This window comes from Gymnogyps californianus, chromosome 2, assembly GCF_018139145.2.
Source record: "Gymnogyps californianus isolate 813 chromosome 2, ASM1813914v2, whole genome shotgun sequence".
Taxonomy (NCBI): Eukaryota; Metazoa; Chordata; class Aves; order Accipitriformes; family Cathartidae; genus Gymnogyps; species Gymnogyps californianus.
Genome location: NC_059472.1, coordinates 70353754 through 70478914, shown reverse-complemented (window position 1 = coordinate 70478914; position 125161 = coordinate 70353754). Strand labels below are relative to the sequence as shown.

The window sequence follows — 125161 nt, the reverse complement described above, 5'->3', positions numbered from 1 at the left end:
ATACACCAGGTCTGCTTGAGCAGCCTTGAAGTCAACAGAAGTTGTACCATTGATGGAACAAGCACGTACTACCTTGCAAATGAGTTCCTACAAAACAGCTTCCTGCTCTGTCAGCACAGGTTTTCAACTAAAAGCATCCTCTTCATGGCAGTGCCTAACTTGGATTCAGTAGTGGTAAGAGAAAATTCCAAAATTCGATCACTTGAAAGGTTAACTTTTTTGCTTTTGCATATAAATTCTCAAGTGCATTCAAGAACATAGCAATATTTTTTTCCAAATATATAAATGGTATCCTCAATGCAAGTTTAACAATAATTCAAGAGATCAAACCCATTTTTTTTTCCTGAATTATTTCTCAGCTTGTTGATAACTCAATTTTATTCTTCCAAAAAGATGAACTAGTACCTGCATTCAAATTAGGAATGTCTTGCACACCTGGAGAGACACTGGGAATTACAAAAAGATTTAGAGAGCAGTCCCATTGAACAGATGCCAAATACTTTCAGCACAATGCCGCAACATTGAAGTTGTATAGTACGTAACACAAGGTTAGCAGATGCTTAGTCTTGGTCCTCCTCCAGGAAACAAAATCTGCCACTTCAAAGAAATTTACTTCTGACTTCTGTTTCTAAGGTTACTGCTTTACATGGAGCTCTTAATACCCTTAGAGCAATTGGAGAAAGCAATATAAACAAATCACCAAACACAACCAACCATATAGACAAGCAGCTGCAACTGTTTCACTTTTTGTCTAAGCATATACAATTGCTAAGGAGAGATGTTTAACTTAAGGAATTCTAATCCATGTATTTAAAAATACAATTTCATTTTTAGATGTTTACTTAAAAACTGCTTTTGTAGTCTGGAAAGTACAGCACTGGCTAACCTAATCCTCCCTTCTGAAATATAAGAAATATTTTGCTTCAAACTTCATTATAAAAGAAAACATAGGACAAAAATATATACTTAGGGCATACAAGATCTTTACAAGTTTATTTCTTTAGCATTTAAAATACAAAATTGTCTTCATGCTGGATAGTGAATAAAAGACATGTATTTGGGTTTTCCCCATATACATTCATAGACTTAGAAATAACCTATCATCAGATTAATTCTGTTTCCAGTACCATGGTAGGATGAAAAGTGTCTGAGCTTCAGCTTTCCTCAGTATCCATGAAGAGACTTTGTTTGCTATCACATTTATAGATGCTGCATTCAGAACTTGGAAGTAAACAGGCACACACTGAAAGTGACATAGCGAGTCAGAAGTCAGTCTGGTTTCATTGTACTATATTTTTAAATTTAATTTCTTATTGTTCATAGGAACAAGGAGAATCTCATAAGCTCTTTCAGACCTGTTGTCACCTGGACACACCTGCAACGGTTAAAGTGTGGGAAAAGAAAAAGCAATCCTTCACCTAACAGCAGGCACAAGCTAAAGCAGTACATGGGCCCTTAGTTTTGGGTGGCATTACAAGAACAGGACTTTAATATTCACCTGCCGCTTACGGCTCAGGGAGAAAAGTCCATGAATGTCACTTAAGCTTAAGAGGCAGCGAGGTCTCCCTCAGGCTGCAACACACCTACAAAGAACAGACAGCACAAGCAAGAGCTAGGGATACAGAAAACTGAATTCACCAGCCCAAGAGGCAGAGAAGATCCTTCTTTACTGTGGGAAAAGGCCTGCTGCACAGTGAAAGCGTTACTGCCATGCTAGCCTTGATGGGCTTTTCTACTTGCTGGTTCAGGACCAGAAGTTCAGCCTGATTTTTCTCCAGCTGACTCTTTGGTTCAGAACTGGCACTCTCAAATAACACCCCATTCATAATATCAAAATAGAATATTACAAAAGTCATTATGATTTTTCTCTTGCTTCTAACATTTTTGGTCAAAGTGAAAAAACTGAAACTTAACATTATATGGACAGATTATCATACAGCACCTTTTTCAAGATCCCCAAGCTAACCTCAAATGAGCTCTGATGTTCATAGGGCTCTGTGCAATTTAGCTCAGAATAAAGAAGCATGACAACTATGTTGGCTAAAACAAAAAAACCCCAACCAAATAAGTTAATTAACAGGAATAACTTACTCAGGTGCAGTGTGTGCTAAGGTGATTCTACTGTTTCCATTCCTGGAGACTGATCATTTGAAAACTGCAAATACATCTTTACCTGTTACAGATGGCCTCCCCAAGTTAGCCTTCACAGGAGTACTCTGCTCTGCCACTTTGCTAAAGAAAATGGAATAAGCAGCCGCTGCCATCACACAACTAGTAAAATTATTTTGCCTAACGAACTTGCAAGACAACCTAGGCAGAGTGTCAACTGCTGCAAAGGTCTCGGCATATTTCACAGAAACATAAACCCTCCATTCTATAAGACTTAAATCCTCTGCTCTCTTGGTATCACCCGCTTCAGTTTAATCCCATTACACATGATGAAGCATATCATACTATCTGGGGAAAAAGAAGCTGTTTTCTACAAAACAAATCACTCCTCCACTTGTAAAAGTCAAAGTAATTATTATCTTGAAATAAACCTGAAAGGTTCCCTAGATCAAAACACTGTCTTAACTTGATCACTGTGAGATGCAGGAAATATTCACAGACGCAAGTCCAGGCACAGCTAATGGACAATCTGTTTGCTGGTGCATTCTCTCAATAGTTTTCCCTCAATATTATATAATTTATGCATGTTTTGATCACAATGTGTTGGTGACTAACATGTATATCCACTTCACTGCCTTAGCTATAGCACAGAACCATCGTGTTTGTTCCTCTGAGGTGGTGCTAGAGGATTGTACCTTTAAGGAGGTCTTACAAGGTTCCCGTCATGGTTTGAATACTTTTTTCCAGTCTTCAAAGGAAAAAGGCAGGGAGAGCAGATGAAACCTCACTGGCTGCGCTGCCAGTGACCTAGTCATTACTCGGATACATGATGCTGCAGTACCTTCAAGAAATCATCCTCTGACTGAAGAACAGCTGGCTTAATTTCTACCTAGCCAGGACTGCAAAATTACCTGAATGACAATCTCAGTCTCCCTGCTCATCTGTGAAACACATCCTGCAGTTTTGCTGGACTGATTAATTAATAACTAATTATCAATGGCACTGATGACAAATTCTTACTTTCCATTTCGAACTGTTGGACCTACTCTTCCTTCTTTTTTGTAAAGGATCTAGCCATTTTAATTAGGTAATTTAAGTCTTCCAAATTAGCTGAAGTTCAGATACCTAAAAAGTAACAAACCATCTGAAGTGCTTGGTTCACAGGGAACTTCTGTGCTTCAGTACAAGTTTAGGACCCAAACTTAAGTTTTGCTAATGTAAAACTCTTGGCCAACATATTTGACATTTCTTAATTCTAGAACAGTCATGAAAGTGCTGCTAGAAAAAAAACCCAGAGGCTTCACGTTAAGCAGAATGCAACATTTCAGAAGGTCTTATGACCCGCACTCTGACCTAAAGAAAAATTAATCTGACTTGGTCAGAGTTTTTAATCAGAAGTTTTTTTTTCTCTCCATCCTAGTTCAGTCCCATAATATAAGCAAAGCTGTGCTTAGTGTTTTCCTGAGATCATGGGATCTACGGCACGTGCTGCTCAAGGTCTGCAACTTGTATTCTTTCTTTTTTTTTTTTTTTTTAAATGAGATTCCCATTTTTGAAGGAGCAGAGAGCAGAATGTGACTAAAACAGTTAACATGAAAAGCTGTACTTACCACATGGTAATATGAAAGTAGGAAGAATAATTTAATGGCAAGACCAAAGATGGCCTTGTAAGGGAACTCATAATTTAATAAACACACATCTGTTGAAGGGCAACAATCCCTTTTCCAGAAAAGTGTTTACTACATTTTATGAATAAAAAAATATTCCAACCAGCCCAATGCTTAAACTAGCTATCAAACCTATTCAGTTTCCATGAAAATATTAATAAACAGCTATGTACAAAACTATTTACTTCTGGCAGCTTTGCCACTGAAGAGGTTGCATCACTTCCTTGCTGCACACGTGTCTCCTTTTCAACCTTCGTGACCTAAGGATTCATACCTTCAAACTGGGATTAGCAAACACACACAAACCTGGTTGCTTTTTATCATAGTAAGATTATTCTAGCTACAATAAATACATTGAAACATATAGTGTAATTAATTGGTATAAAATTAAGTGTACAACCTAATTTCTCCATAAGGCTTACAAATTGCCTATAATGCCTTTTAAGTGTATCTGCGTACAGCAGTGGACTCCTGAGAAATCTGTAATAGCACTAATAGCAATTGCCTTACTGTGGTAGAGACAGTGGTTTAAACATGCTTTGCACCTCCTAAACATTTGTTTGGTTTTAGTGGGGTTTTATTATGTTTGAAGAAATATAAATGGAGCAAAAAAAAAAAAAGACACTTTTTAGATATCTTGGATTTTGTGGTTTTCTGTGTTACTTTAAATACATTCAAAATACTGAGTATACTTGTTCAAGTATCAGAATAGCAAAGCTTTGGCGGGGTATCTCATATGTAAAAATGGAGTCTGATGCAAGAGCTCTGCTGGCAAGGGATGGCAGTATTACATAAAAGTAGTAAAATGCTCGTCAGAGATGTCAAATGGCTTCACACCCCTGCATTTTTTGTGGAAGGATCATTTCTTAAGTTAAACTGTTGCAAAGAACTGAAGTAATTTCTTCATATGTCTCTCTGTAAATTTAGGGGCTGTTGATATCACCAGTTAAAATAAAACAATGTGTTGTAAAATCTGTAATATTTTAATTGAAAGCATTTACATGTCAATGTTTGGTGAAGGGGAAAGGAAGCTTTCACTTCTACCCTGACATTGCAGCAAGCCACTGAAACCTGACTGTCACAATCCAGCTGTTCCACAGTTGGGTGCCTTTTAAAATGGCTACTTATGTGGAACTACTAAAACATTTCAGCAGTCGAGTTTGATAGATGAGTTGTAATGAACATTGCTGCAGTAATGCAATGTGCTACAGGTCTCAGCCCTCAAAGTCTGAGTTTACCACCCGATGGTAATGCAGCTTTTCTGTCACTACAAGGCAGTCTAACATTACAGCCTTATATTCTACAGATGCTAAAATCACCTGAATTATATTAATTAATCTCAGCTTTTGTGACATTATGTGTGATCTAACAATGTTTCCATGCAGGCTGATCAAGACTTCACCCTATCATTCATCCTATTATATCTCTACCTCATTCAACAATCTCACAAAAGAGGGAACATTGCAATTCATTACAGAATCTAAGTGTTGTTTTGGGGGGTGGTTTTTTTTGGTTGTTTTTTTTTTTTTTTGTAACATGGTTGCTTCCACCAAGAGCACTTGCTCACCAGGCAAACAATGCGCTGGTCAGCAGCCTTCTTCAGCAGCAGCTCTGGACTGAACTCACTGACGCACACAACTTTCAGTGCCTCTTCAGCACGCAATGTGGTGTTTGTTTAAGGGCCTGTCTATTGCAGGCTGCAGCACCCTTCAACGCAAATACTCTGCACAGCTTAGATGTACACAAGTGCAGATATTACACTCACCACAATGAGAAAACATCTCCCTTACCAAAACAAATATGAAACCAAATGAACGCTTTGGTTTTCAGAAGGCAGATCCCCAAGTTACACACACCATACATGCAAATTAGGTACACTCATATTTAGCCAACTTCAATCAGCTTTCTTTGCTCTTTCACAGATGTGGACAGAGTATCTCTTCCTCTGGAGCTTCTCTCACCTAAAGTTGTCCATGGGATACTAAGCTTACCTTTTTCCTCCTTTCAAACATGTGTCTCAGGGAACTCTATCTCATCCCTTGCACTCTGAAATTCTCAAATTCCCAAGCTCACATACAAAGCAAAATATAACTATCTTAGACAGCCAGCTTGAGCCACGTGCCATAAAAAGTCTTGTAGAGGAGATGCGACATGCCCAGACTACAGTTCATGTGCCTTCCCTTACATACTGACTAAAATACGTACTGTATAATCACAGAAAGTAGACCTCAGGACGGATCCCTGTGACTCTGGGGCATGATCAACAAAATCAAGTGTCTCCATCTTAGCTGTCTGTCTGTTCTGTTTTCAAAATCCCCAGTGAACGAAGGCTCCTCAGCCCACCTGGAATAACCCATTCTCCTTAGCTTAACTAGGTGTATTGTAAGGAAATTTTCCCAATGCTCAACCTGCCTTTTAAATTAATAGCCTCTATCTACCATCAATGTGGAGAAAAGACTGTTCCTATCTTCTCTACAGCAACTTTTTCCATATTTGAAGACTGTTTTCACATCTTCCTTCAGTCTCCTCTTCTTTGGATTAAAGAATACTTTTGAGATTTTTTTTTTTTTTTTTTTTTGAGTACTTTCTGTCCTCCAGACTCTATCCAGCTACTCCCCATCTTTCTCAGGTGCCCCAACATGGACAGGTACTTCAGATAAGGCCTTATCACACCTTGGTACACAGGAATAACCACCATGCTTCTCACAGGCTACACTGTTGATGCATCCCACTATAATGAGTATCTTTTCTGCAGCAATGAGTTAACGGCGCTCAGTTTGTCGTACTTTATACCATCCCTGCCCCAAGATGTTTTATGCAGCAATACCCACTCCCTTCTCTGTTTGTGCAGCTGACTATTCCTACCTAAGTGTAGTTCCTCACATGCCTTATTTTTCCAAACATTTCTCCTATTTTTCATGATCAGCTTTAATTCAAATCTTGTCTGCCAGCCTGCTGCAGCCCTGTCAGCTTGACATGCATTGCCTAGATAAATAAAAAAATTTAATTTTTACCTCCAAATGAGGACCTACCTCCACATACCCCACAGAAAGCATAATTTCTTACTTTCCCCCCCCCCATACTTGTTCTGTTAAAGCCAGTTTCAGTTTGGAGACTTGCCACACACAGTTAGGGATTTCTAAGGACACATTCCAATACCCTAATGAGTTTTAAAACACCTCCTGCTATTTAAAAAAATAGTAATAAAAGCATTTGGTACAAACAGATTTCCTTCTTCTAAAATTCCTTCCTTTCAAATCTAGTTTTAAATTACTCTAACATGTGGAAGATTCAAATCTCAACAAATCCATCAAATTAATCAAACTCATCAAATCACAAAACCATCATATTTTAGCGCAGCCCTACAAAATTAGTTATAGAAATGATTTGAAAGTGTTTTTTGTTTGTTTGGAAGTACAGTTGCCATCAGAGTTATTTTGTGACAGAGTCCTCCCTCCTACTCCTTGAGGCTTTTGTCATGTTTCCTAATCAGAGATGCTCTGTGGTTTTATAATAATCTAAATTTTTCTGAGACCTCCATTGGTAATTAAGGCATCTGGCTTTACAAAAGGAAAGATAAGAAACATTACTAATACAAGTGTTTTAGTTTGTTGTTTTTTTTTTTTTTAAACAGTGCTAAACTATTTCAAGCTTCATATACGTTATACGCAGTATATGTGATGTTGCTATAGAGATTTAACTAGCATTTCTTCAGGATGTTCTGCAACTTGTTGCTGGCTTGGCCTCTGAAGTAACTGCAACCTTTTCAAACTTGTGCTGATATAACAAAGTTTTCATAATGTGTACCATGCTAAGTTATCTGTATACACAGGCTTGCTACAAAAGAAACCTGTGATTCCTGATAAATCTAGATTAAATACAATTGTGTAAACGTCTCCCATTTAAATGTTGGGTGGACATGATTTGAACTGATTATAAGAGAAAAGCACAAACAGTTTTGTCACACATTTGCAAACAGTATGTGGCATGTCAGTTTGGAAAAAATTCTCGTTTAATTGCATCTGGAAGATTACAGTAGAAAAGTGTTGGGGTGAGGGATAAGGAGCCTTTCCTTTTCATTCTACCATGGAATAGACTGAAAGAGAAACAATTTTGTCATTCAACAATAAAAATAAAAAGTAATCCTTAGCAAGTTTTTGCATTATTGTTTCCAAACTGTTCACTGAAACCAAAACAAAGGGCCAAAATATGCTTGCCTTGCTTGCTCAAGAGAATAATCCCACTGAAATCAACAAGACTATGCAAATATGGACAGCAAAGTTTGGCCCCAAATAAACATCCCCATAACTAGGGAAAACACTAATCACCAAAGTGCACTTAACACCATAGTAGCTACAGTTTCTTTATACATGCACAGTTTGTGCGACACTTTGTACATGAAACTAGTCAATGGAATATAAATAAGTGTGCCGCTTCCTTTTAAATATGAACATTAATAATGGAGCACATTCACATTTTTGCCTTTCAAAGACCTTTTTGAAAAAAATAAAAACACCTTCTCCAAAGTAACCTGAAACATGTTGTTGAATATAGCACATATGATTCAAAGAACAGTACTAAGGTAGAAGAACTTTCACACACAAAACTGGTATTTGCTGTATAGTTGGAGCGACTTATGAAAATCCCAAGAAAAGACTATCCTCTCACCAGGAGAGGAAGGTAACAGTTGTAGTGTTAATTCAATTTCTTCTGCAGGGGCTTGTTTTTATCTTCAGCATTTTCAGGGCTGAAGTCAGTACAGATACCATTAGGAGCAGAAAGAGATGAAGTCTCCAAGCCACTCTCAGCTCCCATCTGATCAGCATAGAGAAAGTCTTCTGCAAAGTGTGGGTGCAATTCGGCAAATCTGTAGAAGTCATCTAAAAAAAATTGTTGTTACACAGAATCAGCTCTTTCAAACAGGAGGATGCTAAATTTGAATACTTACACATATATAACCACATGACGACTTTGGAGAAAAATAGCAGCAGTTAACATAATGCTATCCCCATAGCTTGTTTTAGCTTCTCAGCAGAAGTTTACCACATCCCCAGAGCTGAGATGCCACAAAGAGTTATCTAAGCCCTCTTAAAACACTTCAGACCAGAGCTTAGCTTGTATGGTGAAGGGGTAAACAGGCTCAGATTTACATTAAAATGCATGAAGAGCACCACATGCCCTGACATAGCATCTCACTGTTCAGTGGGGGAAGGGCAGAAGCCCTGCAGTTGAGGAACAAAGAACAGCAAGAGTAGTCATTTCTTAAAACCTGGGAAGTCTTTTGCAAACATGCCCTTTAATGCTCTGCACTCATAATTCGCTTCAACCTAACAGCAGCTGTCATCACTGCCTTCCGCTTTCAAGATTTCAGCATTTCAAACTCTTAACATTTTAGAGAATAATACTGTGAGAAGATAATTTGTAATGCATTATGAGAAAACTGATGTTGATGTTGGATACTAATAAGATAATAAAAAGAGCAAGATTAGTTCTTGGGGGAGTGGGGAATCCTTAACATCAGGAAGTTACATTTTGTGTTAAAAATCAGGCATTGAAGCCTTGTCACAATTTGCCCATATGACTGTTTATTCAGACATCATTTGAACCCAAGATACTGTACGGGATCCAAGTCATAAGAAGCTATTCTTATAATGTAAACTGACACTGGAAGAAGCTGGATGCAAACATTATCACTAACTCAGTCACCTACAGTGTATCACACACAGCCCACTCAAATTCACTGTTATCCCAGAAGAACTCATGATGAGATGATGCTGTGAGTTCCCTGGAGTGCAGTGCAGATGACAGCTGAAGTAGCCTTTCAGAGGAGTGAAGTCCAGTTCCTCCTGGTACAACTGGGCTGGTGTGGAGGAAGGGAACTACCACAGCTTTCCCTCTCCGCCACCCTTCTCTGTTTGAGATGGTGTGTTTTTCTCAATATTGCAAAGGGCAAGGGAATGTCATTTGGCTCACAGGGGCAGTGAAGTTGTAGGTCAACCCTGCCTCTGAACTGTTGCAAAGGGACAGGTGGGGAGAATTCAATAAACATAACTTCATCCTTCTGCAAACAAAAAAGTGGGTATCCTTTATCCACAGTTTATATGGATCTAAAGTATTTTGGACCCTGTAACTTCAACAAAAGCTTATGATGTTCAAGCCATGAGAACCAACACTACCATCTATGTTGAAAAACCTGTATGTACAACAGACTGATTGATCATGTAAATGATAAAGTCTTCAGGGGGTGAAAAAAATCTTAAAAGTTTGCAAATGCATACAGCAAAAATTTTTCTTTCGATAATATTTAATGCAAGTTCAACTTTAAAAAAAATAATCTCATAGCAAAGAATACGATGCATCTGACCTTTTTCAAGAAGGAAATGTAGAGCTTTCTTTTATATTTAAAATATTTAACAGTGGTAGTAGTTGCAATAATATATTAGAAAGACTTGAGTGCAAACTGATTCATCAGAATCAAAACGGTTAAGCACATTCAGGGAATCCAACTGAGTATATTATTTTTCTGCAGCTAACAAGGAGAGAGCAATCAGCTATCAGCCTTAACTGGGTCTGGCCTGCAACAGGAACATGAAAGCGTTCCCTTTTTTCACATGGACGCTTTAAGCCCATCCCAAGGATTTATTCCTTTTTGTAACAACACATACAATGTGTGCATTGTATTAATGACCATGAAAAAATAGCCTTTTTTGGGAAAGGTCATTCTGATACCCCAACTAAGGTAAGACAAGTACAAAAATTTCAATCAAGAGTACCAAAGATGCTCTTACAGTCACATTAAGCATAACCCTTTTTGCACGGGAAAGACTACAATATTTACTGTAGATGCCATTCTAAGTAATTCTTCAAAAAGCTACTGTATCTTTTCAGAAAATGAATTCAGAAAATCCCTTGAAACAGTTGTTCACACAAGTATGATAGTTTATATCCAGAACGGCATCGTGACAACTCTGTCATGATCCATCCCTCAATGTTTTATCAGTACTGGATCCAAATGAAAAACCTCAGATTCCAGGGAGGACTGAATTGAACAGGATAATGTTTCTGATAGATCTCAGTAACTAGACATTTTGGGTCTTGCTGAAACAAGTCCTGAAGATATTAAGGAATATTTATCAAAGTTGTACACAGCAGAGCCCAAAGAAAAGTGCTTGGAATCCCATTTGCCTCATTCACCAGAAACGTGAGACAAGGTGATGTAAGAAGAACGAGCTATTCCAGCATTACTTCTAATCACAGGTCTCATCTTGGAGCTCAAGCTTAAAGCAGCTGTGAAGCATTAGACTGGAGGAAAAGATAACCTTAGTCATTTACTTGGGAAAAAAAGTAATTTTGCTTCCTACCCCTACTAAGAGGAAAGAGACAAAAAGAACGAAAGAACCCAAAGTGGAGTTCTTTAAGACTCCTGTCTATATTTTTTGCATTAAGTATGCATATGTACTACAAGAACTTCAAGAGGTTTTTCTCCTGCCTTTGCAATACCTTCCTGCTACTTGATGCTCCTTGATGGAAGCTCTATGGTTCATGAATCTCCTCCAGTTTTTGTTTCCCCTCAGCTACATAATTACTTTAGTGTACAGGAACTTAAGATAATCCTGTGGTTAATATAGGTAAGGATACTACATTTTAAAGAACAAATAATTCTTCCTTCTCTGAACGTTCATCCCCATGGATATTCACAACACTGCCAATCCCCCCTTCCTTCTTGTTACCAGCAAGCAAGGCAGTCTTCAGAACACTTTCACAGTCATCATTTGTCTATCAAGAGCAGGTGGAAAGTTTCCTAGAATTTGTGATGCCCACCTACAGAACCTATTCAAATTCTCCAGGATCATGTCTTAAGACTGAGAAATCTTGCCTCTCTCTAGATTACAGTGAAGGGATGAGCTTTGGAATTAAGGTGCATCTAAACAGTTAAGCCAACAGCACACTGCTTAAGAGAACTGAGACACAGATCTTTGGCAGCTAGTGGATTTTCAAACATGCGACAAAAATCCAGAATTCTAACAATTCAGATTCGAGATTATCAATCTAGTTATACAATCTCGATTTTGCTATTGGTTATTCTGTTTACCTGCAACCTGAGCTTTTCCTTTGGGATGAGATCTCTGGCTTCAAGAACTCTGCTATACGTGCAGCAATTTAGGTTTGATACTTTGGATATTTTATTTTTTATTCTTACAAGTAAGACTGAAGACTTAATATTCCTGCTTCCCATTCCAACATCCCAGAAAGGAGGAGCTTGTGAGCAGACACCTCTGCTGTGTGTATCCAAAGTAACGTCAGTAGTCTTCCCCAGAACAAGTTTTGATTTCTCAGAACTTGTCTGGACAATGCCTTCAGAAAAGGTGTAGTCTGCAAGTTTTCCACCTCTCCTTTCTCAGTATTTAAGTGCAACAAATTGAGTATGTGGCAAGTTGCACATATTCTCAGGAAAGGCAAGAGATTGAGTATTCACGGCAAGAACTTTCAAGACAGAAATGCAATAGCAGAAGTTTATTTTCATCTTCTAATTCTCTACCACAATAAATTGGACATTTATTCTTACTATTAGGCTTTCAGATATGTTAACATCTCAGTGCAATGTTTATATTATAAAATGAGCACATCCCTCAGAAAGAGATCCAAGCAAAGTTTCAAAGAAATTATGTAAACAACATCCTACTTTGTGCAGCCTCACAAAAGACTACTCTTGAGTACAGGAAATAAATTAGTGAAAATGAGAGCTAAGCACTTCAGTGGCCACTGCCGTGGCTCAGTGGTCCAGATTTTCTTGTGATGGGAACATACCATGACCACTTAGGGGAAAAGTGCAGATTTAAATGCAACTAAGTACTATCAAAGATGAATATTAAAATATGATTTCTTTGGTAACTCACATGAACTGGTCTGAGTTCACTTATACACTATTTCAAATTTAGCTATTCTCAAACAATGAAGTGTGTCAAAATCAGAGTTCTGCTAGGCTTACCAGCTTAAGATTCTGTGCTGGTATTTTTGAAGCTGGTGACAGGGCAGCGGGTAGAGGGAAAAGAGTTGAGTCACCACCCAAATGAGCTGGGAGACAAGGAGCCACAGAGATAGGCAGGAAAAAGGCAATAGCGTAGGATGGACATGGAAATGCTGGGGACATGACAGATGAGATGTACAGAAAGGAAAGGGGCAGTACAGCAGGAGTCAAGGAGGCAAGACATAGCAGTCAGGAAAAAAGGGGAGGGCAGTGGCAATGCTACTCATTCCAATAACTCAAATAGTTCTGTAGTTGAAGCTTTACATACATATTGTGTGACTGAAACATAGGAATTACTAGTGTAGAAATTGTAATTTACTAACACTAATGTCTTAATTTGTAAAAATCTTACAAATTAAATACATACTGATTATCCTGAAGGAAAGCCATTAGAACAGGGCATGTCATAAGCACTTCTACGGGAGATACGTGATATGTTCGCTATCAACAACTCAGTTCATACTTAAATGATACAACTAAATTTAAACCTTACTGCATAAAAGATGAATCTGAAGTAACACACAAGTACTTTGATTCCCAGCATAATCTGTTCACCCAGATCTCACAATTTTTCAAATGCAACTTTCTCACCTCCATATCACCTGCATTACAGACTACATATTGAGTAGCCTGGTTAATACCCCCTCATTTCCCCCGCAGACACACTCGGGACTTATTTTCAAACAGGCTGAGAAATTTTATGGGAGTAGAAAATCTTACATCCCCCTGTATTCTGGGAGGGCAGAAATAGCAGGGAACAGATACAAGAGACAAAACAACATGACAGAGCTAAGATAGCTTTCTTAAAAATACATATTCACATACACGGAAGTCAAAGAACAGAATATGCTGAAAGAGCTAATCTACATATTGCCTTACTTAATGTGGAAGGGAAAACCTCTGAAAACATGTAAATCTGACATTTGATATTAAAGGTGAAACTCAAATTTTTTTTAAAATGTAAATTTACTTTGTCTGCAGTGCTTTCATCATTGTTAAAGTCAACAAGTCAACTAAAAAAGGTAAAGTTTAATAAAACTATAACTGGTTTGTATATCAACATGAGTTCAGACAACGTTGACATTTTGTGACAGTTCAGATCCACTTAAAATACTTACCATATGTAATCTCTCCTTTTTCTTCTTCATCTACAGCTCTAAAAAGATGCGTAACATTAATCTGTGACACACCCATGGCAGTCTTCAGAATATGAGCTAAATCTTCTTCTATTATAGTTCCATTTTCTGACTGGTACAGCTATGAATCAAGACAGGAAGATAAATCATTGCAAAGCTGAATACTAACTCCTCTGAACAGCACCACACTAAAAGTTATGCAAAAGTAAAATTTGGTATTGGAAATTCTAGTCGCTCTCAGATTGATGTGATCTACTAAGGATTTCTGATTACTCTGGGTAAAAGACAACATTGATTATTAGTTCACCTGGGTATGCTTAGAAAGTAAAGCTTGCTATATTCAGAAAAAACCTATGTTTACGTGCCTAACCACTGGCATTTCAGTGATACCCAGACAAGACTGTTTAACACTAACATGTTTTGCAGATATGTAACTGAGAATAATTTTTAGTCCACTGAGCTATGTGTCCAAACTCCAGGAGAGTCTGTGGAATCAGGAGATATATTTAGGTCAACCTAAAGCAGATACTGTTTCCACTTGGTCAGATGTAAAACTCAAGATTCCTTTGACCAACATCCAACTGATTCGACAGCCACTTTGCATAAAATGCCTACATCTACATGGCGTTGTAGTACTCAGGAGAATCCTACCCCCTAAAGTGATGGGCCTGTAATTTTCTACAAATACGTATTCAAAATTCTAGAAAATAATAATTTGCATATTCTTAAGTCCTGAAGCAAAGAGTTTCCTCACAGAAAGAGTTAGCTTTACTACTGACAGGAGACTGATAACTAAAAATAATTGTTCATAGTCTCATTCTATCTTTGTATATGTACGGTGTTTTCCCCTGAAAAAAGGACCTGAGTATTTCAAAACATCTGTAACAAATACAACTTCATTAAACTTTCTAAAATAACTCAATTTGCCTGTGCAATGGAAGTTGAGACAGAAGAATTTTTGAAACATCCTTGTCTCATTTTCAAGCATGACAACACTGCAAATACTGAACCATGTAAAAAACGCTATTTTGCAAACTTTCTTTTAGCTTCTCTACATCATTGAGAAGGTGGGAACTGATGAGACTGAACAAGAGGCATAAGGATGTATTTTTCACACAAGCGGAAGTTGTGTGAATAATGGAATAAAAAAAGTCAGTGGAATAAAAAAAATTGAAGTACTGTGGAAGACAACATTCATGCTCAAATCAGGAATCTTGCTTTTTCCCCCCTAGCAACTAACCTGCACGGTGTTTCACAAGGAGTTGGGGCAAGGACAAGACACTTGTTTAATAAAATCTGCTCTGTTTTTACAGATCAAGCAGTCAGAAGGTGATACGTGATGGTAAGGCTCACAAGCGTCATATTGGCAAGATTTACAACACCCTTTCGTTTCCTTAGCAATTAGGAAGGGAGGATGCGTAGCACTTACACTGGAGTGCTGTTCTTAGACTTGATTGCCATAATCCCCCCTTCTCTTTAAATTGCCCACCGAGAACTCCGGTGGCTCAGTAACTCCTATTTTTCAAGTTCTTCAACCATATACTGAACACTTCCACTTTGAAAACTTGTTCAGCTACGTGAAATGTTGCACTTTATCCCTGAAAACAAATGACAAGGTGCATTGCAAAAAGTAGCACATGGCAGAGGACAGCAACTGTTCAAAGCCACATATTCATCAACTGGCTAGATCCTTCAATGGCTCGCAATAAGCTCTGTGAATATCTTACTGTACATGAACCCAGGAAAGGGGGGAAGAAAGGATAAAGAAAAAAGGTTCTCTCCCTTTTTTCTAGAATACTGTGAGCAAAATTTCCTGAGCTCAAGACTTTTTTTAACCCTTCCAATCATCACTAGCAGGATAAAGTGAGCCATACCTGCTTTCCCTTGCTGAGTGCTTCCCCTTCTTTATACATGCATAGAACTTCTTTGCCATTCTACAGTTAACTTTATATTTTGCAATTAACCAGGGAACTCAACATTATGTATGAGTTGAAGAATAGAGCAGATAGTGAAGAACAGAATTTTTTTAAGAAACAGGTTTATTAACTCAAAGTTAGGTGCTTCCAAGAAGAAAATACTCGCCTAATCTGAGCTTTTCTTCCTCTAAAATGGTAAAAGTATATTGCACATTATGCATTATGACAGTTAAATTTCACTGAAACACTGCCCAAAAGCCACCTTCAAGTTTACTTTAAGCTTGTTCATTTTAGTGTGAAGACACAGAGCTGACCAAACAGCACCTGACCATTTCTCTATGCCATTATAACGATCAAATGGAGTAAGGGCAGAGACCTTTCTGCTTTTCCCTCAGAAGTAGCAATAAGTAACAGCAGCTATTAGAGGCAGATTTCCCCCAATATTTGTATGAACTAAATATTTTTGTTCCTTCCTCCTTTGTCAAATTTGTTTGATACTGCCCAAAGGGTAAGAATGATAGTTGTGAACACTAAACATTCACAGGAGCCTCATTTCTTTAGCAAAACGTAGTTAAGAGAATAATACAGGTATGCTGAAGAACCTGAAAACAACTACTCAGAAAATAAGGCTGCCATGTAGTACCATGCAAATGAATGTTCTCAACTCCATGCATTCACCAGTGATTACAGCATCAAGAGTTAGCACTCTTCAGTTTCAGTAACACTAAAGACCATGTGAGTTCGAGGCAAAGGGAAAAGATGATGCAGGATGCAGCAGAGTTTGCGTGTTGAAATAGCAATATTAAAGAAAATAATTAAAAAGTAATAAATCAAGGCATCAGACAAACCCACCGGAATGACAAACATTAAGTATTGCTGCTGTCACTTTCCCAAAAAGCCTGCATTAACCATCTACGCTGATGCTGCAACAAACCACTGAGGCTAGAACAAGATCAGCAGCACTGCCGGGAAGCATAAACTCTGGGCACAGACTGCAGGACCAACACAGAAACACGGTAAGACTAAGAGGGAAGAAAATCTTATCAAGAAGATAAAAAGGGGGTAAAAAGATTAATCTCTATTAACATGTAGGAAAAGTTTTTCACTATTTTCTTAACTCGAAAAATAAGATTTGATTGAAACATTATAAAAGTAGTAAACACAACTCATTAGCCTTTAGTTTAGAGGAATCAATACAAAGGACTTCAGGTTTGAGACTCAATGTGCTGAAAAAGATTCTACCAGATTTCCACAGAGAACAATTTCAAACTGCAAACTTCCATAATTTCACATGACTTAAACTTGCAGTGCATTCCCTCTGAACATGACCTCTTAATCTAACTTCCCAGTAATGTTGTTTTAAAATGTAAATAAGTATTAAAAGGGCATGTGAAACAAGCTTCTGTTAAGTCTAAAGGCAGTATTAGTAATTGCTAAAAAAAATTATACTACATAGAGGAAGAAAATGCTGCTTACCTGAAATGCCAACTGAATTGTTTCCAGAGTTTTGGATGGCTTACAGACAACTGACAGAGCAATGACAAATTCCCGAACGTCAATTATGCCGTCTTCATTCTGTGAAGGAAAACCTTACCTCTAAATACTGCAATTTGTCTGAGAACTTTCATAAATAACTAACAGTTGCTAAAGATGCAGAATATTCAGAAAGATCATTACATATGCCACTGCAAAAAAGTCTCACTGAAATGGAACTAATTCAGGGCAAGAACCTGGGTCATCAAAACTCTGCAGGCTCTTTTTAGAGTCTCAGTCAGAAGTCATAATTCAAAGATTCTTGGAAGACAGTGCTGCTAGTCACCTTTCACTTGCATATTTAAGATTTTTATGTTAAACCATCTGAACTACCAGGTTGAAATTAAAATTGGAGAACCACATGACAAGGTAGCCTAATTTAAGCCCTGAATACATGACATCTGCTCTTTGGTCTAAGAGAGAGCACTATGGACATATCCATCTCCTGGTCCAAACAGCATCCAAAAGATAATAGTCATTTCCCCATCCTGACTGATTGCCAGAGAAATGAAAAACTGGCTCATCTGCCAAGTTCCTAGGTCCTTCAGGTATCCTAGGAGAACAAGTGATTTATTTACAAGGTAAGTGAAATATCAGCTAATAGGCATTGCATTCAGTTGCAACAAGCCGCACCAGAGGTTTAGCCTGAATGCATCTTTCTTCCTCTTCATATTTTGCATCTAGAAAGAAAATCAGTTTTGTCCAACTGATGCTCCTTTTAACTTCTACCTGAATGAATGCTTTCTTTAGTCGATGATAGGTGCTCTTACCTTGCTGAAAGGGAAATGCAGTAGGCAAATACTATGGTGAAGTGCTCAAAAGCACCTAGCACTGGTCCAAATCAGACCTCAGTGAATTCAGCTGGAACAGAATTAGGCTAAAGTGGAGTTTTACAAAAGTAGTACAATTTTTAAACATGATGTTGTTTCTTACCTCATCAAAAAGTGCAAACATACTTTCTAATGTGTGAGAAACTGGAAATTCCAAGTATGCTGAGAATTCTTTAAGATCAACCTTTTCTTTTTTCATTTTCATGGCACTTGCAGCATATTTATCAAGATCATCTTCAAGTGTTTCTGGCTTCAGCCTAGAAAGCATATTATTTTTGCACATTTTAAAAATAAACCCAGTTTTAACAATACAAATTTCAATATACCAAATGAAGCAATGGATGATAATGCTGTAAAACATTACAGAATCTGGAATCAGAATTACTAAGTAACTTTATAATAAAATAATGTATTCCTGTAATTTTAAGGCTCACATTAGTTCTTAACTGTATTAGGAATCACTGCAAGGGCTTAGAAACCCTGGTCATAAACTTGCGTCCTTTATTCTACCTTGATTATAAGCCGTATGTGTTAGCAGTTCAACATGAACAAGAAACACAGTCTAGAACTAGCTAATAAGAAATACCAGGCACGGAGAACTAGGTGGGATTTAGGTCACCTGAATATGGCTGTATTGTAGGACAGTAACATAAACCAATTACAATTCCAAATTTACTAATGTCACTGAACAGGAAAGACCTGATGCATCTTGCCTAAAAGAAATCAGGGATTACATAATAGCGATTATACTGTTAATCCTGTTTGTCAGTCCTCATTTTTCACATTCAGTCTGGAGTTGGACACCATCACGAGGTGACCCAAAGTTATAGCAGTTAATACAGCTACAGAAATTCCCTCAGTCCTTCCAATTGCAAAACCAGATTTTGACTGATGAATGAACAGCTTTATCTTTATGCAGGTATCTGCTGCATGGTTGTTTGGGTTCTGGTTTTTTTTTTTGCTAAGTCAAGCTTCCTGTATTCGCTTTGTGAAAGTAAGTCTTACTATGAACATAATAAATGGTGCTGCAGGTATGTGGGGAAAAGTAAATTCCCTCCCTAATACAACATCAAACAAATCTTGATCAGCAGGTTTCCTCTGAACTGATTTAGGGTAACGTGGGCATCCAAACTTTCCAGTCTGAAGACAAAAGAAGCCAATAAAGTCTTCTACAATATTCTTCTGCAGTTGTGTTTTGCTGTTTGCTGCTGCAGACAAGGAAAAGCAGCTATTTACAGAACTCACAAGCTCACACCAGAATTGTTCCCAGACTGCAGCTGGGACTCCTCAGTAGCTCCCTCTCAGTGACAAGAATGAATAAAATACTTAATATCAGCATTCTCAGGAGCTTCTGAAAAAAAGATAAGAGCATTTCTGATAGGAAGATTATCTGATACGTCAGCTCCAGACCTTGACTGCTTGCTGAAATGACCCTTCCTAAAAATCACTGCTTTTAAGTAAAAACACAACTACTATGCTGTCTGCCATCACCTAAACTGACTTACCAAAAATGTACTAAACAATGCCAAGCCCTGTATTTCTGAATTATAAGACCTGAACATGCAAGAATTCTTCCAGAGACCCGTGGCCCCTATAGAACATTCATATGTTCTCCATCCCGGCATTAAAGCACCTATCTGAAGTTTTGGTCCTAGACAGTACAAAAAGAGCAGCGAAACACTCCTCTGCAATCATTCATTTTCCATGATCAAGCAGAAAAGTAGCAGGAACAATGAAAAAGGAATCCATGGAGGATTTGAGATGCACGCAGAACTCAGCTTCTCACATGCAGGATTACATATAAGTGTCCACAGATAATACATCCCCACTGTAGTAGTCAAAATGGATTTTAACTGTAGGATGAAGGACAGCTGGCATCCGAATCCTCCCTTGAGATAAGCCACCACTGACACAGAATACGCAGTCTAACATCTGTCTCTAAATCAGAGATTTGATTTACAATGAATTGACTCAAAATTCACCTTCTAGAACTGAGTACTCACTTGGTGAGTAGTATTTGAGACTTGCGAGATCTCCTCTTCACCAGTCAATTAAGTCCAAAAAGCTAAAAACTTTGAAGGCAAAACCTTGTACGGAAAGTAGCATGGCTTACCACAAATCTTACAGACATCTTGTGGTTTGGGTTTTATAAATACAGAAAGAGACGTGAGTTAATCTCAAAAAGAGTATGTGGATCAGTGAGGCAATCTTATTGCTTCAGCTTGAGTATGACTGCATTGTACTTCTGGTAATGCAAGGTGCCCTCACTTCCCTCCAGCCCTTTCAGAACCAGAAAGTAATTGATGTGTGGATGACCATGACTTACTATGCTGAAGTCTTCTGAATCCAAGTGTTCCAAATCCCACAATAGGTTCTGAACCAATGTGAAATGGTTCCAATGTCTCAATTCCTTTAAAATTGTTACTTTTATCCCAATGGGGGCTATAAAAGCTAGAAAACCAACAGCGGATGGTCTTTGCTCATGAAATCATGTTTGTTTGCCTAATGGCTTCCATGCAAGATCTAGGCTTTACGATACATAATGTTATTTGCTGTTGTGGTGTTTTGCTTCATTTTTTAGGCCAGTGCGCACTAAAGAGAATAAAAACTCATTCCCGAGTCCCTGACGATGGAAAGGGCATTTTTCAAGATTAATAGCTCTGAACATTAAATCCTTCACAGCAGACTTCACAAGGAAAACCAGATCCCCGAAGGTAGGATATTTTCAGCATAATTACCACTATTTTTAGCACGTCTTACCTCCTTAAAGCTAGTTTTAGCTGTATTTGACTATTTGAAAACAAACTCCTTTCTTGCATGCTGGCAATCTGCCAAAAAGTTTCTAGTGTCTCCCAGAGCTGGAAGTTGCGTAAGAACAGCTGGATTTTGTAGCTAGCTACTGTAAACTGCAAGCTCAGAGAAACATGCCCTAAGCCAGAAAAGCATAATACATTCGTTTTTATGTCTGCTGATGTACTTCTGTGCAATTTCTTGTCATAATGGAGAAAGGATACTGAACAGCTGCAAAACTGACCTTACGAACACTCTGGCACACCCTGCCTCGATCCATGAGGCAGGGGCTATCATGGCTGGTATTTGCTATGTTAAGCCTGATCCGTGATCACCTATTGTAACGGACAGTATTCCTTTTATCAGGAATGCAGATGGACAACATCCTCCAGAGGTTTTTCTTGTTATAGATGATCTCTGAACACTCTGAAGTCACAGCACTGTTAGTTAGCTGTGAGGGGTTATTACTTTGGGGATGCAACGCTCTACCTACAGTCTGGACCACCATTTCAGGCACACATGGACAGCAGAAGTTTGTATTGTAGTCTGGATGGTAAAGGCTATTGAGCAAGAATAGACAGACACCAGGCCTATGAGGTAATTATCTCCTCCTCGCAGATCTTATGAGCCTATAGTGGCATTGCTCAGTAGGATCCTCGTGGCCAACTGGATGAGATACTATTGGAGAGTAGTGGTAAAAATGGAACTGCTGTTTAATTCAGGTCATTCTTACCAAAATACTATGGCTTTTAAGAGACAGCAGAATTGATTCAACACTAGTAGGTTTACTAACATTGAATTTCACCAGGGCCAGGGAGCGTGTAAGGAGGTAAACCTTGCAGGCTTGCTAAGGTTGTAGAACATTCTTCAAGGGCAGACATCAGTACTACCCATCAGATGGGTACAAGACACCAATACTACTCAGGCTCAGGAAAGCAAAGGAGATAGTTAAGGATCCAAAAAGAATTCCAAAATAAATTGCTGCCCATTGTTAAAGATAAAAATTACAAAGAGTAATCCTACTGAGAAAGCTAAGAAATCTAGAAGGCAAGAACAGGGGATTTTTTTCTGAAATCTGACCTGAAAAAGATGATTTGGTGCAAACCATACCTTTTGAAAGAAGTAGACGTAATCAGCAAAGCCATACTGTCTTCAGTGAAAAGTACAAAGAACCTCAGAGTCTGTGTACTAAATGCATACACCAGATCAAGAACCTGCCAAACCAAAGGGTCTTGTGCCACACATATACTAATAATAAAATGCACATTCACCATGATACCATATTATGTTCTTGCTGTACTTTCTATACTTATTGCTTTTTGATGCACAAAGTGGAAGCCAACTACCATACTGGAAGAGAAAATGTGCCATCTTGTACAAATAGCAGTGCTGCCTACCCTCCAATAAAAAAAAAATCAGAAAAAATAGATGAAAAATCTGAGGTTTTAAAGCATATTTGCTAAAAAGACTTCAAATGAATACGAAAAGTCAGGAAGTAGAAAACAGTGACTAAAACAGAAGGATGTGAGACACATCCATCCTTGCTAGATGTTCCAAATCGTACCTGGGGTTTTAAAAGTGAAAGGTTTGGGAGAAAACAACCAGGAAGCAATTAAGTAAATAATGCAGTAGCAGAGTACTGAATGTTAAAAAATTGAAGGGTAGACAGAAAGCAAGAGAAAAAAGAAGAGATCAGTTAAAAAAAAAAAATCAAGCACGGGATAAGCAAACAGATCATTGTTAATCTGGCTAGCCGTTTGATGAGGCTACCAATACTTCCCTGTCCCTTCACGCCCGCCCCCAAAAGATGCAAAAGGCCTGGTCCACTAAAATTACTTGAGCAAAATTTCAGGTTACATCAAGACCTGACTTTATAATCCTCATCTAACAGCAAGCAGAACACAGTCACTAAAAAAAAAATTCTACTTTGGATTGCAATATGTGCTACATTTGGTGTTTGTTTTTTTTTTTTTTAAGAGAAGTGATCTCTCTCTAATTTTCAGAAAATAAAACAATTAAAACTGAGAATAATCACAACTAAAAAAATAATTAGAAAATAATTTGACTGAAAACTGGGAATTCTCTAAGGAGCTACTGATGGCCTAAAAGCCATGGTTCCATAAGAAAGGGGAACAACAATTAAGGCTAGAAGGTCCTTCTAGTTCATCGGCAAAGCAAATGCAGGAATTAGAATGAACAGAAGTTTGAGAGAATAGGAACAAATCAATTCAAATCAGAACTTAAGGATCTCCTTGCAGGCAACTACTCTAAAGCAGCTCATAAAAAGTATCACATAAAAAGATGGAGATGAGACTTAATTATACTGTATTAACACTTTCTGAAGGAGAACATATCTGAAGAGGTCTTTAATAAGGCACAAAATCCAAACAAGCTTCAATGTCTAGAACATGGTAATAGATCCAGTCAAAGTACAAATAGAGAATCACTTTGAACAGTAGGGTAATTAATTGTGGAATAAATCATCAAATGAAGCAGAGGATTTACAATGTATGAAAGCTACAATAAAGATTGCATATAGCTTAGTAATCAGCTCATTGGTCAAACATAGATTATCAGGCTCAACAGAAGCATAACTGCTTGAGGACTAATGAATGCAGAATTTGAGAAGATGAGACTATGATCAATTGATCGCATTGACACAGGGGTCATTTTACCACAGAGTTCAGTACGAGGCAGCTGAGTTCCAGCCAGCTGTGACCTGGCAGCTGGATAGCCGTGTTAACAGAGCCCAAGCTCTTCATTAGATGAAGCATGAGAACTTGCTGCTGTGGCTGCATGGCTTCTGGACTGGATCCCATCCAGCTGAGCACAGACTAAGCAAATTTTACAATGTTAATGGATCCTGTAGATACATAATGTGAACAGAAATAACTCTCCAGTGTAGCAAACTGAGGTATAACTTGATTTCAAGGAATCTAAACCAAAAACAAGTCTGGATGTGCCTTACTACAAAAATCTTGCATTTAAAACTGGATGTTACCTTGAAGGTATGTTATTGCTCAAAAACAAGTATTAAGACTGGATGCAAAATCCAGTGGATAAAATTTACTTTTCCAGTTATTTAGGGATGTGACTGGATGATCTTAATGCCTCCCTGGCCTCAAAACCTTTGAATAAACAGCAAAATGACTGCATCGCCATCAAACGTGCATTAGAGATGAAGTCATATTACAACCTTCATCCAATTGTGCCAGAAAAATACCATCGTAATAGCCTTCTTACTGGCACATATCCAAATCAAGACAGGATAATATTTCACCAATGTACAATTGCTCAAACCAGACAGAGAACTTTTGGGTTGTGGGGAACCTCACTCACAAATGCACGTAATTGTTTTAGAGGCCAAAACAAAAACCCAGAAAAGCATAATTTGAAAGAACAGCTTTAAATTGAGCAGACAGAAGCCAGACAATTTAACAAGAGGATTAAACTGAATCCCAGGATTATCAACTGCATAGTAAGAGATGTGGGTGGTTTTGCAGGTGGTTTTTTTTGTTTGTTTGTTTTGTTTGCTTTTCTTTCTTAGTACTGTAAATTCAGAGCCTTTGGAACAAAGCAAGAATCTTTGTTTCCCCTTAGAAGTCTCTCCTATCCTACTGGAAGTCTTTTCAGATGGAGGTCCCAACAATGAATTAATATATGCGTGTTATCTGAATGCATCATGTATGCTACATTCCCTATTCTCCAATAGACCTTTCTCTTCTTTTTTTCATTGATGTACACAAGCTGAAAGGTGAAGGAAAAATTAGTGAAAGGAAATAAAGTACAGAATGGAAACATGAAACTATGCTCTATACTTTCAGGTGAGGAGACAAAAAATGGAAAAGGGCGTTTGTATAATAAAGCAGTTAATAGGATGAGGCTGTAAATTTAGTTTGTGGTTGTTCAATAGGATGAGAGGAGAAACAGGAGAAAAATTGGAAAATAGCAGCAACAAGTTCTACTATTTGGTTTATGTGAATTTTTTCACTGTTTGCTGAAGCTTTTCTGAAAGGTAAAGCCAGAGGGAACTGACGCCACGAGAAGAGAGAAGCCACGCTGCATATACTAAGCTACAGTTTCATTAGAAAGTCCATGTAGCAATAACCTACTCAGAAGATTAACCACTTCTTTGTGCTTCTTGGGAAAGGGTGACCCCTCTGCCCTCACTATTATAACGTTAATCCAGTCACAAGACTGCTATGGCAGCACTGTTCTCCCTTCACAGATGTCACAGGAAAGGGCGATTGACTCTTAACTGTATCAAATATTAGGAATCCCATAGTATTCCTGACCCTCTTCAGGAGGTGTCTTCTAGTTTTGTTCAGGAATGAACACTTCAGACACACTCTGCTCACTTGTCAGACTGAAAATATGAATTTTAGAACCTACTCATTAGGATCTAGGGGTGCTGCTTGCAAGTGGAGAACAGTATTGGTTTAATTTTATATTAGTGTTTCCCTGACTGTAATATGACAACATTCCATATATATTTGTAAATGCAATATTGTTATATGAAGGGAAAACTATATAAACATAGATACATAATAAAGATGCACCTTACATATAAATATTGTATATGCTCACCCAAGGCTTCTCACAAGCTTTGCAAATTCTAAAAGACATGTGTCTGAAGGCAGACGAAGTTGTCCTTCAGCCAAAGCTAGCTGACAGTCTTCAAATGTATAGTCTGTCACTGAAACTCCCAACGCCCTTGAACAAACCAAAGAAACACAGTAAGCAAGATAACCTAAGAAAACTGAGCAGAATCATCACTTTGTTTTAATAGCATGAAATCCTGTAACAATTATGCTCTCTATTCTGAAGAACTATAAGGAAGAGCCCATAAAAGAAAGTTCACATACAAAGAATGAAATATGGTACTCTACCCATTGCAGAACATCTATTTTGACTTTACAAGTACATGAAAATATAAAAGAACACAAGGGAAAAATTAGGCAGTGCATAGACTTTAAAATTCCTTAATATTTTCATAAAAGTGAATAATAAGAGTTTCAAAATTATTAGTCTAGAACAAAATTACATATTTAATAATGGTGTTAGTTATATTGTTATTACACTAACTTATTAATAAATCAATAATCACCTGAGCAGAACAACTATTACCTTCAGGTAATACTAAAATCATACAACAGGCAACATTTCTCTATAAAGAATAGCTAGGACATAAAGTATAAAAGCAAGTAGACTTAAACTCCAAGCAAACACAAGTTATTTTTAAGTGTATGACATAAAGGTAGAAGAAAAAAATACTCCCAAGTTTTTATATGCCAAACAATTAAGTACTCATTTTTGGTTTAGTTCTAACTTGATGCTCTGTAGTAACTGCAGCACCAAAAGATACTTCAAGGAAATCCTGATATTGTAGTTGCACTGCATTTGCTGTGCCAAAGTTGAGAGAAAGACACTTCGGTTTGGAAGAGGCCTTTAAGAATTCAGTGCACAAACATAAGATGCAATTTAGAAAGCAAACACTGCTCCATATGAGTTACTCGTCTGCCATGTTTTCCGTTATACCTGATTTTACTTATATTAGTACGGAACGTTATCTCCTTTGTGCAGTCTTTTCTAGTTTGATGAAGTCTTCACAAAATTTTTTTTCTTGACTTACCTTCACTGTTTTCATCTACAGGTTTTTCTACCTTACTACTAACCACCTTTTTCATCTGTAAAGTTAATACGCAGTAATAGCAAGATTGATACAAAACCCTGAGACATGCCACAGTCATTTTGGCTTTGACAAAAACTCTGCATTCAATTTTATGCTTTATTATAGACAGTTTGATCTGTAATGGCAGTTACCTCTCATGCAATGACCACTTAATTTCTGTTAAGTAGCCTCTTCCCCAGAATCTCGTTACAAGGCCTTTGAATGCCAATGTAAATAACATAAGCCAGTTCTCTTTTATCCACCAATTAATTGTCAAACTTCAGGAATTGTAATACATTAGTAAGACGTGCACTTAACATTAAAGCTACTGATCTCTCTAGGGTTTCTCTCTTCTCTAAGGCTGAGAAACTCAAATATTCAGGAAGAACACCTCACTAATAGATATTCAAGATCAAAACTACCAAGTATGTTAAAAAATCAGATATTATTTATAAGCTACTTATGAATAAAAAAAGGACATGCAGGGTAGTGATTTTGGACGAAGAGCCTCCCCCTTGCAAGAAGAAACACCAAACAGGAAGGAACAAAAGGAAAAAGCCAACTAAATGAAAAAGATGCAGGTACATAGAAAAGGCATCTTAAAATCCTGCAGACTGTTGAAGGCTAGATTGCCTCATATGGGTGATCCTAAGCAATTAAATTCATTTCCTCCAAACTTTTCACTTCTTGATCTGTTCCTGTTTCATTACTCTACTCCTCGTACGAAGTGTCCCAGTAGTATCTGCAAATCAGTAAACCACCTTAATGGAACGGACAAGAGGTTCTTGTGATACCATATTTCATCCCATAGACTTATGGTTAACATAGTAATGAATGTTGTGTAAAATCCAGATGAACTCTCCCATGCTGGGGAGATTTAAATCCATTTGCAAGTTCCACCTGACTTAGAGATCAGGTATTGCAGGTATTGTCAATACTTATATAATATGGTATTCAATACAGCATTGTATTATACAATATGAAATCATTGGTATTATACAATACAACATCCATTTTCCTTGGAAGAAGAAAAAGGGGTGGATGAAAGAAGGGGAGTCTATCTTGCCAGTTTAGATTACTTCCTGTTCCCTTCTTTTGTACTGTGTGCACACTAGATCATCCTTATAAACTTCCCTGTCAACTGTCAGTGAAATAGCTGAACTCCTAGGGCAGCAAGGACACACTATAAGCAGTACTATCCAGAGCAGCTTACATAAAAGAATATGGTAATAACCAAAGATCTTGTCCAGCCAGGCACATTACACCAAATTTCATCAGATCTTAAGGCAACAGTAGGTATAGCACACAACAGAAATACAGGAACTTATGGGCGATCAGCTGAAGCATAGGGCAACTACACAGAAAAGGGGAAGCTGGTTAAAAATAAGTTAAAAGAAGAAACTGAAAGGATAAAGTGTTCATTTGTGGTACAAAATGACACACTGTATTAGGGAATCAGGAGAAGTGACAAGACATTTATCAAAAAAGATTCTGAAAGGACAAAAAAATAATCCAGTATGACTCAGCAACTGATTAAAGGTGGCAATTAGAACGAAAAGACTTTTTTTTTTTTTTAAATAAGTTCTCTCAAGGAAAACAGAGAAGACAGACAAGTTAAAACATAACCATGAGGTGGCAAGCCAAAGCAAGAAACAATAATTTATTAAAAATAAAAGCTAGAAGCTTTTCAAACACATCAAAAGAAAGATGACTAAGAAAGATCAGGCCATTCAACCTGGGGGGAGGGTAGAAGCCTGACTGACTGCCATCCCAGAACCAATGCCAGATTTAAATAATTTCTCCTAAATAATGGTCCCCAAACACATTGAAGTAGCCTAGCCAAAGAGGAATTAAAAAAAACAAAACCCCACACCAAAACCCAACAAACAATAAACAACCAAAACCAAACTTATGATACAGAACAAATTCCAAACAAAAGCAGGGATCATCTCAGACTCAGCCAAACCACAAGGGGAAAATATAACCTGCATCTTTTTACAGCTGTGTGCACCCCTTACAGAAGGAGTGGTATTTGGGCCAGACTTACAGTGCTATCAGTACAGGAAGATTCCCACTACAATTAATGCCTGCACGTATGCCTAGTGTCAACACAAACACAAAACAGGATTGAGAAGGATAAAAGCATCTTCTCTTGCTCACCTGTTGGCATTTCTCCAGCCTTTGGACTTTCAAAAAACACAAGATGAACTGAAACAGTGTGTTCATATATACACACCTAGACTTTCAGAATTACAAGGATCAGAAGAAGGGGAAGAAACAACTTTTGCTCACAGTAAAGTTCAGTCATAGGATCAACCAAGGCCAGATAAATCAGAGTTCAAGGGGCTCTTGAGTTCAGAAGATAAATCACAAGCTGTACAGGGCTAGCAGTTTAACACAAAAGGACCTTGATTTCAGCTCAGAATGTTGAAGAAACTGAAGCTGGGGAATACATAAAGTTCATTATTTGTGCTAAGATTGTGAATTTTTCAATTTCTTAGAACTCTAGACTGGCATACTAGAGTTCACTGTAAAGCCTGGGTGCAACTGCAACTCACAAGATTTTCTACAGAACCAGTTACCAAACTATTCCATCTCCAGGGCAATCTTTCTCTACTTCAATTCAACTGCTAGGAAGAAAAAAGATCATTTCAATTTGAGATTTGGGATGCAAATTGCAAGTGCAACCCAATGTTTTAATAAACTAGGAATATAACAGCTTTTCCCATATCTTCATTTGGAAGCATTTTTTTTTCCTCTTTTCTTCTCCTTTGCTTTTACAGTCAGTTAACCCGAGCCTGGCCTTTTTAATGTTCAGCAATTTTATACAGCCAAACATGCATGTCTGGCTTGACATACCTTGAGACTTTTTCCCTCCCTCCCTCCCCTGAAATGCTGGCTATTTACCTTTCATGATATCACACTACATGAAATTCCAAAGTCAGCAAGTCACTTCAAAAAAAATAAAACCAAACCAAAACCCAAAAGCCTTCCTGCAAACCCAATCTGTTACATACAACAGTTGTACTTGTTATATCCTGACTTCTCACACCAAACAGCTCCCTATGTCTAACACTTGTGCAGTCATAATATAAAAATAAATTATCAACTTTCTCATTTTCTGCATACCAATCCACTACGCATGCAAAATTCTGAACATAAAACAGAATGTGACTGCTGTAATATTATGCAAAGTAAGAGAAAATAGTACAGGCAATATTGTGACATTCTGAATCTACGCTTCAACAAAAACATTTTCCAAATGTTTTACATTGTTAATAAGCAGAACTGTGAACTAATCTAGAAAATATTCCACAGGCTGCTCAAAAAAACCCCTTTAAATTGGCTATAATCTTTACAGGGTGTTGAAAACATTAAAAGGATATCAAATTTGGTATTTTACTTCACTATCAGATGTTTAGGAAAAAACATACAAAACATGGTGGACAAGTAACCCCAGCTTCTAGTAGTCATCTGTACAGGAACTTCCTGAACCAGAGACTATTTATACCACTGTTTTAGAATCACTAATGGACCAAATTTTTTACAGTATATCTCAGCTCTGATGAATTCATTTTATGCATCTGGTAGTGAATGCCACAATTTGGTACGTTTTAAAGAGTATTTCCATTTACTTTCAGCTGGTCTACTGTTGAGTGCTTTCTATCTCTTCTGCTATAGAAAGTAACAGACCTTCCTTACTATGCATTTCTAGAACACTCATGATTTTACTGACCCAAAACAACCCTCCATTTTTTAATTTTTTTTTTTTTTCTTTCTTTCTTTCTTTCTTTCCCAAGCTGAAGAGCTTTCACCTATTTAGTTTTGGAAGGCCAGGGTAGATAGTCCCTTTTCTCTCCTTGGAGTACTCCTACTTTGTGATATTCTCCAAGCAAATGAAGGTCTAGTCATAAGAATCTGGAGTTCACATCAAGAATATAGTATCTCATGATGGTTTAATTTTTAGACAGAAAAAGAAGCTGCTAACAGCTGCATTTATCCCTTGTGTTAAGAAAATAGGTCCTGTAATTGTTGGTCTTGTAGGCTCGTACATCACAAATCTTCAAGGGATGAAAAATGAAGCAGGTTCTCTTTGTGTTGTCAGCACTCAAAAATCTAGTTCAAACCAGACTGTTGCAAAATATTACTTAACTTTAAAAATTTATTTCTTCCTTCAGAAAATCATCTTAGCAAGAAGCTGCATAGAGTTAACCCTGTTCAGTAACTATGTTTGCCTAATTGCCACACTTACAGCATTCACAGAAATAAACAGTGCAGAATGTAGTTCTCATCTCCATTTTTGTATATGGCCTGAAACCTAAACAAATGGATGCTTATTAACTCCAGCACTTCAGTAATTCCACTTATACTGATCCTTACGCCTTTGATGGTATAAAAATGACAAAAAGAAGCCTTGAATTTCAAAGTTAAGTGCTAAGCATACAACCAGTGCTTCTGCAGAATCACATACAAAACTTCAGACAGCACAGGCACAGAGTACAGCAGTTTTTCCAAAGTTAGATTTAACTGGCCACTGAAAATACAACAAATAGCCATGAGAGAGACCAGTAAGCTACTGTAAACGCACATCCTCAAGGCTGTTCTTCAGCAACTAGCATTACTGTATCACATACAGTGGCAGAGATCACATTCTGATACTGTCAAAGCCTGCAAGAAAAAAAAAATCTGATTTTGACTGTGTAGAAGATGACAAAAGGTGAAATGGACACAGAAGACTATCTGTAATACCTTTTGCCTTCACCAGCATGCTGGAAAAAAGGATTCATTTCTCAAAAACAAAGACGTAATCCTCATATGTCAAGCTGATAAGAGTTTCTGCTTTAACAGTATGACACGCTCCAGCAAGGGGAAAGTGATCCTGGCAAGGACTTGACAGAGAAAACATAAGGAAGACAGATGTTTTCAAGTTCTATGTCTAACATTCTGCACTTTAATTGATTTGAGCATCTACTGTAAATATAAAAACATGTCTTTAAACATTTGTGTAACTGGAGAAGAAAAACAAAGTTATTGGAAAAATGCAAACCGGACTATGACATTTTGGTATTTCTACAGGAAGTCTGCCTTTCTGGCCTTGCCACAAGTGTCTGGCTAGTGTCATGTATGTAGTTATAATGCTGAGTTTTAACACCAGAAAGATCAGAAAAATGAAATGCTCAAATCAGGAATGCTGACAGAACTTCAGTTCTGAGGTGCTTACAGTTTTGAAAAACAAAGAGGCAAAGGTGTTCAGTTTCCATCGGGTTTCAGTCTAAATATCTGCCATATGCATAAAAAAAATAACAAAGTTGCAATATTTTAACTTGCATTTTTTTTCCAAATTGTACTAACTATATTCTTCCCTATTTTGAAGATAGTCTCTGTAAGAGAAACTAACAAACTAAAGCAAAACAAATTGTGTTTATATGCTAACAAGTGACTAACACATCTGTGTATAATTATCTAAGCAGCTCACATCTGTAATTATTGGTGAAGTTACTTTAGACTTGCACAAAAAGCCTGCAGTGCAGATTTTCACAATTAGCTGCCTGCACTACCACTGGCTTATTTGTGTACAAAATGAATAGTGCTAAGTACATGCAACTAACTAGAAGCTGAGCTACTGACATACTCCTTTTAGATATATTTGAGCCCTAATGGATAGTAACATAACAAACTAACAAATTTTGTTTTGCAAAGTGGGAGTGGAAGAGTTACCTACTTTTTCTTTAAAGCAGTATTTCTATACCCTAAACAGTACTTTGATTACTTTACAACTATCAGATGTCTTCCAGAATAAAAGTGCTAATGAAAATTAGGTGTTCAAGAACTAGTCAACAGGCAAAAGGCTACAATCCCACAATGAAAAGAGACAACTAAAATTTTTTTAGGAAAAAAAACCCCAAACAAACAAATCATAAAACAAATGAACTTTAAATGGGTATCAGTAAATTAGAAACTATGATGCATAAAAACAATATGGAAAGGTAAAGACAGAGAAAAAGTTGCAATTGATGCAGCTAAGAAACATAAAACTGTTTCTAAAGCATAAGAAAAAAATATAAACAGTGATATAACTTATTACTAGTTGAGGATAGTAAAATTGCCAAAAGGCAAAAAAAGCTGTCATATGCAATAAATACTTTACATTAGGAAACAATTAAGATGACATATCTCACGAATAAAATGAAGTACTTTCCAATGCTTTAACAGTGGTAGAGATGTTTCCTTTATCACTGAGAAATTTTTAGAAATAAATACTTGTGATGGCAAGGTCAGATGATTTGTTCCTAATAATTCTAGAAGAGCTGGGATTGAAGCCTCAAGTCTACACACTGACAATTTTACAACACTACCGTAGTTCCAGTAAATCATGAGTTAATACTTTGAAGATATTAAAAAAAAAATTTAAAAAAAGTAACAACATAGGCCAAAAAGCTTGACACTCAGCTACAAAATACAGAGAAGAAAGAGTAAGTGCTGAAATTAACAGATCAAAATAATCCACATTGACTACCATCAATGTAAGGTGATAATAGCTCACGCACACGAAGACTAAAATGACAATTTTGCAATTATAAGTAATACTTACAAAAGTGAGCCAATATAATATGTATCTACGCAGCATGACTTACTAGCATGGTGGTTTCAGAACTGTATTAGAGCAATAAAGAACACTTGAAGTGAATTAAAACTCAAGATATTGCCAAATTTTTATTTATTTTAAAGAGAGAACCTGCATGGACTGTTGCCGTATTTAAAAGCACTCAACATTTTCAGTGATTTGAAAATGACTCTAAACACACTTCCTGATAGTATGTGGTGGATGAGATAGACATCGACTAAACAGAGTAGCAGTCAGAACAAGACCAGAAAGACAGGCAAGACAGACTCACTCAAACAAAATAGGTTGTATGAGAAAATCAAATGCAAAGCATACCGATAGGGAATAAGTAGGGGGCCATACTTGAAACAGCAGATTAATCTAATCTGCACATACCTTTTGTGCAGAATAAGAAAGTGATCCAAAGGAAGACAAGCATGGAGTAACTATTCAGCAGCAGCAGCTATCCTGCATGAGTAATTCCAGTTCTGATTACACAGATAATGCCCGAAACAGAAGAAACAGTGAGCTCAGTGGCTGTAACAAGACTGCACATGATGCTAGTTTTTGGCCCAATGCTATTGAATAAGTATCTGTCAATGAGAAAAAAGGCTGAATATCACAGACATTAAAATACTGGTAATTGCATAGGTGAGACTAAGAAACCCTTTTAGAAAGACACTTCGGATTTTTATAGATGCTGTAAAGCGATCAGCCACTAAGGCTTGGATCTTGCTCATCCTCCTGATGAGGACTGCAATGAAAGATATCACTATAAGTTAGCACTGCAGGAAGCAAATAGCCACAAGTGCAACTGTAGAAGTTGTGAGCCTTAATTTTCTACCATGACAGTGTCCTTTAAAAAAAAAGGAAATGTATCACCTGGATTCTTGTGGAATTTTGTGACAGATCAGTGCACAAATACTGAAACACCATCCATCAAGAGATCAGCTCATATTACATTTGAATTAAAACATAAAATAGGTACAGTTTAGAAAAAAAGCCTGTGAAATGAGGTCCTGAAAAGCAGCAGGAAAGGGTGCTTGCAGAATAGTAATCCGGACTGAGTAACTTCTGGTCACAACGTTCACATCAATGAGATGATCATCCCCAATGTGGTTGTCATGGTTTAACCCCAGCCAGCAACTAAGCACCACACAGCCGCTCGCTCACTCCCTCCTGGTGGGATGGGGGAGAGAATCGGAAGGGTAAAAGTGAGAAAACTCGTGGGTTGAGATAAAGACAGTTTAACAGGGAAAGCAAAAGCCCCGCACGCAAGCAAAGCAAAACAAGGAATTCATTCACCACTTCCCATCGGCAGGCAGGTGTTCAGCCATCTCCAGGAAAGCAGGGCTCCATCATGTGCAACAGTTACTTGGGAAGACAAATGCCATCACTCCGAACGTCCCCCCCTTCCTTCCTTCTTCCCCCAGCTTTATATGCTGAGCATGACATCATACAGTATGGAATATCCCTTTGGTCAGTTGGGGTCAGCTGTCCCAGCTGTGTCCCCTTGAACTTCTTGTGCACCCCCACCCTCCTCGCTGGTGGGGTGGGGTGAGAAATAGAAAAGGCCTTGACTCTGTGTAAGCACTGCTTAGCAATAACTAAAACATCCCTGCATTATCAACACTGTTTCCAGCACAAATCCAAACCATAGCCCCATACTAGCTACTATGAAGAAAATTAACTCCATCCCAGCCAAAACCAGCACAATGGTCCAGGAACAACAAACCAGTGTGTTCATACTCAAACGGCAGCAGCAAAGATGAATGATACAAATGGTGGGTTAACAGTTGAACGCACCTTCAAAAGTATACAATCCTTGTCATCCTGGATGAGAAGGAATACGATAAAGACCTGGAGAGTGCTACAGCAGTTAAAAAATGGCATTCCCTTTGTTATTGGTATGGCTGCCTGAGGGAACCTGAAGCACAGGAGAACAGTTATGCTTGAAGCTCCTGGCCTGAAACAAAAGGTCAGACTCACTTTGGATTTCACTTTTTGGGCAAGTAAATTCATCTGTCCTGCAAGAAACTAGTGTCCTGAATAAGGAAACCTCTGTGAATCTCCTTTGTTAAATATTCAGTTTATATATAAAGTGAACAGGAACTATCTAGAGACCCCCATCACTCACATCTGTGGCTGCCCACAGAGAAGCTAAACAAATAAGCCTAAACCAAAAATTCTCCATAGAGTCAACAAGCAGAAGCAGCGTAAGAATCAGACATCCTGTCAAGTGCTTTGTTCAACACTGTTTTAATAGAAGCTGTTCACAAAACAAGATTATGATGAACGCCAACAGATTTCAGGAGTGGAAATTGTATCTATTGTTGCACTCAACAAGTTCTATCAACTCCCCTTGAAATCAAGGGCAAGACACAAGGTTCTGCCACAACACTGGTTCCAGAGTCACAAATACATTATTATCTGGGACTGCTACCTCTGCTGCTGTAAAATATCCAGTAGGATTAGACTTCTTCCAGAAAAATATGATTGGGAGGAAGGGGAAAGCAGACATCTAAACAGATCCTGAAGTGACCTCTTGACATCAAAATGGTACACTGCCACCAATTCAATCTTCAAGAAAAGGAGACAAATCTAGATGAAGTAGTAATGCTGTCCTTTACTCAGCAATGCAGGGTGCAATGCTAGCACCAAATAGCACCTGAGGTGCTAGAGTTAGTTGCAACTGCTAAAGCTCCAGAACAGACTGACAGAATCTGAGCTGATACCTCCTGTATCAAAAGCCACATGAACTAACTGGGAGAGTCTGGAGAACTGCCACTAGAAGTAAGCATCTGGAAGTGGTCAGAACTAAATAAACTTTGGCTATGTTGATGTTATTTCAACTGGTCTACAGTAATCCACAGTATCCAGGTGTCAGCATTCTGTTTTATTCCCATCTGCATTTTAACTTCAGAACTTTGATATCCAAACACATTTATTTTCCTTTCGCATCAACACAGCATCTACAGCCCCTTCTTCATCTCAAAGCAAGCCATATTTGCAATCCCCCATTCTGACAGTCTTCCCTTTACACTTGCATCCCTCTTCCGTTACCCCAAATGCCTAATTCTTCAGAGGTGGGAGGGAGAAACAAAAGGACGAGGAAAATCACGCCTCTCCTCCTACGTACACATAGGAGGGAAAGCTTTCAACATGACGGTTTTTGTAAACTTCTGTAGGCTTTCAAATTTCTCCTTATACCACACAATCCCTGCCATCTGATTGGAGTAGAGTTCAGAATGAAGGTTTAATAACATGGCCTTCTAACCAAAGTCTGAGGACAATACCTTTATGTAGTACCAGCTGACTGCCTTAAATTAACTACAAAAGTCTTTGAGGCCACTGCAACTAAGACAGGTTGATTGACACAGATCCTTTTGTTTTTTCTTTTGTGAGAAATGTCCTTTCGTACAACAGATCAAGTATTGATCTATTGTTATATTACAGGCCCAACATCCTTAAGGAAACTCACAGAGCCGGGTTCTGCTTATAAACCAGAGAAGAATTACCAGTTCCTATCTACAAACTGGCCTTTGGTTGAAACTGGTAACTGGAAGAAAAGTTACACAAAGGAAATTAAGACTTCACAAATTCTTTCAAAATTAGGATTAGAAAGATTCATAAATCCTTTATGTGTTATTAATGATCATAGACCTGAGGGTTCTCTGTAAATACTGAAAAGAGCATCTACTGACTAATGGAAGATTTACTGAAAGGACAAAAAATGAATGAACAAGAGAGGTTAATCAAAAATACAGCAAAAGAGAATGAAGGTCTGCATATTCAATGTTGGCTTTATTACACACTATAGACAAGTGTTGTAAGCGTTGTTACATTAACATTCAACTTCAATTAGTTTGCATTGTATCAGTGCTCTATTTCCAACAGAAGCAGCTTTCCTGTGCTTTACTATTTGAAATAACCACAGGCTAACAATGAATACACAAAACTATTCTTAACCTTATTAAAAAAAGTCATAGCTTAAAATGCAACCTCAATAGCACAAAACTCAGTTACATTAACTTTCATAAAATTCAGCTATATCTTTCTCCCCAGAGGACTAAATACCAACAGCAGCAAGCAGAACTGGCTTGTTATATGAAGACGTTAAAAAAAAAAAAAAAAAAACAAAAAAAAACCAAAAGCACCAACTCCTACAGTTCCTGCTGTATTTGTGGCTCCCTGGCCTCCTCAGAGAGGAAGGCAACTGCTATATAAAAAGTTCTGTATACACTACTGCCGACTACAAGCTTCTTTGCAAGCAGGCAACTACGCTGACTTGATTTCGTGACATTTTCTTGATCCTAAAATTAAAATCACACATCTATTTTTATTCCGTATTACAACATACTTACTCTGCCATTACACGTCTGACGTTATTGGCATATAACACTGGATTTTTTCTTTCTTCTTCTGAAGGAATATACACGGGTAGAAACTGCATACAGAGAACTGAATTATACCAAGAATATTTAACATTTTAAACAATCCATATATAGCACTATGGTGAAAAATGTATATAGTTTGTTGCTACTTACAAAATTATATTAACAAAAGGACTATTAAAAAATTAAAAATTGAACACTTAAATGCTTAAGGATGCATCATACTTCTACAAATTCATATAACAGCGACTCTGCTCATTTCTTACCTCATGGAACCCAAGTAGAGTTTTATCTTCCTTTCATAAGTGGGACCAGGAGTTTTTAAATCATTTAAAAGTATTAACATTTTCTTGCACAAACTTTTCTCTTACATCCTGTATTGTTTAGCTCTTTCCAGATAACCAAGAAAAGCACCTGCTACATGAACATTTTTCTATAGCTTAAATATTAAGAATTCAAATTATCAGCATATCAGTTATTTACTGTTCCCCTGAACATTTTGAAATCATATATGACTGTTTAATACACACATCAGAAGTGTTTTTATCTTCTGTTGTTGGAGGTTTTGAAAAATTTCTCCTTCAAATTGGACACTAGTTATTAATACTCAATTGAAAGAAAAATTCTAAATAAATGCAGATGGCCACAGAATCACAGAACAGTTGAGGCTGGAAGGGGAAAATTAAACCAGAACCAGAAAGGTAGCTTTCAGAATGGGATGGCCTATATTAAAAGACCTTCCAGCTTTTGGCTATGTTTTTAAGTGTTCATTGAAATATGATGTAAGCCCCAGGATCATGGCCAGTCTCACCTATAAAAACCCTCAAAACATCCCATTTCTGCCAAGTAACTAACTTCTCGGATAGAACGAACAAGAAGGGATTACTGCGATTCCCACCCCTGCTCAGTACCAGACAGATAATTCCCTTAATAGTGCAACACAATGAGATAATTTATGCACTAAGTGAACAAAATGTTCATAGTCTTCTGGAAAGCTTCTGAAGTAAGACACCAAAGTTGTAATAAGCTTAGTTATATTTCATATAATTACCTATGGGTAGTACAAAATGGGAATATGATCCAGAAATTTCACACTGGTCTTTAAAAAAGAAAGTAACAATTGGGGAATAAATACAGAATTTATCATTTGAGCAAACAGTTCTCAATAACTATGAAGTTAGCTGTATTTTCAGAATCGCATAATGGTATGATCAGCAGTACCCAAAATTTTGCCGTTAGATGTTTGCCTAACTGTTTCTTAGAAGTATTCCATGATGGACAAATCTTTAATTTATTTTGGGTTTTGCCACAGTTTTCCCTATATGTACCACTACAACTGAAAACATACGACTCCTGTCTTCTAGGTTTACAAGCAGGTACGCCAGCCTGATGTGATGCAATATACAAAAGGACAAAGACTGTGAAGCTAAAAGAGATAGAAAGATTGTTCCCTCAACTTCCAAGCCCCATTCTATTTCTTTGAGTTGCAAATTGCTATCAAGTCATTCATCCAAATACAGGACAAGTTTGAATATGAGGCAATTTCAGAGGTGTTCTACATGTCTGTGCCTAACTGGACTGAAACAGCATGATCATTTCAGCACCACTAACAAAACTAAGAGAAGAACTCTCAGCTGCTGCAGACTGTGATGGATGTATGAACACTGAAGCTGACAGGCCAGCAAAACAAACTGACATGAGCCAAAACAAACTACATGTGCAGATGATCATATATCCTTTCTTCTTCACAAGATTGCTTGCATGCCATTCCAAGTGCGGGATGGATGGATGGGTCAATATTTATAGCAACCTACTATAAAATGTGCATAGATGCTTGCTTCTCGATATACATGCTGGATGACACGTATGGCATGCCAGAACATGCATTATATGCAGAAAAGCCCAGACTATCAAACTTTGGGCCCTGATTGCTGGCTTTTAGACCTTACTAGCTATCATTTAATCAAAAACATACTGAAATTGTGTTGTTTTGCTGTACATCTCCCTGAGTTATTGGATCTTCAGCAGTAATTCCAGTATCAAGGCTAGTTGGTATTTGCCAGTATACCTGTGCTGATGGAACAAAGCAGGAATAGAAGCCAACAACTTTGGAAACCGGGGGCAAAACATGACTTTGAACACAGAACAACTCATTTTTCCTCTACGTTCCCATATCTGCCGCACTTCCTTACAAAAACAGATTCAACAAGTAGCTCTCAAGTACTCTGCCTCATACTTGCGAGCAGCCTTGCAAACAGCTCTGCTCCTCTACCCTCTGCCAGCTCCTGCTTTAGTATGGAGTATTTCGGAAAGTCACTTAGCTTTTTTTTTTGTAAAGACGACCAAAGATCATAACTCATCCTTATGCAAGATCTGTATGAGCTACAGAAACTCAGCATCTGCTAGCAGCTGCTGCCTCAAAAAATCAAGAAAGCTCAGCAGTGTTCACTTGTGTGTGAAAGAACCCATTTTACTTGTCTAGGGCAGAAAACCATGTTCCTGAGATAGAGTAAAAATCCTGCCAATCAGCTGGTTTGTCTTACCCCTGCGTGAGGCAGTCGCTCCCTGGCCCTTCTACAAAAACCAGGCCACTATTTTGGAAATAAGATTTTTTTTTTTTAATATATACTACTAATAGCTGAAAACATGCAACTAAAGTGATAACACAAACCACAAATTTCTACAACAGATACAACTGTTCAGTGGCTGGTATTTTGTGCATTCATTATTTTTGAGAAAAATTTATAGCATAAATAAGTAAACACAGAGCATAGCAATGATAAATACTGTGATTACCATATGTTATATATTACAATAGTAACATATATGTTTATGTAAATATGTAATAGCTCTTCCTACTAGTTTACCCTGCCATCAGTTCCATCAGAGATAAATAGCTACTTCATTATTAAAAAATGTAAGCAAAAGAATTGCAGAACATCTGTCAAATATCCTATATAACACCCTTAAAATACCGTACTTCTCCACAAAAATGTAATTGCTCTCTGTAAAATGCATAAAATTTAAAATGTAAAATTTAAAAGGAAAGGTTTTAATTGTTTTTGCATTTTCACTACAATAGTCTTCAGCCTTAGGATCACATAGTGTTTTCCTCAAAACAAAGTTAAAAATATACATAGATTTTCTTTGTGTTTTCCGATTTCACATTCTGAACAGTGCAGCCTAATAAAAAAATTAGCCAGACATTAAATAACCTATCTAGCCTATAAGAAACCACCTACAATGATTTTTCTCTAGAAGATAGTCCTTAGTTTGCACATCAGCATTCACACACTTGGATATCTAACACACACAGTTGGTATACTAGCTGGAATAGCCATCAGGCCATTAAAAGACAAGAAATTTGTTCACAAAAACCTCTTTAAACAGAATCAGAAATCTATCTACTCAATTTAAACGAGTAAGAAAGTAAAGTCTTAAGCCAAGTGGAAAAATGTATTTTGTTACTCCATTTTTAGGCTACATTTTCAGATATAGAAGCCATTTGTCTAAAATATAAGTGGTATTTTAACCTGTTTTTACAGACATACATACAAAGTTCAAATACAAACTTCTACTGCAGAATTAAGTACAATATTATGTATTCTGATACTGCTCAGAATACACTGGGGTTTTTTTACTGACCTCAATTTCCACAGAATTGTGCAACTGACACAAAGTAAGCCACAGAATTTCCAACCTACAAGGGGGAAAAAAAAAAAAAAGGAAAAGGATGGAGGAAAAAATTTACACGTAGTGAAAAAGTAGTACATTATGCTCCAACATCTTCAAGTAACATTCCTACTTGTAAGTATGATCATATTTGATAAAAAATTAACAGAAAAGGTCTTTGAGAGTACTTCTATACAATACATTCTTTAAGATGGAACAAAAGCAATTTACACTGAAGTTGCATCTCAAAAGATACCTGAAAGCAGGAAGACAAACAATAATATGATATACAGGTACTAATACATACAGTAAGATATGATATATGCATAGTGTGTAAAGAAAGAGAAAGTCTGTTTCAGGAAAATGCTGTATTCAGCATAGAGTTGGCAAGATTAATTATAACTACTAAGATTTTATCATTACCTTGGTTTGGAATCAAAGTTCATTATACTTCAGAAGTCTGTTAATGAAATTCAGTACATGTGTTTTAGTAGCCTAAGACACAAGATAACTGGAATCAACTTGACCTTAGAAACCAGTAAGATCCAAATCCAGGAAAGGATTTAGTAAACCTAAATTAGGGAGCAGAGTCAGTAGCCACATTTTATACAGTATCCAGGTAGTTACAGCAGTCAATCACTGTGAGGGGAGGGCTGGTCAAAATCCTCTTAGGCAGATAAAGTGCAGTTCCTAGAAGCAACACCTTACTCATTTTGCTATACACCCATTCAGGGCTGCAACATGTTTTTTTCCCCTTCTTTCCTACTGAACTTCCAACACATTAAAGCAAAGAAAAGGGGCAAGAACAACAGTGCAACTTGTGATTTGAAGTTTAAGTCACCGACAGGAAACGTGAAAGTCTGGTTTCTAGGTCCTTGTCCAAGAGCATTAAAAAACCCCAATAAGTTACAATTACACTTTTCTCTCTGCCAACTCTCTGTAATCCTCAAAGATTAAACCTTAAATTATAAATTTCAATTCAAAAACCTGATAGAACCTGTATCTATCTCAAGCCTGATGTAGAGAAAATTTAAGTTGTATGCTATAGTCAATTTTGTTTTCAAGGTAGAGTCAGTTGATCTGCTCTGAATACTGTCAAACTAGTAAAAACATTACTTTCCATAAGTGGAAGAAAGTGTGTAAGTTTCCATGTGACAAGTTTTCAATCCATTTTATAGGCTACATCAACTCTGAAAAAACAGAATACTCCTGGATACAGCAACACTTCCAGATTAAGTTTTGGCTAACACTATGACAGAAGAAGAGAGACATTTGCTGAGAAAGTGAAGACTACCAGTCTTAACAGTATTTTCTGCTAAGACATGAGAAATACATTTTAGGTCACTCAGGAGAATTAATCCTAATTAAGTAAAACTGTAATTTAAACTGACCCAGTGAATTTGCATAACATCACATGCTGCCTCAGATTCAGCTTTAATTTAATTTAACTTCATTAGCAGAGGTCAGCACTTCCAAATAAGGGGTTTGTACACATTAAAGTGATCTGAGGCAACACACCTACAAGTTCCTTCCCTCTTCTTCCTCCTTCTATGTGTTCTTGACTCCTCAGGTAGGATGCTAAGCTGGAAGTAAGCTACTCACCTTTCTCCCCTCTGGCTGAGTTAATTTGCTAGATGAACTGCAGTGCAAATGCAAGGGAAGAGGTAGGAGCTCACAAGGAGAGAACAGAAATCCCTGCATGCAGTAAATACTGCAGTACCTACTTTAGACACTATCATGGATTCATCTACTTCCAACGTGACAATTTAATTGAAAGCTGAACCTTTAAAAGTGATCAATGATTTCCTTAAGTCTCCAAATCTAGACATGTCCTTAATTAGACTTGGTTCCCAGTCCATTTGAAGGTGCAAAATTAATTGGCAAGATTCTAAATTACTTGAATCTTGGCTAATCCCAATGGTTTCCTTGTTACTACTAAAATATAGGTTCTCAGGTGGGACATTCAAAACAATAGCTCCCAAGGAGGAGGCTAACAGCAAGTCATTAACCACAGAATCCAACTCCCCTTTACTTAAGGTTCAAAATTTCTTGTTTTGATCTTCATCTAAATATTGTAAAGCTTTTACTCGTACCTCAACATGAAAATAACACTAAAAAAATATTTTTTTTAAACAAGCAAGAACTGCTTCATTTAGTATTTTACATTACATGAATTTGCTAAGGAACCTCTAGAATAACATTTCATTTTTAAAAATCGAAGTTACATTCAGGCAAGATACTGGAAACAGTATCTCTGAATTCCCTGAGTGGGTTGACTGTTTCTGTGGGACTAGACCAATTTCAAACAACAGCCATACAGATTTTATACAGAAACACACTAAATCAATTTGCAGGCAATAAAATACATAGAGCAGAAGCAAGTTGTTTTAATTCAGGTGCTTGGCTAAAAAGAAAAAACAAAAATTTGAAATAAAACCCTAAGATCCATTCTGCAAACCACCAAAATCATAGCAGCAGGAATACACTGTTTATACCTGGATTCCTCTGAGTATTATCATAATTAGGGAATAATAGTTAAAAGACACAAATTAATCCCAAAGAATAATCCAATAACCAGCAATTACTACTTGACTATATATGCCTTTAAGTGATGTAAATAAGAACTAATGAAGGAAAGCAATCATGATACAAGCAACAAAACATAAACCACTTACGCTCCTGGCCCTTGCCATGTCCATGTGATTGTATCCTAAGAAAAGAAGCATGACAGTTGCAATTAATTATTGTACTTTAAACTTTTGTTACATTATAGATAGTATAACTGACGACACATGACTAAAAGGTTTTCATGGAAACTTCAATGCCTTCTTTGCAAAAGTTCTTTGCCCCAATAGGAATCAGCCTACCTTTTATGTAGCTAGGAAATACCCAGTAACTCAGCTCTTAAATACAGAATATCTATATTCATAAAACATTTAAAGATCCAGGGATTCTTCAAATGCTGTTAGCCTTGGAAAAACAAGTTATTTACTGTAAGCTGATGTTCCTTGATATACATAGTCCATGCGTACTTTCCTAACCCACCCTGCTCTACAGGGTGTCCCTCAAGTGTCCCTAACACTTTACTTGGACCTCCCAGCAACAGATACGAACACTCTGTAACACTTCTGAAGTGTCTGGGACCGGTGGAGATGACTGAAAGGAAGTCTGCTCAACTGACATGAAGCAGTAGGATGAGTAAGACCTGATGTCTTACCTCAGACAGTATTTTTCCAGTTGCCTTTACTCACAGACAGCATACATCCACCTGCCTGATCCAAGAATCAAAACATACATTGTAAGACATCTAAACCCACCAATTTACTCTTGGGCAAGACCAAGAGCACTTTTAGATGGCTGAGATGAACAGCGTGTGAAACACTAACAGAGGACAAATAGCAGTGAAAGAAGTGACTAAGATGCAAATAGCAAAAAGGGAACAGAGACCTGGAAAGGAGTATATAACAGTTGACAAGAAGGAATATGACAATAAAGGTCATCACATTTTTAACTGTAAGAATAAGAAACAATGTAGGAAAAAACTGCGATACTTGGAGACGAGATTGAAGTGTAGAAGTAAGACTCCAAAAACCTGAAAATGAGTTCCAAGCTACCATTCTGACCAACTGGGAAAAAAAAATGTATATTAATGGAAAGACAAGAGGACTCAGTAAATTCAGGTTTCTAAAAGACCAAATCAGAAAGATATTTCTATCAACCTACTGAAAATGTTCCAGTTCAGTTCTATGCTACCATCCAAAACCATTTTAGAGAGTTTAGGCGATCACATGTGGCATGATCTTGAAAAGTCAAGTCAAACTCATGTTTTAAGTACCATCTAGAGCAAAAGGCTGTCACAAGTAAAAATGAAAGAAAGCAACATATCCATAAAAGGTGAAAAATGTGATTAATGTGATAGATCAACAGCTTGGAGTAAGGTCAATATATCATGAAGAACTACTAAAAATTTAAATCTTGACTTTCAACAATTATTTTAAATCAAACACAATACGATAAAGAACGATTCTATCTCTTGCAATCAACATACATGCATGAAAATAGACTTCTCCATGTAGTGATCTTGTAGAACTTTAATGTCTATAGTTTTACTGTTAAACTGTTTCTGGCAATTTTGATGTCTGATAATACTGCAAGTAAATACGTTACGGGGTTTGTTTTTTCCACAAGGAACTTTCATTTACAAACCCTGACCATTGCAAGGTAGATAGCTGATAATTTCTCTAATCACAGACTAGATCTGCCATATAGAACAACACAGCACTACACATATCCAACACAGCTCCCTAAGTTGCAATGGTGCAGAAGGAGACAAAGAAAAAAAGTGAGCTCTATAAAGGTACCTTGACTAGGCAATGGATCACTGAACAGCAAATAGGTATTTTCAGAATCCAGCCATTATGCTGGCTAGCTAGCAAGACAAACTCAAATAAGCCACGTAAGTATCAACAATCCTGCGAGAAATTCCCAGTGTGAATGTCACAGCAGACATGCATGCTTCTCCTCATTGAGAACATCAGGATGCAGCAGGGATGACGACCAAATACTACGTAGTGGAAAACAGGATTCTGGTCTGCAAGAGGCAGACCTATTTTGTAGGAGACTCCTGCCAGCATATCCGATATTTTGGATATAAAAAATATCCAAAAAAATTTTTGGATAAAACAGCAAGCAGAAGACGGGAAGTGGTATTTTTCACACCTAGTTTAGATACCTTTTATATTTATCACAGCTACCAGCTTATGCTTATGGACAGCGTTCACTTTGATAGCATTCTGAGTTCACTTTGAAACTTTTGTACCTAGATAATGAATCCTTTGAATTGTGGGGAAGTACATCTTCCATATAATTTGTATTTGACACAAGAGATACTGAGAATCATGCCAAGCTTCAAACAGCAGATTGGCTGTGTTTTTACATGCTCAGCCAACCCTGATACACCAAAGCTGCACAAGAGATGCTGCCAAACCTCTTATCAAATAGCACAGTTACCTGTGGAAGACACTTGGACATAAAAATATATTTAAAATGGCTCTGTGATATTTAAACAGGTATACAGCCTTTCATAATTACCAGCCCTCTGACGGAAAATTCAAATGAAGGAAAAGCTGTATACACAAAGAAAGTTAGTGTAAAAACGAATTGCAAAAAGGATTGCTGCAGAACCTATGGATGGAGACATTAGAGCATTTATTTTAATTAGAATATAGGTAATAGCTGTCAAGCATCCAATAGGCAAAATACTGCCAAACTAGATAAACAGAAGCAAATTTCAAATTTCAGGTCTAAACAACATTTTAAGACTTAAAATTTCTTTCTGCTCATGGATCAAGAGGAGCAACATACTAACATACTACTCCTAAAGAAACATTGATACAGGACCAGAGGCATTATCTACTGCAAACAATCACAAGCCTGAAGAAGAAAGGTATTCAGGGGCAACCCTGCCTAGAAAGAGTTCTTCATGGCAACCAGAACGAGATTTATTTGCTAGAAGAGAACCAAATTTACATCACCACTTTTGCCACATGTTTCAGTCCACTGCAGAACAGTAGTACTTTACCTAGTTCTTGAATAGAGTACAAGGAAATAAACGCATAAAAGTGCCCACACCTACTACATTCACCCCAGGCTCTGATCTTGAAAAGACTCCCAAAACAGTCACCTGCACTCAAGTCCAAGACTGTTCTCATCTGTACTGTGGAACTCAAGAGCTCTGAAGGTAGATCAGAGCAGGCAGTTCAAGCTAAAAGCAGTGGGGTGACTGCACACAATGCATATCTGGAATTCACTGGCTAAGCAAAGATCTTAAGAAATTCCTTTCTAAACCTAATATTATAATATGCAGCAGTCAAACGACAACAAATAGGAAACCAGAGACAATTAAAATTTGCTAGAAATGCTGTCTTAGTGTATGAAAAACAGTGTTCTCTCCCTACTCTGTTGTTCTTATTTACTACCTAACTCTTAACTGCAATCTAATCAAAATAAATCTCACCTTCATGTATCACATCATACTCCTACTTCCTCTCCTCATTCTAACTTTGCTGCAACTCTTCTGCAGCCCCCAAGCTAATCTAAAAATCAAATAGTAATAGCAATTATCCCCCCCTCATTAATGCTTAGTGGAAGCAGACCTTAGGACGTTAAATGACTCGGCAAGGCACTGAAAACTAAGTGTTTTACAGCAATTAAAAGTAGTAAGAAAAAGTAAATTTCCATTCACAGATTCAGGCCAACTCTGATGGATATCTATATAAATATTCACAGTTTCTTTTACGACATTTTGCAGTAATATAAAAAAAATTATGAAAATTTTCATTAAAATTTATATTGATTTACCTCAATGTAAAATGCTCACAATTTCTGTTAATAGTATATTAAGTATGACATAAGGCATGTGCGTATTTGCAATTTAAACTGGCAGTACAATAAAGGTTTAAAAATGCTTTTAGAAAGGAATCTTTCTTCCTGAAAATAAAACAATTATGTAATGAAAAATCCCAGGCAGCTTGCTACAATGCACTTAATACTATGCGAGCATAACAGGCTGCTATACTTGTCACAGCATCTGCAAAGATAATTTTTGGGTTTGTTACTGCAAATTAGTTGACTGCCATCACACCTCGTCTCAGTCAAGAGCAAATGGTGGTCTATGTATATTAACTTTGCTTAGGTTATTTTCTTTTTTAATCAAGCGTATGGTTTTTATCAACATATAAATTGACAGAAAGAACAATGGATGGAAACACTTTAAAACATAAGCACTCAGGTACCAAGAGGAAATGAAATCCTTAGACCAAGGGGCTGTTAATGGGCTAGTCAAAGAGAGATGACATGAGATCTTCTGATGTGACATGCTTTAGCAAAGAGGCAAGGCAGTACTTATTTTACTTCTGACACTCCTCCCACTCTCCCCTAAATAACTTTATTTCAGAAGGGGACAGACTGGACCTGAAAATAGCCCCAGAGTGCTCAAAAAGAAACTTCAAGTACAAAAGCTAGCAAAGTTCACTAGGAAGCATCTTCTAATTAACTGAGGAATGTAGACAGACAGGATTCTGGCTGCAGTAGGACAGGCAAGTATTTACATCAGGTAAAATGAATAATAATATAAAAAAAAATTCCTCTTCTATGCTTTCCTATAGGCTTGATCTTGAAGTAGATCAAGTGAGCTTTGTCTTCATTTGTTTGTCTGTATCTTTACAAGCATTTGTAACAATTGTTTAAATTAGATATTGTAAATAAACACTATAGTTTGCACATATAATTTACGTGAATCTGATTTATATTGAAGAACTACTCCAAATTAGCTAGTGTCTAGCATTCCTTAGCCAAGTGCACAGTGAATGTAAAACACTGACAACGAGACACCCTATAAAGGTGCCAAGGTCCCCAACACATTATTCTATTATCATTTAGCTAGTTGCACTAATTTGTGACTAACACCCCTACAGGCAGGAGGTGCAGAAGCAATAATCGATATTAGGAAAACTCTCCAGCACACAATGCAGTAACAGGGAGCACACAGGAACACAGATCCTAGACAGAAATTGACATCTGTCTTGTCATTTGTACAGTACTTCTTGTAACAACCTGAATAACTTTCAGGGCACTGTTTTAAAAGAGTAACCTAATAAAAGCAGAAACATTTAAACTGTCTCAGTTAAGACTATTTATATTGCTAGAGACTTAAGGAATACATACTTAGCCAATAAGCATTTATTAATGCTTTCCAAATTTCTAAATCTAATTATCTAACCTAAAAGATTACAGAAGTGCCAATGTATTTAGAGGAAAATGCCCCATATTTACTGCAAGCTGAACTTACCAGTTTGTTTGGATAACGTAAAACCACTGGCTGTACAGGAACTCCAGGAATAAATGCTCCTAGAAGGCACATATGATACATCATTACTTTATAGTGCATTTTGGTACGGAAGAGATTTATTGCAGAAAAAAAACCCAAACAATTACTGGGCTGATATGCATAGGAATTAGTTGATAGTGAAAAAATAAGACCCAAAAGTAGCCTCAAAAGTAATCTAAAAAGCAAGCACTGAAGAATGACAAAGTATACCCAACTTTTCGGAAGATAAATAATTAAGAATGCTTGCTTGCATTCTCTAAATTATCCTCTGCCACTTCCATAAATTATCATGTACACAAGTCAAAGCCCAGCACCAAATTCAGCTTGATAAATGATTAAAAAAATATGAGTATGCGCAAGATAGTTAAGTCAATATATTCCTTGTGGTCAACAGTATTTTTTGGTGAAGAACCTAAGCTTTCTTATGCAAAAGAAGCTTTCTACTTTTAGCTGAGCAACACCAATGTATAGGAAATTTATCATCTCTGAAGTAACAGAATTAAGTTAATTTCTTTTCTCCCACCTTAATTCCCCTCAGAAGGTCTTATTTGTTTATTTTGTAGCTATGGAAAATCTGTTATAAAGTATTGAACTAGAGCTATTGTACAGAAGTATTGCTTCATTTCGTATGAAAATTATAGTTCTGATCAATAAGTAGCACAAGATCTATAAATGTCATTTGCTAATCATTTTCTTGGTTTCTAGCACAAAGATTGGGTAAGCATGATAACTATCTTGCTCGAGATTTCTCTAAACATCTTTTTCTTGTGAAAACAATTAATAAAGACAGTCTTCACTCAAACTGTGTTTTTTATAGCAATTTACTAAGTTCTGCCTAATATTTCGATTAAAATTAAGAACCGAACAATGGAAGTATACTGTATTCTTAGCATTACATTTGCTTTATAGAGTATTTACATAGATGTAAAAGAAGTAATTGTTAATGGAGTATAAACATCTTTAAATGAAGGTTGTTTGAATGGGATCATGCAGAGATTTGGTTCTTGGCCCAGTGGTACTGTCTATTCAGTCTCCAAAAACAACAGCCTAAGCAACTTTTGAAAGAATCCAAAGATGACAAAATCTGAGTGGTAGATGACAACACCACCATTTAAACAAAACTAGACTAGCTTGCCCTGTATGACTAGCTTGCACGAATGCAAAACCAAAAAACTGTGTAGTAAGAGCAAGGAGTGTAGGCCACATGAGTAGAATGGGGAAAGGCATCCTGAAAGCAGTTACTTGAATACAGACCTAAAGTAATTTGACATAAGTGAGGAATTTTGAGGCAAAGGATTTCTGGGAGGCTGGATGGATACAGAAGCAGGTTCCAGTAGGAAAAGTGAGACAGTCAAGAGGCAGACAGCAGCATGTACTAGACCAGAGGAAAGGAAGAGAGAGTGGGGATTTGAGGCAGAAAGTATATGGTGCCTGGAATGTCTATGGCATAGAGGGAGGGCAGGAAATCGGGGCTTTAATGAAGGATTCAGGCTGGTTTTCAAAGCATGGCCAGGATTCAGGTGGAGAGAGAGGGAGAGGGAAAGTAAAGAGCTAAAGAAGCAGATGTTCTCCTAACCACCACTCATTCATCTAAAAAGGCAAAGAGTTAAGAGGGGAGGAAGAAAAGCTTTTTGAATGTTTGTTCAGGAGACAATACTGAGATTCCTTCAGCCAAATGAATCAGTGCAAGGAATCACAATGCTGACTCATTGCATGATATTCTAATAGCAGTATGTAAGTTGTAAGCAACACAAAATATAAGACACACAGTAAGACCAGAACACAATGAGCTAGGCAGAAACCTAGGAAGAGTCAAAAAACACATTCACACCTGCCTCGCTCACTGCAGCCTCCTCATTCACCATCTCCCTACCTACATCATAAAGACAAGTTTACATTAAACATTGGCGGTTCACTGCAGTATTGGCATTCCTCCCTATTGTAACTGCAGTTCACAGCTGCAACAATGCCCAGTGTTATACCCTCTACTAATCTGATAAGCTAAAAGGGTGATACTAACTGAAAAGAGCTCAGAATATGGATGTTGGAAAAAAGACAACCACAAACAAAAACCCAGTAAGAAGCTTAGTCCTCCAGCTCATATGTATCTCAGCAGCCAAGAAAAAACATCTGAATTATCTAAAATGTTTTGCTCAACAGTGGAAATACAATCCTTTCATAGCATCAGAAAATTTCTATTCCAGTTCCACCCTACTGCAAGATTTTTAACTCAACTTCTGCAACAGCAAGCAAATTACAATGCAAGTGGTATTTCAGAAAATGAAGATACAAGAACATTCTGTAGAGAACAGAGAAATGAGCATCATACCTACCAGGCTTGAATGTAATTAGACAGGATCGGTTTGTGCAAGTGCCCTCTGGGAATATCATTATCTTGAAGTAAAAAAAAAGTTGACTTTTAAGAACTATTTCAATGTGGATTTATTTATAAACACATCTTTTCAAAGCTAACATTAACTGATTACAGTAAAAAGAGTTTTCAGGGGAAAACAGTCCAGTTAGAGTAAAAAGAAATAGTGCTCAGTAAAGAAGTCAAGTAAAGTTCTGTCTCAATAGTAAAAATATTTTTCTTTATCTGTGAATTTGCCTCTTTCTTGACCTCTGATAATAATTCTATTCAATTGGAACATTGACAGTGACCAGAAACACTTGTGAGTACAAGAGAATTTTCACAAAAGGTTTTGGTGCTGGTAAAAATATCATATTCTGTTTTGCACTAAAACAAAATTCCTGCTCCCAAGCTACCTGCTTACAGGCTAAGAAAAGGAAGACTGTTATTTTCTTTTTGCATTTATTTCTTGGCATGCGCACAGATGTCAGAATGAGAGAGGCTGAAAATATCTAAACAGAATTCTAACAAGGCAATAAACGCTCAAGTTGAACCGAATTCAGAAGAAGAGGTTAGACTGTAAAAAAATGTTTCAGACAGCAAAAAGCCAAGAACTGCTAAAATTTTGTTGAGTTACAGAACAAGACATTTAAAGGAAACAAATACATATCATAAGGGGACAAAGCCATGGATTAGAATTAACATTACTAGTTTTACTGCCCACTCTGGTACTAGCTTGCTAGATATTCTGGAAATCACTTCAGCTCTGCAACTCAGTTTCTTCATCTGTAAGTAAGAATATTTACTTTTTAAAGTGCTTTGAAATCTATTGATGAAAGTCATGATATGAAAGCTACGTATCACCTTTGTCACATTGTTTATAACTGCTTATAATGTTTCTGTAGTCCAGTATGCGGACATAACCACTGTAGTAGTAACAATGCCATGAAAGACATACTGTAACTTAATCTCAAAAATTCACAAGAAGAATGCTTCAAATTTTCAAAATAATCACATGCTTTAGAAAATTGAGACCTTATGCAGTCATCCGTTCCTTCCCATTACTCTCTTCCAAGGCACATTATAAATAGTCATATTTCAGGTGAAGGAAAACCCGAGCCAATTATTTTAGCAATGTTTTCATCATGGGGTCCAATAGAGGTGTACTCCAGTTATTGGAACACCTGAATTGCTTGGGCTGTCTTGGCCAGTATCACATCTCCAACAATGACAGTATGCCAAAATCTTGAGAATGGCAAGAACACACAATACTCCCCCAGGTATTCTGCTGAGCACCTGATTATTTTCTTCTTAGAGGACTTTCTAAACCTCCGGCGGTCTGTCCATTTAGTACCACTTAATAGAGCTGTCTTCCCATGTACTTACCCAGTCTCCCCTTGAAACACACTGCAATGAAAAGCTAGTGATTTGCACAGATAAGAATCTCACATTATATCTTCTAGAAAGAGGGGGAGGGAAATCCCACCCCCCACCAACCACCTAAAGCATCCCACAAGGAAAAAAGTAAACTGCATATCCAAAGCCTGGAAATGCCAAATACCACTACTGTGTGACAGATGGTATACAGTACCTGTGGCCATTTACCATCAGACTGAGCACGCCTCTTTATCTCTTCAACAGTTTTCCTGCGAGAATCCTGGTCTGACCGAGATACAAATACCGGTCGGATGTATTTGATTAGAGCTGAAGAGGAGGGAAAACAAAAACAAGCAAACCAGCCTTTATTTCCCCTTTGTTTGAAAAAGATTCCCCCCCCCCAGTAGTCCTCTGGACAAAAATTTTGGTACAGGTACATAACTACTTTACTATATTACACTGCAGCTGAATTATTGCAGTTTTATTGAAATATTTTCATGAATTCCTGTGAGGGAAACCATTTTCACAATTCTGGCACTTTGTCCTTGTTCAATTTTTAATAGACCAATACACATACATCACACAATTTAAAACATGATTGCACGTATTATGCATAGTTTTCTGCAACAAAGCAGCTGTGGCTGACTATAGGCCATTTCCTCCTACCACAAAAATCACAAAATCTATAGCCATCCCCAACCCAGCAAAGTAGCAGGAATCTCCCTATGCAAGTGCTTCCAAAAGACATCCTGTGGGTCAAACTGCCACTGTCTTTAGAGCTTTTGTCTTCTATGACAGCTCAGCTTCACTGAAGGTACACCATCAAAGATATTCCATACACAGACTGTTATCTTTTCCAGGGAATCAGCATCATCAAAAGAAAAAGTATGTTTATTTTCTGAGTTGTCACCTGTTTGTTTGCCTGTTCCTCATACTAGATGAATCAGATCTCAGGCATCCTCTTCCTGGCTCAGTGGGAAACCTCTTACACAGTCAGACACAAAATGAGCATGCTCAAGAATCAGAAATCAATCCACAATGTCCTCTCCATGCATGTCTGTCACAAGGACATCGAGGCCCACTTACAAAAAAGTAGCATATACAACTCTTTTGCAGTGTCAAAAAGCACTACAAAAGAAGCATCTTCAAATACACTACTTCATGCTTTTATTTAAGCAGGTTGTCTTCAAATATCTTTATCATTTTTGTATCTTGTAATCTTATTCAAAGGTTCAAGAGTCACTAAATCATTAGGTATTCTATTTGCCTAAAATACAAATATAAAATACAGTTTTCATATTTCCAGCCACTGCGAGATGAGTTCGCTGACACCAGTTGTATAATCTTCTTTTGTCAAGGATAGACTTGCTGCATTAATGGATCAGCCAGTGCTTAAAGTGTGAAGAAAAAAGCCAGTGTAAGGAATTACAGTCCTGTACTCAGCAAAAGCTGCTGGTTCTGGTGTTACCCCATTGGCAGTTTAGCCAGCAACTCACTAAAATCCTTCTATGTTTCTGTGAAACTAATCCATCACACCTTATAGCAAGTTCCCAAACATTAAGCCAGCCTCTGAAATAGTGCTTTTATCGCACAAGTTGCCAAAGCTTAGGAGACAGTATATCAGAGAAAAGTTACCATACTCTTGCACTTTTTCCTACATGCCTGCTCTTAGACAATATCCATAGAACAATGCTTGCTAGGGGAGCAAAGATCACCATGGGCCAGCTGGGGTTACTACTGTGGGAAGGTAAAAAGAAAAAAACACCCCCCCCCCCCCAAACAAACCACAAAACAACCATACACAAAAAAAAATTAAAACAAACAGAAGCAATAAAAAATGCAAAGGAAACCATACTTGGTTTAATAACTCTCTTTGTTTTGTTTCTTAGTGATGCTAGTGCTGAGTTTCCCATACTGCTGCAAATTACTATTCCGTAGCAAAACCAACATTATCAAGTAAAAGAAAGCAAAAAAAGACTCAAAACATCCTCAGCCTTCACCCTGAAGTTTATTTTACATTAGGCCCAAATGATGGAATTCAGGTTACTTCAGGCCAAGGAACGAACAAGAGACTCGGAGCTCTGGAATTATCTGAGGATATGCTGCAAGCAGGGTCGTCTTTACAACACACGAAATTAAGCAAGCTGATAGATTTTACTTAGGGTAGTATGACAGAAACACCAGACTATAGACAACTTACCAATTTTGAGTCTCTAACCACTAATGTAATCTGTATCTGAAAACTGGACAGGCAAGCAGCGTTAATCTGGGAGCTTTACTGTTATAGCCTTCCCAAAAGCAAGCTACTGCAATGTTACCAAGCTCCAAAAATAACACACTACAAGTTACCTTACAAATGGACACCACCCAAACAGGAAGACATCCACGTGCAAAGAAAAACTATTATGGTATGCTGAAAAAGAACTGAGACAACTGAAAGCTTGGTTTCCTATGGATTTGTCCTGCCGGTTGAATTATATGATACAAAACAGGCTGCAAGGTAAGCTCATTTCTTTTCTTGTGGTTCAGACACTATTTTCATGCAGCTTGCAGAACTTAATATCTTTTAAACCATCACCTTTCTTTCAAATATGTGTGAAGCCATCACTATTTCAACCCATCACATCAAATCTTAGCCTAATAGACAGGGTGATCATATTAAGTCTTATTTCCTTAGGGATCAGACTAAAAAGCTGACAGAATTCTTAACATTAAACAGCAACTTAAGATCCTGTAAGACACCAACTACCAGGCCCTTAGTGGTCATGTCCAACAATTTAAGTGAAATTGAAACTCTCAGTCATCGGTAGGAAGCTGAAAGTAGATACCAAGGGAAGGCTAGCTCTGTACTTGACTTTCCTCATACACTCTTTTCATAACCACTTTTGAAAACAGAGTACAAGGCTACACAGATCTTTACTATCACCACATACTTTCATGTTCAGTAAACAGACAGGAATTTGAAAATTCAAAGGCTGTACCAAGTCTATCTGTGCAAGAAATAGTCAGGAGCAGGGCCAAAGATCTGTAAAGAGAAGCTGAGAAACATACGAAATAGGTGAACAAGCTGAGGCTGCGGTCAGAAGTCAAGTCAAAATATAGGGAAGCCTGGAGATAGTACTGTAAGGTAGTATATGAGGCAAGGAATAGGCAGGACTAGAGCAAAGTCAGGGCAGGAGCAAAAAGCAGCATGCATGAAAATGCTTCAGACAGCTGGCATACTGAGCAACTAAAGGAAACAAGCAGAACTGTGCAACATGCTTAAAAACCAGAACATAATCTTAACCTTCTCTGCTCATCAATTTAACTGTCCAGGTAGTGAAGACTACAGCTCAAGTATTCAGAGACGCTGAAAGATGTGCTTGCCCATCTCCCCCCTGCTCCATTAAAACCACCCTTAAATTATAAATTCTAGTGGGCAATGGCAGACAATCCCTCAATTCACAAAATTGACCTTGCCAGTATCATTATTCCAGCTTTTTCTCTAGCAGTGTCAGTCCTACTTGATGTAGTCACTCTCATCCCCAATTTCAGCTCATTACAAGTAGTCTTGAAGACAGGTGACACATGCTGTACTCCACCTTGTTAGGCAGGTGCCTGCAATTTAAACAGTACTGCCAGTAGTTCATCAAAACCTCTGCCTTGCAGGGCAGCCAGAATGCCACAGATATGCTAACCAGTGGAAAGTTGCTCTAGCACAAAAGTCTTTAAGACAGCCTGCAAAAATTCAGTATTGCTTTAATTAATTGCAGGGTGGCAGTTCCAACTGATTTCAGAACCATAACTCCCATGCAATCATTTCAAGCATCAGCTGATGCATAAGCAAAAAAAGTTTCTTTCTGATGAGCTGAACACACACAATTGGTGTCAATGAACTTCTCAGGAATGGCAATGTGGCACTAAATACTGTTGTTCTAAAATGTATCCATACACACATTTTTGAGTAGATAGTTACATTTTAACCACTGTAGAAACAGCATCAGTGACAGATCTGCTGCAAAAGTAAAGAATGCTGAACCTGGGACTTTCACTCAGCCTCTCCCCCAAACAAAAAAAAAAAAAAAAAAAAAAAAAAAATCACATCACATATAGTCCTCTGATACACAGCCTACCTCCATGTTAAATGCAAATAGAGCCAGTTGTACCGGCTCTATAGGCTGCCATCGCAGTGTAATACAGGTAGACCTGCAGTGGGATATCCATTTACAGTATTTACTCCTTGATTTTTCCTACTATGGAAAAAATAAAGATTATTTTTCTAATAGCAGTTGTCCTCTTGTGCATTCTGTATTTAGGGCTTACAAAAACATGAAGGTTAAAGGTTGAAAAGCGCTATCTTGAGGTTAGTTTTTAAGAGTTGCCTTACTCAAATGAACACGCTCACAAAGTTCTGAACTCACACCTTTTCTAATGAAGTAACATCTAATATGAAAACTGCTCTTTTCTGGAGAGAAAAGAAGAAAAGAAATCTGCAAGGGGCTCAGAAGTCTTCTGAAGGTTATGGGGAAAAAAGCCATTAAGGTTCCATAATAAAATGCCTTCCTGTGTATAGGGACACAGAGACCTTAAAAACGGAAAAAAACTCAAACCCACACACAACAAATACACATGTATCAATGCATAAAACTGAAGTCAACCAAAATTAGGATCTTTTCCACTTGGAGTTACATTGTTCTTACAGAAATAGTGTTATTGTAGTCATGGTACTCTACATGAGATTTGTAAAGTTAATGGCAGTATCTCATCAGAGCAACGATCATACACAGAAATATATACTTTTTTGATCCAAGCCTGAACCAACCACTAGAGCTAAATATGTGTTGAGAACAACTTCGCTGAGTTTGACTAAATGCTTAGCAGATGAACCACCTCACAGAACAGATATCAAGTACTCCTGGTATAGAGGCAGTGTTAACGGGAAAGTTGTTCTCCCTATTTCCAAAGAGGGAGAAAGGAAACATGCAGTCTGTAGGACAAGAAGAGATCAGGAGAGGGAGGTAAATAATCAGTGTTCTCTTTAGCTTTAACAGAAGTAAATTCCGTGGTATTTGGGTTGGTCTTTCAAAATGTGATCTACTCCCTTTAAGAACTTCTTGAGGAACAAAGACCCTTTTCATATCACAAAGATTGCTGTTTGCTCTCACACCTGCAATACCTGTAATGAGGGCATGGCTGTATGTTTTAGCTTTCTGTTGCCAGTCTAAAAAGTATTTTATGAAGGCAGTTGTGTTGGTTTGCAGGTTTCCTATATACTGTAGTTTGTAAGTTCCATAAATGATATTAACTAGGATGCTTAGAGAAACTGATGGTGGTTTAGGCATTCCAGCAGCAGTTTAAATGAGAAGTAACTGTTACTGAATTTGTGGCGGGAAAAAAAAAATCCAACAAGTCCAGGATTGCAACCCAAACTATAAAGGCATACCTATAATACACAGGTGACAGTGCAACTATTTTAAGTCTCTCCAAGAGAGCTCCTGTGAGGACTGAAATATTGCAGCACCATCTGGGTGCCCACAGCCTGAAGGAAACATTGAATTTTGAAATGGAAGTTTTTAAAGGAGAGGAAGAAATAGATAAGCTTGGCAATAACTCCAAGATGCTCCTCAGAACTGGGGAGCTCATTTGTGTACTCAAGGCAGGCTACAATGCCAACATAGCACAGGATGTTGGCATTCAAGCTGGTGACCTTAACAGTGTTTAAGCTGCTGATTTACAGCGTATAAAGAGAAGAAATCTGTGACGCCTTCACATTACAGCAGGTTTTTCCAAAAGGGGTTTAAGGACTGTTTTGATGAATCTCAGAAGTATTTAAAAGGTGAGATTCTCACTGAAGAACTATGGGTCTACCATGGTTCTCTTCCTTGTGTACTTTGGAAGGGTGGGAGGAAGCAATTGGCATGGAAGACCAGAGGATTAGGCTGCCATAACAGAGCTGATGAGTTAGTAATTTGGCATCTTTTAAGTTCCAAGATGAAAACATACTCAGCTACCACAGCATAAATACTTCCCACTGAATTACTTATTTCTTGTCTTTTAGTAATGATGCTCAAGAAAGGCCTATAAAGCACTTTCAAAAGATGAGCTTGAACAAAAAAATCATAAGTTCACTAGATGTGGAAAAAAATGCCCAGAATAGAATTGATAGTTTTTACAGCACAGGATGATTCTCCCTTCCTCTATAGCTCTTCTGTATTCTGCCAAGTACAAATGATCTCCTTCCCGTTTACAAACTTGAGCTAACATATCCCCCCATTCATTTCACAGGTACCAACTTCCTCTCTTTTTCAGAGGGTGAGGTTACAGATGTTGAGATGTTGCTTAATGTTTAAAATTAGCTTATCATCTTAAATTTATTTTTAAAAGTTCAGACCACAGATGTTTGAATCACAAAAGTTGTCCAACAAAATCCCCACCAAATCATATTTACTGACAAATCCCTTTTCCTTCTTATTGAAGTATTTCTGCAGTAGCATCGACCACTTCAGCAATGAAAAATAACTTTTATCCAGGTTGCTTTACCAGCCAAAAATAAGGCAGTGAAGTGTAACTATCCATAATTTATGCAAAGAGCTTGTCCTGACTTGAAGTGCAGTCCAGTAGACAAAACAGGAAAGTTTAAGGACCTGTGCTGATGAATGAACTGATCTAACTTCTTCAGTCAATGTAAGGTGCAACAGATTCCTAGATGTCATCTTCCCTGGGCTGCACACTTTACACTGAAGTGGTCCAGCAAACTTCACATCTCCAAGCTATCAAAACTCTGGAAAGCCACTTGCAGATATACATGTCTTTCAGCATCGTGGTGATGTGCTCCATCTGTTCTGGCATTCTCTACTTACTAGATACTGATTTTTTTGATGATCATTGAAATCTCGTTTATATTTGGGCAAGCAGTTCCTCCCCAGAGTTTGTTAACCTAGTGTGTGTGCCAAGTGGGTAATTTTCTTCACTACTGACCACTAACTGAAGAGGTCATAACTCTTCTGTTAGAGCAAAAGAGGATTTTTTAAATTTGGTTTTTCCTCTCTTTGTTTTCCTAAAAAGAAGGAAGTTGTCTGAAAGAGTCACAAGACTTAAGTCTGCTTCTAAAATTGGACTTTGTGGTCCAGGAGAGCTGCCTTCAAGTTAGAAAGCAATAAAACACTCACATACAAACACACTTGTGGAATACTTCCAATCCCATAAAGAACAGGCTTTTAATCATCTGGACTTAAAAGTGGATCAAAAGCTTAATATTGCATGACTGGCAAACTAAGGGTACAATAATACAGGCAGCTGCTCCAGAAACCTATTAAAATACTTTCAGAACCAATCTTGGTAACCAGTTAGCAATCAGATCTTTTCGTGCCTGCTAAAGCACCTGATCCCTCTGGCACACAACGTACAATGTCCTGACAAACACTGTCATTACATCAAAAAGCCAACTTATTTATATCATATTTGGATATTCTGGATGAAGATCTACTCTTCACCCAAAGTCCTCACCCTTGGAAATTATCTTTGAATTTCCTCTGCTGCTTAATTTTTTACACACTGAGGTCTGCTCACAGAGTTAAATGAATGTACTTTACTCAAAACTTCCCAGAAGATTCAGAATGACCTTTAACAAGACTCATTTAAGAGATAGTAAGGTTAGGATTATCAATGGCTGGCTCCAAAACTTCACTGGAGATGGTACAAGAAGTTTGCAAGATTTACAAAACTGAAGAACATAAAAAACATTTCTGACCTCTCTGGGATACATTCTAGATGAATGTCTACAGCATTGACAATTCACGACAATCCAAGAAAAACATGACCACCTTTTCACAGATAGCATAAGTGAAATACCAGTGGTCCAATAACATGAAACACATTTTTGTGTGTATGTAGAGAAGTGTAAATAACATTGGAACTAAAATACTAGATCAAAGAAGGAGAGGAGAGTCAGTACCATTTGCTTCACAGGAAACCTCTTTCAAGCAGTAAAAGAAAAAAAATAAATCACAACTTCACTCCACTGGAAAGTTTTCACTAAATTTAAAGCCAAACTAATCATTACAGTGATTACTTACCTCTCTGTTAAGGTCCATTTACTTTAATAACACAAACTGCTGTAATTAATGTTGCTGATATAAAAGTATTCCTCTAAAAACAAAAAAGGTTTTTGAACTCTGAATCCCAGTTACGACCTTTGCCATGCCTCATTTCCATGGCATTTTTCTGAACACTTCATAAGAGACTATATATTTTTTGTGGCTGCATAACATAAAGCGAATGCAGCTATAGAGGACAAAATACTCATTTACTTGACTGCACTGTACAATCCCAGTAATATTCCATCAAATCACTATACGTAGTTTTCTGGGTTTTCTGTTTTTCTGTAACTGGTTTTGCTCACATACGAACAAAATTAAGTTAATAATTTTTAAAATTTATTGTCGTAAGTCTAGACTTTCAATTGAATCCTTTAAAAGTTACCTTAAAATTAAATTAGGTATATAGGAAATAGTTTGAACTACTTGATATGCATTATTTGTGCTACATTCTGTGTAACTACAACCTCCATATGCCTACAGATTCTCCTCAGGCTTTCCCACGAGTCCCCACAGAATCTATTATGTGGGATAGTTAGGCAGCTATTACAGCATTCTGTCAAATGCCATTCTACCATTTCATCACATTTCAGTAACACAACATGGCCTGGAGTTACATCATCTAGTTTGGGTCCTCCAAATAGTCCAACTGCAAGTAAAGGATAGCTCCACATCGACTACTTTATTTTGCTGAGCTAGCAGTTATTAAACAGCCAATTGAGTCAGCTGAGAAAGAAGACAAATCTGCCCCTGCTTCTACGGCTGGACGGCTCCTAAAGCCCAAGTTGGCCTGGATACACCTATACCGTACAGGAGTGTCAACATACCGTCTCACAACAGTATCTTCTTTCAGTATTGAACAAGGGAGTTCAATTTCTTTTTGTTTTCACACTATGCTTGTTTGTATACATTTGTTTCTAAAAACACAGGCCTACACCCTTTTTGGTCAAAGCATCTATTCATTTTTACACAGATTTTTCACTGCCACAAACTTTTACTAAACTCTATGTCAGTTATTCAATGAAATCGAGATACAGCTACAGTTCTGGCCTGACCTTTACCTGATACAGAGAGACCTTTATACCAAGAGATGCCCTACACGAAGCTTCCAGATGTAACCATTCGCCATTTGTGGCCATGTCTCAGCTTCTGGTTTTGAACATGTCCTTAAAACCACATTGTCTAATGAAATTTTAGGAGGATGTGAACACCAACAGCCTGATTCCACTTAGCTGCGAAGGAACTCAAAGCTTTTGTTTAGACTTTTAAATGAAAATGTCCCTACCCAAGGCCAAAGAAAAAACGTTTTGTCCTTTTTATACTACCCTTAAAATCTACACAACGAGACACAGGAAGATTCTTTGAACTTTGCTGGTCCCTAGCACAACATGGTGGGTTTCTCCAAAATGCTTTCACGCAGACTTTGGTTAGAAGTCTACAAGCCTAAAAGCTTACACATTTTTTGGCACCAAAAATCACAGGGGTGTCTCAAGCCTTTGTGAGAATCAACATTGATAATTCCAAAGATAGTATTCAAACACTACTGACTTGGGCATCTGCATTTCTTATGACTAAATCTGAGTGCACAACAATCTGCTCTTGCTCTTCTCTCATACTCTGCCTGAAACAAACTTACTGATGCATGAAGGATTAGCAGCACTCCCTCAAGGCAGGGTACCATTCAGAGCAGACAACATTCCTAAAACACATTTCTGGGATGGCACCCCAACTCGCTCCATGAAAGAAGTTTTGGTGGACTTTCTCTATAGCCTCACCCTTTGCTTCTATAGCCCCATCCTAACTTGCTTTTCTATTTGTTGGGTCTTAAAATGTTGCAAATTCACTGCAAATTTAACCATGAGTTCTGTAGGATTGTTTTGACTTTGTACAATGATTCAACTTTGGAGAAAGGGAAAACAACAACATGCCCCCCAATTTTTTCTATTGATGTTCGAAGTAGACCAGTAAAAAAAAAAATCTCACCATACATTATAGCAAAATTTTCTTTGTGTTTCAGGCCTTCTCATATGCAACCAGTGAACTTCCTAAGTAATAATTTTTAATTGTTCTTGAAAAATTAAGTATCTACCAACTTACTTCCCCAAATGGGAATATCTTTGCTTTCTGCTTTCATCACAATGGAGGCGAAGGTCATAGTTACTGGAATGGCATCAAAGTAGGAAGAATGGGGAGCCACAGTTAATATTGCTGCTTCCGCCGGCAACGCCCGTCTGCCTTTTACATTTATCCAGTGGAATCCACCAGCAAGCCACATCATTCTCATGATTGCTTTCAGCAAAATATCCACTATCCTGTAAAAAGTTGAGAAAACAGTTATGCTGCCACAGGAATACCTTAAAATAATGAAAAGAAAAAGGTTACATAAAAACTTTATAAGCATGACAAAAGTACAGATAGGATATGCTGCTTCAACAGAGCAGGAACACTGCATAGACCTTTTGTTCTCTCTTTCTCAGCAGATTTAAGACCACTTTCAAGGCAAGATGCCATTCAATTTCATTTTATGCCTGAATATTAATGTTTTTTAATCACAGTAAGACCGGCATTTATTTTATCACTAATTTTGATTCAGACTATGACTGTTGAGTTTCTTCTATACAATGTCTAATAATGCTTTCTAGTAACACCAATGAGTCCTGAAAAACACTATTAGGATATTGCCAGAATGCAACAACCCTGATTCTTGGGTTCGAGTTTACCCAAACAAAGCAGCGGAGAAATGTAGGGCAGAGATTCTCAAACACAGAGATGCCTACAGAACACATCTGGGAGCTTTGGAAATATTTTACTTTCTTCCCTTTTCCCCATCTCCTCCTAAAGTGGTTGGTTTTTTTGGTGATTGTTGTTTTTTTGTTTGGGGGGTTTTTTTGGTGGAGTTTTGTTTGCTTGTTTTTTAAACTGTCTGACAGTCATGAAAAGAGAAATATTTACTTTGAACCAACAGAGTGCAAAAACCAAACACCACAAATTGTTATACTCACAGGGACTGGAGGCTGGAGAGCAGGGTGACACTGAAAACTGGATGAAATGGGGGAGGGACAATCTAAAAAGCTTCAAAATAACTGTATGCAAGATTGAAGGCAGTCCATTATTCCTTTAGTTATTACACTGATATCATTCCAAATGAAATGTAAAGTGACATGCCTCTGTGGTTCTCAACCTCCTTCCCTCCTGTGATGCAAAATACAACCAGCTTTCCTCATGCTAGTGCCAGCTCCTAATTTCAAAGTTCTCTACAGAAGAGGTGATACACTCCTCCTTTCTTGCTCCTCAGATGGCAGTTTTCATGGATGGGTGAACACTGTCTTACATTCTACCTTAATTAGCATTCCAATATCAAAGCAAGCACAGACATTAATAAGCACCAAAGCATGGGGCAAGCCCTCAGAGAATCAACAGAAGTTTTGTCAATTCATCACAGGGTAGCAAACAATGGGGTGAAGCAGTTTAAAACAACAATTTAGAATATGAAATCTGGGCACATTCCATAGTGTCAATCTTCATAACAAGAAGTTGACATTACGGGCATAACTCAAATTGAAGGATGTCACAATGAAGCTTCACACTACATCCTCAATAAAGATAAGAGGCCAGAGACGATCAGTTTTTCTCCCTGTAATTCTTGGGTCACCTGGTAAATCAAACAGTTGAGGTATTTTTAGTTTCCCATCTGAAGAAAGTGTTTAAAGAATAATTTTTATATTATTCTTTTGAAGAGAAAAGCAGGTCTGTGGGACAGATATCAGGGATTTCCAATCTTCTCTATTTCAAACTGTTGAACTAAATAATGATCCTTTCAGTACTTCACCACATCAGTGACTCACTTTCGCCACCAGGAGAGGGGCTTTTCAAGCTCTTGCTCGTCAGATCCCATTGAAGCAATGAATGCAAAAGGCCAGGCCAGCAACATCATAAAAGCAGCAAAAAAGAGTCGGATAGGAAACAGAGTCAAGGTCATGAAGGCAATCTGCAAAATCCAAAACAAATGCATTATTCTAACACAATGTCAGACTGAAAAAGTCAGTGATTCCTAGAAACTGATCTGAAGTCTTAACTTAAAAATATCTCATGTTAAAAACAGCAAAATATGCTTCAGTTCCAAACAAATAATTGTGGTGTATGCATAACAATTTTGTATTCACCAATCTTAATTATAGCTGAAACACAGCACACTCTTTAAAGCTAATAGAGCCTTAGCTTTCCACACTTCTTCAGACTCTATGTTTGTCAGTGAATACATCCGCATGCTCTTCTCCCTTTCTGCAGCCTCACATTAAGTAAATATTTAGCATGGGTGTGTTGTAAATCTTACTGCACTACAGAGAAGTCAGTCCATCACAGCAGCTCCCAGTCAGTGATGTGCACTTCTTCAGCAGGGTGCTTTCACATGGCAATACAGGACCCAACCTGGAAAGCTCTTCCAGGACTAGGCAGGCACCAGTTCTTCTGTTGTATGTTCTTGGAACCAGAAGCTGTGGGGAACCACAGCGGGGAACACTGTGCAGAGACCTCTGGACAAACATCCAGACACGCATATGAGTTCAAGTTCCAGGTCTGTGCAAACAGGCACAACACCCTGGAAAGCAGAGGTTTTCAAGACGTTACCCTCCCCTGGGAAGCCATGGTGAACCTAGTTGCTTCTGCACCTCCTTCCAGCACTCTAGTTCTCAGAGAGCCCATTCCCAGCCACTCAGCCTTCTGCCTTCAACTCTGGTGAAAAACATGTCATGTTGGAACTTCTCCCACAGTCTTTTGAAGAATACTCCCAAAAGTAGGGCCTTTCCTGAGCTATTTGGAGTTGTTCCCAACTGTCCTCCAGAAAACACAACTTAGCAACTATCTGTGCAATGATCCACTTGCTCCAGGAGACAGTTCCAGGAACCAAGAGTCCCATCTTTCTCACTCAAAGGACAGGAAGAAAGAAAAAAAAGCTCTTAAAGTGGAGGAGGGTACAGCTTCAGACGACTGGCTAAGTGAGAGAGAGGGAACTGAAAACTGTTTGAGGCTGACTGGGGTAGCACAACAGCTCCTCAAGCTGTGCAATGGAGGCTAGCAAAAGATGAAGAAGACACTATGAAATAGAAGGGCCATGTAAAGAAAGAGAATTCACGAGGAAATATGCTACATATTCACAGGTGCAACAGATGAGGTAGAAAAGCACTTTTCAGGGTTACAATGGCTAGGCAAGGATGCGTAATGAGGCATAAGGTGCTGTCTCATGTTGTGCTTAATCTGATGCATCTCCAGGCTGCTGTGGAAAGCATTATTCATATTCTTCTTCTCTTCCCTGATGCAGATCTAGTCATCATGCAGCTCAGTTTTCCATTGATCAGTTCCTGCTTCCTCTTACTTCCCAAAACAGCTCAATAATCAACTCACTCTGTAGCTGCACAAATCTGTAGATCTAGGGTAGGGCAGGGAACACACAGCAGGAGAAAAGCCTAAGCTACCAGTTTCAAGCCTTAAGCTACCAGCCCACTACAATGTCAGATTTTACAGTGATGGTTCAAACTGGCACCACCATCTCATAACAACCATGGTCTCCCTCCCTAAAACAGGATTCCAGTCCCTGGGTGGACTGCTTCAGTTTGCAGAACTGAAAGAAAAAGGAATTTTTTTTTTAGATAGGCTAGTTTCCCAGATGAACCAGTACAACTTCCTAAACTGCAATGGTCAGATGAGCACCGAAGTCACACCAACTCGTGCAACTCTGCATACATAGACAAGACCACCATGTCTGGCAGCAAACAGGGGAACATTCACCTGCAAACTGGGGAAGAGAGAGCAGCCACCTTCTAAGCTCGTAAAATGAGAAGGACCAGCTGTCAAGAAAAAAGGGAAACAAAATGCAGGTGAGGACACAGTCCTCTGGGACTCACACCCTCTTCCTCCCACTCCTCAAAGTCTCCTCCTATACCAGGGCAAAGCTGAATGGCAGGTGACTGGTGGCGAGCTATTCAGTCTTTTGCATCTCTGTAGCAATCCTTTGTATCAAGATCACTTTAGAGCCACATCACAGAACGGAAGCACTAGTTGCATCCATAAGGTCGTGAAAGATGGCGTAAATGTGTAGAAAAGGCCTCTTGGTCTTCTGTATCCAGAGACAGCAGTAGTGGAAATGGCCAGCAAGAAACCGTTCCAAGTACACAGGTATATGGGGTCTGGCCATGACACCAGCCTCTTTTTTAGCAGGTGGTAGTGCAGCACCTGTCCACACAAAAAATTTGGTAGGAGAGAGAGGAAGTATGTTTGGCCCCTGAAGAAGGTTAAGAACCAATAGACACACTAACATTTGAAAAGTAGTTCAGTCTACATCTACACCTTCAGTCTACATTCAGACATCTTCCTGGGTAAGAAAGTTTCTATCCTGTAAAACCTATGGACATCTTATTTCGGTGATCGTATTTCTACATATTTAGGACATTCACCCAGACATGTTTTCTATTAAAATTACAAATTCTATCTGGTAATAAGTCATACGTAAACACCTGTTTTTTGAGATACATTTAAAAAACCCTAAAGGTCCATCTGGAGCTGTACCTTGGGAGGTTCAGCTCATGACCAATTTTCTCAAGAGGGGTTTGACTACAGCTCATTTAACATTTGCTGGTCTACAGGATCCTACTTAGTTTTTCAGAAGTTGCAGTGTATGCTGTGAAAGACCCATGGACAGCTTTACAGAAGGCTGCCCTGGGAAACTGTACTGCCCTCTTCCACCAGAAGGGCTTCAATCTGATGTAAAGCAAGTCACTTCAACTAAATAGGTATCATATGTTCTCCTCATTTAGAGACTCTGCATTCAGATTTGAGTATGAACTTACAATGAAGGTATAAAATATGAACTCAAGTCCTTTTTAAGTTCTCCAAAACATCAGGTCCTACGTGTCTAAGCACTGAGCAAGAGAATCACAGAGTATCCTTGTTTCTCCTTCTGTATGTCTCTGTTTCCCATCTTGGAAGTCAGTATCATACCTCTCATGCACAGAGAAGGTGAAAAAATGCATCTTTGAAATTAGCAATACTGGGAAACATCATTAAAAAACAGTTTATTCACAACAAAATTTCCATGACTTACTACAAATTAATGGTCACATATTGGACAAAGAAAATGGAATAATTAACTGCACATTTAACATGGTAGAGGTTTTGATTTTTCCCCCACACTTTCACTTCTTCACTACTATCATCCCTATAGCCTCAATTCACCAAAGATGGCACTGAAGGAGCTAGGAATTTATCCCTTAACAATTCTCTTACTACCCGCTTTCCTACTCTGCAAGTTCCCTGATCGACACAATCATGGAGATAAATACAGGAACAGAAATTTTCATGTGCAACTAAGCCAATCTAACAGATCATTGCTGCTAAAGAGGGTGGTCCTGTTCACTCTCCCCTCAATCCTCCCCTTGAGTCAGATCTAGCCCTTATCTGAGCTTGCAACGAGCCAATACAGCTCATTAGATTGAAGAAAAGCAATCCCAGCAAAAGAAAACAATCAGAATACAGAAAAACACAATGATATGCTGGTTTAATGAGCCAAATCAGCTCACCAAGGCACCAAGGGAACACCAGCATTGGTGCAATAAAAGGGCCAGAAACACTGGAAGCAAGGAAAATGGCATCGTATTGTGTTTTTAAGTGGCAGGGAAAAAAAGCCACAAACGCTTTGCAACAGCTCCAGTAATGCTTCTGCCTGTTCTGCAGAGGTAACTAGAATCAAGAGCTTTGACTTATGTGATAGATGCCTAGAAGATGTCAGGATGAACAAAATTCATGGTTAATGAAATCACGTCTGTCTTTCTTCCAGAAAGGATCTTTTTATTATAGTACTGAAATAAAACAGCTTCATGAATGACCCCCACTGTCACCCTCAGATCAGAGTAAAATAACCATCACTTCTACAGGAAGCATGAGACTCAGTTCTCAAATAGCCTTACTGCTTTTACACTCATGTTATCTCCCAGTTTTTATAAAGCCAATAAAAGATGATGTGAACAATTCCTTGGCACTCAAATGGATTTCTTTTTGCTGTTGTTCTTCCTCTTTGTGGTTGTTTTGTCTTCTTACTTTCTACCTTTTTTTCACTCCCACAGTCTCAGGCTGAAATGTTCTAAAATGCATTTACTTTGAGTTGTATGAATGAGCAAAAAAGCTAATCTAACCTCTTGCAGAGCACAGGATGAGGGAGCGATGAGGTGGTAGCGAAGATAATGGGGCTATCTGGCAGACCATCAGCAATAGAGAACAGACTGTCAGACAAAGCAGTCTTGTCTCCCAGTCCCCTGTGCTCACCAACTTCTTCACGTACCTCTAATCCCCACATGTTCCTAACCTTCCTCAATAGGCTTTGCAATCCCAGAACTCACCCCTGTTAGATTCACAGGGCAGACAGAAAAACCTGTGACACAATATGCACCTACAGCTCAACAGGAAGTGAGTTCAGCTGTAATACTTCATACCGAACCCTCAGTAACAGGCCAGGACTGTACGGAAGAGAACACTCACTGCTGTAATTCACTGTAAAGCAGCCTCCCCATTCAAGAAGTCTCCCCTTCTGAGAGAGCAGCATTTCTCGTAAGTGGAACAGTTCCACGGCTCTTCTGTAACAGCCTCTGTCTCGAGCACAACTTTTAATCAGCGAAGAGGTTAGGAAAGCACGATTAAGGCAAAGAAGAAAATCTATCACAGTCCTGTATGTCAGCTTGTGTGCTTTTTCCTCATATAAAACTGCAAAAATAAGACTGCAAGAAAGGCTGGGTTAAAGAACTCTGTGCCGCTGTACATCAATAAAAGATTGCTCACTTAAAAAGCAAGACCGAGCCACACTCTTTGGTGTGCACACTATAAAAAACTACAGAGCTTTAAACACATCTTACAGTTTTCATTGAAAATAACAAATCCTTGAAATCCAGTGGCAAAGCTGATGACTCATACAGATGTACAGGGCAGCCCACACAGAAGGCAGGCGTGTTCTACGACCAGTGACTTTGCTGGTGAAGTGGCTAAAGGTCTGTTAGGACTAACAACAGATCAGCAATGCTAGTAGCTCCTATGAGACTCAATACTGCAAAAACTGTGAAACTGGTACTCTGCTCTCCCAACAGTATATTTAAAATTTCTTATAAATAACCAAGTAAAAAGCGACATTAAAAAGATATATTAACACTGCAAAATAAAACATTGTTATAATTAGGTACAATCCTATTCCGTACGAACACATGCTATCTTTGCCTCTCTCGGCTCCCTGAAAGACTTCTACCTCATTAATTACACAGTAAACATGACTTAAGGAACAAAGTAAGGTTATATGGAAAAGAAATCATTACAACCATGTGACTTACTGAGGAAGCTCTAGGTATAAACTGAATGAGGCTAATGACACACACCTTTTCTTCCTTCTCCCATTCAAACAATAATTTATCAGTAATCACTGAATACATACTGGGAAACTTGATTAAAAAAAGTAAAACTTTTTCCATAGGAGTCTACTATGAATTCCTTGGCTGCCAGATACTTAACATGAGGCACATTCCGATGTTTTGTAAGTCAGGCCATACATGTCTTGTGTTAAGAATCTGGACAGCAACAGGGCAATGCAACAATGAACTTCGCTCAGAATGTAAATTGAAGTTGGATTTAAAGCACCTTGATCCAAGAGGTTCAATATTAGTGGATCTTAATTTCCACATTGATAGGTACTGTAGGCTGTTAGGCCCCCAAAACAACAGCTTTAAGGAACTGAAGTATTACAGCGATGAAAGTAATAGAAATGGCCAACCCCTTATTAGGTGAGCCTTTGACGGTATTTCTTCATCCAGCACGTGACCCAGATCTTACCGAAAGCCTAAGACAAGGGCCATGCACTCTGAATATCCAACCACCTACTGCTCACCGTGTGAGATGAGTGAGGCAGAGGCACGGAAGAAAAAAAAAAAAAAACACCAAACAAAAAGCCATGCAACTGCAAATTTGCATTTTAATACCGATTCCTGTCATCCCATGCTACCTGTACAATGCGTAAATTATGCCACAGGGATTATTTACCCAGGGGCCAAACTTCAGATGCACGGGATGCCTCGGCCCAGGCATACCTTAACTCGACGCTGGAAAAGAGTGCCTCCACAGGACTGCTCCCCTGCCCCCCATTTAAAAAAAAAAACAACACAACACAAACCCGTTTTTTTTTTTAGAAAAAAACTTTTTTTTTTTTCAAAGAAAGCAGCGGTGAAGCAGTTAAGGAACACGCCCTCCAAGCGGCGGGTGCTACAGCAGCCGTTGGCCCCGCGAGCCCCCGCGCCTCACGGCCGCCCCCCGCCCGCTCCGGGCACCGCACCACCGCCCCCGCCCACCCACCCGCCGCAGCCCTCGCAAGCCCGGTGTGCGCACACACACGCACCCGTTTTCCCCGGTCCCGCCGCCCCCGGCGGCTCACAAAGCGCCGGCGGCAGGGTGTCCTCGCCCGCCGCAGGACGCGGCCCGCCCGCCGGTACGCCGCGGGGGACGCGCGGAAGGAGGCGGCGGCGGTAAGGGATGGGGGGGGGCGGGCCCTGCACGCCCCTACCTTGGCTTTCTCCAGGGGGCTGAGGCGCAGCTGGTGCACGAAGGGGCTCCGCGGCGGCGGCCCGCGCTCCCGGCTGCCGGCCACGCAGCATCCCCAGCCGCGGCTGCTCAACTTCATGGCGGGGCAGGACTACGCGCGGCCCACCACGGGGGAGGACGCGGACGCTACGCTGCGCAGCGACCGCTAGTCCCCGAGTAGCGGCGGGCGGGCACCGGCGGCCAGCTCGCTCCTCACTAGACGCCGGCCCCCGCCCTCCTGGGGGCCCGCGCATGCGCCCTGCGCGCCGGCTACAGCGGCTCGGCTAGGCGCCGGTTTCCGCGTCGGTTGGGGGGGGTGGGTGGGGGGAGGGGGTGCGGCGCGCGCGCACCCTCCCTCCTTTCGCCGCGTGCCGCCGCCGCGCGCGCACTCGCGCGCCCACCCACCCTCCAGACCGTTTCCCTCGGGGCATGCTGGGAGAGCGGCCCCGCCCGCCGCCCCTTGAGGCAGCCCCTCGCCCGGCGGGCTGTGGGAGAGTCGCCCGGCCGCTCTCGGGGGCAGGCCGCGGGGGTTTCCGCCGGCTGCGCTAACGCGGCGTCACGAAGAGGACTAGGGAGGGCGGCGGGGGGCGGCTGAGGGGGCACCAGCGGCCGGGGCGGCGACGGGGACTTGCCGCCGCTCAGGTGCGCCCCGGGGCCGGGGCTGGTACGTCGCTCGGGCCCCAGAGCCGAGGGTACTGCTGAGTGTGGGACAGCTGAGGGGAATTTAAAAAAAAAAAATAATGGAGAAATAAAAAGGGATAGGGGGAATCTCTCTGAGGTGGAGATGGTTCTTAGATGCTATAGCGGTAACGACACAGGCGATCGATGATACTGAATGAACAACTCTGCCGTACCTGCACGAAGCAAGACGTTGTACTCGCATCACGTGGCGAGATGTTTGTCTACGGGGAATCTGTTCCAAGCAAACCTAGACGTTTTTTAGTGAAGAATCTGGCTAATGTGCACCATGGGATCTTGACAGAGTTGGCTAAGGAAGTATCTAAGTTGCGGGTTTAATATATCTTTAAATATAAAAGAAGTTCTTGAGAAATAAAAAAGCACTTGTGTTCTGCCCATTTTCAAAGGATCAAGCAGAATGACCGGTACAATTCTTGACTGTTTAACGTCAACCACAGGCAAAACAGTAGAAAAGATACATAAACCGTTTGATAAAGAAATATGTAAGATATCCTTAATACCAATCATCTCACAGGTCTTATAAAACAATTCTGATAGCCTTATTCAGTGACGTTTAAAGATAAATTGATAGCAGTAACTGCAAAAACATCATGACTCTACAGTTCCTAATCATTAGGCTTAGAACTGCTAAATGGTCTCTGAGTCCTATGATTAATACCATATATACTTCTAACGGCTAATGCTATTAAACAGTTAATGTGTTAAACAGATAAATAGTTTTTGACTTTTGAAAGATCAGAAAAATTTCCAGAGGTTAGTCTTCATGATATTGGGGTTTGCAAGGTTCTGCAGGCTCAGCGTCTTTCAAGATTTTTACCAAAGATCCAAAATAAACTCACTGTTAATGAAATTCGTGGATGTGCTAAATGGTGACTTGGTAAACTACTGTGAGAGCAACTGCACTGTCATCTGGACTGCTTAGTAAAATTAACACTTTCAAACAGGCTTTTACAGCCAAATGTGTATAGATTTTCCAAGAATACAAGCCATGCCTCTGGAACGAGAGCTTGTGTCTTGGAAGAGATCGTCTAAAAACAATTTCAAGTAAACTATTACAGATAAGGTCCCAGTGGAATGTGTGCAGTATGACTGTTGGATGTACTACCAGGATTAGCGTACAGGAAATGAATTACTGTGTCCATTAATGAGCCTGATACTAGAACAAGGCGTGCAGCTCTGACGTTAAAGATCAGGTGGTGCAGAAAAGACCTGCCAAAATATTACAGTACTGGAGGAAGTCTCTTACAACGATACATTTGAAAAGCTACATCAATTTAATTTGTCAAAAAGATCTGCAAGAGTTGGCTTCACTGCGGTGTTCAAATACCTTCACAAGGAAAAAGTACCACATGCTAAAGCTTTTTAAAATGGTAGAAAAAACGTAGCATAAGAATCAGCGGTCGGGGGCTGAGATAACCTTATGCAAATGTAACGGTTTTAATCATAAACAAGCTCCTCGGTTCAGTTCGGGACTAGTGATAAGACTTACTGGCCCATGGTCAGAGTGTGGAATCCAGTGATGGCTTTTAACCTTAGACTCTCTAAAGTATTTTAGCTGCATTCCAAGCGATTTGGCTGCCCTCTCGTTTTCTCCCTCTCCAGTGACTTCAAGCCAGTGATTAGTTCAGCCATACAGGGCTGATCTCAATAATAAACGACGGATTTCTTGAAGAATGAAGCAGAGACTCCCTCTAACAGGGCCCGCACACTGCGTGGCCAGGGAGGAGTTCATTGCAGCTCCCCACAGGGATCTGCCCGGCTTGCCAGCCGGTAGGAGCTCTCCTGTCAGGTCAGCGGGCAGGAGGTGGCGGCCACCGGCTTCCCAGCACGCAGCCCATCGGAGGGCTCCAGCACATGTGCTCGTTCCCCGTCTGGTAGGCGTAGGACACAAGATGCGATGAGGGTATTGGAACGGGTTCAGCTGTGAGATGCGAGCAGGCTTCTTTAGTTATGCTAGTTGTGTTTTATTAGTTTTCTAAAGCCAGCTTCCAAAAATGATCTAATATTATTATTATTTGCATCAGATTTTTTGGTATTTGTAGCATCTTCCACAATTGTAAAATCTAGTAGCGTGTTAGACACCTGCCTGTTCCTCTAGCTCTTAAACCTTCATTATTAGAGCACCTGTTCTGTATTACTGAGTGCACAAGCAGTATTCTAACTTTTTATTACTGCTTTCATGGGTTTAGTCTATTATTTTCTAATTACCACATCTGTACCACCTGAAACTGTTTCCGGGAGACTTTGTAGTTTTATAGAACTCATTTGTTGGGTCGGAATAATGTTCCATGAGTCGTAATTTGATGGCCATCTTCTAGGTTGTTTTAAAATCTTCATGAACATACATGAACTATTAGGAGGTTAAGAGCTGCTTCCCTGGATTTTGGTTCTCATTTGTTTTCTTTAAAATTCTGCTGCAATCAGTATAACTTAAAATGTACAGCCTAGCTTGCTTAAATTTGCAGGAATGTGTTTCCCCATCTCTGTAGTCCCTTTAATCTGTAATTGTAAAGATGGATCTAAGCCCTGTTTCTTGTGAAAGAAAATCTGCCCAGTGAAGGAGCTGAGTGCGAGCCCTGGAACAGGGGCAATCCCATGGCAGGGCTTGAATGGAAAAGGCAGGCTGGGAGTCTGCAAGCAAACCAGTTTAGCATGTGATAAACAGAGGGGTGAAGGGACCAGCCCACATGGCAAGGCAGAATAAACCACAGTTACACGACGCTACTGCTTTCTGTGCAGTGAACTCAAAGTTTATTTGGATCCTTTCAGAGACACATGATGAAAGTTGCTCCTGGAATGTTATTTTATGACCCTGAGAAGATAGGGGTAAGACTCTGCAAGCATGCATAAAAAAAGGGCAGTATTTTATATTTATATAGCATAATGTAATTATTTAAAAACAAGTATCGTTTTTGTGAATTACTTTGGAGATTGAATAAAGTACATCTGTAGTATTGGGGTTAGATTGCTACTTTTTTGTGCAAATCAGAAAAGAGCCGTAACTATGATGTTGCTGTCAAGGCTGGCATATGCTACATAGCTCATCTGATAAGGACTTAGAAAGACACAAGAAGAGGTGATGAATTTATTGCAGGATTTATGGAATCTACCTTGCTTCACAAGAGGAGAAAATGTGTGATACATTATGTTGGATGTAAGTGTATTATGGTACAATTGGAAAAGGAAATGTTGGAGCTGACTATCATGAGAATAAATTGCAGTAAGCTCTCAAATAATCTCCTCAGGGAAACTGAAACCTGAAACCATTAAAATGAGATTGCACAAACATGTAAGTGCCATTCTACCCTGGTGCGCAAAAGCTCTAATTGGTCCTTTCTGTCATTCATTCATATGATTTATAGGGAGCTGTACAAATAAGAGGACTCAAGTATAAAAAGCATACAAATATTAATTATGAAATATGCTTCTGTGAGCCTTGAAGTAGGAAAAGGAGTATTCAATATTTAACAGGTAAACTGAAACGGTTTTCTCTAAAACAAATCAAATAAATGTTCATAAAAAGCAAATATGTTGACCACAGCACTGAACTTTATTTAAAAAAAAAAAAAATAAATTCTTGCCTAGGAAAAGTCCTTGCTTTGATTTTTATGATGGTCCTTGACCTTGACGGCCATTTGGTAGAATCAGCTGATACCTATTCAAGCACAATTCAGGTACACCTCCACCCTTAAGAGAACTTTTCTACAGTTGATTTCACATGTTCCATGGGGGGGGGGAATTTCTAGTTGGGATTTTTTTTTCTTTCTTATTTTTTCCCTCATTACTTCCATTGCAAATCTATTCAGTGTTTAAACCAGGAAAAGTTTTAAAAATATTTGAAAGAAAATGTATTCTGTGAAGAGAAAAATCAAATAAGCTCATGTTGAATTACTAGCAGTAGTACAGATTTTGCAATGAAAATGTGCTCACATTTTTCTTCTGATTTGTGAGGAAATGCAGAATCCATCTGACTTTCTTGAATGGGAAAGGAGTGGCTGGAGTTAGTGGCAGGTCTGTGGGAAGAAGAGCAGTTTCTTGTTTTGATAGCGCTGTATTATCTTGGATGTGTCAGCCTGAAGAAATAAGAGGCCCTTGTGACAAAAAAAAAAAAAAAGGATGAGACCTCCCTCATTCAGGAATTATTAGGAAACATAATTCAGGGTTTTCAAGCAATAATTGTTCACTTAATATGTACTTTTCACCTCAGGATTCCCAGTGTTATAATTCACACATGACCTTGGCTTCAGCAATTGCGAACAAACTCATCAGTTCCCATCTGACGATGGCCTCTCAGTACTGGAGGAGGAGAAGGCACATGTGTTAGGTGTCACAGAGTCTTTGCCAGGTGCTGAGCAGCCCACACTTGTAGCACAAACCCTGCCCCTGCACACCACTGGAAATACTCCGCATTACGAGGGTGAGCGCACTTAAAGAGCAATGCGTGCTGATTCCATCCTTCCCCAGTTGATGAAATTTTGGGCAGCTGGAGCCTTGCTCAGCTCTTTCAAAGGCTGATCCAAGACTGTGGAACAAATTGCTCTGGGATCTGAGATCTGCCTCATACTTGATCACTTGATCAAGAGTATCCCAATTCGTCTTGTGTGTTTTATTTCTCCCTTATTGTTCTTAGATTGAAACCCAGAAGAAAGAGGCCATAGTGGTTCTGGTAATATCTCACTGACCTTTAAATGTATTGGTTCTTAGAGATGGTTCAGATCTAGACTAGAATCCTCTCAGTTCTTACTTGAAAAACCACATCCTTGTAAATGGCCACACACACAAGGTGTATGAAGATGAAAATAGAGCACAGATAAAGGGGACTAGGTACAAACTAAAGCAGCAAATGTTTTCAGTGCTTTACTATGCTTGTAGCCCTCTATATCTGTGTTCATTTCTTTTTCATCTTCATACACCTTCTTCCTCTTCTTTCTCTGAATGTCTTTGCTAAAAACGCTTTATGTTTCTAGTCCCAACAGGAAAGAGCAATCCTGAGGAAATGAAATGGTCTCTCCCTGACATAAGATAATCTTGGAAGGTAGGGAATGAAATCCTTGAATTCTTTTCTGTGACTTTTCAGGTACATCTGTGGTTTGCAAGTAGAATATGCATGCTCATCAAATTCTACAGATGTACTTACACTCAAAAGAAGCAATTTTTCCCTGCCCATATTTAAAGCCCGTGCCCAGGTATACAGCAGCTAAAGCTCCATATGACTGTCATGGTAATTTTTGCAAGTTGGATACTAACTACTGAGTCAACATTTTCCATCTTGCAGGTTACATTATATAAAGTAGATAAGAACATCTTAAAGTTTCTGCAGACTCCGCACTTGTATCTTTGTGCAAATATTACAATATCTTATGAAAATACGTTTTGAATTCCAACACATTTGAACTTTCAGTTTGCACATGTTCTATTCTGCCTGCTTCCTGTGATTTCTCATTTCTAAGTTACTGGACGTATTTACAAAGGTTTTGTATTAGGCAACCTTTATTTAAAGAGCACTAAATTAACATTATTCAGAAGATGAGTAAAGAGGTATCCAAAAGATTTATTTTAGGAAGCTTTGTGCATTATTCATATAACAAAATAATCCTGGAGATTGCTGATAAGGTGGATCAAATCCATATAAATGAATTCACCAGAAGCAGCCTTTGTGAAATTAATACCGTGGTCCAATCACATCCAGTACCACTTTCCAATCACATGAAATGCTTCATCTAATTTTTCTGAAGTAGTAAAGTCTACTATTTAATATGTTTTAAATATTTATTTACTATGAGCTAGTAACACTGGTTAAATATGCAAAACATAACATACAAACATTTTATGCTTTTGGAAGTGCAAATAGGATGAGCTGCCAAAAGATCCCTGGGCAAGAATGTCCAGATTCAATCTGTTGCCTTGGGAGGCAGATTATAGGAAGGCAAAATCACAGCCTGTAGTGAAAAAGAGACCATATGGGACTCACAGTGGTGCCAGTGGCTTTATGCCCAGCTCATGCCCCTGCCCATGCCAGCTCCCTGGCAGCTGCAGCCCTCAAATGAGACAGGACAAGGCAGAAACAGGCAGCCATATCTTTCTTACCTGTATGCCCCTCCCCCTGCTGGGGGTGAGGGTGGGGGGCGAGAGAGTGTTGGTGGGGAGAGCAGGGATACACTGACTGCTCTCCAAATACAGATGGATGCACAGGTCTTCCCTGGGGTCAGTAAAATCCAGGGATCCTGTGAAAATACAAAATATGGCTGCGCAACAGTAAGTTGTTTATTCCGATTGCATTTGGCTTCCCCAAAAAAGATCCACAAAGGGCTGCACCTGTATATCTGCCAGTCAGGATAACCCAGAGGCAGGACAGGATGCAGGGAGAGCAGACGGTGCAGCCAGTAGAACCGAGTAAGATGATAAAGAACTGCCAAATACAGATATGTTGCTTCAGGATGCGTCATCGACTGTGTCATCCAGTGGAATAACCCATCTAAATCTAAGCATATTAAGTTCTCCAGTGAGTTTATTAATGTGGGCTAACACCATCTGTTTGTGGACGCAGGGCATTTTATCTCTCATTAACATGATACAGCAGTTAAATTTAGATAGGCTTTTGTATGAGCTGAGTATCACTTAGCTGTTCTTCATGCTATGAATGATTTCTAGGCACTGGAGAATGCAGTGGTTAGTTAATATGACTGATTGTACCTAACTTTTCTACAGCTTTTCTTAAATTCAGGATCATCTTGCCAATAAAAAGACAATTCTTTGAATACAACATTTTGTGTTAGTAACATTTCAGTGGAAATATTTTACAACAGTGAGCCATGATGACAAACTCTTTCACTAGGATGGCAAAACTGAATGCCTTAATTTAATGTGAAAGTTTAAAACCCTGTCAAGTAGCAATAACCACTTGAAATGATTCAGTTATAAATTGCATAGCCCTGTTTTATACTAATCTTGTACTCAGATTTTAACACTTTTTCATTGGCCCTTGCCAGAAGGTAATTGATTTTTTTTATTTCAGTTGTGTAAGGTGGAAAAAGATGGTACTAGGTATCCAATTATTAGTTAGCAGGAACTCCCTGCTAGTGACTCTTGCTTCATTCATAGTGTGCTGTTGCTGACTGGATCAGATTGTTTTCCCAAAGCTTTGACAAGGATGGATAGATCTTAGAAAATCTACTCGGTGGCAGAGAAGAATAGTCATACTGATGGTCCACTGAACAGCCCCTGTTAAACAAAATGTCTTACATGAGGTTTAAGCTCATCTGTGTGACTTCACACAACTCCACCCACAACCACCAGTAATCACAGGTCAGCCAGCAGAGGATTTGCTAAGGGACCAGGGGAGATTATTGCCCCTGCGCGTTGCTAGCAATACAGAGCTACTCACAAGCTGTACCCGGGAAGCAGCAGTAGTTGCATGCCTGCGTGGTGGTTGTAGCCCCTATCTGTATCCTTTAATTCATGTGCTGTAGTTCTCTGGCTCACATCACAGTGAGCCAGAGAGAAGGGAAACAGTATTCAGAGATGATGAAATTTATTAAGAGGGCAAGGGGATCATCAGCCCAGAATTAGCTGATCCTCCCAACACAACGTTCAGGCTCCCACTCATGTCATAAGCATGCAATTACATGGCTCTCCTGTTTGGATTGAGCATGTGTCTGCCCCAGCAGTCCTTTGCTTGCGGCGTGAGTGAGATTGCTACCAGAGTATCACATCCTCTCTTCATAAATGACACTAGCCTTTAGGTGAGATTTCAGCCAGAACACAAAAGAATATTCCACGGTCTGGAAAAAAAAACAGCTGGTGAGAAATTTGGAGTCTGATGTACTCTGTGGGATTCATAATTACATGCACTTAAGGAGATTTCTAGTGGTAGATGACTCTAACCCTGCAGAAAACAATATCATAACAAGATTCAATGACTGCAAGCAGAAGCTAAAAGCATCCAGATTCAAATTAAAGTGGAGAAGAGGAGATTTGGGGAAGGGCTAGTGAAAAGAAAATAATTGAACATTCAAAGGCTTCCTTTCAGATGCTTACATCTCTCCCACTAGAAGTTTTTAGTAAAGATTTGATGTCTATCTTAATAGAAATAGAAATTAATGCAGAAGTTGCTGTCTGGGATTTGGGGCAGAAGGTATAGAGATCAACTTAGGTGGTCATGTGGTGTTCTGCTTGAATGGCCATTGCTCCGGAAGTGGTGGACTTTACCTCTTTGGCTAGGAAGTTAAACTAATGAACTGCACAGGAGATCTGCCAGCAGCCAGGGACTTGGGCAATGGTCGCAGTCAGCATCAGAGAGAAAAAGCAAAGTGTGACAGGTAGCCAAGATGAAATATATTTCAGGGCTCAACTGCCCTAAAAATCTCAAGTTCCGTATCTGTAGCATCGGTGAGGCTGTTGTCACATGAAGAGTGTGTGAAGTCAGGGAATGACAATGACTTAAAAGGATGTTTCTCAGAAGACGGCTTTTTCTTCAGATGAACTGCTGCTATGGTGTAAAGCATTTTTTTTCTCCTCCTTTTTAACTGCTCCTTGGGATTCTTCAGAAAGCATGGGAAAACTTTATTCCTGTAACTTTGCCTCTTTTGTGCCATCGACTCACTGCCTTCTGATGTCTGACATGATGAAGAGAATCTTCTATACCGCTTTCCAAAAATGAACCATGCGAGAATCCACAGTGTGTGAGGAACACCCTCTTAGCTTGGCCCTCTCCCTTGTGATGAATGTCAAATTCCTAGTCATTGGCTTATTCTCCGACTTGCAAGAAACATAGCTTGGTAGCCTCCCAGTTTAGCAGAAGCTTTGCAACTGCATCATATTTATAAAAATATAATATATAATAATAATTTTTATATATTCAGGCACACAGATGCATACACCATACTTTCAGTTCTTGGTCTCGTGTCATTTACCATATAGGAACTGGTTACACGCAGGTAATTTGTTGTCACAGACCGCATACAAAAACTGTAGTTTTATATCCCTATGCAAAAGATACAGGTCAATTAACCCACAATGTCTTATGTTCTTCTATGAACCCCCCAAACCTCTGTTACACTAGCATGTTGCTCTTATTCACTCAGGACTGCTGCTTAATGCTCTTTCCTTGTAGAAAAGAACCCGAACAGGATCAACTTCGTTGTATTTTGCAGTGAAGATGCATTGACAAATTGTACAATAGGCATTTGGTTTTTTTGGTATATTTTTTTAGCCAGTCTTTATATTCCGCCACGTTTAGTCATCAGCCATGGAGTGCACAGCTTTTGGTTTCCAGCTTTTTTCTTTGGAGGCTGAATTTTTTTACACACACAAGTATGTTGGTAGGATGGATAGAATTTGATTTTTGTTGTGCCAAGTTCAGTAAGTTTCAAAATTCTTGATATTTCTTGGTGTATCTCCTTGTTCCTGTGTGGTTTTTAGGCAGAGTGCTTACCTATAGGTAGCCCAGACAGATAGCTAAATCACAACAGTTTTCACCCACTACCATTTTAAGTTGGGGCAGGGTCATTCTGCAGCAATGAATGAAGGAGCTGAGTTCTACATCTGCATGTGGAAACTCCTGAAAGGAGATGCCAGAAGTGTACAGCAGTGCATATCTGTCCTTCCTTGACGGATTTCAAGTAACTAGCAATTCCGGTTAGCTGGCAGCAGTCACTGAAGAGGCTGCAAACCTATTTACATTGACCTAGTAGTCATGGCGGAGGCTGCCTGGCCCTTGAGAGGGCCTTCAAGTTCAGGAAAGCATGATAAGCTTGCGCCATGTTTTCATCACAGGCTCCTCAGACTAGGGTGAGTCAATCCACCAGGTCTAGTGGAAGAGGACACATCAGAGAGCCTGATGGCTTTGGAGGTAATGGAGTGAGCCCAAGGGATTCTGCTGTGGAATAGAGACCAACACCATCTCAAATCCCTGGTGAAGAGAGGCTGAGCGTAAGACCCCCCACTCTTTGCTGCAGTGAAAGATGTTTGGCTGCCATCTCTGCAACCAGAAATACACCGTGGCAACAGCGGCTTCAACACCTCTTCTGTTCTGTGGGATAGGAGAATGCAGCCTGACTGCTGCTGTGAGGGACATGGGCTTGAGAGGACATCAGGACCACTCTGACCACTGCTACCACCTGTCCCTTCCTCTACTGGGTGCTCTACGAGGTAGCACTGGGGCATGGGGCAGGGGAAAAGACAAGCACGGGAGGAGATACTCAGCAGTGAGGGCCATAAATCTGGGAGAGGCGGTGTAGCTATTTTTATTTTGGGTGATGTTCTGAGCACTCAATGTACATGATGCTTCCCTTTACGGACACTGTTTTACTAGGCACACAGGCGTGCAATCTGTAGCACGCAGTCAAGGCTTGATGTGGTAGGGCAAAGTGGGCTATCCTCATCAGTTGCAGAGGTTCATAGAAGGGATATCTGCAGTTCAAAATTCTAGCAGCTCTGTCTGTCCCTTTCTTCTATACATCTTGCTCACCCAGAATAGGCTAAATGGATCTGTCAGCCTCAACCTCAGATTTCTTCATTTGTCTGTCAATGCAAATTTCACTGTCAGTCATCCTAGGGCCAAGTTCAGCCATTCCTCTCTTATAGCAAAGTAATTATTAAAGGGATTTGAAGCCTAGAGAAGAAAACAAATTGCCTTTCCCTATTAAGAGTGATAAACCAGTCTTACTGTAACTACAGACTTCTCTGTAACTCTGACAAACAACAGAGAAGTATTTTTTCCGTGAATAAACTCAGTGTATTGGGTACATGAATCTCACCAGCAGCCCACATGAGTGTGTGTTATTTCCAGATACATTGCAACACCGGGTACTGCTCCTTCATGATGGCAGTGTGTACTACTGTCACAACAACTGATTTATCGACAGTGCTCCAGTTACAGCAATTGTAAATGCTGATCTTCCAGATACAAGAAGAAAATCTTACATCCCAAATCATAGAATCATAGAATCGTTTAGATTGGAAAAGACCTTTAAGATCATTGAGTCCAACCATTAACCTAGCACTGCCAAGTCCACCACTAAACCATGTCCCTAAGCACCACGTCTACATGTCTTTCAAGTACCTCCAGGGATGATAACTCATCCACTTCCCTGGGCAGCCTATTCCAACGCTTGACTACCCTTTCAGTGAAGAAATTTTTCCTAATATCCAATCTAAACCTCCCCTGACGCAACGTGAAGCTGTTTCCTCTTGTCCTATCACTTGTTACTTGGGAGAAGAGACGAACACCTACCTCGCTACAGCCTCCTTTCAGGTAGTTGTAGAGAGCGATAAGGTCTTCCCTGAGCCTCCTTTTCTCCAGACTAAACAGCCCCAGTTCCCTCAGCCGCTCCTCATAACACTTGTTCTGTAGATCCTTCACCAGCTTTGTTGCCCTTCTTTGGACACACTCAAGCACCTCCATGTCTTTCTTGTAGTGAGGGGCCCAAAACTGAACACAGTATTCGAGGTGCGGCCTCACCAGTGCCAAGTACAGGGGGACGATCCCTTCCCTTGTCCTGCTGGCCACACTATTTCTGATACAAGCCAGGATGCTATTGGCCTTCTTGGCCACCTAGGCGCACTGCTGGCTCATATTCAGCTGGCTGTTGACCAACACCCCCAGGTCCTTTTCTGCCAGGCAGTTTTCCAGCTACTCTTCCCAAGCCTGTAGCATTGCCTGGGGTTGTTGTGACCCAAGTGCAGGACCTGGCACTTAGCCTTGCTGAACCTCATACAATTGGCCTTGGCCCATCGATCCAGCCTGTCCAGATCCCTCTGTAGAGCCTTTCTACCCTCAAGCAGATCAACACTCCCGCCCAACTTGGTGTCGTCTGCAAACTTACTGAGGATGCACTCGATCCCCTCGTCCAGATCGCTGATAAAGATATTAAACAGAACTGGCCCCAATACTGAGCCCTGGGGAACACCACCTGTGACCGGCTGCCAACTGGATTTCACTCCATTCACCGCCACTCTTTGGGCCCGGCCATCCAGCCAGTTTTTTACCCAGTGAACAGTACGCCGATCCAAGCCATGAGCAGCCAGTTTCTCCAGGAGAATGCTGTGGGAAATGGTGTCAAAGGCTTTACTAAAGTCTAGGTAGACAAAATCCACAGCCTTTCCCTCGTCCAGTAAGTGGGTCACCTTGTCATAGAAGGAGATCAGGTTAAAGCAGGACCTGCCTTTCATAAACCCATGCTGACTGGGCCTGATCACCTGGTTGTCCTGTGCCGTGTGATGGCACTCAAGATAATCTGCTCCATAACCTTCCCCAGCACTGAGGTCAGACTGACAGGTCTGTAGTTCCCTGGATCCTTCTTCTGGCCCTTCTTGTAGATGGGCATCACATTTGCTAACTTCCAGTCAACTGGGACCTCCCCAGTTAGCCAGGACTGCTGAGAAATGATTGAAGGTGGCTTGGTGAGCACTTCCACCAGCTCCCTTAGTACCCATGGGTGGATCCTATCCGGCCCCATAGACTTGTGTGTGTCTAAGTGGTGTAGCAGTTTGCTAACCATTTCCCCTTGGACTATGGGGGCTTCTTTCTGCTCCCCTTCCCTGTCTTCCAGCTCAGGGGGCTGGGTGCCCCGAGAACAACTGGTCTTACTATTAAAGAGTGAGGCAAAGAAGGCATTAAGTACCTCAGCCTTTTCCTCATCCTTTGTCACTATGTTTCCTCCCACATCCAATAAAGGATGGAGATTCTCCTTAGCCCTCCTTTTGTTGCTAATGTATATATAGAAACATTTTTTATTGTCTTTTATGGCAGTAGCCAGATTAAGTTCTAGTTGGGCTTTGGCCCTTCTAGTTTTCTTCCTGCATAACCTCATGACATCCTTGTAGTCCTCCTGAGTTGCCTGCCCCTTCTTCCAAAGGTCATAAACGTTCCTTTTTTTCCTGAGTTCCAGCCAAAGCTCTCTGTTCAGCCAGGCTGGTCTTCTTCCCCACCAGCTCGTCTTTTGACACATGGGGATGGCCTGCTCCTGAACCTCTAAGATTTGCTTCGTGAAGAATGAAAAGAAATCTCACTTTAGTGAACTGTGGCAGCAGACTTGAGACAGAAATTTTGCTGGTGCTGCCTGCTATTGGTCTGTTCCACCAGCCAGTGGTAGCTGTTTTGAGCCAAAGACAGGCAGTTCTTGCAAAAAAAGGCTCTTTGAGAAGACTTCCTATAGACCTGTCTGCTCAGTTTTAGCTTCTTCCCCCTCACAAATCTATGCCATCAGCCCTTCAGATAATTGCACAACCTGAGTTGTACAGCAGCTCTGACCAGGCTTGTGCGTGTCTGGAAAGACTGAGTACTATTGTAGCCCATGTGCACAGTGGCTGTACACAACACGCGGTCAGTCTGGTGCTTTCAGTTACCGCCTAGTTTGTTTGCAATGCCTGCTTGCTCTGCATCGGCCTGGCAAGTGCAGTGTTCCCAGGAACGGGCTGCAGTTGTTCTTCATGCACTCAGTGAGCATGAAGTATCCCCAAATGCACGTGAACCCAACTCTGCTCTACACCGATAATGTGTTGGACTTAACTATGTCTATATCTTTTTGTTCTGTAGTAATTCTTACCTTTCTTTTCCCATCTTGGGACTTGATGGTGCTTAAGCACTTTTAAAGTGGACAGATTTGAACTCTTTGAATCTCTCACTGGGAGATACTTTTTCCTGTCTTCAATCATTTCTGCAGCTCATCTCTGAAATGTCTTCAGTATTTCAACATCCTTCTCATGTATGTTGCTGGTACCAGATGGACTGATGAAAAAGCCGCTCTGCTACTCAGGTGGAAGAGAGTACAGGGGAAGGTATCAGCAGGTGTTACCCGAGAAGTCAAAGAAATTAATGCCTTTTTGGGGGTTCAGTCTACAGATTGAACAGTCTACAGACTACGAAGTCTGCCGATGGAATAGCAAAAGTGAGTGTCTGTGTGGAGCATTATTTAGGAAAAATGTGGGGGTTTTTGTGTTTACCTGTCAAAAATGAAGAAGATGGTAAGCCTTATGGCAATAGTGGAGGAGGTAAAAAGAATAGCAGCAGAAATAAAGATGACCAGATAAAGAAGCTGCACAATTGTTGTGATTTAACCCCAGCCAGCAACTAAGCACCACACAGCCACTCGCTCACCCCCCCACACACAGTGGGATAGAGGAGAGAATTGAAAAAAAAACCTTGTGGGTTGAGATAAAGACAGTTTAATAGGACAGAAAGGAAGGAAAATAATGATGATGATGATGATGATGATAATAATAATAATAATAATAATAATATGACAATAATAATACTAAAAGAATTAGAATATACAAAACAAGTGATGCACAATGCAATTGCTCACCACTCACCGACCAATGCCCACTTAGTTCCCGAGCAGCGATCCACCCCTCCCAGCCGACTCCCCCGAGTTTATATACTGGGCATGATGTCATATGGTATGGAATATGTCTTTGGCCAGTTTGGGTCAGCTGCCCTGGCTGTGTCCCCTCCCAGCTTCTTGTGCCCCTCCAGCCTTCTTGCTGGCTGGCCATGAGAAGCTGAAAAGTCCTTGCTTTAGTATAAACACTACTTAGCAACAACTAAAAACATCAGTGTGTTATCAACTTTATTCTCCTGCTAAATCCAAAACACAGCACTATACCAGGTACTAGGAAGAAAATTGACTCTATCCCAGCCGAAACCAGCACAACAATATATGCATATACATATTTTTTCCTAAAGCAGCTTTCTGAGAGATGGTGTTTCTGCATGAGCCTGCCTTGCAGAAGACATTTTAGAGGCATCTTACAGACTTTGTGAAATTCTGCAGCTGAAGAAAAGCATGAGGCAAGAGGGCCAGTCTGTGCTGTGGGAAGACTGCAGCGTGGGCTCAGCGGGCTTGTGCCTCTTGGCTGAGGGCAACTGGCACTCACACAGCTTGGCCAAGGCATGCTGCCAGCTCGTAGCTAGGGGCACGGGCAAGAGCTGAGGGTTACCAGGAGGAGAAGCTGTAGGAAAAGGAGAATGAAATTGAAGATGTTATGCTTGTGAGTTCTTAGGAGACGTGAGGAAAGAGCAAAATTACTGCAGCCTGGGGATCTAGGAAGGTGGATTGAGATCTGCAAGAAGCCACTTCACATTTGTTCGTTCACCAGCCCATGAAACAACTTGTTCCTCCCCTTGCATTGCAGCAGGGTAATCCATTTATGGCTTTTCTAAAGCTAGGAGCACCATCTAGTGGAAACCTATGCTGGTCCAGCAAATAATTCAAACTGTTTCTAGAGGGTAACAGAGATTTTGTCTTTACACTAGAAGTATATACATTTGCTTTTATCTCTATTTACAAACACAGGAGAATAGTTTAAGTCTAGCAGCACAAATCAAATGAATTACAAAAGTGTTTTTATTCTATCCTCATTCCTATCTAGCCACCGTTACTATCAATTTTCTTGGCCATTGTGAAAATACAGCATATCCCTTTACACAGTCCTTTCTTTTTAAGTGCTGTGGATTCCCCACTGCTATACTTAACATTTGGTGTTTTCATGTTCATATTACAGTACTCGGTGTCCTAACCAACTCCCTTAGAGTCAATTTATGTGCCTGTAAATGTCTGAACTAGGACAGAGGGGTGCAGAAGAGTCTGGTACAAACGTAGAGCCTGTATTCAATGAAAAATCAGCACAACATAAAACCATAATAGGAACTGAAAATAATCTGTAGAAATAAATGTTTATCCTTTAAATTCCTATGCTTTATCTGTAGTAGATTTTGACTTTAAACTCTCAAAGCTACCTCCTAAGATACGTATTTTCTAACATTTTATCAGAATAATTTTGCGCTGAGTTATAAATAAATATAAATAAGTAAACAAACTGCTTCAGGCTAGAAAAGAGCTGTATGAATGTATGAGAAAGAATATGATAAAGATCCCCTACTTTTTTAGTGTTTTCTTGTAATGTGGCAAGTAGAGCGCTTTCAATGAAGGTGCCAAGTGGCATATTTAAAGTAACAAAGATGAAGTGCCTTTATACACAATTTATAAACAAAGTTTAGAATTCGTTGTTGCAGGATGTTGTGGAGACCAGAAACAGGTTAAAAAATGGGATTAGGCATATTTTTGGAGGATAGGCCTAATGTGGCTGTTGAATGCAGCAGTTTAGCTGCAGCCCTGGAAATCTCCCAGCTGCTGCTAACTGGAAGCTGGTAGGATTTATCAGTCTTGAGAGGAGTGGCTGGACTGGTACAGATCATGGGCCAACTAATACATTATCCTGTCTCCAACAGTGTCCCAAAGCAGATGGCTTGGGAACAATAAAAGCAAATCTATAAAATACTTCCCTTTTAAAACTTCCCCAGCTGAGGGTATTTCTTGAGTCTGCTGTGGTCTCTTTTACAACACTCGGGATCTTTTAAGTGCTCCTGCAGCCTCCCTTTGAGCCCCACCAGACTTCTTGCAGCTACAGCCTCTTGGACGAGGAGTTTCTCAGCTCTCCTAGCTGCTGTGTGGTGAGCCACTTCCTTTTGTTTGTTTTGAACGTGGCTGCTACTAAATTAATTTGATGGCTTTTGCTGCTTGTACTGGATGAGACAGGGAACAGTCAGTCTCTTCTCCATTCAGGATGTTGCAAAATCACTCACTGTGAGCCCTTGCTGTCCCCGTATGTTACTGGAGCACTGTTCCCAAGCTTTAACTCTCCCTGGTGCACTGGGGCATGATGAAATTTCAGCTGATTCAGGGGGTGTTTCCACTGTGACATGAGGCAGACTGCTCAGGGCCACTGTGGTCCTTTTCTCTCCCCCACCTCTTCCCTGACCCTGCTCCTGGCCGCAGGCTCCTGCCTCCTTGTATCCTTTTACTAGCATCAATGCAATTCAAGAGCTGTGCCTGTAATAGCATCGAGCTGCTTTGAGCTGCACTACCTGCATTTCCAGTTCTGGAAATGTGGTGCAGGGATCCCTGGGCTGGATTTTCCCAAAATGGGCTGAGATGAAACCAAATAGGCTTGGGGAAAAAAAAAAAGCACAGGTTGCCTAGGGCCATGGCTCAGCTCATGAACTCTCTTAAGACCTGAGATGGCTCTGCAGGTGCTTCGCTTCCCACTGCAGAGCCCGCCGAGTGTGGGATCCTGGGGAGAGGGCTGGGGGTGCGCAGGCTGCCATAATGGCAGTGTATCCCAATGGCTCAGGGCGCCTTCCTGGAGCCAAATAAAATAAATCTGCCTTTGGAGCTGGACTCAGCCATCCCAGACTTAAACAAACATGATGGTACTACGTGTCTGTATTTTGCCATCTCTTTATAAATTTGATAACTAGTACTATTATCTAAGTTTGGTTTTTACTAACACAGAAAAGCTTCTAGACCAAGCAGCTTGCTTGAGACAGATGATTGGCAACCTCAGCACTAATATTTATGTAATCCCTTTTTTTTTTTTCCTCCTTTGCTTCTGTTTGTTGCTCTTCCAGACTCTTTCTTTCCATAACTTTGTCGTACTTGCAATTTGTTTCCTTCCAGCCTTATGGATTTGCCTTGCTGTTACGTACTCAGCAGAAAAGAGTGTGTTAAGGATGGGAAAGTCTATCTTCTGGTGAGTTTGGTGTATCCAGGTCACTGATATTCTTGCAGCTGATTTGGCTGTCTTGGGAATGGAGTAGTGCCATTTGAAACAGCAGCTGCTCCTGTCTGAGCCTCCAACCTTGTAAGTATGAATTGTGCCTGTGGCAGCGAAATTAATGGCTAACATAAAAGGAGAAATAGAAAGCAGGTGGCCTCTTGAAAAAGCAACCGGAGCACCAGGACCACATTTGTACTACAGAGCACATCATCAGCCATGCATTTTCTTTACCCAAAGTATTTTCTGTAACCCTTTTCTGTAACCTTACTCCTTATTTGACCCACAGTCCTCCCAGAGGCCCATCCATCAGCCTGGGGAACTTGATATTAAAGTATAATTAAAATGAATGCATTCAGATCTCAGTAAAAAGACTGCAAAACCCTGCAATGTTGCACGTGTCCATTTATATTTACTGTTCAGATGCTTTTATTTGTAAAAGCAATCGAGTCATGAACACCCCTATCCTCAGAAGAATGTAATGCCATCATGCAAGGCAGCATATAGTTGAAGTCTGCATCTTCCTTTCTAATTACAGTGAGTGACTCTTTGTTGATTCAACTCTATGTTTCACTGAACTTGATCAAATACATTTAAAATTCCTTTTTCAGAGATGAGCTTGAGGCACAGAGATCAGGCAAGGCTATGAATCTGGCTTTGTAATGTCTCCATTTTTTTTCAGATCTGCAGTCTGATCCACTACACCAGAGGATCATTCCCTAACAGTGGCACAAAATGTGAACTGTACTTTTTTAAAGACCTGTTTAAAAAAGCTGCCTTTTAAGATAGGTGAGGTGAGCTACCTAGGGGTTCTTATGTGAGTAAAAGCTGGCAGGCTGGGCGATCCATCTGAATGGGTAATTAATTCACTTAAGTCTACATTATGAGATACACACCGATACTACAGAACAAATTATTTGTAACATTTTGTAAGTACTAAAATTAATGGTGTATGATTTTGTCATTTCAACAAAAAAGTTATGGATTGTGTGTATTATAATTTCATCTTGTTAATGTAAAAGTAGGAATTTTGCTTTCCCTGGCCTCTTGGGAAGCAAAAAACCAGTGTATCTAATTATCTGAACACTCAGGAACATAAAAGAATAGCAAGTGGTGAAATTATAAATCTGTTGGAACAACTCCATGTTTTCTGATTAAACTCTATTTCTGGTGGCTCTCAGCAATCATGTTCCTCCTATGTTCATAGTAATTGCATGTGTCAAAGCTGAGGCCTTGTGTAAACTGTACCAAATGAGTTACAATTTTAATTTAGAAGGAGATAACTGTATTTGCCCCTGCAGGCAGATTGCATCGGGTCAGAAGTATAAAAATGAATAAGAAAGAGAGTAGGGAGGAGGCTGGAGGCCCTCCAGGTTAATAATAAGTAGAAAATCTAATAAGGCTTACATTACAACAGTTGAATTTTAGGGGAGGGAGGGGAAGAAAAAATGTAGTTTGCAAACATGAAGCCAAACTCTGTTACTTGCATCCGATCCATGTGTATGAGTGCACATTACTATATGCACGTGGGTGTGTCTGGCTTTGGTACAGAACTATCTCTGTATTTTATAGTTGAAGGCTGCAGTGCACTTTACCCCTAGTACTACACTGATGAAAAAATTTGAAAAAAAATTTTTAAAAAACTTGCAAGCTCTCAAAACCTGATGTATTTTCACTATTTAAAAATACCTACTCAATCCCTATAATTGCATTATATTTCAGATTGTTTCTGGTTTAAGCAATAGACTAGATAATTGTCTTAATGTTACATTGCATTTTGAAAAGGTTAGTGTCCTCATAAAGAATAAAACATTTTTTTCTGAATCTAAAATCTTATTTTTTATTTGAAATTTTAATCAGGACTATTAGAAATATATATGAATACAGCTATGAAGCTACAGTAATTTTGTCTGTATTTGAAAGCAATCACTTCAGCGATGACTAGATGCTGCCAATAATTTTGCTTAGTACTCTGGGCTGTGGAAATTTTTTCTGCCTGAGCTTCTGTACAGAAGACCAGTAAAACTCAAGGGTTGTTTGAAAAGAATGAGCTGGTACTACTGCTTATAATTAAGACTTAATTTAATTTGTCTACAGCCTTGCAAAATTTCCCCTTTAAGGAGCCTGCTTCAAGCTGATTCTGTGTTTGTGCATGTTTGATTTTCACCTGAAATAGTCCGGTCATTTCCCAGAGTGAGATTACAAGAAGAAGCCTGTTTTGTACCTGTTAACATTTTCTTTATAATTGCTTCATTAAGAAGCCATAGTTCTTTCATGTTTTAGTGCAGGATAGTTAATTTGAAGACCATGAGAGATGGATAATCTGCTACTTCCTCTATTACCATGTTTCAGAGGTAAACTACCCTCCTCATTAAAATATTCTGCCTGTTTAATAATGTGAATATGTCAGGCTTTAGCTTTCAGCCTTTAGTTCTTGTTGCACTTTTCGCTGCTGGTTTGAAAAGCTACTTAATACCTGTATTAGTATTTTTTCCTCATGGAGATAATTATACTGTGTAATCATTTCTCCTCTCAGTCTTCTTTTTGATAGGTTAAACAGAGTGAGGTCTTAAAGTCTCTCTCTCAATCTTAGAGGCCTTTTTTGCAGTTTTTGAATATTTTTTTTAACTTTTGAACCATCTCCAAATTATGCATTGCAAATGACAGTGCAATGCTTTCACTGCATTTCTTTATTTAAAAGAAAAGGTGGTCCTTGTGATTTTTTACTATCCATTGCATGAATATATTCTGAAATGTTTTCTGCTCTTACTTCAGTTTGAGATCTGTTCCCCCCAAATAATGGATCTCCCTGGTCTTCATCAGCACCAACATAAAGAACTTGTCTTTTCTGCAAGGTCCAGTACTTCCATGCACGCTGTAGATGCATCTCTCATCTGTGTTGGACCCACTGCTCTCTGACAGTCTTTATGCATTCAGAGCTCTGAACTGAGCCATTCAGTCAAGACATATAATGTTTTATTAAGAAATTCAGGACAGAGCTGATGTGTTTGGGTTTTGTTTTCTGGTGTGGTTTTTTTTTTCCATTGAATTGTATTAATTTTTCATTGTTTTGATAGTGTAACCCAAATCATCTTCTGAACGTGTATGAACACAATATGTATGAACCAGAATCTGCAAAGACAGGAAGATGGAGTAAGAATACAGGAAACACAGAAACATCAGTTTTCTTTCCACAAATGACCTTCATACATCTTCTTTTTTGGGTAGGGTGCAGGCTGGGGACCCAAGGGGAGTATACAAAATCACTAGGAGATTTCCTTTTGTAAAAAATCAGTTCTGCATTATAGTGAAGTCAAGGCTTTCAAGTGCCGAATGTGAAACTTTAAAAATTTATTAGATCAGTAATTATTCCAACAATGTTACAACAATTCCAGAAAACTAGTATCTAAAGTCTAAATGGTAGTCTTCTTTAAAGTTTTCTTTGACTTTACATATGTCAGCCATGATTACAGACTTCAAAAAGCCTAATGAAAGTTGATAACTGAGCACATTTTCCACCAGGATATTTGCATGAATATACCACAACACATTTACTTATCAATCACGTCTATTTGTTTTTTGGTTTTGTGTGTCACTTTTGAGCAGGGTGACCTAACAATCCATCAAGAATACCAAAGTTTATAACTTAGTAGTTTGACATTGATTGTGGTACTGATTTAATATTTGAAGAAGGATGAGAAGACAGTAAACAATGTGGGCAGAAATCAGCTCCTTTTCAGAGAGAAGCTTTAATATAGTTTTGTGCCAAAATGAACCACAGATGTAAATGGGCTCATGCATTTTAGATAAAGGAAAGTATTATTCAAACTAAGGGGAGTAAAATCAATTATAGGTTATACATTCCTTAGCAAACAGTTCTATCATTTCCATTTCAATCTCCTATTAAAAAAATTTCCTTGGATAATTTCTGAATGGCTGAAGGCAGATGGAAATACTTTAGTCTTTTGGCAAACACAACTAGCTGACAGTAGAGCCACCTGCAGTGTTTTGTAAACTGGTGGGTTTTTGCAAAGCAGGATTGGTTCCATAGAAAAACTCCCATCCCCCAATTTCTAGAGAGAAAATCTTTTTCTGTCCTGTATTCCTCAAAAGCAAAAATACCTTTAACATGAGAGCCAACATGAATTTATGTAATCAGACAGTTTACCATGAAGTATTCAAAACCAGAATAACATGACAAATTACAGCTTAGCTGATCCTCTTGGAGTTTCAAAATGACATAATTAAATGTTTGTCCTGTTCCATGTGGTCTGTTAGCAAACATATTTCCATTGGATGTGGACCTTGTGTTTTCTCAGAAATAAATAGTTGTCTAGCATTGGGAGACGTTTAATAACAAATGTAAATAAGTGATTAGAAGAAGCCTTCTTTCTCTGGATTGTAGCTTTTGTTTATACATTGGAAAAAAATGATATGGAATAATCATATGCACAAAAACTTCTTGTATGCAGGCAGTTAGTGCTTATTTCTATAGTAGTAGTTTTGAAAATGAGCATTCGGATTAATGGCCATGAGATGTGAATTCTGATAAAGGACAATGGCCTAAATTTTGTTCTCTACTATTGTCTAACAGGAGTGACTATATTAAAGCGATTGAAGCTACTGCAGATTTACATCAGCATTAAAAGAAAGTGGAATCTTTCTCAAAGTAATGTAATGAGTTCCTTCATCCTGCTTAATCGTGTTTCACTGCAGCAGCGTACTACAGCTTGCATGCCGTTAATTACTGTTAGTGAAGCATACTTGACTTCAATTGCTCCTCAGAGCCCCACTCCCTGATTCCAAATGACTTTTTGTGTGAAGTGGAGATCTTTTCTGATTAACAACAACAAACAAAAAATTATACTGTATCTACTTTCATTACTGCCTTAGACTATTGTTTCTTTCAAATTTTAACTTCTATTTGTTTGCAGGTTTCTTTTTTCTGGAAAACTATTGTAGGACTTCATTCTTTGCATGAGTAAAAGTCAACTTCATTTTTTTTCCCCAAAATATCTTACCAAATTTGGGTAAAAAACCTATAACAACCTTAAAAATATTGCAAGTTTTTGTTTTTGTTTTGTTCTTTTTTTTTTTTACTTTTAGAAAGAATATATATTCATTAGTACAACTTTGTATAATATAATTACATATATTTCTAACATTTTAAATAATTGTGATATAACCACAATATACTATAATATTACAAGCTAAGGATTTGAAAGGCTTATTATTCCTTCAAAGTGCAGCTGAGTTTTGCTGTTTTGCTATCCTGTTATTACTGATAGTTCTGCCCTGTTTATGAGACTTCTTCATTTCTTGCTACAAACCAGAAACAATCTCTGTTTTCTTCATCTAAACATCCTTCTTTGAGATTTGAGTCCACTGACAAGGAAAAATGTTACTGATTTTAGACTTCTCAGAAATATCAGGCCTTGAGGTTGAGATGGGAGTGATAATAAAGAAGAAAAAAGGCAGCAATGGTTCACATCCTCAGCAGCAGCCTTTTTCCTTCAGCCTGTGTGTACCCAGGGCCACTCTCGAAGCTGCCACCCCTTCCCCTTTTGCCTACACCATTCCTCCAGGCCGATCACAACAGCGATCGCTGCAGCAAGAAGGCAATGCCTCTCCCTGTCTTCTGCTTGGGAGAGCTCAAACCAGACAGACATGCTATCACTGCTAAAGGATACATACAAACCCAGAGCCAGCAAAAACATTCACAGTTTATGCACAACCCCTTTCTCCTTGCCCATGTTCCACCATCTGACTGAGTAATGGTCCCTGCTGTGTAAATGACCATTCCTTTTCACTGCTGATTGATCTTTGGGCTCCCTGCACAGCCATAATCCTCCTGTATTTTCCTTCAGAGCTGACATGGAAATATTGAGTAATATTATCCTGACAGCGGATCCCTGAGAGACTTTATTAGGAAAACCCTTATTATCAATGAGTCCTCATTGATAATTATATTTGGGCAACCATCATTTACCCATTTTACAACTAGTCTAATATGAATAATGATTTCTGTAGTGATTTTTTCTTAAAATGCTGTGCATTACTAAACAGAAATCTTCAGGGGCAAAGCTTGTTTTTATAGCTATGCTTAACACGAGTACTAATAAAAATATAATGAAATTCAATGCAGATTGAAATTGGACACAATCAATGTGTTGTGATGACAGTCTAAGGGAATTCCTCGATGTCCTTTTTGTCATGAAGTCATCAGTCCCTGAAATCAGATTTGTTAACCCTAGAGGGAGTCACCAAGATATAAAATTTGTGACCATGGGAATCTATGTTTTTATAAGAAAGTCCCCACTCAAAATTGCACTGCTGTATATACAACACAAATATAATTTCATCATGCATGCCAAAGATTAAAGTGAAGGCTAATCCATTTTTGTGACAAATCTTCACAATGGTGTCAAGTCCTGATCCAAAGTGGACTCACACCACTCATTTGAATTTACCCCCAAGATCAAAATGAACTAACAACCAGAGTCGATCACAGTGTTTGTAACAGTGATGATGTTGGCAAAAAAAGACCTTATTTTTTTTGCCTGAGACTCTTCAAATGCAGATTCCAAAGAGCATAAAATTGAAGAAACTGCATTGTTGTGTTTTTCATAGTGTATATCCCCAACATTATCATATGATGGAAAATGAAGACAAGCTTTCATGTACACAAGAGCCTCTGCCCAAAAACCTAATATTTTTTTCCAAATACGAGTTGCTCTAATAAGGGATGATGATTACAGATCTTGCCATGCTTATGTCCTTAGACCATCAGAGCTACCATAACACCAAAATACTGTGTGCTGTCTGTAAAGAAGGGTTGTATAGCTAGTCTTTGTCTTTCAGTAACTGGCAATCATCAACAAATGTACCCCTCTTTTTCACACCTTAACACCAGTTTTCTCAATTCTCAAGACTTCTTTATGATGTTTCTCTCTGAGAATCACTGAGCCCTACAATGGAGCCCTCTTGCTCTTTGCTCTTAGTTTTCATTAAATAAATTATGGAAGCCTTCAAGGTTTAATGCAACAGATGATGAGGCAATTAGCATTGATTGGAACAGACAATAAAACACTGTCTTTGGAATAAAGAGCCTCCTGATGGACGATACAATGACACTTTCTCCAGAAGTTTTCAGTAAAGCAGCAAAATTGTTGTGCATATCAGTTATGGCATGTACCTTCTCTGTGCAAGGACTAATTCATCTGCATCAATGTAATCTAATATTTTCACTAATTGTCATAGGTTCAGCATATTTCTTTCAGAACCATGATGGGATTCCCTCCACTGGTAGGGGATGACATAAATATTGCTGAGGGTTCATCTGGAGAGGGAGTTGACTCAACTTACAGCAACCTTATAAAGTTTACAGTCTTTTTCTGGTGCAGGCATTGCTCCCTTCTTAGTGATATCAGTGTAGAAAGCCCTTGTCCATCCCTCTTGCGTGGCTGGGAGTACTGCTGTTATTCCAAAATTAGGCACAGGGAAGTATGGTCCCATGCACTACCCAGCTACAACTGTAATTTTCTGATAGTTTTCATGATATGCTTCATTCTCCCTGGGAAGGTTTTGGCACACTTCTGGCCTTCTAGAACATATCTGGGTTTCTTTTTTGGGCTTATGGTCCCTCAGACTGCTGGAGTAGGTTGACAAAATATTTATTTTGCTCACAGATCAGTCAGCCAGCTCTGTGGCTTCATTCACTGAGGTAGGTTAGACAACTAGTCTGGGAGCTGATATCAAGGGGAGTATTCCTGAACCTTTCTAGATACCTACATTAGCAAGGACTGAGAAAAATACCCTTGTTTTAGTCTCTGCCTAGGTCAAGTTTAGTAATATTTTGTTCTTATCTTAGACATAAGGTTGAATGAGCAGAAGCATCCTGAGAAGCTGATTGTAACAGACACTGCAAGGAAACTCTTCAACCAGATAGCTAACTGCAATAGCACCACGTATTTCCCTCTAGGAACAGGTCTTTTTTACAAAAGAGGCATGAAGAGACAGGAATTGTCTGCTGTCATATTAATCAAAGCTCCAAGTTTAGACACAAACCCATCATTTCTAAATCCTGAGTTGGGATAGAGTGACCAATACATAGTAATACAATAGAGATAAACGTAGAAGGTAGGCTTTTTTAGTAAGGATTGATATTTATGAATTCCTGGTTGGAATTGTTAATTTGAATGTTTGAGTAGAGCAGGATAATTAAGATGTATGGCAGTAGCTAAGCACTGATGTTTCAACAGAAAATCTTCAAGGATTATGTTTAGTTATGTATCTTTGCTTCTGTTGCCCTTGGTTTGCCTCAGGAAATGGAACCTTATGAACAATTTTAATGAACAAACAAACAAAAAAATCCAATCTAGGTCAAATGACATTTGTTTTGGGTTCAGTATTTCTCAGGTTAAATTCTTTAGTCAGGCGGTGGTGTTTATTGCAACAGAGAATTGATTGGGTCATGTAGGGCACAGAGTACAAATAGCAGTGTCATTCACCAATAGGTACCACAGTTTCCTCCAACATGTACTGAACTCCTACTGGTCGTTCCAGCACCAGTGGAAGAGAAACCGGAGAGAGTATCAGTAAAACACACTTCGTTTTCATTTCTATATCTTAAATAAGCCTTGAGGCTAAGGCTCAAATGAGTGACAGCCTGGCTTATGTTGTTTTAGTCTGCAAAAGTGTTTTATCAAATCGGTGGTGCTGTGTGTCAGTCATATGTGACCCCTGTATGGAAAATGTTTACACGATATTATTAACTGTTTTGCTCCAGGGTTTCCTCATGAATCTGCGATATATTCAGCATTAACAACATGAATAGCTGTTATGTGTCTGTAACCAAGCTTCCCAGATCTCCAACCAATGTTCCAGAAACAATTGTTTGAAAATGCACTCCTACATACACCCAGAGCCTTATCAAGCATCTTTATTCAGATGTTTTTGGAAAAAGTTATTATAAAATTTCAACTTGGGATTTCTGTGTTGCTTGATGGACTTTCAGCCACTGTATAAATCATCGGTTCCCAGCTCAGTCTCTCCTACTTAAGAGTATATAAAATAAAAAGTAATGACAGATGATTATCCAACGCAGTGATATAAATATGATATTCCCTAGTGTATTATTGTTACAAATACTGCTTTTTCATAAAAGACACATCATTTACCCAAATAAATTCTGTATGGTGTCCACTTTTTCTAGGAAAATGATTTTTCTATCAAGTCACTTTCCAAGTCCTTTTCAGACACACACATTCCTCCTCTTCTTTTACAACACCACATACACCACCTCTTTGCTCTAAGTTATGTTTTTCTCTCTTTCTTTCCTTTCTGTCTTATGAGACTTGTTTTACTTTGGCAAGGTTATTTCTCCAGACCCAGAAATAACAGTTTTGTGAGTGACCTGTGATCTACTCTTCCCCACCCTAGGAAGGACTTGTGTTTGAAAGCTGCACCAGATCCTTCATACCCTTAAAGAGAAAACAAGGTGTTTCAGGCAGAGTCTTACTCTTCAGCTGCCTTATATTTTCAGATAAAACAGACTCTGCAGCCTTGTGGCTGTGTAATGGAGCCAAAATCTGTTCATGTAGACTGGGGTGGTTTTACCAGTGTCACCTGTTTTACTCATTATCTTTTATGATCCTGACCCACAACTCAGTTATATCAGTGAAGTGGTGTTCCCACTAATTGTGCTTTGTGGGAGGCAACACACTGTTGTTCCCCAAACAACAAACTGCTCCTTATACTGGCATGTTTAGCCCCTTGGTTTGCTCCAAGACTCTGGTTCCTTGATGGCTCATGCTGCATACATGGTAGAACAGTAGCATCCCCATCTGCAGTGAACTGTGTGGGTCCTTCTGATGGGAAACTCAGGCATGCTTGAAAGAATAGTTCACTGAACTATTTCTGCACCCTATGGAAAACAGAGACACAGATGCAGAAAATTTTTAAGAATGGTTCTCCAGCACCATCTCACTTAATCACTTGCATTTCACTTGGACAGACTCCCATACAACCTCACAAACGTGCCCCAACATATTTCTGACATACTTTCCACCACCTGGTGTAAGGATGCAACCATCATAGCATGTCAGTAACTTCTTATGATTTTAGGTACCTGGCTCATTTTCAGTTTCTGCCTTTGTGTTAAACCCATGAAATAACACCTGGGGTCATAGGGTCATCTAAAGAAATCAGAACCATCATGGTCATCTGCTTAAGTGGCCAGGTCAAGTACAGGAAGGAGTACTTCATGCTTCACAGTCTTACAGGTTTGGGGTCAGTGCTCCGTACTGAGCTTTGGAGGAGCCTGACCTATATTTTGATCCTCTTGGCCCCTGAAGGAGGAGACAAGGATGGAGAGGAAAAGCTGTCTTCTGGGGATGCCTTGTCAACCTGCCTTTCCTGCCATCATGTCTGGAGGGATTAGAGGGACACTTGGAGTGAGGCAATGCCTCTGGTGCCTCTTCTCTTTTGTCAACACTTTGTTCATGCTTACAGAAGACCTTTTCTCCCCGTTCATCCCCACTCATCCCCACCTAAGAGTGAAGAAGGCTTTGATGTAGCCTCCTGCACCCTGATAACCCTGAATCATTGGAAGGACACTTCCATATAGCAACTAGCTACATCATCGCTCAGGTTTTTGCTAATCAAAAAGCTTGTTAAAAATCACTCCCTTCCCAGACAGACCTAGATGGTCAGCCAGGTGCCACTGCACACAAACACATATGCCTCCTCACCTCAGTCTCCCAACATGGACCAAATGCCCAAGCACTACGTTCATTCTTGTAGTTGTAAGACTACAAACTCATGCAGACAGAATATAGATATATGCTGAGAACTTCTGCACGGCTCAAGCCATGAACTTTGGCAATTTCTTTTTGTCTTACCAAATTCCACTCAGACTTGGCAGAGACATGAAGCGGTGCAAAAAGAATTTTTCCTAGCTTGGTTTCCCCAGGGAAATGCAGGATGTCAGGCTAAATCAATAAATTCACATGCCAAAATGATTAAAAGAATAGTTCTGGCTTGCTGTGCACAAGTCGGGAAATGCCCAATTTACAGTTACTGTTTAGCTTTCTTTTCAGCTCTCTTGCACTTCTGACCTGTACAGTATATGACATGGGAGTCATTCAGGAGAAATTACACATACTCACATATAGTAAATCTGGTTTATTTGTCTCTGGGATAATTCACCACATCACTGCCTTATTCTTTGGTACAGAGAGTCTCTGCCACAACCCTTCTGATTTGTACATAAGAGACTTTGGATTATTTGTTACTTGTTAAAGCAGAACTTGTCATTACAAATGTGCACACATACTAAATAACAATGCAATTTCCTCCCAATGAGTTCTTGGTTGTTAAAAGACCAATATGTCAGCTTAAACGCTGGGTTACAGGCTGCAGACACATTGTGGATTTAAAGCCCCCATGTCAGTGGCCACGTTAAGTCAGATGGCAAGCAGTCAGCGGGGCTGATACAAGCTAAAGACTTAACCTTTTAACAGCAATGGTGATGAGTGGAAAGGCTTATCTAAGTCTTGCACTGAGCAAGAAATTGGAAGCTGAACAGGAGATACCTACAGATAAACAATCTGATATATGAAAGAATCTAGTGTGCTGAACATGTCCTTTAGTGGTCTGCTGAGAAGTCAGGAAAGCATCCTGATGCCATGCTTGGTGCAAACCCAAGCAACGTTTTGAGCTGATTGGGAAAAAATGCATACGGCCCTGAGCAGTCATGCGAAGACATGCTTATTCAGGGGTTTGGCAAAGCCTGTGCAGGCTGGCCAGGTCTGCCAGTGAGGCTCCTTGTCCTCCTCCTGGCACCTTGGGCTTTCACTGCGGCAGATGAATCTTTGCTGAAGCAAGACCCTGGTGAGCTCAAAGCACTGCTGGAGGACGAGGTTCAATGTTGGAAATGTTGCTTTCGGTCCTCCATGAATCCAACCTTGGGAACATTTACGGTGCAGAGAAGACAAGTCTTGTTTATAAAATGCCAGCTAATGGTAAGCTGTCACTGAGAGATGAGGAACACATTGCTGCTCATAGCGTTTGTTGTTTGGCTTGTGTGGCTGCAGTTTGGGGCAGTTTGGGGAAGCCCGTGTTTCCTATGTACGTTCTGTTAAACAGGGAGGGGAGACTGCTGCTGCCCCGAGGGCAGTGAGCCTGAGCAGGTGGAGAGAGGGGCAGGGTGAGGCAGGCAGCAGCCCTGAGGGAGGGACCTTCCCTACATGGCTTCAGGGAGCAAGAGACCTGTTTAAATACTTGTATCTATCTCAGAATTTACGTCATTCAGTTAATAAGATTTCTCTACCTGACAAGTTACTTTGCAGCAATATTTTATGCCGAGTTCTAATAAATCCTGCTTTAAAAGCTGGAGGCAGATGGTATCTTCTGGTTCTCTCACTTCAGAGATATGTGGAGCAGTTCCACCTCAAGGCTCTGGTTGATTCGGTCCCACCATCAGTACTGAGCATGGCAAACAACCTCAGACTGCACCGGGTGAAACTGTGAAGCAAGACTGCCCATCTGGATAGAACTGATGAATGAAAACAATTTGGGATCTGTAGAGGAAAGGATTTGCACTTGGAAAAAGGAAAAGCTAAGTGCCTGCCCATCTCTTACACTGAAAATAAAAAGGCCCAGACTGGCAGTGCTGTCTGCAGGGTGTTTTTCTGATGTTCAGATGATCAGATGCCTTCTCAGGAAGTAAAAGTGTCACTGGGGTTAACGATGAAACTTCTATGGCAAATATTAGTGCTTGAATTTGTTTTCTTATCACCTCACACTACAGCCAGTAAGCAGGGACAGCTGCTCTTTGCTGGGAAGGAAGATCTTGTCAGCCAGCGATGATGAAGAATGTTTTAAGTGAGATGTTCCAGCTTTGGCAGGCAAACTAAATCAAAAGCAAGCTTGGAGTTTGGTGCAAGCATAACTGCCAACAGTTTGCATCCTGCTGGATTCACCCAAGAGGATGAAATATCACCATGAATGTATCACACATAGATTTTATATGCAGCTTTGAGAATTATCAATTCTTAAACCAGGTTGTTATATCAATAAGCATTTTTTTGCTTATTGAAATAGTGCTTCTGACGGGAATACATTTGCAGCAGTCCAGCAAAACAGAATGATGGCAATTGCAACAGCCAAGCAAACTGATGCTTGCTAACACTAGATACTTTTCAGCTTTTCTTGGCCCAGCAAGGCACAGCCCATCAAATCTTTCATTTTGTGCCATTATCTTGTATTTTGGTGATAAGTGCATGTAAGAATGTGGATTTTTTGTTATAATATATTGTGCATTAAACATTTATTCTGTAAAATTTGCACTTGTTAATGACAGTTTTGGAATCATTAGAACTACAAAAGAAATTTGGATTTCAAAAAGCATCACCTCCAGAATGCTGAAAATTGATAATTTCTGAAAATTAGTCACTTGTGGATAGAAAGCCAAATTTCCCAATACTTTTCGAGTGATACAACTGTAATTGTAATTAAAGATCACACCACGATGCATACACTGACATAGATTCTCCCTTAGAAATGTTTGGTGTTCAGTCACCACTGCCTGATAATGTCAAAATTATCATGGCAACAAAAATATGACTAGTGGGTATGGTGATGTTTAACAGTTTGTTAAACAGTTTGTTTTTCTATTAAGATAATAGAGGTAAAGGAAATTTTATGAGGTGATGAAAGGGCACTCCTTTGGCCCAAAGGCTCTCACCTGAACATAAAAAGTCTGCTAGAGATGAAACAAACAATTTCTAGTGAAAAAAACAGAAAAATATTCCTCTTAAGTATGTTAAGAAGTACTGTGTCTAAGGTTTGCAGTTTTATTTATTTGTATTGAAATGCAGGCTGAATTTGGGTACCTAACGCAATGATTTATGATACAGTTTACAATTACACTTTGTTTTTTCCACAGGACCACTGCCTCATCTACCACACAAAAGTGATAGCTCTAGCTGACCAAAGCTGCTATTTAAATATATTTTTACTTTTATTAGTCAACAGATGGGCCCTGATTTTCCTTTTTGAATGCTGCCCGGTGTTTGCACCAAACAAGGACGCTAACCTAACTTGCCAAGGAAATGAGCTGTGGATGTTATCGGTGTGTGTTCCCATTTCTCTGTTCTAGGGACCAACTCTTACTCCATGCAGCAACATTCAGTGATGTAAGTGGTCATCATCTCTGGATACTGAGAGTTAAATATCTTCAGCAGAACACCTCCAGCAGTTTTATTTCGGGGGCCTGGCTACATAGCAGAAAAAAATTGTGTCAAAACATGGAGATGACCCAATTCTCCTCTGCTGCTTGTCACAGATCTGAGAAAAGAGCTCACCTTCAGCCTGTAGGTCATAGCAGCTGCAAGTAGCCCTGAATGGATGTAATACAGTGAGCAATTTTAAAATGTTTATTTTGAAAATATTCATAGCTGCAATTTATTAGTTTTTAAACATCTGTTCACTATTTTTCTTCTAATGAATTTTTAGAGACAAGGAAAATCACCTAAAAATTCTATTTTTGCCCCTGTGCCAGGGTGGCACCCAACAAGAGTCCTTGCAGGTAGCTGCCCAAAGTAGAAAAAAGGGTGCACAAACCTGTTTGCAGCTTGATTTATTTAACCATAAACACCACCTCAGGACTGGTGGTGACTAAATAGCATGTTGGATAATGCTTTCTTTCAGAAATCTTAGATCCATACGAATGTAGGGTTCCCAGGGAACAACTCCTCCTTAAGAGAACAAAGCAGGCAAAATATTCTTATTTCTAGTTCCTTAAAGACTTTGTACAGTCAAACAAAGCTAGCCGCCACACATTATACCAAGCCTGAACTAGTTATTAGTTAAAAAAAAAAAAAAAAAGGGTAGACCATATAAACACCATTTTGGCACATTCCCTTAATCTTAGCAAACATCAAACCAAATTCACTAGCATCTGAGGGAAAACGGGACACCTGCACAGAAGGGAAACTTTGCGAGCCATGAGTATGTAACAATTCACATTTCTAGTTGGAACTTCTCAAACTGTGATTTCTAAAACAGTGCTTATATAAATGGAGAATGGAGAATAAAATTTATCAGTGTAATCATTAAAGAGTATGTTTCTTCTGGCAGAATAATTTCTCTTAAAAGACCTTAGACATCTGCTCCAATAAGTCACAAGCCTCTCACGACCTTTGCTCTTATGTCAGTACTGTTCCTCATCTACAAGTGCTGCCATCTGCACCTAAACAAAAGGAGTCTGAAACATTAGCTGAGAAAGGAATGGGAGGAAGATTTCTTTTAAATCCTTTTCTCATTCAAACCATTCAGCTTTTTGGCAATACCTACCAGAAAACTCCCCAAAGCAACACCCACCCCCAAACACTGTTGCAGAAAAGGAGAACTATAAAATATTGTGTCTGCTGCAGTCCGAGGAATTGTCCAGGTCTGTGCTGCTTCTGCTTTATCTACTTTCTCTATCCTGGAAATCCCCTCCTTGGTAATTGTTTGACATAGGTAAGGCGTCCCTTTTAGAAAGATGCTATACATAGAGTTTTTACGTGTATTGAAGTTCCTTGTGTCCTCTGTTCATTTTTGAATGCACCAGTTGGTTCCTACTGAAGAGCTTCAGTATGGCCCTGGAGTAGCATATGGGTTGAGATAGACATGGTATGTGGTACATCTCTCTCATGTAGAACGCACCGTAAGCCACCTGGTACCACCAGGGCTGATGTATACACCAAAGTCATTACTTTTCATTGCCAGAATCATTGGTCTGCTGTAAACACAGCCTTTCCTTGCCTTTTATGTGAAAAAGTTTGCTATTGCACTCTTTTCAGAGCATTTCAGAGCAGTGGCTCCAAGTACAGGGCACCTACGTGTATGTTAAGGGGATGATACTGACAATACAACAGCGAGACTGTCTCCGTAGCTCTCTGCAGAGTAGGCTGAGGGCAGAAAATATAGACTGGAAATTTTATTGTAACACAAAGTACTGTGACTTGAACTTCTGCAGCCTTTCCTTTGCTCCTGGCAGTGCTCTTAAAACAATTTGCTTATTTTTCTAATGTATCATGGGGACACATAGAAGGCTATTGTGTGTCACACGCAAATTGCCTACTTCCAGAGTTGTGATATTCAACATGCAGGTTAAGCATTCACAGAAACACTCTGTGCGAGTGGAAATGTCAATCACAAAGTAGTGACAATAACGATCTCTCAGCAATCATTTTGTTCTTTGGAACATAAGTTTTGGCACTTATTTTTTGGTCAGTGCTCCCACGTTTGGTTTAGTCACAGGATCCAAATAAAGAGCTGAATATATATTCTTCTTTAAAGGCTTTTCTGTGACTTTGCCTAGTGTGCTTACTCAATCCCCAGTGCATGGTCACAAAACTTAACTGCTGTAAAAGGACAGCTGAGGGCTGTATGCTACACCGAGTACAGAGAGGGCAAAGGGAGCAGGGAGTAGGCGCCTACCTTAGGACTTTGGCAGTTCTCATCCGTATGAACAATTTTGTTCCTTTGTATAAAGAAATACCCAGTTGTTACTGAAACTGATGAGAGAGGTTTCCTTTTCATTTCTTTCAACATGAATTGTTGTAGCTGAACCTGCTTTTGTAATCTGCTGGTGTTAAATTCTTCCAACTTTTTCTGAAATGTATTTGACAAAGCCACAAATGAGTGACACAAGCCATTTTTCCTGAAAGGAAATACCTGACTACTATAGAGACTCAGGGTACAACAGCAGAAGACATCTCTGTTAATATATATGTATAGTTAATATATAATATACAAATGCATGCCTGGGTTTCCCATCCTAGCTCCCAAGAGATACTGTACTATTAAACATCAAGAGATGCCTTCACCTCCAGTAACCTGCTGAACTTTACATCTGTTTTAAACAGAAAATTTAGGGAAGATAATTGTACCCGAATTGGCTGTGAGCACTCCTTTTATTTTCTCTTTAAGATTATTACCTATTCTGTCTCTGTCAAGAGCATGGGGTACTCATAAGCAGAAGTAACAACCAAAATACTCAGATGGTAACTCACATTTTTAACTTTTGAAGTGTGCAGTATAGGCAGCACTAGTTGTCTGACACCCTCTTGTGAAAAACCTCCAGTTTTAGTGGCTTGCCATCTTTCTGGGATTGTGTTAGCACTCTTCCTATGTGCCCAGCTGGGCTTGGTAGCCTTCCCCTGTGAGACCTGCTTTGCTGGAGTGTCTCTCCATACTCAGCCCAAGCTGCCCTGCCAGCCCGTGCGCTCCTGGTTTCATCACCTCTTTGTCGTATAACCCCGAACCTGAGCGTGGCCTCAGCTCTCTGCTTCCACGGTGGGATGAAAGTTTGGAGCTAGCGGTGGGTGGGCACAAATGGCAACAGAGCAAAAGGCCAAGAAAAGGATGCTGAGGTGCTCTTTGTCCTAAAGGGGGGACTCATCCTCTCTGAGGGCATTCCTCTGCTGTGTCCTTCACTGCCCTGTGTGTAGGGCTACAGAGCACAGCCTGTGGTAATAATGCCAATGGCCATACTACATGGTTTTGTGGGATAAAAGCTGATAGACACATGGTGCTTGGGGGTAGGAAAATTCAGATTTTACATGGGGATGATCAGGAGATTAATGTGGCACTTAAGTTTTCCCCAGCATAGCAAGGATGCACTCTTGACACAGTGGAGGAACCCCAGAGTCCAAAGTAAAAAGTATGAGATTAAAAATAGGCTTGAAAAATAGTGAATGAAACCTAATCAGTACAGAAAGAGATTCAGCTCATGCTGGAAAAAGGCACCCAGGGCTCAATTCAGGTGTACTGAGCCTGTACGAATGTATGCTGGCTGTTTGTCCCATGTGGGTTGTCAGGCACAAGCACAGACCTAGAGAAACAGTGGTTCAGACCAGGCCAGCCTCAAAGGTATTGGTTTGAGTTAGGCAATGACCTTTGCAGGGGTGCAGAATGGTTCATGGGATTGTGTGTGGTGCGATTACACAAGGGCTAGAACAGTTTTGCCTGGGATGATGAGACGGGTAGTGCTAAAGATGCCCTGTGCATTGCGAAGTATACCCTAGAGCTTTAGCTCATTAAGCATGGCACCTTTTTTCTATTTGTATAGACAAGTTAGTAAAGCAAATATTATAACCAAAGTAAGAAGTGCTGGATTACAAATAAGTTACAGGAAATGTAGAATACAAGTGTGATTTATAATTCCAAAGCTCAAGCCATAAATCAGTTCAATGACTCTTAAATGAATGCAATAGCGTACAAAGTGGTGTGACTTATAAATCAGGTTCGGACTTCATACATCAACTAGGCGGGATGTAAATCCATTATTTGACAAGGTATGTCAACAATTCAAGACATAAATAGTATCGTAAGTATATTCTGACAAAGGTCGTCTTGGTGGTAGCCAGTGCTCAGTAAGAAGGAGGAGGAAAGAGCAGATGATATTTCTCCATTTGCTACTCAGAAGAGGCTGAGAGAAGAGCTCGTTTTGCCACTGGGAGAAGGCAGTGCAGCCACCTCTGTGGGGAACGCCAGCCTTGCACAGCAGAGATCAGCAAAAAGATCTCTCTGCTGGCCCTGATCCCGCTAGGCTGGGGGACATAAGCCATGCATGTGCAGTGCTGAGCTGAGCTAATTCCCTTATGTGCTTGAACATGGCGGGGGATTTCAGGTCTGTATTTTTGCAGTGCTCTCCGCTGTTCCACGTAGGTGTGCTGGCTCCCTCCCAGCCAGATGGGTATCTCTGGTGCTGCACTGCGTTGTGCTGTGTACACATGCCCTCTGCCAGCTACATATCCATTACAAGTTCTTGTGGAAACGCCAGGATAACTTAACAGTCTGGGTAAATAAATCATGACCGAATGACAGGGCCCAGCGTGACTGTGAGCTGGGAAGAAGGGCTGGACCCGGGCGGCTGAGCAGGAGGTGGTACCTCTGGAGTGCAGGGCTAATCTCTTGCTGTAACTGAGCACCGTGAGTTTTTCTGTTATCTTAGATTTATTAGGCATAAGGGTGCTTACTGCAGTCACCAAAGAAACAATTTTTCACCACCATACTTAGCTGCTCTGGAGTGACTTGCTGCGTTACAGAATGACCAAAAATATAAGACTTGTCAAAAAAACTAACAAACAGTTCAATAAACTTATGTTGTATTTAACAGCGCACATAAGAAATGCAAAAATTAAAATCCAAAAGTTATTGTTACCTCTTTTTTTCCACATTTTAGGGTTTTTTTTCAGTTTCATGGACTTTTATCCTTTCTCTTTAGAAAGATAGATGAGATTTATCTAAGTCTGTGCATCTTCTCTGCTTCTTATAACTATTTTGCTTTTCAAAATTTGAATGAGCTAAGTTTTACATTTACAATTCTTTTTTTTGAAAGACGAAGCTGAAAAATCACATGCAGCAATGTGAAACTTGTCTGGGGTTACTCACAGCTACTAGCTGAAAAAAACAGAACCTCTTTAAAAAAGCAGAAGTTTCTTACGAAGTTGTGGCTATTGGCCACCACAGCAAAATACTTCTTTCACCATTTCAGCAGAGGAGGCCAAGCGAATTCCATGTTCACCCATAGTTGTCTCCTGCTGAAACCAAGCACATGTACGCGGCAGTGAGCGAGGCAGTAAGTATCCAGACCCAATTAAAAAGAAAGGGAGAAAACACGTCTTGAGGACCACAATATGATGATGAGCGTTCCCCGGAGGTAAATAAAGGCAATGGTGGTGGATGGGTCCTACCACCCTCTAGTGACAGATGGGTTCCAGAGGAATGGGTGTAAGGACCAGGCGGAGGCTGCTGCGAGGTCCCAGGAAGAGGTAGCAGAGATGTTGCTGAGCAGTTACGGAGGCTCAGCCGGCCAGCAGATCAGTAGCCCATGCTGCACATCCCTGTGCACAGGCATGGTGGTGTTGGTTGGGAAAGGTCCAAAGCAAAGCCAAAATGACTCTGAGGCTCTGGCAGGAGCAGGGTGCAGATTTGGGGGCACAAATGTCGTTCCTGCCAGTCCCTGCAGTCAAGGCACTGGCAGGGATGGAGGCATCCTAGAGAGAAGTACACGGTTTCGTATCTGGTGATGGCAGCAGGCTTTTGGGTTTTGTCAGCGGTGGGATGTTGTTCCAAAAGCTGAGGACCAAAGATGAGAGTCTGCCTCACACACAAACACACACAAAAGAAGTGGGCAGTTTTACATATCGGCTTGCTAATCTAGTGGCAAGAGCTTTAACACAGGATAAGGAATAGGTGCAATAAGCCTGTTAGGAAGTAAGATTATAAGTGAGCCAGACAAGTGTATAAAACTGTTAAGGCGTATATTTACTTTAATAGAATACTGGAAGGAACAAGGAAGAGGACAGTGGGTCATCTTAAGATACTTGTAAACTAATGCAAGACATCTGAAGAATAAATAAAAGTAGTGAAAATTTTAATAAACACCCAAAATGATGATTTACTTGGTGTGAGAGAGTTGCTGGAATAATTCACATAGTTAGAGCTGGATCCAGCTGACTCTTTGGTAGTATAGGTCAAATCTTATTTTGCTATTTGCAAGAACAATACAAGGTAACTTATTTTTTTCTTATTCATGAGGGATTAACAAAAGTCAATTTTATGAAAGCATCAGACTAGGTTTCCCTGACACTGTCTTCCCTGAGCGGTAAGGTCCCTGATGGACAGCCCAGCTTTGGGTGCGCTTGGCTTGGCCATGGCCTGACCTGCCTCCATCTCTGATGCTCCTGTTAGCAGCAACGAGCAGAGGGCTCTGTGCTGGTCAAGGGCGGGTTTCAGAGCAGCAGCTGGAGAAGCGGTGAAAGAGGAGGAGGGCTCCGCTGCGGGAAGGAGGCGTGCAGAGGGGACGAGGACTGGCTGGGGGAGCACTATGGGAGCGGGGAGGAAGGTGAGGAAGGGTCTGGCCCCTGGCAGTAGCTGAGTATAAAGCCTCAGTGGTGGCACTGCCAGGACATAGGCAGGAGTCCTTCCCGTTGACATCCAAGCAGCTGCTTGGAGAGAAAAGGGTAAACAGCAGTGGCTGTATTGGGTCACCTCTCATTGTTGTCTCTGTCTTGCAGTGGCATCAATTAGCCTACTAATACAAAAAGCTTGTCCTGTGAGAACAGATAAAAGAAAGACTTACTTAGGAGAAACACTTTGAAGCCCTTACCCTGAAACTGACCCGCTGTAAGAAGTCTCTGCCTGTTGGCAGAAGGGACAAGCACATGTCTGCTTTCACAGAGGAAATCTGCTACAAGCAACAAAACCAGGAATGACAACAGCTGGATGAGCAACTGGCAGAATCAAGCCAAGCAGGCAATCTGAAGATAACAGGGTTTTTCAGCAAGCCAGACAGCTGCTGGGGGAGGACTAGCAGAGGACTCAGAACACCCAGCTCTCCTTTGGATGCAGGAGTGAGATGTCTCGATTTGGGAGCCAGCAAAGGCAAGCAGTGGGGGGTGGTCTCCGAGGGCTGATCCTCACCCGCAGGGAGGAGCCAGATGAGGATGTGATGGTGGAAGATGACTTCATTGAGAGCAGTGAGATTCACAATCCCTCGAAAGGATGGAGGAAGAACCACAAAACACAAAGAGTAGTTTCAGGAAGGCTAGTTTCACAGATGGCAGTGGCTGTATGAGAAGCAGTACTAATGGCACCAACGCAAACTCTTCTGTTGGGGAACAAAGGCGGGCAATGTCAGAAGAGACCAACGTGGCTAAATTATGAGATTTTCATTGTTCTGAAACAAAGTAAGCAAACTGTCAGGACGATGAGGGCACTGCCAGCCCTGACTGTCCCTGCTTAGCCCCCTGTGGCTCCCACACCCTGCCCACATCCCAGGACCCTCTGCAACGGGGCCAGTCTCCAGCTCCCCACAGCCCTGCCCTGCCCCAGGGCAATGATTTACTGAAAAAAACATTGGAACCAATAACTGTGAGCCCCTCTATGAAAGCAATAAAATGAGTTACAAACAGTGCAGATTTGTCAGAAAGAAGTTGTGTCAATTTGTTAAATTTCTGCAGCAAGATGACAAATCTCCCGGGCAGATGAGAAGCAGTCAGTGGCATTCATCACTGCCTCGTGATACACTGCCAGCTGAGATAGGGAAGCACACTCTGGACAAACTGCAATAAAATGGTAGAAATTGTTTGGAAAACTATGCTCAAAGATTGTTTACAACTGATATCACTGTCAAAACAGACACCTTGTGTCCACAACTGCTCAATATTCTTACAGATGACCTAGAGGATGGGATAAAGAAAATGTCTATGAAGGTCGCAGAGGGTATGAAGAGGAGAGGACTATGAAGGAAGGCACAGTTTGAAATCATAAGAGTCCTGACAAACTGGAGAAAGAAACTGGAAATGATCAGAGGTCTGGAAAATGTCCCCTGTGAGGGAAGTTTGAACAAACAGGGGTAGCCTAAAGAAAAGCAGGCAGCATTAAACTTTGCTGGCAGCCTTTAAATAAGCTAAAGGTGGCTACAGGGGAGATAGATAGCAGATACATGGAGAACTGCACAAAAATCAACTGTTGAAATTGCGTGTCAGTAGACTCGGCTTAGACACCAGGAAAAGCGTCTGCACTGTGAGGTTGGTGAAACCCTGGAAGAGATTCCCTCAGCATGCCAGAAAGCCTCCCTCTTGGAAGGTATTTAAATTCAGATTATGCAAGCTTCTATGAGGGTGACACAGGCATCTTTAATCTTGGGAGTGGGGAACAAACTAGATCGCCATTTGAAAACTTTTCCAGTCCTGAGTTTTATGATCTTGCCAAGCAATCTAGATTACCGTACAACGGGCTGGTCCTTGGTATCACCTATCAATCACACTGCCAAGTTATCTGCGGTCACCATACCTTTGTCATCACTGATTTTGTTTTTTAAGCATATGACAATGTTAAATAGTATCAGACTTAGCATTGATCCTTCTTTTACTTTACTGGGAAAACAATGTATGCTATAATATTTTCCCATTAATGACTGTTGAGGTCTAATGATAATTAGTCATCATCCAAATTAGTCATTGTTGCTGTGCATTTCAGCTCCATGAGACGGACATGTGAAGAAGGTGCAACTGTGGTTGAAGTTTGGACTGATGCAAGCGTGGGTAGCATAAAAGGAGGGTGCGTGTCCCATGAGGAAGTAAAAGCTTTTATTGTAGAACAACATAAAAATCTGGACTACTGTCTCATGAAAAATGAACTGTTGTATCCATATTATACATAGGAAGTACATTAGCCTAGAGCAATAATAACTTCTATATGTATATTTTTAGATTTCACAAAATATTAAGCGATGCAATGGATTAAGCCTCAAAATGTCCTTCTGAAGTGGGTGATCAAATACTACTATTCCTAGCTTTTCAAACATGAAAGCTTAAGGCAATATGAGACTAGCTGAAAGCTACTGTACACAGGCCTTGAAATCACAGGTTCCTGATAGAGCTTTGCTCGTATTATCTGTGTCCTGTTCTTTTCCTTATATTAATTATGTAATTAGAAGATTAAAACATGACCAAGAAAAAGGCGAGAGGGGGACTGGTCTGACTCTGCAGGAGAAGAAGGAATCCTCTCACTGAAGAAGTAGATAATCCTAAAAAAACCCCAAACCCGTATTTTGTTCTGTTAAAATAAATATTCTGTTTTGTTCTAAATCTTGCGCAGTTTCTTTATGGACGAATGGTACTAAAAAGCCAATTGCAATCTATGGTGTGTCTAGGAGTTGCTTGTACATTGTGGACATCTTCACAAGATGGTCGCAGAGGTCTAAATCACCAGGTGCAACAAGGTGATTTGCAACAACAGATCGGTCACAGCAGCTATTTTCTTCCCGTAGGCAGGAAGCTTTCTGCAGCCCCTCCAGTTGGGGATTGCTCCTCCGAGGGTGGTTGCAGCTCTGAGATGAAGGGCACTGCGATCTACCCAGCTGTGCTGCCCTGTCTGTGTCACAGCACGCTCTTACCATGCTGGGTGCTGCTCATGGAGGCTTACAACTGCTTTTGCTCTCCCAATATGTCTGTATGTGAATGCTTAAAACTAACATCTCACAGTTTTATATACTTTATAGAACTGTGTCTTTTGTTTTCTGTTTCCTAAGAGAGAGGTATCAACAAAAATACCAGTGAGAAAGTAGATGGACTGGCCATTGCAGAGCTGCATTTGTAACTGCAAAGATAAGATACATCCACCGGTTTATTACTCCATATTTATAATACCTACCCCGAATCTTGTTGTTTGGGAGGTTTTCTTTTTGTATTCAGGACATTTCATTTTGAACTTAATCCACTTTCTGAGCATGACATATCTTAGTTACAGGTCAGGACTTGGCTTTTCTAATGCTATCATCCTAGTCAAGTGAGTATTGTTGTTTAATATCACCCAACACTTTGAGTTGTCAGTGTCCTGAATACGATAACCTGCTTCCTCTTTCCTGCAACATGTCACCCATTAGCATTCCAGCTGCATTACACACTCTCTTTAGGGAAACAAAGTTAGGGCACCAGGCTCTCCTAACATTAAACAAGGCGACTGACTTGTGTTGAACACTCAGGGTTCAGCAATAGCAGTTAATAGAGATGAACACTCACTTGGAAAAAAACTTTCAGCTGGCTAAATTTAGAAAAAATATAGTCTCTTTAATTATGTTACTTGTCCCTTTAATTAATTTGTGAATTTTTTATTTACATATTTAATAGAAATTGTAATTTCTGAAAAATTATTTACTCACTGCTTATATCTTGCCTCTGTATTTGTTGCAAGTCTACAGCCAGCTCCTGGTTACTTAACGCACTGAACTAGTAACTTTGATTTTAAGGCTCACCTCATATTACCAAAGCAATCAGGATTTGGGTCATATAAAGTAATCTGCTGGAAATACAATAAACAGTCATTCAGTGTGGATTTATATTTGTAAAATTATTGTTTTGAAACAACAATAAAAGATAATAGAAACCAGAATGGAAAGGATCTTTTAAAATAAAAATTCCATCCATTTGCTGAAGTGAGACTTGTAGTTTTCCTTGTATTTTTTCCAGTCCAATTTTAAAAATCCCAAGGGATATTAAGTAACAAATTAGACATGAGCTTCCAATATGTTGTGCCTGTGAAAAAAAGGTCAATGTGGTTTTGGGTTGCCTTCACCAGGCACCCTATCATCATATATTGGAGCAGGAAGCTAATAATCTTTCTTTATGTGGTTTTAGGATGCACAACATGCTCTTGCAATGCTGTGTTCAGTTATGGGCATCTTATTACCAGAAAGATATTGACAGATCATAAAAGCACAAGGGCTCAGGTCATCTTCATTTGTCACAACAGTGTGACATTCCACCCTTCTCCTTCTCCCAAGAGGAAAAAAAAGCACAACAGAATTTGACTCTAGAAATATTCTGATTCATTTATTAGTAAGTTATGGTAATAAATGCATTGTTCTTATACTATATTATGCAAGTTTAAGTGACCTGCCAGTCTTGTGAGAACAATTCTGAATCCTTGCCATGTATCAAAAAAACAGGAGACTATGGCTTGAAGGTGCGAATGAGAAGTATAAGATGATGTTGCTGTATATTTCGTGCACCAGAATGGCAAAACAATCTAGGTGTCCTCACCTAGATTCACCATTTGCTAAAAGCTGTTGGCATCTATAAATCTTTCCAGGATACCACAAGATCATGGCATGTCCATAAAAAAGAATGATTTCTTTTTCATTCCTATTACAGGCATTACTATTATTTTAAGCATATAGAAACCTGTAAGTACTCTTAAGCTGATCACACTTGTCTCTTTTGTAGAGTATTATTAAGGTTTCTTAATTAGGAATGTATTTGTATTATTACAATCTTTTGTGATTTTACAGATTTTAAAATTTTGTTTCATTAGTCAATGCGCAATGAAAACATTTCTCATTTCTTTAATTATGGAGCAGATAGTTCAGTAGGAATTTTCTCATTAATTTTCTTGTAAAAACTTCTGCAATTCTTTGGAGTTTCTTCAGCTTCTCACTGGAGTAAAAGATTTCCAAAAGTAGGGCAACTTTTGTAGCTTTATTCTGCATCACACTGAATTTGAAAATATCCTTTCTGAATCGCTGATGCATGGGGCTTCAGATATGCTTTCAATTATGCCATAAGATGAATGAATGCATTATATGCTTATTCATGTTTCATGGGAGACTATCACCTGGAAAAGGACATGCTCCTGGCCAGAGTGGGGAGTCCTTTGGCAGTACGGCCTCAACCGCACCACAAGCTGTGGGAGTCTGGGTGCAGCAGCCGCCAGTGCTGCTGGGCCTCCAACAGACCCTTACTCTTGTAAATAAATCTATGGCTTTAAGAATAAACATGCTCAAACCACTTGTAAACTTTAAATGAAGATTGGCTTGTGTAACATCCCGTGTTGTATATAATATGTAATATGTAATGTAAGGCATGATCTATAGGTAGATTATAATATCCATACTTAGATAATAATATACACAGAGCTATATGCACATGTGCATGTCTGTATGCACAGACATATCTATACATATGCATTAATACACAAACATACAGTAGTAATGAATCGGCATACATCAGAAGACCATGTAAAGACTTCAGGAAGGTACATGGGTCACTCCTGCAAAGGCAGAAAAGGCAGGATGGGTCAGAGTGGGGAGACGCTCCCTCTGCCCCTGTGTCTGTCTGTGTCTCTCTCCCCGCTGCCCCACAGCCCATAAAAGTTCACGCCATAACATGTGAAGTTCAGTCTATACCAGTGTACAAGCACACAGTGTATAAGATAGAGAGGAAAATGTTTTGTATGAGACAGGAAAAGTTACTGAGGGAAATTCTGTGGCTCCAGTTGTGTGGGTCAGGCTTGGTAATCAACATGGTTTCTTCAGTCCTTCAAATATCTGAACTGGATTCCTGAGCGACTGAGGTTACAGTGCCCGGCTTTGGAGCTGCCTGAGGAGATCACTGCATCAATTCCTGCTCTTTGATGAAAATGTGAGGTTCTAAAGGTAGGATCCTGAAATACAGATGCACATGGCCTGGAAACACTGTGGAAAGGCAGAAGGTGTACTTTGGGTCCTTTATTCTTGGGGAAACTGAAATTTTTCTTTAAGCACCAAAAACAATTGTTTCATTTACGAAGTCTGTAGTTTGGTAAATACAGTATTGTCAGGACTATGGAAAACTGCCCAAAGCATAATCTAGCATTTGCATGTCATTTTTCAGTTGCGTTTACTACCCCAGGCAGACTCGTACATTATATGATGCTATCCTGACCTGACTATTCCTTTGAAACAGTGTTTTCTACAACACCGTATTTGTTCTGATCTCTGCTTAAAACTTCATACTCTTCAGTTTCTTTGATCTGTACATTTTGTTGAAATCTGAATGGACTTATAGAAAAAAACAGATACGCCTGCTGGCCTTTCAGTTTTGTTCTATATAGACATTTCAAAATGCCACAAAACTGGGAAATTCCTGTTGCCATTGGTATACACGTGCCCCATGCTGCTGCTACCTAAGGCACGGCCAAGCCAGCATCCCTCTCCCTGCGTGGGGCTGGATGCGCGCACGTGTGTGCCACCGTGGTCCGGGTCGCTTGGTGCCAGGCAAGGATGCTGCTGACCCTTTCTTGCAGCGTGTGCTGCTTAGCGCCACACAAGTTGCAGTGCCCTACTCCCCTTCCTCATCCTTTTCACCCCCTCCCCATCCCTCAGCACTGTGAAAAATGAGACTTTATCCTGCAGTGAGACTGTTTTGGGAGCAGCAATTCTACAGCTCTCTGTTTATTGCAAAGTTAACTCTGGAAAACGCATATACACCGCCTCTGAAATGTGACCCTGTCTTCTAGTAAACTCTCCGGCTGCAGTTTATCTGCCTCTCCTTCGGTAGGGTGCACTGCTCCTGGCCAACAAATGGTGGAGCTGTTGCTTTGAGAAATGGGGTGTTCATTTCACTGCTCCCAAACTGATGCAGAAAGAGGAGCTGGCAAGGCACATACATAGCTGTTTTAAACTGTAGGACTGCTGAAGGAACAGTTCTGTCTGTTAGACGGATGCCAGTGGAGAATAGAAATGCATTATAGCTAAAAAGACTAAATTTTTTTTAGAGGCAGCTACATCAAAAAGGGTGACTAAAGTATGCTCCCGATTCTATAATCTTCATTTTCTGAAATTAGCATAAACTAGAGTTAAATGTAGCTCATTTGTTTTTTTAATTTAAAAATTCTGTTCATGTGTAGCAATTAATGTTTTAATTATGTAAAGACAAAAAAATCAGTTTCGTATTTTAATTCTTAGAAGGTAAAGAAAAAGCAGGCTGTGGATTTTCTAATGCACTCAGTTTTTGTAGTATTTTCATCAGAGCAGTTCAGATCACTCACTAGAACTTTACAAAACTATGTCAGAAAAGGGAGTGTAAAAATAATAGCTTTTATAAGACTATTCCATCATTCAAACTAGAATTTTAGTTAGATTTCCTAGAATTGCTTTTGTACAAATCTTTATTTGAATACTTTTCAGAGATCTGTTCCTAATAAATAAATATTTTTTTCATTTCAAACGAAATACTAATGACAGGGTTAAAAGAGTTAAAAATAATTTATCCCACGCAGACACCGTTTTGGAACATAGGGAATAAAATTGTATGTGACTGCTAGAGCTATTTGTTTTTTTAGATCCTTAACCATAATGATGCTAATATATATATTTGTGGGAAATATATGTGTGTGTGCAGGTTTACATATCTATCCAGCTACGTCTGCCTAGAGTAGGAAAAAACCCCAGATCAGTCTGTCTCCCCTGTCATTGCAATACATATACAAAAGCACAAACCTGTGTTATACTGCCAGTGCCACAGCCTAAGTACTAGCTAGTTCCACTCCAGCTACTGACAGTCTTACAGATTTGGGGCCAAAAGATCTGAGTTATCCTTCATATGCCTGTAAGTTATGCTTGGGATATACAATCACCATGTAATAGTTAGTAAGACACTGATTATGTGGCAGATTAACTAGTACATCCTGGCCTTTCCATTGCACAATGTGCTTGATAATTTGACTGTAGATTGTTCCACACAGCAGAAACCCAAAACAAAATAGAAACCCCACACACCCGCAAATCCAGCCTTCCAACTCACAAGGAAACTCGCATCTAACTCCAAACAACGTGAAGCATTTCAGTGCAATTTGTTTTTGAGCAGCTGTATGGAAGCTGGCCAGCCAGAAAAGCTTTCCCTCTCCATTTCTCCCTAGGCTATTCTGTTTTTCTTCAGGTGGGAGTGACTGCTTGTCATCAAATAATATCTGCCTCCGTTATTCCTCAGCAAAAGTAATGGATGGGGTTTTAGCATTGGGTCTTCTCAGACCCTAAAGGATCTACCTATGTAATCTGCTGAAAAGCCATTATATTTGAAGCAGCATATAATTTGTGCTTTAGTCTTACTGCAGTTGTAACTACAGGTGTGGGGTTTTTTTAAGGGCTCATTGTTAAAGGGGCTGCAGGGTTCACAGCACTGCAGTCTTTGCCAGTCAGATAACACTTTGCACACAGTGTGTACCCCTGGAAGCGACTACCTCAGCGATTCAGCCCGAGTGCCATCCTGAAGCTGACTGGAATAGATTGACTTCGACACTTGGTCTAGTTTAAGTCTCTGATCGACTTGCCACAAAACAGTTTCTATCAATCAGTGTGCTTTAATTGTTACTTTTGTGACCGTTTCCTGAAGCAAAGAGGGAGAAAGCATTTTATAAGTGGTGTGACAGGATTTAAAAAATGATCAGACATTGCCAGAAAGCTGTATGGACATGTGTAGAACTTGAAAACTACTCTGAATCCTTTCTAAAAACCTGGTTAGATATCAGGATGCTGCTGCCGCTTTTAAACTGAACTAGTGACAAAGACTTTAATTCATATCTCATAAACAAAAGCAGTTTGGAAAGCATTTAAACTTCTCTTTTGCAAAGAAAACCCATGTTTGCAAACCTAATGCTACAGCAGAATTCCCAGGTAGCACTTGCAGACTGGTCTTCGGAGCAGCAGACGCTGCGCTGGAGGGAGGGCTCGTTCTCAAGGGGCCCCCAGATTTCAGATGCTCTGAAGTTTCTAATTTTTAAAAATCTTCTACTGGAGCAGACTGCACTATGGTTTTAATAACTCCTTTTGATAAGATACTATATTGTAGTGATAAAATGCCTCAATTAAATTTCTCATCTTTTATAAAAAATTACTGAAATGTAATTCGACATTATAACTGGAAGGTGCTTAGTTGGAAGTGGATTTGGGATCTTCATTAGAGTCAGTGGCTTGGAAGGAGGCATTTAGATCCATTCCATCAGTTTCCATCTCCGCTAATGTCAGAGAAAACCAGTCTAAATAGCTGTCTAGAAAGATTTTCCCCCTGTGGTGCTGTGCTTTAAATTAGATGATTATGAAGTTTTCAATGCAGCTAACTGTAATTTATATTAAACTGAACTATATCTTATTATTTCTGAGGCTGCGCTTGAGCCTTTGGTTTCAGGTTGATGAATTATTTTAACAGTATTCTGCATATTAACTCACTTCTTACAATGGATGCAAATAATTGAGAGATGGGAAACGGCTGGTTAACTTACTTACTTTGATGCTGCAGTGCTACAAAGCAGAGCAAGTAGATGTGAAAACTGTTCAACTTTTGCCAGACCAGTATCTCTGCAAATTTCTTCACGTATTTCTCATGTAGGAATTCTCAGCAAGATTGATCTGCTGATGGCTGGTGGCCAGGACCAAGCCATTTATCGGCTGTTAGGGTCCACAGAAGCTTGAGACCAACAGCTACCTTGAATTGCTCCGTTCTTCTGAAGAGCAGAAACTATTTCCTTTTAATTTTCTATTAAACTTTAATTTGGATGGTTATTTCTGATTTCAGGGTGCTTTTCCCTTCCTGTTATGTTGGTTTTGCAGATCCCATTCATGTCTGTTCTGCCATGATAGATGGCTACTGGTACTAAGCTAACTATTTTGAAGCTGGCTTGGGTTTCTTTCTACCACAGGGCACTCCCTGGCTGTCACATTCATGCTAACTGCAATATATACTATACTGATAGCTATAGACAAGCTGGCACCATGCTACTCTTATGAGTACCAGCTATACCCACTGCTAGTTAAACCAGACAAAATTTCATTTCCATTTGCCTACAGAAAGATTCATTTGTGCTCTCTTTTCACATTTCCTCTGGGAACGTGCTGTTGGATCTCTTCATCTGCCTTTAAAATTTCTCTTTATTTGCTTTTACAGACACTTAACTTTTTCCCCCCATAACACTTAGGAGGAGAAAGGTAAAGCTTATGCAAAAGCTCACTCAAGGATGTTGATTTTGAAATCATCTACTTCTTGAGGGAATACCCTAGGCATATACTGGGAAAGTTAAGCTGTCAAACCTTATTAGCTATGCCTTTTCAACCCGTAATACATCTTTCTCTAGTCTCTTCAACATTTATTAAGATAATTCACTTCATAATTTTTTTCCTAAGTAAAATATATAGGGCTTGATCTTACACTGATGCAAAGTGGATAGTATGCTCCAGCTGAAGGTGCAGCCCCATAAACTGCCAAAGAGGAGATTAGTTGGCAAAGACTTCTACATGGAATACCAACATTGATGAGACATAAGCTAGCTTTGCACATATATCTAGTCTGTTTTCTCTTTGTATGCTGAAAAAAAGAGTTACCACAAATTAAGACCTTCAAAACCAAAAAACATGAAGTTGTTCAGCATGGACTGTATAAACTGACACTGCACTGCTGAATATATTGTTATTGTACAGACTATACTTGAGAAACACAATATGATTGTGTAAATAATACTTGCTATTTTCACACTCTCAGGTACTCAGTATCTTTGTAACCAACATCCCAGAGCACTGTTTTTTACTCTGGTTTCTCATAAGGTGTCTTGCAAATAAATGTTCATAGATACTGAAAGTATAAGGCAAGGAATTTGTCTATGCAAGTAAGGAATGTTACAAAACCTCATGAATGTTGCCATTCCAACGATGGACAAAACATTTTTGACTGATGTTCATATAATCAAGCTGTCCTTGAATAATGAACCTCAGAAATCCTTTACTCTTCGCTAAGGTCTGTTGAACAATGAGTGAACTTTACAGGATTTATCTTTACTTAGCTGCTTCTGTTGTTAATGCTAAAGCATACAGTTTATACATATCGAACCTCTGGTTAATTATTTTTTACATGCATTAGCACTGGTTAAATTAATCCACATTAAGTGACAATGATGTTAACTCTGTCCTGATTTAGCAGCAGTTATTATCATTCAGTATGTCTGACTGAGTAGTTTTCCTAGGAGAAATCCTAAGACAACATACACTTGCAACAGCAATGGGCAGTTAAATACATTGTACTACAATTATATTTTACTGTATGGAGAACTTGTCATCAAAACATTGCACTACGATTGAATACTGAATCATGTTCCTGCCAACAAGTGATGCATCGAATCAGTATGATTACAGTCAGGATTGAATCAGGAAATGAACTGTCAGAATCAATTGACGGTTATCCTGCTTTTGGAAATTTGTAGTTGCATCAGTCAGAAATGGACTTGAGAGAGTGGGCCAATAAATGCATATGAGCTGCTGAAGATAAATAATCACCAAACACAATCTCAGAAATAGTGTATGCTTTACTTTAATATAAGCTGGTTTTTAACCTGTTTTTAAGATTCATAAATCCATCATCTAAATCACAGGCATAGAAATGGGAAAAGAAACACAGCAGAAAATTAATAGATTGTGCTTCTGACATCAGCACAAATGGAGATGGGTTTAATGCTTCTTCCCAATGCAATGTCTAATCATCCCAAATCTTCTTCCTGTTACCGTCTAAGTACTCAGGTACTTGCCAAAGGTCTATGTAATAGCCAAAGAATTAGAATATTGCCAGGAAATGTTAGAAAAACTCAATGATTCAAGGTATTATGGAGTTGTTACGCAAGGAAGGAAATGAAATTTAGACACCAGCAGTCTGGGGAGCTCCTCTCTACTTGCCTGTTACAGCAGAGCAGAAATACAAGGATGAGAGAGCCCTTCCACTGTGTCCTTGCAGCAGCAGTTTCTGCTTCCAGTCTTTGTTTCAGTCAACTCGGTAGCTTTCTGAATTGCAGCAAATTTGAAGCAGGCCCTTCCAGTCCCTAGAAAGATTGTGTTGCCCCTGCAACATGCCCAGCTGGCATCCTACTTCCTTCAGCAGCCCCTCCACCCCTGCTGCACTGGCAACCTCCAGCTCCTGTGTCAGCCCCTCCCTTCCTCTCCCTGCCACATCCCACGGCATGAAAGCTTCTCCCTCTGGAAAGTGCTCTAGGGCAAGGGCAAGCAAGCAAGACTCTGCTCTTATAAATACGCAAAATTCAAAAACTGAGAACAAGCAAGTAAAGCAGTTACTGTCCTTCAGGTTCGGTAACTCCTTTCTTTGAGAGCATGACTGGAAGGGGAGGTACAGCTGCATCCCCTTTCATCCAGAAGCTCAGGGAACACCTCACTCACCCTTTTCTTCCTCCATGAATTTAACTCTCCCTCTCCTCCTATCAGCTCTGTATTGTTAACTGGTTCCTGTTGAAGTGACTTGACTTCAGTAGAGGGACTTGGTAGAGTCCCCATTGCTGGAGGTTTTCAAGATGCGATTGGGCAGGGTGCTAGATAATCTCATCTAGGCTCCGTTTCCCATGAAAGGTTGGACCAGATGATCTTTTGAGGTCCCTTCCAACCTGAGCTGGTCTATGATTCTATGACTTTATTCAGGAGTTAACTGAGTCAGAAGGAGAGACATGACTCTGAAGAGGAATGATTATGGCATTCATGTAGAAAGAGTGAGTCCTGGGTTCCAATCTGTGCCATAATAACTGAATTAACTTTCTAATTTACATGTGCATTGCATAAATGGCACGTATAACCTCTGGAGCAGGAACTGGAAACTCTCTCTTCTTCCTCAGATGTGGCCACACAACTAGAGGGCTACAAAATCATGCAACTAGTGGGCTACAAAATCATGGTCTGTTTTCCTTCTCTCTCTCTTGACTCAAACAAACAGGTGTGTTCCCCCTGTCACATAGACCTCTGGGTGCAGTGCTCATCTCAGAGGCAGGAGATGTGGGGCTGGAAGGTCTCAGGCAGGGGAAGGAACTTATTTCCTCACTAATCATTTAGCTGTCCTGCAAGAAAGAGGCTGCTACTGCATGGTTTGGCAGAAAGCCCTTGCTGCTTCTTCACCTTGGCTGCTGGAAGTTGTTCAAGAAAAAGCCAGAAGAAAGGGAGTCCTAGGCAAACAACTTGAAGAGACAGCTGAACGACCATCTTGAGTAGGGAAGCCACATGGTGAAGGAAGGGCATGTTTTGAGAGCCTGGCCCCAGCAGGGACAGCACTGTTGGCAATCCAATGTCTGCTCTGCAGCCACAAACTTGATGAGGAGACAGCCCCAGGGACTATGAAAGTGCTGAAGCCTGCTGTAGTCCTGGAAACACGGAAGCTGCCTTGTATCACTGAGCACCAGGATGGTAGCAAACATGGAAATAATGGTCCTCTCTTGATCTGAGTGCCTTCAAAAAATGGTGATTCAGAGACTGGAGCACCCAAGTGCAAGCACGGTCCCAGGGGGAAAAAGATGACTACTTTTTGCATCAGGCTAGGATTGAAATGCTGTTCTGGTCTAAGCTTACTTCTCCTGCATGCTAGCAGTATGCCCAGACCTTCATCCCATACGTCTGTAGAGCACAGGATCACGGCCATCCCCTCCCATTGGTGCTGGGCCATCGTGTCTCCCAGAAGGTAAAGTTGCATGGCAGGAAGGAGTCTCCTGACCTAGCAGTTAGGGCACCTGGCTAGAAGCAGGAAGTCCTGGGATTTGCTACCTTTTCCTTTGGTGGTTTATATGTTTTATGCTGGACACCTGTTGGATAAAAATGAAACCGTTGCAGAGTCTGTTGCTGGGATGTTAGAGGAGAGAGATGTATACCAAGAAGCCTGACATAGTTGAAAATATATGAGTGAAAGAGGAAGGTAGTAGAGACAGCTAGTGTTGAAAAGTTAATTTGAACTTTTCAGTACTAGCATCATGAATCTGCCAGCTTATGGCTGTGTAAAGCAGTGTTACACAGTTTAGTATCCATAGAACTTAGAATATCAGAAAAAAATCAGCAAAACTAACATATGGATATCAAAGACTATATATTGGGGGCAATATATCAACTGTCAGGAAAGGAATTCAGCACTAATGTGCCTGAAGAGCAT

The 125161-nt window shown here is 39.6% G+C and overlaps 1 protein-coding gene across 1 annotated transcript; it reads right to left on the bottom strand.

Moving 5' to 3' along the window:
• Window positions 1–7416: 7416 nt before the first annotated feature.
• Window positions 7417–71767, bottom strand: LPCAT1 (lysophosphatidylcholine acyltransferase 1). The gene is made up of 14 exons (XM_050891210.1): window positions 71623–71767; window positions 64886–65028; window positions 63138–63352; window positions 53180–53292; window positions 51572–51632; window positions 49200–49258; window positions 44026–44060; window positions 41324–41378; window positions 37649–37731; window positions 25597–25722; window positions 18323–18476; window positions 17333–17431; window positions 13923–14061; window positions 7417–8656 (listed from the first exon to the last, which is right to left on the bottom strand). Exons 1-14 carry the CDS (start codon window positions 71737–71739, stop codon window positions 8472–8474), a joined length of 1584 nt encoding a protein of 527 aa, XP_050747167.1. The 5' UTR covers window positions 71740–71767; the 3' UTR covers window positions 7417–8471.
• Window positions 71768–125161: the final 53394 nt, after the last annotated feature.

Coding starts and splice junctions, on each gene's coding strand:
- LPCAT1 (XM_050891210.1), bottom strand. CDS start 71,739: ATGAAGTTGAGCAGCCGCGGCTGGGGATGCTGCGTGGCCGGCAGCCGG. Junction 49,259..51,571: donor TCTAATTACATTCAAGCCTG/GTAGGTATGATG, acceptor TGTGCCTTCTAG/GAGCATTTATTCCTGGAGTT. Junction 37,732..41,323: donor ACAATTCTGTGGAAATTGAG/GTCAGTAAAAAA, acceptor CTCTGTATGCAG/TTTCTACCCGTGTATATTCC.